This window comes from Hypomesus transpacificus, chromosome 14 (assembly GCF_021917145.1).
Source record: "Hypomesus transpacificus isolate Combined female chromosome 14, fHypTra1, whole genome shotgun sequence".
Lineage (NCBI taxonomy): Eukaryota > Metazoa > Chordata > Actinopteri > Osmeriformes > Osmeridae > Hypomesus > Hypomesus transpacificus.
Window position 1 is genome coordinate 2,249,303 of NC_061073.1, and position 129,370 is coordinate 2,378,672.

At 50.0% G+C, this 129,370-nt stretch overlaps 9 protein-coding genes across 18 annotated transcripts in view; 5 read left to right on the forward strand and 4 right to left on the reverse strand.

Annotated features, from left to right (window-relative positions):
• The window catches only part of ctcf (CCCTC-binding factor (zinc finger protein)), a 9,782-nt gene extending 2,391 nt beyond the window's left edge, over positions 1 to 7,391 (reverse strand). The window contains exons 1-12 of one of the 3 annotated variants that reach the window (XM_047034470.1): positions 7,233 to 7,391; positions 5,079 to 5,465; positions 4,704 to 4,898; positions 4,195 to 4,534; positions 3,351 to 3,521; positions 3,084 to 3,217; positions 2,866 to 2,986; positions 1,319 to 1,468; positions 1,024 to 1,184; positions 620 to 802; positions 326 to 470; positions 1 to 216 (exon numbers count right to left, since the gene is read on the reverse strand). The exon at positions 1 to 216 is cut by the window's left edge and continues 48 nt beyond it. In XM_047034470.1, coding sequence (XP_046890426.1) covers positions 1 to 216; positions 326 to 470; positions 620 to 802; positions 1,024 to 1,184; positions 1,319 to 1,468; positions 2,866 to 2,986; positions 3,084 to 3,217; positions 3,351 to 3,521; positions 4,195 to 4,534; positions 4,704 to 4,898; positions 5,079 to 5,456 — 2,194 coding nt within the window. In that variant the 5' untranslated portion in view covers positions 5,457 to 5,465; positions 7,233 to 7,391. Of the gene's footprint in view, positions 217 to 325; positions 471 to 619; positions 803 to 1,023; positions 1,185 to 1,318; positions 1,469 to 2,865; positions 2,987 to 3,083; positions 3,218 to 3,350; positions 3,522 to 4,194; positions 4,535 to 4,703; positions 4,899 to 5,078; positions 5,466 to 5,754; positions 6,098 to 6,131; positions 6,980 to 7,232 lie in introns of those variants that run through there. The other 2 variants (XM_047034471.1, XM_047034469.1) reach the window with 2 other exon arrangements.
• A 1,177-nt stretch (positions 7,392 to 8,568) lies between these two features.
• ripor1 (RHO family interacting cell polarization regulator 1) lies at positions 8,569 to 30,524 on the reverse strand. The gene is given in 23 exon segments (XM_047034467.1): positions 8,569 to 10,423; positions 10,751 to 10,841; positions 11,518 to 11,601; positions 11,830 to 12,026; positions 12,438 to 12,596; positions 12,733 to 12,894; positions 13,752 to 13,887; positions 14,428 to 14,593; positions 14,860 to 15,017; positions 15,557 to 16,268; positions 16,270 to 16,529; positions 18,973 to 19,102; positions 19,367 to 19,515; positions 19,612 to 19,737; positions 20,351 to 20,394; positions 20,563 to 20,626; positions 20,857 to 21,009; positions 23,109 to 23,162; positions 23,323 to 23,346; positions 23,546 to 23,624; positions 23,767 to 23,916; positions 24,441 to 24,564; positions 30,330 to 30,524. Coding segments are annotated over 23 exon segments (3,339 nt in total). The 5' UTR covers positions 30,349 to 30,524; the 3' UTR covers positions 8,569 to 10,325.
• Positions 30,525 to 50,183: 19,659 nt separating this feature from the next.
• On the reverse strand, positions 50,184 to 55,895 carry zgc:158868 (uncharacterized protein LOC791147 homolog). 2 transcript variants are annotated; one of them, XM_047033625.1, is made up of 7 exons: positions 55,270 to 55,289; positions 54,840 to 55,173; positions 54,058 to 54,112; positions 51,689 to 51,882; positions 50,969 to 51,130; positions 50,695 to 50,805; positions 50,184 to 50,431 (listed from the first exon to the last, which is right to left on the reverse strand). In XM_047033625.1, exons 2-7 carry the CDS (start codon positions 54,978 to 54,980, stop codon positions 50,318 to 50,320), a joined length of 777 nt encoding a protein of 258 aa, XP_046889581.1. In that variant the 5' UTR covers positions 54,981 to 55,173; positions 55,270 to 55,289; the 3' UTR covers positions 50,184 to 50,317. The 2 variants fall into 2 exon arrangements, with proteins under 2 accessions (XP_046889581.1, XP_046889580.1); XM_047033624.1 differs by having other exon boundaries at positions 54,840 to 55,895.
• Positions 55,896 to 60,221: 4,326 nt separating this feature from the next.
• On the forward strand, positions 60,222 to 75,542 carry pard6a (par-6 family cell polarity regulator alpha). Its single transcript, XM_047033622.1, has 4 exons — positions 60,222 to 60,270; positions 60,470 to 60,881; positions 63,345 to 63,567; positions 72,438 to 75,542. The coding sequence occupies exons 2-4, from the start codon at positions 60,786 to 60,788 to the stop codon at positions 73,349 to 73,351; spliced, it is 1,233 nt and encodes a 410-aa protein (XP_046889578.1). The 5' UTR covers positions 60,222 to 60,270; positions 60,470 to 60,785; the 3' UTR covers positions 73,352 to 75,542.
• Positions 75,543 to 79,810: 4,268 nt separating this feature from the next.
• ranbp10 (RAN binding protein 10) lies at positions 79,811 to 94,059 on the reverse strand. 2 transcript variants are annotated; one of them, XM_047033382.1, is made up of 15 exons: positions 93,718 to 94,059; positions 89,996 to 90,107; positions 89,810 to 89,862; positions 88,224 to 88,391; positions 87,986 to 88,008; positions 87,501 to 87,685; positions 87,271 to 87,383; positions 87,017 to 87,125; positions 83,842 to 83,990; positions 83,441 to 83,633; positions 83,177 to 83,304; positions 82,791 to 82,936; positions 82,541 to 82,652; positions 82,187 to 82,328; positions 79,811 to 82,091 (listed from the first exon to the last, which is right to left on the reverse strand). In XM_047033382.1, the coding sequence occupies exons 1-14, from the start codon at positions 93,914 to 93,916 to the stop codon at positions 82,198 to 82,200; spliced, it is 1,821 nt and encodes a 606-aa protein (XP_046889338.1). In that variant the 5' UTR covers positions 93,917 to 94,059; the 3' UTR covers positions 79,811 to 82,091; positions 82,187 to 82,197. The 2 variants fall into 2 exon arrangements, with proteins under 2 accessions (XP_046889338.1, XP_046889337.1); XM_047033381.1 differs by having other exon boundaries at positions 83,177 to 83,310.
• On the forward strand, positions 88,413 to 100,551 carry tsnaxip1 (translin-associated factor X interacting protein 1). 5 transcript variants are annotated; one of them, XM_047033376.1, is made up of 17 exons: positions 88,415 to 88,943; positions 94,800 to 94,849; positions 94,972 to 95,074; positions 95,229 to 95,335; positions 95,719 to 95,845; positions 95,934 to 96,027; positions 96,212 to 96,408; positions 96,501 to 96,642; positions 96,865 to 97,034; positions 97,477 to 97,636; positions 97,776 to 97,903; positions 98,199 to 98,327; positions 98,486 to 98,644; positions 98,749 to 98,858; positions 99,040 to 99,166; positions 99,533 to 99,639; positions 99,752 to 100,551. In XM_047033376.1, exons 1-17 carry the CDS (start codon positions 88,908 to 88,910, stop codon positions 99,960 to 99,962), a joined length of 2,157 nt encoding a protein of 718 aa, XP_046889332.1. In that variant the 5' UTR covers positions 88,415 to 88,907; the 3' UTR covers positions 99,963 to 100,551. The 5 variants fall into 5 exon arrangements, 4 of the variants coding, with proteins under 4 accessions (XP_046889332.1, XP_046889335.1, XP_046889336.1 ...); XM_047033380.1 differs by having other exon boundaries at positions 88,918 to 88,943; positions 94,972 to 94,979; XR_006957032.1 differs by lacking the exon at positions 99,752 to 100,551 and having other exon boundaries at positions 88,413 to 88,943; positions 99,040 to 99,338; positions 99,533 to 99,623.
• Positions 100,552 to 100,653: 102 nt separating this feature from the next.
• Positions 100,654 to 104,540, forward strand: nutf2 (nuclear transport factor 2). The gene is made up of 5 exons (XM_047033383.1): positions 100,654 to 100,737; positions 101,552 to 101,673; positions 102,655 to 102,726; positions 103,034 to 103,132; positions 103,817 to 104,540. Exons 2-5 carry the CDS (start codon positions 101,575 to 101,577, stop codon positions 103,928 to 103,930), a joined length of 384 nt encoding a protein of 127 aa, XP_046889339.1. The 5' UTR covers positions 100,654 to 100,737; positions 101,552 to 101,574; the 3' UTR covers positions 103,931 to 104,540.
• Positions 104,541 to 105,079: 539 nt separating this feature from the next.
• Positions 105,080 to 120,609, forward strand: edc4 (enhancer of mRNA decapping 4). 2 transcript variants are annotated; one of them, XM_047033792.1, is made up of 29 exons: positions 105,080 to 105,300; positions 106,152 to 106,299; positions 106,519 to 106,630; positions 106,762 to 106,861; positions 108,120 to 108,306; positions 108,404 to 108,551; positions 108,775 to 108,879; positions 108,972 to 109,087; positions 109,189 to 109,272; positions 109,581 to 109,676; positions 109,857 to 109,956; positions 111,433 to 111,613; positions 112,066 to 112,132; positions 112,355 to 112,446; positions 112,614 to 112,807; positions 113,034 to 113,113; positions 113,308 to 113,449; positions 113,532 to 114,049; positions 114,288 to 114,389; positions 114,669 to 114,812; positions 114,947 to 114,983; positions 115,094 to 115,256; positions 115,503 to 115,679; positions 116,304 to 116,419; positions 116,579 to 116,744; positions 116,866 to 117,052; positions 117,536 to 117,755; positions 118,023 to 118,186; positions 119,884 to 120,609. In XM_047033792.1, exons 1-29 carry the CDS (start codon positions 105,213 to 105,215, stop codon positions 120,065 to 120,067), a joined length of 4,218 nt encoding a protein of 1,405 aa, XP_046889748.1. In that variant the 5' UTR covers positions 105,080 to 105,212; the 3' UTR covers positions 120,068 to 120,609. The 2 variants fall into 2 exon arrangements, with proteins under 2 accessions (XP_046889748.1, XP_046889749.1); XM_047033793.1 differs by having other exon boundaries at positions 108,972 to 109,081.
• A 1,862-nt stretch (positions 120,610 to 122,471) lies between these two features.
• The window catches only part of nrn1la (neuritin 1-like a), an 11,875-nt gene continuing 4,976 nt past the window's right edge, over positions 122,472 to 129,370 (forward strand). The window contains exon 1 of the mRNA XM_047034679.1: positions 122,472 to 122,532. Coding sequence (XP_046890635.1) covers positions 122,478 to 122,532 — 55 coding nt within the window. The 5' untranslated portion in view covers positions 122,472 to 122,477. The remainder of the gene's footprint in view (positions 122,533 to 129,370) is intronic.

A 129,370-nucleotide genomic window follows, 5' to 3' on the forward strand; every position in this document is an offset into this window, starting at 1 on the left:
GTTTGGGGGGCGGGGCGGGCTTGGGGGCGTTCTTGGGGGGGCGTCCCCGTTTCCTCTTGACCGGGGGCTCCTCGGGGGCGGGGACAGGCACGGTGGGCGGGGCCTGGTCCACCTCCATCTCCTCCTCTTCCTCCTCCTCCTCCTCCTCCTGCAGCGCCGCCGCCTCGTCCTCGTCCTCCTCGTCATCGTCGTCCAGCTCCACCTCAGCATGTTCGTCTGGGGGCAGGGTGGGTGTTAGGAGAGGGAATAGGAAACATGGTCTCTCAAGTCCCAGCCACTAGTCCAGCCCTAGTCCCAGGTCCCAGCCAATCAGAGGGTCTCTTACCACTATCCTCCTCCTCGTCTCTCCTGGAACGCATCTTCCTCTTCCGGCCACGTCCCCGTCCTCTCCTGGGGGGTGGGGGCGAGCCGTTCTCCCCCTCCTCCCCTGGATCCCCGTTGCAGTTCTCAGAATGTTTCACCATGGTGTTCTGCAGGAAGAACACAGAACATCACACACACACACACACACACGACCACGAGTCAGGAACCTTCTGTGTAAGCGCTTAACATGGGTGTAGGTTTCATGATGTCCCACAACACCCCCCGCAGCCCCACATGTGAACGTGCGCGTGCGTACCCTGCGGGTGAAGGTCTTGCTGCACTTGGGGCAAACAAAGGCGGTGGGGATGAAGTTGGGGTCGTGGTAGCGTTTGAAGTGCATGTCCAGCAGCTGCTTCTGCCTGAAGGTCTTGTCACACTGGCTGCAGGCGTACGGCTTCTCCCCGGTGTGGGTGCGCTTGTGCATCACCATGTGGCGCTCCTGGTCAACGAACACAACCACCACAGGATCACACACACACAACCCGTCTACACACGCTATCTGTTTCTCCACACACACACACACACACACACACACACACACAAACCCCAAGTGTCTGCACGCACACAACCTGTCTACACACACACGCTACCTGTCCACACACCTTAAGTCTCTGCGCGCGCGCGCACACACACACACACACACTCTCTCTCTCTCTTTACCTGTCTGCAGCAGTAGTCACACATGTCACATTTGAAGCGTTTCTCGTTCTTGTGGGACTTCTGGTGCTGGATGAGGGCGTAGCGCTCGTGGAACGTGGCCTCGCAGTAGCGACACTTCCTGCCCTGCTCGATGAACGAGTGCTGCTTCCTCAGGTGAACACCTGGAGGGGGAGGAGAGACACGAGGGGCAGAGAGAGAGGAACAGGAAGTGAGGAGCAGGAATATCAAGTCTTGACATCCCTGCCCGTGGTTGTGCGCGCTTCAGAGAGGGGGGGGTGCCGGTGGGGCTCCTTACCCAGGTCGCTCTTGCGGGCGATGACCGTGTCGCAGTGCGGGCAGTGGAACTTGGCCACGTTCTCCGTGTGCTTCTGCAGGATGTGCATCTTCATGGTGCCGCTCTGGGTGAAGCGGGCGTGGCAGATGTAGCACTCGTACGGCTTCTCGCCTGGGACACACAGAGAGGAGGTGAGGTCAGGGAGACACGCCCTGCTACCAGTCCACAGGTGTGATGGGGGGCTGAGATACCTGATGGTTCAACTCTGGACACGTGTAACTGTGTCTGTTTGGTGTTATGGGAAGTCAAAGGAAGCACAAAGCAGAGGCCTGCTCGATAAAGGCCGCTCAAAAATGCTGGACTTCAGCTGGCGCTAAAGCGGTTCCATAAAGACCAATTTTAGTTCACGCAATCCGAATAATTCAAGTCAGATTCAAGAAGTCAAGCTAATTGCGCGTGCACCCCATTCTTAAGCAGCCCGAGAGGTAGAACATGAATCATACCGATCCACCACGACAAAAGGCAAAGCAATCACGTGGCCACGTGACTTCTTCCAGAAAGAACGTTGTAAGCCATGTACTATGACAGCTCCCTCATCCACCGCTTCATCAAAATAAGATGACACGCCATGATTGACGTGAACGATAGGCTACGTAGGTCGAGGTCCTTTTTTTATAGATCTTTACTTCATTCATTTAAAAAACAGACACCCTCTAAAACACATCTAAATGGACTTTGACTGTTTTAAATAAATAGCCTACCAATAATCAATACATTATCCAGTAGCCTATCTTTTAAACATGTTTTTTTTTGTCGAGAAAATGGAGGATAGATGTATGGATTTAGGTTTGTTTTGCAATTGTAGGCTACTGTTAACAATTGTGTATCTATGATAATTATACTGGGATCATTTAGATTGAGATATAGGCCTATGCCTGATGCCTAAACATTTGAAATCACAAACTACTATATAGCCATACGTTTTACGTAGGCTATGGTTTGTATCATTCTGAAATCATTGTTAAATGCATTAGGCATTAGGTTAAATGTTGTAGCCTATGTATTTAAGTTGATTTTCTATAAATGTAGCCTACATATTGAAATGATGAGAAAGTTCATGCAAATCATCGTTTTCCTGTTGAGTCAGTGTTACAGGAACATCTGGTTACGCAACAACAAGGCTAGTTTCGAAGCATAAGTTGCCATAGTAACTGAGTTCGAACTACGTTGAGCTAGCTTTATGGAACTGAATGAACTAGAAAGAAGTCCGATTAAATGACATAAGCCTGGCATATTGGGAAAACTTGCTTTATGGAACAGGCCTCAGGTTTGTTCCACTTCAAAGCTATTACCAGGGATGTCGGTTTGTTTGCAAATTTGGATGGGATTGCATGAGTTATGGTTGTGGCGGTGCTTAGAATGATCATTCTTCTGACACTGCACAAAACCACAACTTGCCGATAAAACGTTGGCTAATTTGGTTCTGACTCGACTCCCAGAGAGACCAGAGACCAGACGGAGCCAGCTGGACTGGAGCTGGAGAGTGGAGAAGGTAGAGAGCTGTTTACCAGAGTGGGTCCTCATGTGTCTCTTCAGCTTGTAGGTGTCTCTGCTGGCATAGGAACACAGGCTGCACTGGAACGGACGCTCGCCGGTGTGAGACCGGATGTGGCGCTTCAGCTTGCTCACCTGACACACACACACACACGTACATTGTAGAGTCCGATCAAGAGCACTACACCTGGCCAAACCCCCCAGATTAGCTCCACCCAGGGCTGCCACCCACCTCCACGCTGGCGTAGTCACACATGGAGCATTTGAAGGGCTTCTCGTGGGTGTGTTTGTAGCGGCGATGTCGCACCAGCTCCCCGCTGGTCACAAACGCCATGTCACAATCCTGACACTTGTGAGGCCTGGTTCCTATGGAGACCGGAGGGATTACAAGGCTGCCCACAGTGCCGTCTCTGTGGACGTGTTTAGGTGTGTGTAGACGTCTGTGTGTGTTTCTGTGTGACCTGTGTGTAAGAGAGTGGGACTGAGTGTGTGTGTGTACCTGTGTGTGTGTTGAGGTGGTTCCTCAGCAGCGTCACCGTCCTGAAGGCGCGGCCACACAGGTGACACTTGTGTGGCCTCTCGTCTGTGTGGCTTTTCATGTGGCGGTCCAGGTTGGAGCGCCGGGGGCAAGTGTAGCTGCACAGCTCACACTGGAACGTCTTCTTTACGCCTGCACAACACACACACACAGTCAGACACACACACACACACAGTCAGACACACACACAGAGTCAGACACACACACACACACAGTCAGACACACACACACACACACACACAGTCAGACACACACACACACAGTCAGACACACACACACACACAGTCAGACACACACACACAGTCAGACACACACACACAGTCAGACACACACACACACACAGTCAGACACACACACACAGAGTCAGACACACACACACACACAGTCAGACACACACACACAGAGTCAGACACACACACACACACAGTCAGACACACACACACACAGAGTCAGACACACACACACACACAGTCAGACACACACACACACAGTCAGACACACACACACACAGTCAGACACACACACACACACAGTCAGACACACACACACACACAGTCAGACACACACACACACAGAGTCAGACACACACACACACACACACAGTCAGACACACACACACAGAGTCAGACAGTGTCTTTGGGGGGGGGGCCCAGGCTGAGTCTTCCCTTTGCATCTAATTATTCTTTACAATGATAAATAATGATCATGTAAAACCCAAACCAAAACTAGTTTGATTTCCCTTGACCCAAAGCACTAGCCACCTGGAGCAGCGGCAGGCGTAAGGAGCTCTTGTTTCGTGTCTCACCTTTCTTCTTGATCTTGGTGGGCTTGGGGGGCTTCATGTTGCCCACCACCTTCTCAGCGTTGACCTCAGACAGCTGCCCCTCCTGCTGCTCCTCCTCAAAGTCGTACACGGACACGTCCATGTCCCGCTCCCCCTCAGTGTAGCGCAGCCGGCTCTTTTTGCCCTTCTTGGCTTGCTTTTTGGCGGAGTGGGGCTGGTAGTCGGGGTCCTTGGACCAGGACGGGTCCTCTCCCTGGGCCTCGGAGGGCTCCTCGTCCCCCTGGAGCACCTGGTCCTCCTGTTGGAGACCCTCCTCCTGCTCCACTGTCTCCACCATGCCGTTGGCTCCCACCTTCACCACCTGGACACATACACAAGTTAGGCCCTTAGCTTCACCACCTGGACACACATGCAGGCAGGGTGTGGGGCATTATGGGTAGTGTAGTTTTACTTGGCAGGAGATTTGTGGGTAGTGTAGTTTTACCTGGCAGGGCCAAGGTTTGGGGGCATTATGGGTAGTGTAGTTTTACCTGGAAGCCATCAGGAAGGGGCAGGGTGTGGCAGATGACAGGATCTCCATCTTTGGGCATAGCGACCGCGTCGACGTAGCTTCCTTGAAGAGCATCCACGGTCGCCTGGGAGACGGGCACCTGCACGGTGGAGACTGGTACCTGGACTAGCTGCAGCTCCCCAAGACCTAGCTGCTGTTCCTCCATGTTCACCACCTGGTAACACAGTTACTGCTAGTTACACAGCCTGTTCCTCCATGTTCACCTCCTGAGAACACAGTTACTGCTAGTCATACAAGCTAGTCAGTGTGTGTGTGTGTGTGTGTGTGTATGGAGACGGAGAGAGTGAAAGAGAGAGAGAGGCAGATGGAGAGAGAAAGAGAAGATGCCAGGCACCTGCAGAGTGATGATCTGAGTCTGGTCCACCGTCGTCACGGTAGCCTGGTGGGCGGCGCCTGACACGGCCCCGCCCACGGCCGCCTCCATCCCCTCCGTCTTCATCTGCAGGAGCGACGGGTCCAGGGACTCCATCACCATCACCTCCACCCCCCCGCCGCTCACCATCCCCTCCACCCCGGCCCCCATCAGCTGGGCCTGGGCTTCCTCCTGCTGGTCCCCAGGTCCCTCCACCACCCCTCCGGCCTCCGCCGCCTGCTGGAGCAGGTCAGCCACCACCATGGACTCCTCCTCCCCGGGGAAGGAGCTGAGGTCCTTGGCCTTGTAGGCCTCGCCAACCCCTTCGTCCACCACCGAGTCTGTCGGTCCCCCGTCCATGGGTAACGCCTGGGGGACGACGAGGAAAGAGAATCACAAGACCAGAAATGGAGACCGTCGCAAAAAGGCACAGCGCTAGGCGATCTACCTGCATGTTGTATATTCATCAGTTTGGCTGAATATTGAAATGAATTTGCCTATTCCTTTTTTGGCCACTGTGATTGGATGGGGTGTCACAAAGATGTACACAACCAGATTACAGGATGCTATCGAGTATGTCAAGTAAACTGTCAGTGGGACGTCTCAGAACATCACTTTGGAACATGAGGTGGTGTGTTACGCCTGTCTCCGTGGTTACCTGGTACAGGTACATGAACTTCATCTCTCTACACCTGTGTCTTCCTCAGCGCCTGCCTCAGGTAGGTGTCACACACTTGCCTCAACTCTCCTGACTTTCCGCCTGATTATCCTCCCTACACAACCTGGAAAAGGCCACTTTACAACTGTGACAAACACACAACAGTACTGTACACACGAAACCTAGGCTCACATTTGACAGTGTTTAGAGACATATTTGGGGAGTAGTTGGCCCCAGCCTAACCTGCAGGCTGATGTCTGGTGACATATACTACCTTTGTCAGGCTGCCTATAAGCGTCTATCATCAGGACGAGGATAAGTTTTGACTGTTGACATGGAGCACTAGTAAACGCTGCTGTTTATGTACCGCTACCAACCGAGTTGTAGAGGGAGCTCTCCTCTTGTTCTCTGCCTTCTGCCGCTGGAACTCAAGGTGGGCTCAGAACGAGACAGCGGGCAATGGAAGCATACAGCAACACGACCGGCGGGGAGCTGGGATACGTGGATAACGTTAATAATAGAACTATTCGTGAGGATATGCTATTAACGCGAAATGGAGAGGAGAGTTCTTGGAGCACGCGGTGCTGTGTTAGCCCACTAGCTAACAACGTTGGGCGCCCGGGTCATTCTGCCTTCCTGACATCGACTCATTTTTGAGTGCGCAACACGGTAGCTAGCGTGGTCTACACTTCGGCTGTTTACAAATCCAGTAATTGCTAGAATAAGATGCCAAGGCAAATTTTGATAATCAGATCAAAACTAGTTTTACACAACTTGCAAGCGATACAAATGGTGCTTGGTTTGAGCGGATGTCAGCGAGCGCATTTTCACAGGCCAGGGCTAGCCCTGAAGCATGAAGGTGGGGCGAGGACGAAAGTTGTTGGTTAGCCAGATATATTTGAATGCTGACGTTGGCTAGGCTAACGTTGGCTAACCTACTAATACGGCTAATGCCATGCATGCCGTTTTTAAATGCGTGCTACGATTAACACATGATTGAGATCAAGAAATGTTAAAAACAAAGCTGATATTTAAGTATACATGCAGTTGTCTAGCTAGTTAGAGCATTTTCGATTTTATCCGATGTTTTATGCAAGCAGAAAGGCTAAGTAATTAAGCTAGCTTGCTATCCCGCCTAGTTTCCATTTCGACGTTATCGCTTTCTAGCTTGCTAGCTAAAATGACAGGAAACAAAGAAGAAAATGGACGCCTGGCCTAAACAGTCGACCAAAACGATCAACTCTAGAATAACCCAACCTCGACGATATACTAGATAATATATGTTTTAGAGGCCCGTTATATGTGCATTTCGTTGAACTTCTGGGTTATAGCAGTTTTTTGATGATTTTTTCAATAACGATAGAGGGAGACAAACACCCCCCGTAAGCAGCCTGGACCGGGAGCCCCATCGTGACACCTAGAGGCCGAATAAAGCTCCTGCAAAACTCCCCCTGCTCTGGAAAGTAGCGTTAGTTTACCTGTTCCACTCTGTTTATCTTCGGGTTGAACTCGACAGAAAGCCCAGAGTCTGTTCTTCAATTTGGCCGAGACAGTTTAGGAATGTAACCTTCTCCGTCCGTTTTAATCCTCTCCCGCTTTTGCAGAGTAGACTCCGCACAAAATGGTGGCCTTGTGGCGGCAGTGCGCCTGTGCAGCGCTGGGGGGTGGTGTTGAAGTGGGTGTAGGCACTGCGATTGGCCAGATGGGGCGCCCCGTTTGAATGCATGGTTTGGAGACAACGCAGATAATTTGTCACTGAGATGAAATACTAAACTGTTCGTGACCTGGGGCCTGTTCCATAAAGAGAGTTTACCGAAAAAGTCAGGAGGTCCATGACCTTACAGTATTCCCTACCTATTTAAATAATGCGGTATACAGTAGCCTATATATGTAATACATGTATTTACGCAATATAGTATTTAATGATTAACCAATGTTTTCAAAGGTAAATAAATACACGGTTTGTATTTGTTAATAAATAATGACATGTTACGCAAATTTGATAGAAGTTCAGTGAATAAACTGAGAACTATGTATCTAAAACTACCTATACCACCTAAAATGAAAGAAACACATTTAAAATTATGAACGACATTGTAGTAACTCCCGGAGTGCCCAGTTATCACAGACATGTATCCCTCCAAAGAATTAGCCTTCGTTTTAATATTAATGATAACATCTGCTCATTCTGTTTGTGACGTGGAGACCACAGTCCATATATTTTTCTCATGCAAGGTTATACAAAAATGTTGGCTCGACATCCACATATGGATAAAACAAAATGTCTCACTGTTCCCAACTTTTATCTCAAGAGACGATGTTACATTTGGTATGATACTGCAAAACCAAAATGATGAATTGTTGCAATGTTATACCATATATGGTACAGTTTTTTATCCAGAAAAATCGTCTTGAAATCATTCCCCAATTTTCGTTTTTTCTTAAATGAATTTTAATTAGGCTATACCTAAAGTCCTTAAAATTGGTAAACGGAAGAAAAGCACAAGAATTGTATGATATGCTAAAACACTTTCCCACGATGTCAACGAACCTTAATTGAACTGAACTTCCCCTTTTATATTATAGATTTTTTCCTTTTCACTTCCTTTGAAATCCAGCATTATTAATCCTCTATTAAAAAATGTGCAATTTTCATTACAATGTTATTATGCCATTTGGCAAATGTGCTGTACCTTTCAGGTACTAAAAGAGTATCAATGTTACAATGTATGGTTTGTACATTTTCAAAAAACAAAACAAAAAAAAGGTTTGTATCTGTTTATTTACCCCCCTTCTAAAAACATCACAGGAAACTTCATTTGAAACACATTTTATTAATAATTTGTTTACATTTGATGCCAGGCAACATAAATTACCAGACAATAAACTTTATAGAAAAAAAAAATTAAAGGAAATCAGGTGTTTTATTGCTAAACAATCAGTGAATCTTAAGGAAAATATACTTTGCAGCAATGTTTATATGTGTATGCACTGCATTTATTCATTCTTAAATAAAGATATGTCCTCTGTTTTTATGTTTCATTAAATGGTTCTCCACCAGAGCTTGAGGCACTTAGACACTGAAGAAACCCATTCAGAGCTTTGCTGCGTTAACATTCAGGAAACAGCCACATCCAGCGCTCCCAGCTGAACTGGTCTGCCACTCTGAGCCGGTAGTGAGGAGGGGTGACTGAAGAAGTGGCTTTTATTTTGAAACGGTACAGTTTATCCAACCTCTACTTGAGTGGAAGAAACCGCAAAGCAAATTCATTCACATCCAACTAGTGAAACCAGTCAGTGTGCTGTGTTCTTCTCTGTTAGACGACATCACTGCTGTGAAGTCCTGGAGACAACAGGTGATGAAAGCAGCAGGTGGGAGATCTACAGGGGTACACACCATGGACCCCCCCACACACACACACACTACCTCACTGATCAGTCACCTCCACCTCTTCCCTCAGAGAACTTCAGTCTGTTCCTCTGAAAGGGGAGAGCGATGGGAGCCTGGTGCTCCGTAACTTTCCATCGACCCCTGGTTCACCTCACTCGTTAGAGTAATCACAACAGGGAAATCCCCCCCAGCCCCCAGCCTCACTATCTTCAGCAGGCTATATCATCACCACCAGAAAGGGAGGCGTCGTCACTCAAAAACACAAGTACATTTACTCCGATTGTCCTGACAGTGCCAACTGAATTACTATACAGTGATATAACATGTACACTTCCAGTGGAGTATATAAGAATATAGAGTGATGGTATAGAATTATGGCACTGATTGGTCTGGCCAGACCCTGTGTCATGGCAACATCAACCTCAAGAAAGCTTCTCCACCAATCACAGTCCACAGAGGAAAGTCCTCCAGCAGTGCTCCTCCAATCACAGTCTGTCTTCAGCTCTGTCACTGGTGACTGATTGGGAGTGCGACTGAAGGGGACCAACCACTCTCACTCAGACATCAGGCTCTTCACAAGCTGAGCAGATCAAAAGTGCGTTTGCCTGCTCAACATTTGTTCAATTCGTGTAATATAGAATATGACCTTCCAAAAGGGATGTTGACCCCCTGTCCTCTCCCTCTGTCTATACCTCCATCCCTTCCTTTGTCGCAACAATCCATTCTTCTCTCCCACTGCCTCTATTTATACCTCCCTTCTCTCTCTCTCCCTTCCTCTCTCTCCCTCCCTGTCTATATCTCCCTTCCTCCCCCTCTCTCCCTCCCTCTGTCTGTCTATACCTCCCTTCCTCCCTTTCTCTCTCTCCCAGTCCGTCAGTTCATGGTGGGTTTAGAAGGTCTAGGTGTGATGTAAGGCAGATTGAGCTTCTTCAACTTCCTGCCTTCCTGTCCCACGGCTTAGCGAGAGACTTCCTCGTGCTGCAGGCCACAGTGTGGTCTCAGTGTGGTCTGAACACACAGGTTTGTGTGTTCAGTAGGGTGGTCATACGTGTGTGTGTGTTCTTGTGTGTGTGCTGTTGGGAGCGTACAGTAAGAGTGTGTGTGGTTCATGATCAGGGTAGGGTAGCAGTGTGGAAACCAGGTGTGGTGTGTGTGTGCCTGGCGTGGCGGGGCGGGGGGGTTAGAAGGCGGTGCTAGCCATACTGCCAGGGGTGAAGAGACGAGGAACGCCCCCCTGAGATGTCTCCACGTGGCGGTGGGCCATCTTCCCCTCCTCACCTGTGGGATACACACACAAACACATTAACATTGTCAGATGGCTGAGCGGTGAGGGAGTCGGGCTAGTAATCAGAAGGTTGCTGGATCGATTCCCCGTCGTGCCAAATGATGTTGTGTCCTTGGGCAAGGCACTTCACCCTACTTGCCTCGGGGGAACGTCCCTGTACTTACTGTAAGTCGCTCTGGATAAGAGCGTCTGCTAAATGACTAAATATAAATGTAAACATTGTAGTCATTTAGCAGACACTCTTATCCAGAGCGACTTACAGTAGGTACAGGGACGTTCTCCCCGAGGCAAGTAGGGTGAAGTGCCTTGCCGTCTCTTACCCAGCACCAGTAGAGCCTGTTTGGCTGCATCTCTCACATCCTCCTTGTCTGTCCGACACAGGTACACCAGCTGGTCTATACTTTCTTTGGCCTGGGGAACAGAAGAGGAGGGGAGCATGTTTACGTGTGTGGGGATGTCCCTGTACTGTGTGCTTCACTAGGGGAGGTGGTGTGTTCCTGTACTGTGTGCTTCACTAGGGGAGGTGGTGTGTTCCTGTACTGTGTGCTTCACTAGGGGAGGTGGTGTGTTCCTGTACTGTGTGCTTCACTAGGGGAGGTGGTGTGTTCCTGTACTGTGTGCTTCACTAGGGGAGGTGGTGTGTTCCTGTACTGTGTGCTTCACTAGGGGAGGTGGTGTGTTCCTGTACTGTGTGCTTCACTAGGGGAAGTGGTGTGTTCCTGTACTGTGTGCTTCACTAGGGGAGGTGGTGTGTTCCTGTACTGTGTGCTTCACTAGGGGAGGTGGTGTGTTCCTGTACTGTGTGCTTCACTAGGGGAGGTGGTGTGTTCCTGTACTGTGTGCTTCACTAGGGGAGGTGGTGTGTTCCTGTACTGTGTGCTTCACTAGGGGAGGTGGTGTGTTCCTGTACTGTGTGCTTCACTAGGGGAGGTGGTGTGTTCCTGTGTGCTTCACTAGGGGAGGTGGTGTGTTCCTGTACTGTGTGCTTCACTAGGGGAGGTGGTGTGTTCCTGTACTGTGTGCTTCACTAGGGGAGGTGGTGTGTTCCTGTGTGCTTCACTAGGGGAGGTGGTGTGTTCAGACCCACCTTGAGGCAGGCCAAGGCCTTGCAGCCACACACTCTGGTCTCCACACTCTCCTCCTCCAGGAGCTCCAGACAGCTGACCAGGGCCTGGGGGGGGGGAGGGCGACACACATGCATGGAGACAGTTACATCTGAACACACACACACACACACACCCTCTGTCTCTCACTCACTCTGTCTGTCTCTCTGTCTCTCTGTCACACACACACACACACACACACACACACACACACACACACCTTTACCTCTCTCTGGTTCTGGGGGAGGACAGAGACATATACACACTTATTTCTAAACACACACACGCTTCCTCACCCTTTCTCTGTGTCGGGGCTGGTCGGCCAGGCTGCGGAGCAGGGAGCTGGCCGAGGTGGAGACCTTGGCCCTGGGGTCCCTGAGCAGCCGGGCCACGGCGTGGATGCCCTCCCTCTTCAGACTGCTCTCTGGAGGCCTCCGCAGCGCCCGCACCAGGGCTTCCTGTTCACACGCCTGCAGGCTCTGGACCAGCCACACTGGAGGAGGGGGAGAAAGAGGAGGAGCTTATGGAACATGGGGCGACAGAGGCCACTTTTCTGTTTCTGTTTGAATGGGACGGACGCCGTGAAGAGAGACAGAAGATGTAAGGGCGTTTGAAGAGACATGCGGGATGCAGGCGTGGATTTGAACCCAGGAGTCTGTGGTGAGGCCTTAGCCAACGGGGTACGCGCAATAAGCAGTGAGGTTCAAGTCTGAAGTTTCGGAGGGAACAACGTATGCGTGCCCCCCTCATCTTCCAGCTCACAGATGGGTGTTTGAGTGTGTGTGTGTGTGTCACCGTATATGAGTGTCTCACCCTCCTCTGCCAGCTCACAAATGGGTGTGTGAGTGTGTGTGTGTGTGTGTGTGTGAGTGTGTGTGTCTGTCAGCGTGTATGAGTGTCTCACCCTCCTCTGCCAGCTCACAGATGTGTGTGTCCATCTCGCTGACCCCCTCAGCCTCCAAGTAGCTCCAGAACTGGAACAACGTCAACATGTCCATGCAGGCTCCGCCCCCTCGCCGTGGCAACCGGCGCTCCAGGATCCTCTCCACCAACCGCAAAAACACTACACCCACACACGCACAAAGTAAGTACACACACACACAAGCCCCCAGGGAGTCCCCATACAACATGCTTTCAACATAATAGATATATCTTTACTACGATTTAACAAATTCAGCAGAGTCAGCAAACAGGTTCACCTGTGTCGGCCATGCCTGAGGCTCTGTCCGGCAGTTTGCAGGCGTAGGTCTTGGCCAGGGCTGCCAGAAAGGTCTCTGTGGAAACGCTGTACACCCAGCCCTGCTCTGTGCACTGCTGCCATAGCAACGCCGCCCCTTGGCACTGTTCGAGCTGGGGAACCACTGCTCCACAGATACGAGGGCAAACACAGGGATGGATGTTTATGTTTGTTTACGAGCCAAGGGTGTCGAGGTTTCATTAGACATAGGTGAGAGATGTCCCCCTCTCCAACACACTTTTTTATTAATAAAGTTATATTTCTTATAAGTTAAGGAGTCAGGTGGCTGAACGGTGAGGGAATCGGGCTGGTAATCTGAAGGTCGCCACTTCGATTCCCGGCCGAGCCATATGAAGTTGTGTCCTTGGGCAAGGCACCTCACCCAACTTGCCTTGGGGGAATGTCCCTGTAGTTACTGTAAGTCGCTCTGGATAAGAGCGTCTGCTAAATGACTAAATGTAATTTCACAGCCTCATCCTCACTTAGTAAAACAAATCTGTCCCACCCACATTTGAAAACACACCTACGCCCCCTGACATGAGCGCTTTGTTATATCACTTCATCATCCCGTAATATCCTCGTGCCCATCATGTAAATGTGCCACATTTAACTATCCAGGCCAATTTTCCGTTAGCTGTTCCAGGACTGTTCCAGCTAACTCTGAGAGGACGTCTTATCGGTCCTGAGCACTCAAGAGGTCAGGTTGACTAGGCTGTCCTTGCACGCCTGTTTGGGTTTCAGATACAGTCAGTCCTTAGGGGTGGTTGAGGTCTGCCAGTCCACACAAGGTGATGCCAGCAAAACCAAGAGATGGTAGCAGGCATCAAATTGTAGACACAAACCAGTCTACAATTTGCTGATGTGTCCTGACTGTTTTCTAACACCTCAAGACAGTGTATGACATTGGGATCTGTCCTGAATTTCAAACTCAATCAATCCTCTAACCCTCTATGTGGAGTTGAGACCGGTCGGTGACCTCACCTTCCTCTGATTGGGTGACGGCCCCAGGCGTTTCCTTGGCGACGCGTCGTATGAGCTCGAGGACGCGGGCCTCTCTCAGGAGACGGTCCAGAGCGTACATCTCACCACAACGCAGAGGGCCGAACGTCCCCAGACGCTACACACACACACATCATATTGTATTGTATCGTTCTCTTGCACTATCTGTATTTTTAGGTTAGATTGTAAATTACGGCTACTTACATTTTATTTTTTATTCCCCTTAGTATTAGCTAGACCCCCCTTAGTATTAGCTAGACTTTGCTCCTTTTGTATAGTTAGTCCACATATTTAAGTTTCAATATTCCTATATGTTTAATGTATGCACCTCCCTGCCAAAGTAAATTCTTTGTTTGTGCAAACATTCATGGCGAATAAAAACCTTCTGATTATGATTATGAGACACCATCACTCAGGATCATGACACACATACAGCACCGTAACACACAGGTCCACACAAGTGGAGTAAAGTCATATGAGCCATGTTTCTAATCCGTCTCTAAACCTTTCCTTGTATCTGTACAATCAATTCCGTGTTAGGACAGCTAAACCTCAAGATGAGGAGAGAGGAGTGCATGTGTGTGTGGCGTGTGAGTGTTGCGTACATCCGTGCGAGCGTAAGTGTAGTGTGTGTGTGTTTGAGTGTGTGTGGTCTCACCAGCAGCTGTGCGCTGCAGTTCTTCAGGTGCACCACCAGGGTGCGGTCTAGAGCAGGGCAGCCTGTAGTCAGGGGGGAGGAGGGGGCGTCCCAGCCTCTCTCCTCACACCCCTCGTCTTCCCCCGCACTCTCCTCCCCAGGAGCGCAGGGGGCGCTGTGGCCAGCACTGCACAGCAACAACAACAACCACACATCAGACCCCATCAGAGCCTTGAAAACATCCATATCACCTCCCAGCGAATGTTCTCCAAGCCTTGGTACCGTTTACGACTCTGGCATGGAGAGGTGTTGCTGAAACTCTCCAACAGGTGGCGGTATAGCACCACGGTTGCATCGCTTGGCTCGTTGGCTTGCACAATGTTGAAGTGGACACCCGAGGCTGTTTGAGGGATCTGGGTGAGTGTATTAACAGGTGAGCCTGGAGACACTGACCTGTCAGTCCTGTTCCTCTTCCCTCCACCCTCTTCCTCTTCCTCCTCCTCCTCCTCCTCCTCCTCCTCCTCCAGATCGGAGGTGTTGAGGAAGTCAAAGCTGCCCAGAGCCGTCTCCACAGTCAGACTGACGCTCGAGGTCCGGCTCTGACTACGACCCTGCTCTCACAAACACACACGCACACACACAATCTTGTTATGGAGTTGATTTATCTCACTGTGTGTGTGTGTGTGTGTGTGCGTGCAGGCAGATGCCCAGGGATAACACTGATCTCCCTCACATCTACCAGTGCATTGTGGGACTTCAACTTTAAACCTGAGGGACAGGAAGTCCCACCCTGTTCCCTCCTCCAACGCCCGGGGAGATGGTGTATTCTGGGAAGACTGAAATCTAGCTAGCCCCTCCTTCTCTCTCTCCCTCTTTCCCTCCTCTCTCACAACACCCCAATGACTCTCTCTCTCCTTATTTCTCTCTCCTTCATTAACTCTTTCCCTCTCCTCTTCCTTCTCTCCTTGTCTCGCTCCCTTCTTCTCTCTCTTATCAACTGGAGCTTGCACTGGGTGGTGCTCATTGCACAAAACACCCTAGCGGCTGTTTAACTGAGGAAAGGAAAACAAATGAAAGCAATTCTCTTACAACATTACAAGTAAACACACACACACACAAACACAAACAGGAGGACAGAACTGTAACTCACAGTCAGCATGTTCTCCAATAGTCGTAGTTCTTGTTCCAGCAGCTGCAGTTCAGGGAACTGTCCTCTGTAGTCATCCAGGGAGGAAACCACAGCCCCCAGGGCCTCTTCAACCCCACTGTCTACAGCCTGCTGACCCTCACCCTGGCTGGACTCAGTCTCTACTCCATCCCCAGGCTTCTCCACGGCCTCCACCAACACCAGGTGGGCCCTGTACATCTGGGCTCCCTCTTCTGGTTGCTGGCCCGGGGCCAGACAGTCGCCCTGGGCATGTTGGGGCGTCTGCGTTGGTGGCTGTGTTGGTGCGTGTGTGTCTGAGTGTGTGTGTGAGTCTAGCTTGGCCTCCACAGGCCCAGTCCTGCTGGGGGAGGGGCTTGGCCCTCTCTTCTCTCCCCTGGGCGGTGTGTTTTTCCCCAGCCCCTCCGTGCGCGGAGACCCTGAGCCCTGCGAACGAGTATCTGCTGCCGGCGTCGCTCTCTCCCTGGGGGGAACGGCCATCCTAACCGGCATCAGCTCCGACCTGGCGGGCATCTCCATCTCAATGTCGTTGACGGAGATCCCGGAGAGCAGCGACGTCACCTCCGACGGCTCCACCGATTCGCCGGCAGCCCTGTCCGTCAAGGCCCCGTCCACGCTGCTCTCGCTGATGTGGCTGAGCGAGCGCGAGTAGCGGGCGTGGCCATTGGGCACCGCCCCCTTCCCGGCGTCCTCCTCGCCGCCGCCCCCCCGCCACGGCGTCCGGCTCCTCCCCCTGGCCTTCCGATTGGGCGGGGGCGGGGCTGGAGCAGGCGGAGTCTCGCGGGGAGAAGGAAATGTGGATGGAGGGGGCAGCGGCTTGCAGCTCGGGGGCCACCAGCGTCTTGTGGGTGTGTCTCGTCCCTAGCGACGGCTGCGGGGAGGAGGAGTCGTCCGAGGACTCGGAGGAGTTGGACCACGCCGTGCCGCCTTCCGCCTCCTCGTGGCGACGCAGCATGTTCTAGAGGGGGAGGAGGAGGGTGGGGAGGTGAGGGGGAGGGAGGGAGGGAGGGAAGGAGGGAGGGGGAAGGGGAGGTGAGGGGAAGGGTGGGGATGTGAGGTGAGGGGGAGGGAGGGTGAAGGGGAGGTGAGGGGGAGGGTGGGGATGTGAGGTGAGGGGGAGGGAGGGTGGGTGGGGATGTGAGGTGAGGTGAGGGGGAGGGAGGGTGGGGATGTGAGGTGAGGGGGAGGGAGGGTGGGTGGGGATGTGAGGTGAGGGGGAGGGAGGGTGGGGATGTGAGGTGAGGTGAGGGGGACGGAGGGAGGGTGGGTGGGTGGGAAAGTGAGGTAAGGTGAGGTGAGGTGGGAAGGAGAGAGAGAGAGATCATGTCAATAGACTATAACATTGCACGCTATTAGAGAAGGTGAGAGGTTTGACAGATCTGGAATTACAATATGTGAGAACAGGAGACTGGGCACACAGAAAGATCCTTTCCCCCTTATCCTGGTCTGGATAGAAACGGACGCTTCTCATGTAACTGAGACACTGTTGAATTGAGATGGGATGCCCAAAGGAGGCCAGGCCAGGCAGAAGCAGGGAACTGTGTTCCAGAACAGACCTCCAGACTGGCCCGAGGCCAGGCTTGTCTAACACACTCCCTAATCACAAGCAAACCTGTCTCACACACTCCCTAATCACAAGCAAACCTGTCTCACACACTCCCTAATCACAAGCAAACCTGTCTCACACACTCCCTAATCACAAGCAAACCTGTCTCACACACTCCCTAATCACAAGCAAACCTGTCTCACACACTCCCTAATCACAAGCAAACCTGTCTCACACACTCCCTAATCACAAGCAAACCTGTCTCACAAACTCCCTAATCAGAATCCAAATCAAGTTGTTTATTTGTACAGGTTTTACACATGCCCACAGAACCACGCCTAACCCGGCCTCCTCCTCTCCCCGGACCATGGCTGCTCTGGAGCATTCAGGCCGACTGGTCCACAGCAGCGTACCCCAGAGGTAGGCTGGCCAGGGTCTAGCAGTCTGGATCCCGCCACCAAACACCAGGACACAACCTATAACAGGCCTATTGTCCTGTACACGCTAATCACTGCTTCGGCTACTGCTGCGTTACCAACACGAACAACAAGAACAATCGTCTTCCTGGGAGGTTACCGTGTGGTCGTCTTGTCAACCCTTATCCAGCACACCTGGTGCTATTAATTAACTGATTAACAAGCCGGATCATGTTTGATGCAACCGGGGTTGGAATGAAAACTTACAGGATGGTGTTCCTCCAGGAACAGGGTTGGGCTGCCCTGTTCGAGACCAGATCTTCCATGGCAGGATTCATGCTGTGTTCCAGAACTTCTACAGGGTGAGGTTCTATGTTCTCGGTATTCCACTAGGTTCTATGTTCCCCATAGTCTACCCACAGGGTTCTACAGGAACTACAGGGATGTGGACCTGCTCTACAAACTCTAGCTGGGGTTCTACCCAGGCCTAGAGCCCCAGAGTTGTGACTTACGGAGTAGGTCACGTTCCCGGGCCGCGTGGACGAGACGTCGCTGCAGGAGCAGCTCTGAGACAGGCGCTCTGCCAGCGTGTCACGAAACACGTCTAGCAGGGACCAGCGCTGCTTAGACGACATGCTGCGCAGGGACGGCTGTGAGGGGGGGTCACAGTCCCACGGGCAGCAAGGACAGAGACGGAGACACGTCAGAACCAGGAGGATCACATGACACCAGAATGGACGACTCGCACTGTCTACAACTACACACACACACACGCACACACACACACACACACACACACACTGTCTACAACTACACACACACACACTGTCTACAACTACACACACACACACTGTCTACAACTACACACACACACACAAACACACAAACACTGTCTACAACTACAAACACACACACACACACTGTCTACAACTACACACACACACTATACACACACACACACTGTCTACAACTACACCCACACACTATACACACACTGTTTACAACTACACACACACTATACACACACTGTCTACAACTACTATACACACATACACACCATCTAGAACTACACACCCACTCGTTGAAAACGACACCACAAACACTGCTAGACAACACCCCATTCACTCATCTACAACTACACACGCACAATCCTAGACAACATCACACACTCCCAGACAACTAGACAGCCCCTGTATGAATCATCCTTCCGTCGTCTACATGACCTGTGGGTCTGTTCACAACTGTCCTGAAGACACTACGACAACACTGATCAAGAGATTACTGGACAAGGAATGAGGCTGGTGTGAAGGGGGGGAATCAAAACAGGATCCATATGTCCATATATGGACATGCATGTGCGGACATATCTATTTATGTACGTCTATGTATGGGCATGGACGGATCCGTCCATATTTATGGCTGGTGGGGGTGAGACTCACGTAGAAGGCCTGTTCCCGTAGCGACGGGGTGTCAGGCGGACTCTGGTTGTAGGTAGAGAAACGCTTGTTGACAGTTGGAGGCTTGTTGACCGTGCTCGCTGCCGACACCAGGTCGTCCTTCTCAAACGGACTGAGAGAGAGAGAGAGAGAAGAGAGAGAGAGGAGGGAGGGAGAGAGGGAGAGGGGGAGAGGGGGAGAGGGGGGAGAGGGGGAGAGGGGGAGGGAGAGGGAGAGAGAGAGAGGAGAAGATACATAAATATTTTCTGCTGTGAGGGACCACTACATTCATCAAGAATCAAAAGGCCTCACGCATCGACTAGCTGACTGGTTGACTGTTTGGCTGGCTGACTGACTCACTGACATGCTGGCTTGGCTGGCTGGTTGAATGACTCACCTCCAGGTGACCTCCAGGCTCAGCTTGATGGTGCCCAGGTCGTTGATGTCCACAGCCACGGTCTGAGGCAGAGCAGCAAACAGATCCTTGGTCTCACAGGAAACGCTTCCTACCACCACGTGATTGGCTAGGCTCTTCAGCTCCGTCACCTAAGAGACCGGGAAAGCATCCGTTAGGAGTCAGCAGGATCAGTGCGGTGCTGTTCTGTGGTTGATGTGAGTGTGTGTGTGTGTGCTCCTCCCTACCTTGATGGACAGGAAGTCGGTGATGAGCGGCAGGAAGACCATGTCCTCGCTGTCCCACACCTGCTTGGCGTTGATCTCGATCCTGCCCCGCAGCTTCCAGCGCTGCCGCCCGTACTTCATGAAGATCTGCAACACGGCAGGAGTCAAACACGGCAGGAGTCAAACACGGCAGGAGTCAAACACGGCAGGAGTCAAACACGGCAGGAGTCTAACACGGCAGGAGTCAAACACAGCACGAGTCAAACACAGCAGGAGTCAAACAGAGCAGGAGTCAAACAGCAGGAGTCAAAGCCAGCCCGACGACACGGGCCGCCCGGCGCCAACCTGTTCACCTCAGTCTCCATCGGTTTCACCTGCATTCCATTGTTAGTCCATTTGTGACTGTACCCTGTGTCACTCCGTTAAAAGCCCTTTTTTGTATTGATCTTTTTGTGGTATTTTTCCTGTACATTTGACATTCATTTGTACTTTTTTTTAAGTCTTGTCTGCTGTAACGCAGCAATTTCCCCTCTGGGATGTACACAGTACCTACTAGTGTCTGCTACTATTAACACTAAATATTGCAAGTCCAGCTCAGCTGTGAGTCACCCCACATAAAGCTCTCTTTGTCATCGACTCTAATTGAAAATACCCAAAGAGTTCCCCACGGGATAAGGCAGTGTAGGGCACAGGACAGGTGAGAGAATAATAGAGAGACAGAGGGAAGGGGGAGGGAGATGAAAGAAATCAAACAGCTCACCTCATACTGGTCTCCGGCACAAAGTCTTGCAAATCCTGCCAAGCCTGCAACCCAGAGACACCTGTTACCCACACACAAAGCCCACACACACTCACACACCAAACAGGCCCCACAACAAACCTGTGGTCTTTTAGAGGACAGGTGGAGGGCAAAGGGAGGGGATGAGAAGGGGATGAGAGGATGAGGAGGGTAAGGAGAGAGAATCTTCTCACCCTTCATCTTGACATGGAACTCCCCCAACTGGTTCTCCAGCTCACTCTCCAGCATGCACATGTTCTAGAAGGAAGGAGGGACAGAGGGAGAGTTGTGAGACATACTTAACAAGCCAAACAGAATGTTCTAAACACAGCTGTTATTGTATTTTATTACAGAGACGGGCAGAGAGAGGGAGAGAGAGAGAGGGGGAGGGAGAGATCTTACACAGAGAACATGTCCTCCCCTCCCCTCCTCCCTCGCCTCCCCTCCCCTCCTCTCCTCTCCTCTCCCCTCCTCCCCCCCCCCCTCACCTCGGTGTACTCCTTGTAGCCCTTGTTGGCCTCAGACAGGCTCTCCCTGGCCTCCTTGCTGCCAGGGGAGGAGGAGGTGTAGGCCTTCACCATCTTGTTGGCTCCATCCCTCAGACGCCGCTGGAGACAGTAGGCCTCGTACAGCTCCTCGATCTGACCCCACACACACACACACACACATTAGCCCAACAAGGGTTAGCCCAACAACACTAAATGGCTGTATGCCACTTCCTTCTTGTTAACCTCTCTCTCTTTTTCTCTCTCTGCCCCCCTCTCCCTCCCCCCCCCCCCTCCCCACTCTCTCTGTCATACGCGCCACGTCAGCCGTTGACATGCAGACCACCTCCCCCTCCCCCTCCCCCTCCCCCTTCCCCTCCCCCTCCCCCTCCCCCTCCCCCAACACTCAAAGACACTACAGACACATGAGATCACTCTGTCTACATCCTCCTATTAAACTTTCATTCACCTCCTCCACAACATGCCTCAGTCTATCCAGGTCAGAGAGGTGTGTGTGTGTGTGTGTGTGTGCGCGTGTGTGTGTGTGTGTGTTGTCCCGTTTTTTTCTGAATCAGCGCACAACCACATGGCTCTAAGTCGAGATTCATTCACAGAGAAGAAAAAAAAAACTCTCCACCTCTCTCTCTCTCTCTCCTCCCAATCCATCAGTTCCTCCATCACCCCTTAAGACACAACTCACACTATGACCCACTTCTCACCACAACACTCTCTGCTCCTGCCCTCCAGTCCTCCACTGTACCCCCCCCCCCCCCCCCCCCACGCAGGTGCCCTAGGTCCAGTTTCCACACAAACACACCCAACGGCAATCCAGGATCAAGTCCCGCAAACGCCCTCGGCGGGGGTACCAAGACTGAACGACTGAACAATTCCTCTTTAATGAACCAGCGACCCCTCTCCTCTCCTCCACTCCTCCAGGTTAGGAGGTAACCGAATTGAGGGATCAGCACTTACAAGTATTTAAGTCAGGGCAAGGTCAGAGGTCAAATTCTGACCAGGACGTTGAGCAGAGCACAGCAGATCTCCAACTGAGCCTGCTATTCCCAGAATGCATTTCCACCGGGACACGCTGATTAAAGCAGAACTAACTAGACCCCTGTGGAGCAAGGGGGGGTTGGGGGGAGGGCGGGAGGCAGAGAGGGGGAGGGGGGCAGGGAAGGAAAGGACAGGGAGAGGGGGAGAGAACAGGGAGAGGGGGAGAGGACAGGGAGAGGGGGAGAGGACAGGGAGAGGATACGAGGACAGGGAGAGGGGGAGAGGACAGGGAGAGGGGGAGAGGACAGGGAGAGGATACAAGGACAGGGAGAGGGTGAGAGGACAGGGAGAGGGGGAGATGACAGGGAGAGGGGGAGAGGAGGAGAGGACAGGGAGAGGAGGAGAAGGGAACGACAGAGAGGAAAGTACCAAATCCTCTGCAATGCAGAAGAGAGCAGCCTGAGGGGTTTATGCAGTCTCATTTCTGAAGCTCACACACACACACACACACACACACACATTCATGTGCCAAGATACACATATACACTCACACACTGCATTCTATAACACTCGTATTGTTTATAAACTGGCACATGTGAATGTAAACATAAACACATGTGGCTGTACCCCAAGCATGCACACACACACACACACACACACACACATGTACAGACACACAGACAGACACACATGTACACGCACACACTGGCCACGGAGACTCCGTTGCACCCCAGGGGGTGAAAGAAACAAACAAAATCCAGCCTTTTAAAGTTTTACTGCAGCAGGAGGAGGAGGGGGAGGAGGAGGGGGAGGAGGAGGAAGAGGGGGAGGAGGTGGAGAGAGTCAGAGAAGGAAGATTCCTGCCTTTCCTTGATTTGTACAACTGTGCAGCCTCGTCCAGCAGCTGTAATGTGAAGATAATATTCCTCCTACCTCCTCTAATGCACCAGGACTGTACTATAAGTACCAGGACTGTACTATAAGTACTAGGACTGTACTATAAGTACTAGGACTGTACTATAAGTACCAGGACTGTACTATAAGTACTAGGACTGTACTATAAGTACCAGGACTGTACTATAAGTACTAGGACTGTACTATAAGTACTAGGACTGAACTATAAGTACTAGGACAGTTCCGTTAGCAGGAAGGGGAGGGGCCGGGCCGGGCAGTGAAGTTGCATTTATCATCACATTTGATACAAATGACCTGCAGCCGTGTGTCTGGAAACACACACACACACACGCATAAAGGAGACATACCTTGCTGAGATGAAACTCCAGTTTTCTCATGAACCTCTCGATCACCTTCACTTGCTGTAGAGGACACACACACATCAGGTCAGAGGCGGTTTTTATCGTATCTATTGATTGCGTTTGTTTGGAGCTATAACAGTCCTGAGGGTTCTACTGTGGTTCTGTAGTGGTTCTACTGTGGTTCTGTAGTGGGTTCTACAGATGAGTGGGTCTTACTCACCTTGTCCAGCTCATACAGGAAGCCCTGAGGGGAAAAACAAGGACATGGTTATTATGTTAAGAAGTGTCTTTTGAGGGCATTTCTGCTTTATTTTTGGACAGAGACAGTGTAGAGACAAGGAATGTAAACAAGAGAGAGAGAGGAGGGAAGGACACACAGGGAAACGGCTCGGACCGGATTCGAACCCGGGTCCCTGCGGTGAGGCGTTGGCGTGGTGACCTACCAGCCTGGAGTTCCTCTTGGACTCCCTCATCTGTCTGCTCAGTCCTTCCAGCTCCAGCTGGTGCACCTGCAGGTATGACCTGGATACACACACACACACACACAACTATCATGTGTCTGTGTGTGTGGCTCACTGCCGGCCTCTCTTCAGAGTGTCAATATATATGTGTGTGTGTGTGTATATATGTGTGTGTGTGTACATGTGTGTGTGTGTGGACTCACTGCAGGCCTCTCTTCAGAGCCTCGTAGACCTCGTCCAGCCTCTCAGGCTGGGGCACCTTAGGGGGCGGGGACTTGGTGGACAGGGTGAACATCCTGCTGGCTCTGGACGGCTTCCTGCTCAGGCCCGGGGTGCTGAACACTGATAGGTTCCTGAAACGGCATCATCAGATCAGATCGATCTCTCTGTCATCTGTGACTTTAGTTCTCCTGGTTGGTCCCCTACACACCCAGGGACGTACTGTGCATACACATATACACACACAGGAACAAATACAGACACACAAACACACACACACACCCACACACACTGATATAGGGACGCACATACACACGCAGGGACACAGAAACACACGCAGGGAAAAACACAATAACAGCATGTCTGTCTGTATGAGGCGTGGCCGTGACAACCGTGTTTGAAGCACAGCTGAGACGTCAACAGCAACAGACACAGGAAGTTCAGATCAGAGGACATCCTGTCAGGTGGAACCGCTGAGCACACACTCGGTCTGAGTTTAGATCTGTGTGTCTGTGTGTACGTGTGTGAGGCTGTGTGTGTCTGTCTTCCTGTCATGTGTGTGTGTGTCTGTCTGTCTGTCTGTGTGTCTGTCTTCCTGTAATGTGTGTGTGTGTGTGTCTGTGTGTCTGTCTGTCTGTGTGTGTGTCTGTGTTCTTACCGGTAGGGCTTGTCGTAGGAGTTGACCCCAGCGAAGGACTGGCTCCTAGTGATGGAGCGCGTGAGCACCCTGCGAGAGGGTCGCACGGACAGCGACATGGTGGATACTGCCCTCGAGGGACTCCCTGGGGAGACAGGAGGGGGAAGAAGCACACCGTTACACTCCTGGGAGCGCTGGGGGGGAGGAAGGTTTTAGCGGTCGCACACACAGCCAGGGGCCGCATCTAAGCCCCCAGAGCTCCTTCAGCTGGTGTAATCTGACCCCTGACCCCCCCCCCCCCCCCTGGCCGGGGAAACCACTCAGGAGACAGATCAGCGCCGTCAACCAATGAGGACAGCTGATTTCTGGACGGTGTCTCACTGATGAAGCCGTTGCTACTCAAAGCCAGTCATTTACTGTACCAGTGATTATGTCGCCGTTGTGTTGTGGGTGAGCCATGTCGGCACTTTCAACGGTGTTCCTCTCCTAACCGATCATTAAAGCATTATATCCTGGATCCGCATACATGTTTGTCAGTTGCCAGCCAAGCGACTGTGTGTTGTGTGTAAGAGAGCTCTGAGGTCAGTCCCGTTCCAGTGTCACGTCCCGGTCACAGCCCGTCGGTGGAGGGGGCGGGTGGTTCCAGGCTCCAGGTCTAACAGAAACCTCCCTGGACACATCCGGTTCAGCTAATCTAGCCTGCCCCATCACCCTGTCTTCCTGTGCAGAGATCAGGACAGGGGAGGAAAGTGTGTGTCACGGCTTCCAAACTTGCCCGGAAAAACCCGGTGCAGAGACACACACACAAAATCAATACAATAATACCAAGTTACTTTTGTCTCTCTATCTCGCCCTCCTACACTCTTCCTGTGGCTAGCATGACAGAGAGAGAGAGAGAGAGACAGAGAGAGAGACCGAGGACAGAGAGACACCAGGTCAGTGGGAGGGAGAGAGAGGGGAGAACACACTGACAGAAAAGAAGAGAGGGAAAAAGAACGCGAAAGAGATGAAGAGCAAAGTGGAAAGTGAAAAAGAGAGAGGCCTGAGGATGGACAGAGTGACTCAGTGTCTGAGTTGATTATCAGTAATCTGCATTGGCATGGAGAGCAGGGTGGTGACACAGGGTACTTTGTCCCGGCATTAGTGACATCTCTCTCTCTCTCTCTCCACTTCCTCTGCCTTCCCCTTCCCTCGCTCCCTCCTCTTTGATGAGGGGAGAAAGACTAGATTAAACACACACCAGTCCCTGGGGATCAGGCCAGGCCCAGACACACACACCCCCACACACACACACACACCCCCACACACACCCACACACCCACACACACACACACAACATACCCGGGGACCAGGCCAAACCACACACACACACAGACAGGCCAGTGCAGAGACAGACAGTATCAGTAAATGTGGTGGCAGTTGTGGTCAGTGCAGTTGTAGATAAAGAGTAGGTGTGCAGTTCTAGAGAGAGGGTATTTCTGCTCAGTGGATTTCTAGTGAGAGAATACTTTCTCACCGGGGATTCTCAGGGCTTGACTGTTAATCAAAGTAAACAGGTTATCAGCCTGCTCTGGGAAGATGACTGATGTCTACTTCCAGAGAAAGTAAACAGCTCCAGCATTAGAGGCTTGGCTCCTGTCTAGGCCACTGCTCAGTACCAGACCTGCTGGGGGGAGCTGTACTGTACCAGACCAGCAGGGCTGAGCTGTATTTGTTAAGTCATTTAGTAGACGCTCTTATCCAGAGAGACTTACAGTGAGTACAGGGACATAGGGCGAGGCAAGTAGGGCGAGGTGCCTTGCCCAAGGACACGTCATTTTGCACGGCCGGGAATCGAACTGGCTACCTTCAGATTACTAGCCCGATTCCCCAGCCATCTGACCCCCAAGCGTACTGGACTGTACTGTACCAGACCTGCTGGGGTGGGCTGTCTCAGACCCTGATAACAGCAGCCCTCGACAGACCCCTCACAGACCCTAGCAGTCCTCTACAGACCCCAGCAGTCCTCTACAGACCCCAGCTGTCCTCTACAGACCCCAGCAGTCCTCTACAGACCCCAGCAGCCCTCTACAGACCCCAGCAGTCCTCTACAGACCCCAGCAGTCCTCTACAGACCCCAGCAGACCTCTACAGACCCCAGCAGACCTCTACAGACCCCAGCAGTCCTCTACAGACCCCAGCAGTCCTCTACAGACCCCAGCAGACCTCTACAGACCCCAGCAGCCCTCTACAGACCCCAGCAGCCCTCTACAGACCCCAGCAGCCCTCTACAGACCCCAGCAGCCCTCTACAGACCCCAGCAGACCTCTACAGACCCCAGCAGACCTCTACAGACCCCAGCAGACCTCTACAGACCCCAGCAGCCCTCTACAGACCCCAGCAGTCCTCTACAGACCCCAGCTGTCCTCTACAGACCCCAGCAGTCCTCTACAGACCCCAGCAGTCCTCTACAGACCCCAGCAGTCCTCTACAGACCCCAGCAGTCCTCTATAGACCCCAGCAGTCCTCTACGGACCCCCAGCACAGGAGGTTTTAGGCGAATGGTTCTCCCAACAGGGAAACCTGTCAAGGAAGAAAGTTCATATTTCTTAGTCTGTGTTACGACCACACAGAAATACAGCCTTCTCTCCAACCCCTCCTCCACCCGTTCCTCCCTCCCTTCCCCCACTCCCTCTCTCCGCCATGTTGACACAACCCACTTTGACTAATAACAAACCGAGCCTGACAGAGTGTTGAAAAGAGGAAATAGAGTATCATGCAGTAAGCGGGAGAGAGAGAGAGAGAGAGAGAGAGAGAGAGAGAGAGAGAGAGAGAGAGAGAGAGAGAGAGAGAGAGAGAGAGAGAGAGAGCTGGCCAGGCTGCACATCTTACTGAACCAGTCTGAAGCTGAGCTCGCAGTCTGTCTGCTGCTGTCAGCCTGATACTGCTGGGGCTGCCTCTATCTGGCCTGGACACACACACACACAGGCATCACACTCTGGAAAACAGCAAGTCAACAGCAACAAAATACCTACAAAAAGTGTGTTTTCGGAGGACACACACACACATCTGCACCGCTACACACATCTCCACTGCTACACACACCTGTACTAGTTGAATCCTTGACTTTGTGTGTGTCTAGAGGCAGACAGGACACAGGTAAGCGACACATCGTCCCGGCGTCTCGTCTCGCCCCCGATGCACCAGGACCACACTCACAACCCCCAGTAAAGGCTCCAGGGAACCAGTGGCAGACACCAGTCCCAATCCTGCCAGCCAGTCCTATATCCATCTCAGGGAGGCCTCCCGGCCCATACCTTTCATTCGGTCTGCGCGTGCGTGTGTGTTTGTGTGTGTGTATACGTGTGAGTGCGTGTGTGTGTGTATGTGTGTGTGTGTGACTGTCCTACCTGTCCCCTGAAGGCAGACCCACACCAGTCCAGAGATAATACAGTAGGATCAGGCCATACAGACAGCCAGTGATGGGCTTCTCCAAACATAACCCATCCCCCCCATGCCCCCCTCCCTGGCCCTGGCCCCCTCCCTGCCCACACACACAGACACACACGCTCTGCCCTGACCTTCCACAGCCTTCCATGATGACTGGGTAGCTGCGGCCAAACACACACACGCACACACATCCTCAGCATGTCTATTGTTCTTTTCACTGGCTTCCCTCCAGGACAATTCTAGAATACAAAGCCATGCATGGGGCCACATGTCGCCACACACACACACACATTTTCACTCCCTAACACGCCTCGCCCACCCTCAACATCGGGCCACACGTAACACGTTTAACATACAGTGCGTGCGATGATCCACACACACACACACCTCTCCTCTCGCAGACAGACAGCCAAACAAGCCAATAGACAGAGCCCTACTTCGCTGGCCCCACCCCCATCTGTCTCCCTGTGACATTCCAGAAATGACACAGTCGCCCCGTGGCTCAGGAGCAGAGACCAGAACCACGGAGACAGCCAGGAAAGAGGAGGGGGACAGAAAGGAGGAGAAGATGAGGGAGGGAGGGAGGTCCCTAACCAAACACAGAGACAGACATGGCTGCTTGCTAACCCAACACAGGGACCAGACAAGTCAGGTTGCCTCCAGGAACAACACCAGAATGCAGACAGACTCTATGTAGTACAGAGGCTGTGAGACTACAACTCGGGAAACACACAGAGAGACGAATAGTGTCCAGCGCCCACCTGTAGAGTACACTGGTCTTATCAGGACAGGTCCACACCTTCTGCAATCATGCAAAATAGGCTCAACTCTGTGACTGTCTGTCCAACGACTGTGACTTATTCTAATCAACAACTAAAATGTGTTAGCGTGTGTTAGTGTGTGTAACGTGTTAGTGTGTGTAGGGTTTCATTAATGCGTGTTCGTGTATTCGTGTGTGTTAGTGTTGAGGCAGCCTCTCTTCCTTCTACAGACCCATGACAGCTGACAACGGAGAAACAGATCGTTGAACAAAGAAATATAAATAAAAATGGGGTCAGGTGGTCATGTGACTTTCCGACCCTCACCGGACACACAAGCGTCCTCTTCCTTCCCGTTCATTCTCCTGATAGGTTCTGAAAAAGCCCCCTGTCACTGCCTCCCCCCCTTCTCTCTTCCCCCCTCCTCTTCACCTTCTCCTCCCATTCCCCCCCCCCCACTCCTTCTCTCTGCTCCTCCCTCCCATTCATCCCCCGCTCCCTCCCTCCTCCCCCCCTCCACCTCCCCCTCCTCCCCTGCCTCTGAGAGCTGAGTCTCAACACACATCGGACTAAAACACTGACACTGGCTTGCGGATTGTTATAAAGAAACTGAACACAACCAGGGTCTTATAAACTGAGCCACAACAGTCAGGAACCAAATCACAACCAGACCGCAACCATTAGACCCTTACCGCTGAAACCTCTAGGGTTGAAGTGACCACAAACTTAATACCCTCTCCCCTGTAACCCTGACCACAGACTTGCCCCTGTAACCCCCCCCCCCCCCCCCTACACACACACACACAACTCAATCTCTCTCTCTCTCTTTGTATTGCTCCTCTGTACCAGTGGCTTTTTGTTTCTCTCTCTCCTCTCCCCCTCCAGGAGCAGGAAGTGGAGGAGGGGTCCTTCCTGTTTTAAGAGAAGTGCCAGGAAGAGCCCACTTGCAGGCTTAAATAACAACCAGGTTGTAGCTTCCTCTGTCCTACAGCCCACCCTGTCCAATCAGGCTGTGCCTTCCTCTGCCCTACAGCCCACCCTGTCCAATCAGGTACCTTCCTAGGTGCTACAGCCTACCCTGTCCAATCAGGTACCTTCCTCTGCCCTACAGCCCACCCTGTCCAGTCAGGTACCTTTTTCTGCCCTACAGCCTACCGTCTCCATGGTCACAGCCCCACAGCCCCGGCCCGCTAGCTGTGCCATGAGAACACTGGAGCTGGACTGAACCAGCACTGGGCCCAGCAGGCTAAACCACTCTGATGCTGAAACTGCAGACACACAGCAGGACAGAATGAAAGAGAGATTAAGGCGGACAGAGAGACAGAAAGAGAAAGGGAGTGAGTAAATGAGATCTGGAAGCAACCGATGGGCAGAGTATAAAAGCAGAAAACACCTAAGGTGATGAAACACTGGAGGACATCCCACTAAACCCACATAGAGACGCACACAGGCTGAACATGAGAGCTAACAGGCAGTTGGAACCCTGTACCAGGTCAGATATGTGAAAAAACACACAGAGAAGCAACCGACAGTGACGACCCATCCAATTTCAATCCAGCCCAGCTTTAACACACACACACACTGTTCCAGCCACAGTACCAGAGAACTGTTTCTGTTTCGGTGAACTTCAGAGAACTTCAGACAGAAACACAAGTGCAGAATTGGTCAAACTTTGAAAACACGAGTGCCAGTTGGACGACAAGTTAGCGCCAAAGAGCTGTACCTCCATATCCGCTGTACATGGTAGCAGGTGGGGCGGATCCAAGCCAAGCTTTCCCCAGCGGACCAGACCCACAGTCCTGTTTTCAACCTCCTCCTGGGAAGACAGACAGTTCTATCCTGGGAGAATCCTGGTCCACTCTCTGGCCCTCTCTCCTTCAGTCAGAGACAGGGAGGAGAGGAAGCGAGGGAGGAGAGGACGGCGCAGGCAGGCGCTGCCAGGAAACGGGAAGGCAGTCCCCCTCCCAGGACCCCCCTTGCCCCCCTCCCCTCTTCCCTGTGTGACATCACAGCCTTCCTGTCACTCCCTCTCCCTGCTCCACCAGGCATTGTTCCCCTCCTCAGACTTCCAGGAGACTCCGCCCCTCACAGCAATGATTTTGATGCTGTGTGTTTGCGTGTGTGTTGGTGTGTTAGTGAGTGTGTGTTGGTGTGTGTGTGCGTGTGTTTGTGTGAGTTGGTGTGTATGTGTTGGTGTGCATCATGTTGTAAGATAATTAGAGGGACCTTGAAGACTACATCACAGCTGGATGTGCTTCTCGTCTCTGGGGATCAGTCTCATTCAGTCGCAATTACACACTGCAGTTGTCACACAATGCTGAGATTTGTGATGACAATGTGTATATTTTTCTATAGTGTGAACAAGGAACTAAGCTAAAATAGAGGTTGTAAGTCGCAAAGTAAAGATCTCAGATTTCACACCATTACTGAAATTGAAAACTAGATTCGTTATCGTGGAACAACCAAGTACTTCTGGTATAAATCTGTGTTTTTGCAAGAACACCACCACAATATCCCAATATGTAGGTTTAGTGTAATACAATAATGATGTATTCATTTTCCAGAAACTTTCATCCAAAGTGGTTGACCAGCTGACCTAGCAACGTACAACATGGGGGATTTGAACCTGCGATTACTTAATCAGCGGTCAAGCGCTGTAACCACTGAGCGATACCCTCCCCTACGAATTAAACTGACACACAATTACATATCTGAGTAATTGGGTGGCTTGCTGGCTGGTTGACTGGCCGATAAGCTTGTTTTTTGCGGTTAGGGTTAGCTGTGTGTACCTGTCCACTCGGTGGAGGGTTAGGGTTAGCTATGTGTACCTCTCCACTCTGTGGAGGGTTAGGGTTAGCTGTGTGTACCTCTTCATTGTGGAGGGTTAGGGTTAGCTATGTGTACCTCTCCACTCTGTGGAGGGTTAGGGTTAGCTACGTGTACCTGTCCACTCTGTGGAGGGTTAGGGTTAGTTATGTGTACCTCTCCACTCTGTGGAGGGTTAGGGTTAGCTATGTGTATCTCTCCACTCTATGGAGGGTTAGGGTTAGCTACGTGTACCTGTCCACTCTGTGGAGGGTTAGGGTTAGTTATGTGTACCTCTCCACTCTGTGGAGGGTTAGGGTTAGCTATGTGTATCTCTCCACTCTATGGAGGGTTAGGGTTAGCTATGTGTACCTCTCTACTGTTGAATGGCAGCGATGCCACCTTGAAGTGCCGTGGGGCTGATGGTGACACAACATCCAGGAACCTTCCCTCAGCACCCGGCCTGGTGCTCGGGTCCAGAGAAAACAGTGACATGCGTGAGGCTGCTAGCTGGAGGCTGCGTCACTGACAGGAACAGCACACAGGAAATTAACTTGTCAGCTGGCTGACACACACACACACACACACAATGAAGATATAAATCATTGTGGTGGTTGTCTTTGAAGCATCAGGAGAGAGGATGGCCTAGTGGACAGGTTGAAACTAGCCCAGCGTCTGATTGGCTCTTTCATCATTACACACAAAGCCATAACACCCACACCCACACAGTCCTGTGCTCAGTAAAACTGATGTCATGGTTTCAACGTGATACACACAACACACACACACCACACATTGACACATACATAAAGTATGTTTGTTTTTCTATCCTAGTGGGCACGCACACACACACGCACACATGCACACTTCTCAGTCTCGGCTCTGTCTAGCAGGACACACTGTAACAGAAGAGAAGGGATCAGCCTTCATTCTGTACACAGACTAAAGTCCAGCACTTTGCTCTCCAACACATACAATGGACCGACTGTAGCTCTTACCATTCCTGTTCTCTGTTACAGTAGCTGCAGACAGACACACACACACACAAACCCACACGTACACACACTCACGCGCACACACAACCCCCTCCCCCTACACACACACACACAAACAAAACACACACACTCAAATACATGGACACCCACCCACTAACACACACTAAAGCGTCATTCACCAGACTCATTTGCCTTCATGTAAATCTTCCAGGCAGCTCGCAGGCAGCTCCCGGTGAGTCCTGTGGGGCACCCCGGGGAGAGGGAGAGGGGGGGGGGGGGGTCGGGAGATTAGGAGAGCAGTCGTCTCCCTCTGAGCTCATCTCTTATCTCTCCACAGACAGCTGCCTGGAGACATGAACCAGACAGGCCCAGCCTGACCTACAGTACACCTGGGAGAAGGAGGAAAGGGAGGAGAGGAGCACAGACAGATATACGAACGTGTGTGTGCGTGCAACTGCAAGGCAGAAGGAGGTTGCTGGGCCACCCCGGGCCTGGGACAGAAACATCCGGGGACATGCTTGTCACCTGGGTCACGCCCTGAGATAAGGGCCGCAGCCACCCAGCGATCAGAGCTGGCACCCACATCCCGCATCCTGAGCTGGGTGCCCAGGGCCGGACTGGCCATCGGGGATACCGGGAGAACCCCCGGTGGGCCGACGGGGTTGGGATGGTCCAAAACACCGGCCCACTTCCATTACCAACCGGCCCTCTGACATCGCCAGCATCTCATATTATTTCACGTCACAGCTTGAATACGGAAAAATAGTTCTCAGACCTTTTGAGGTCTAAATTCACTGACTGATATTTATACTGCTCCTTGCGATCTGTATTTACACTCATGGTGCCGACCTGTTTCTGACCTGTATTCTGAAATGTGTTCTTACGTACTTTCAAACATTCAACATATATGATGTAATTTCTTTGTAATCATCCAAAATAATGCTAAGTGTATATGGGTATTTTTCCAAGTAGGCCAATGACTGGTCGATACGTGCGATCGATGCATTGAGTGGACAACGTGTTTTGAGTGGGCCGCACACCGTTTACTGAGTGGGCCGGTCTGACAGTAAAACTCCCGGGCCACTTTTTCCCCCCAGTCCGTCCCTGTGGGTGCCTGCCGGGCAGTACAGACAGCCTCATCTGATTAGCTATGTGTCTGATTAGCTAGCCTCATCCGCATGCTTTCTGAAACACCCTCGCTCAGCACTGCCTTTGATACGTACATGTGTGTGTGTGTGTAACTAAGTGGGTCTCCCCGACACCCCCAAACACATACCCTACCACGTCCCCATCCGCCTCCCTCTCTCCTTCTACAGCCAGAGGAAATGTTCCTCCCATTCTCTCATTCCTCTGCGTGTCACACAACAGGTAGGCCTGTTTTCCACTCCTTTCCTCTCCCCCCCCTCTCTCTCTTTATTCTCTCCTTCTACCCGTACCCCCATTCAGTCCTTCCTCACCTTCGTCCCCCCCATCCTCTATCCCTCACTCCATTTTTCTCTCTGCCTGCTCCTTTGTCATTCCCTCGCCCTCTCCCCCCCCCCATCCTCTCTCCATCCTCAGCTCTCTTCTTGGTTTCTCCTCCTCACCCACCCTCCTCATAAAGCTCTTTATGAGCTCGGTACTGGTTCCTGTGAACATCCGCCAGGGAATGTCGTAAAGCCAGCTAGACCTTTACTCCTGTGTTCGTAGGGAGGCCTGGAAGTCTGCAGCTACACACACACACCTACAGACGCAGAACATACACACTGCAGCGTGCCTCCCAGAGAGATGGTGAAATAGATAGCGGGGGAGAGAGGAGGAGTGTGAGTGAGTGAGTGAGTGAGTGAGAGAGAGAGAGAGAGAGAGAGAGAGAGAGAGAGAGAGAGAAAGGGAAAGAAAAAAAGGCCCAAATAAATACTGTTCCTAATTTACGGGCTCTTAAACCCCGTTGAGAGGTAAGGGCTCAGAGCTGTGGAGTGGTAATCATTCCCTGGTCTGACCTCACCACGCCTCCCCCTGCTCACACCCAACCTGCTGCATCACCAAGCGCCTGAAGATCTCACAAGAGATCCCATCACCAAGACGCTGGACCTGCTGGGCTCTGAGGGCAAAGAGAACTATCGACAGGTGTCTGTCTGTCTGTCTGTCCGTCGGCCTGTCTGTTTATCTATCTGTCCGTCCGCCTGCCAGCCTGTCTGTCGGCCTGTCTGTCTGTCTGTCTGCCTGCCTACACTGCATGAGGCTGGTAGTAAGTAAGTCTATGACGCATGACATCTGGTGGGATCATAGCGGTGTTGTTACATTCAGAGTCAAATCTATCAGAGCCGTTACACTATAGAAGGTTATCTCTGTGTTGCCGTAGCGATGGCAGATCCCAGCTGACAAGCTCTTGAGTGCCTGTGAACCCAGCACTTCCTGGTAATCCCCAGCTGGCCAATAAGAAGCTTAACTGTCACTGAACGCCGCTAGCTGGCATACGCTACAGCTTAAAGCTAGCTACTCTGTTCTACATACAGCCTTCAGTCAACTAGCTAGTTTACATACGCTTGAAACCCGGAGCTAGTAAGTTTATCTAAACACAATGTAATCAGCTCATTACTACATCAATTACCTTACTGCTGCTACTTGGTGACCATACAGTGGACATGAAGATCTATCTCAGATCAGGGTGTATATCACCAGTCATAATCTCTATGACCTTAGTTAAGACTCTCTTTCAGGCTTAATATAGGGTTAGAAATGTTTTTTTCAACACAACTTTGAGATATGGTTGATGTGAGATTCTGTGCGAATTGATGATTGGGAAATCCCAGGTCTCAAGTTCCTGTGTCTGTGTACAGACCTGTCTTCTTTATCTTCCCCCCTTTATCCCCTGCATTCTAGTTGGGTTCATCTCTGTGTGGTCGAACAGGTTTAGACAGCCAGCTGGAGCACACAGTTGAATCACATCCCTAGTCCCCCGGTACACACACACACACACTGGTCCCCCCCCCTTCTCATACTATCTCTTACTTTGTCATCCTCTCCTTAGTCTTACTGTCAGAAGAAAAACTCCCTAATCTCCCAGATTATCAAAAGGTTGGACCTGCAAGGTAGGGGTACAGAGACATACTTCCTGTTTAGAGGAGAGGGGACACCAAGCTCTGTCCAGCAGAGGGCCAGCGGATGACCATCATGGGTGAGACCATCTACAGTCCAGTCCTGCTGAGGAAGGAGGATAAGAGAGGAGGAGGTGCTCGTTTTGCCTGTGAGGTATAAACACATGCCTGTGAGTCACAGGCAAACTGAAACTCTGTCAGCACAGCGGTGAAGTCACCGGAACAGCAGCACAACACCATTACAGCAGACACACTGGGATGACTGAGGGCTTGTGTCACTGAGGGTTATGACCTCAGAGGGTGTTAAGTCTGCCTTTCCTACCTCCTCCGTCCGTCCACTCTTACTCTGCCTGCCCTCAGCTCTCAGGTCACTCACCTGAGGAGACGCTAAGCTGCTTATCTGCTGAAGCTGCTACTCAGCTCATGTCGCTCCAGCCTGGGTCCAGCTACAGCCCCTGCCTACCCCCTACCTGCCCTCCTAGCTACAGCCCCTGCCTACCCCCTACCTGCCCTCCTAGCTACAGCCCCTAAGTGCCCCCTCCCAGCCTGGGTCCAGCTACAGCCCCAACCTGCCCCCTACCTGCCCCCCTAGCTATAGTCCCTACCTGCCCTCCTAGCAACAGCCCCTACCTGTCTCTGTAGCTCATTCCACTCAGACCCACAGAGCTGTGAGGAGAGCTGACAATGCTGATCCTATCCTTGTCAGTGTGTGTGTGTGTGTGTGTGTGTGTGTGTGTGTGTGCGGGTGTGTCCTAGCGGTGTTCTGTCAGAGTGAGTCACCCAGAGCAGCTGCTCAGTAATAACCGACTTCTACAACAGTTTAATGATACAGTTAACTTCTGCTCTCCTGACACACAAAACACACACACACACACAAACAACCCCAGCTTGTACTGGTGAATCACAGGAGCACTCACTGGATCCGATCTGGCCTTCGTCTAAGGTTACTAAGGAGCCATCAGACAGCTTCAGATGGCCAGGCCCCCCCACAGCCATACCTCACCCATGCAACCATGTTGAGGAGCCCGTTTAACAGACCAGAGCTGCTCTGCAGAGCGAAGGTTATAATTCCAGTTGCTGAGAAGACTGCAGTCAAAGGTGAAATTCAGACCAATTCAACAGGGCTAAGGATAGGGTAAACGAAGGGTTCAGATTAGGATTGAGATGAGCTGTTGTGACCTACAGCAGCTGTTGTGTGTAAAACAGTCGTCAATTCTCATATACATGTCCGTGACGTCATACAGTCATGCTGGTCCATGATTACTTGACCATAGAGTTGAATTACAAGTTTAGAGTTCAAGATAGAAAGGAAATCAAATGAGCCCAAAACTGATTATTATTTTGAAGTGCCGACAATAAAAGACTAACAGCACTCAACAACTCAAAACAAGAAAACACAACAAAAAAAACAAGACAAGACAGCCAAATTCTTATCAACACTTTCAATTGAGTGTGTGTGGGGGAGTGTGTGTGTGTGTGTGTCAGAGCGATGGCAGTTAATTGACTGTTTGTCCAGCTCCAGGAACTCCAGACATCCACAGGAAGTCGTTAAGCTGAGAGGCCCGTGGCGGTCAGGACCAGAGAGCATGCTGGGAGAAGAATGTCAGGCCAGTCACCCCCTACAGAGCCTGGCAGGCCAGAGGTCCCTTTACAGTCAGGACGGAGTGTGTGTGTCTGTTTGTGTGTGTGTGTCTGTGAGCTTGCGTGTGTGTGTGTGTGTGTGTGAGCTCGTGTGTGTGAGCTTGTGTGTGTGTGTGTGTGTGTGTGTGAGCGTGTGTGTGTGTGAGCTTGTGTGTGTGAGCTTGTGTGTGCGTGTGTGCGTGTATGCGCAAATCTGTGTCTGTGTCTGACTACTCTTGGCATGGTTTCTCGTTACAGAGTCACAGTCAACAGAAAACAGGTGTGAAGCTCTGGACTGGGACCCCAGTCGTCTTCTCCCTGTGATGGGAGTATCTGCGGGGCATCATGCTCCTGCTCGCTCTGTGCTGGAGCCAGTGTGTGCTGTGAAGAGGAACAGGCCAACTCAATGACATGGCAAACCATCATGCTGTTCACAACACAAACACATGTCTGCATGCGTGTGTGTGCTTGAGAGAGACTGTAGACAAAATGTAGGAAAATGTAGACAGAAAGAGAGAGAGAGAGAGCGAGAGAGCGAGAAAGGGGGAACTGCAATAGAAATATGAAGAGACAGAGCGAGAGACAGGGGGAACTGCATTCGAATACAAAGGGAGAGCCTACTTCTCCTCTACGCGTATCTCTTTCCTTATGATTGTAGCTGATGACTGGATCATTAGCCGAATCAGGTCGTCTGACATCGCCCTGCTCTCAGGACAAACAATGGGCAGATTGTGCCACCCTGGGCCCTGGCCGCAACGCAGGGCGCTGGGACAGGTTCCCACCCTCTGCTGGGGGCAGCGTGGAGCCTTCCGATCCGCCATCCGATCACCCAGACCACTCTGGTGCCCCGCGCTCCAGGGTGGCACCGAACCACCTCCACTCCCAACTTTTGAGTGTGTGTGGAGCTAGTTGAAGAGTCTAGGTTGAGGCTTGCCCAATGTGATAGGGTATAGCACATAACACAACACACAGACTATCTTCGACCTTGAAATAACAGGACTAACAGGACACAGAAATATCATTTCTGAGCAATTCTCAATATTTTTTGAGGCTCATCTAGAGATATAAAATAGAGAGGGACGGAGGGAGATGGAAAGAGAGAGAGAAGGAGGTGTGTGTGTGTGTGTGTGTGGGGGGGGGGGGGGGGGGGGCAAGGGTTGCATTCCCCTGTAGAACGTAAAAAAGTCAACAGAGGGATTAGAATGTAAGGATTAACCCGCGAGGACACTGGCCAGAGGACCTGAGAGGCCGACACAGAGAAATGAGAAATGTTCTATCACGTTACTGAAAACGCTGGTCACTGTTTGGCTGTTGAAACGTTGAGAAACGCACTAGTAATAATAACGTTATCAAATCAAATCTCTGGCGAACCCTCAGCAACACCACACGGAACAACTGAATCAGAGCGCGCTACACAGCTTGCCAGTTCAGAAACACACATTGCACATTCAAAAAACACTACATTCTTTCCCGCGGCTTGTGTTATTAATACCCGTGGATGCCCGGTATTTCTCTCGCATTCATTTCACTATCAGACAAAGCCGTTCTTGCAGACAACGCTGTCTTTGTCACCGTGAAGCGTAGAAATTGCCTATACGGAATCTTCCGCCGGTTTCTAGATCCCCGTTAAGCACTGTTTTGTCAGGTGGTCACACTCGTTTCCAATCTGCTAATATCGGTAACATCTAATAATGCATAAGTGAAGCACTATGGCAGAAACTAAGACTACAAACTGCAGGCAGTGATGGTGCACAGATAAAATGGTCCCTGGATCATCACAATCCATAACAATTAAGATATTAGGTTTTAAATAATCGGGGTTTACAATTTCACACATATACATTTTATAAACACTACAGCCTACTTGAAACAGAGTTAACTAAAAGACGAACCGTCCTACGTACATGTCTGCTGTCGGAGTCTGTCTCAGACGAGGTCAGTGAATCACTCCAAATATTCAAATCGCAGTTCCGGTTGTAACTGTCTCAAGAATGTGAACAACGTTTAATTCCGTGTGCTCATCTTCTATAAGAAATGAAACGTATGCATCCGAAACGTATTTAATATCGCCCGGCTTCGTCTGTTCATTTGTCCTCTGGTTCTCCCGAGTGTCACTTTCTCCCTCTAGTGCATGCGCGCGGGGCTGAAGGCTCGGTCCCGTCCTTATCTCAGAAGGGGTGTGGACAAAACACCGAGGATGAAAAGAACGGCCATGCCGCGCGGGTCCGTCCAAGCTCTCCGCTGTGGTTCCAAAGCAACAGGAGAAACACAAGCAACCGAGAACAGACCACACGCCTTACATTTGTGACTTTCTGAGCGACTCTGTTTCAAGTGCCTGCCCCAAATGACTCGTTTAGAGCGCTTGAGTTTTCCTTCAGCAAACACACACCGTCTTGCACGCACACACACACACCCCACACACACTAGTAGCATGGAATGGCAGCTCGGCTGTTTGGAACATGCGTGCGTGTGTATGAGGGATGGACAATAGGAGCTGTATTCATCCATTTCTCAAACAAACTCAGGTTTGCGGGTGCGCGTGTCTTTGTGTGTGTTCCTTAAACTTACAAACCAAGTCACAATCAAGTGCCCAAATCATAATCAAAAGTACTTCTTCAATGGTACTTCTTCCTGACCCCATGTTTCTGCTGCCCTGGCTCTGCCAATCAGGGGCAGGAAGGCAGGTGAAGCCTTCACGCTCATTTGCTCCAATGGGAGTTTGATTACAGGAACATGCAAGCTGCACAGTCATCAAGATGTTTAATTGAGTGTGTGTCATGAGTGTGCGTGGGAGAAAAGAGTGAGTGATGTGTGTGTGTGTGCTTTCTCTCTCTCACACTCACACATTCTTTCTGACTCACTCTTTCTCTCCCTTCTCCACAGTATCTTTTTCACTCTCACACAAACTCTTTCTGCCACACTCACACTTTCTCTCTCTCACACACATACACACACACATTCATCAGAATAAGTGTGTGTGACAGTGACAAAGGCCCCTTGCCCCTCCCCGACCACGCCAAGACGAACGACCCCTCTCTCTCACCGGGTAGCCATCACCAAGGCAACAAGGGGTGATGTCATGCATTGGGGAGAGAGTGCGTCTGTTCAACCTCCTGCCTGCCTGCGTGGGAGAGATAGGGCCAAGACTGGACACACACACACACAGACACACACACACACACACAGACACACAAACCAATAGAACTCTGCCTTTCACTTACAACCCTCCACCCCCTCCACCCTCCCCTGCACCCTCCATTGAGAACCACCAGGCCATTCTCCACCTCTCTGAATGCCCCCCATCTTCTTGAATCACAGCCAGTGGTACTCGTACCCCCCCCCCACACACACACACCTCAGCAGCCCTGCCCCCCCCCCCACGTTAGCCCCCTTCCCAGCACCCCCCTTTCACCCTTCTCCCCCTCTGCCCAGTGTCTCCAAATCTGTTATTATTACTTATGCAGCATATTGTGTTTCAATCGGCTTCATTATTAATCAGGCTGATTGTTACATCATTGTCAACCCCCCCGGACCTTCCACAACACACACACACACATACACACACACACACACCAGAATCAGAATTTGGTTTTATTCGCCATGTAGGTTTACACAAACACAGAATTGACTGCCGGATGGTGCAAACAATAAACATATACGGATCTTAAATCAAAAGTAGAAAGGTTATTAGCACCTCCCCCTCCCCAGGATCCCCTCCACCCCCAGCACTGCTGTCCCAGCAGGCCCAGCCCAGGATCTGGGGGTGACCCAGCATGTCGGAGCAGAGCCCTGCTGATGCTGGCAGTCCTGTAAACCTCCAGCCCATGTTCAGACACCCTGGTCCCAGCCCTAATCTGGCCTGAGCGGCTCCCCCCTGCCTGCTGCCCTGGAGATTACACTGCCATCACCCCTCCAGCTGGGAGGGCCACCTCTTCCAGCTCTACTGGGACTCTACTGCGACGCTCTGCTGGGACTCTAGTGCTGCTTGAGTCTCTACTGGGACTCTAGTGCTGCACTCTGCTGGGACTCTAGTGCTGCTTGAGTCTCTACTGGGACTCTAGTGCTGCACTCTGCTGGGACTCTAGTGCTGCACTCTGCTGGGACTCTAGTGCTGCTTGAGTCTCTACTGGGACTCTAGTGCTGCTTGAGTCTCTACTGGGACTCTAGTGCTGCCTGAGTCTCTACAGGGACTCTAGTGCTGCTTGAGTCTCTACAGGGACTCTAGTGCTGCTTGAGTCTCTACTGGGACTCTACTTCTGCTTGAAGTAGAGTCCCAGCGCTGCACGTTGCAGCCTCTCTATATGACTCTCTCTCTAATCTAAGACATCCTCCCGTCTACTCCACTGCAGGGCTGTATGCTGGAGGAACAATTACAGTTGAGACACTGACGCAATTAAAGAAAGATTTCAGAGTATGTGTGCATGTGTCGTTCCAGGAGCCAGGGTAAAGTAGGCCAAGAAGACTCTGGGGTTGGGGGGGGTGGCTGTGGAGGGGGGGACGGGGGGGGGGCAGGTCAATGAGATGTCTGACTGACTAGGAGGCTGCAGACACGTGTTCATTCATAAATACTGAATCTCATCTTTTTGTCTCCCCTCCCCCTGTGTGTGTGTGTGTGTGTGTATGTATTTGTGTACATGCATGTGTGTGTGTGTTCCTCTCCAGGCAGCAGACCCAGATATATGGGTCACTCTAGTAAACCCAGACTGCTCCAGAATACAATAACATCATCGTCTTTACGACATCCGACACTCGAGTGTTACCCGGCCCTGTGTCCTGAGCATGGCTGTTTCTACCAGGCCACCTCCTCACCCCTGACCCCTGACCCTCAGAGTTTAGGACCCCGCCTGGGGGTCCCAGAGGAGCTGTGGGCCAATCTGGGCTGGGTAGAAGAGTTCTTTGATCTGAATTGAACAAACACACACTCTGCCTCTTTCTCTCTCTCTCTGGGGGTATCTAGCATGTGTAAGAGCTCAGCCAGCCCTCCCTCCTCGCAGAACCAGTGTCCCACAGGAACAGGGGCGGACCCCAGAAACCATGAATGTATTTATAAACACACTCTCTGTCTGCTCCTCCTTCCTCTTTGATTCATTTCCTGTCAGGAGAAGAGGAAAACATGGGAGTTGGCAGAGAGAGAGAGAGAGAGAGAGAGAGAGAGAGAGAGAGAGAGAGAGAGAGAGAGAGAGAGAGAGAGGACTGAGAGGGAGAGTGTGTGTGTGTGTGTGTGAGACACAGACACTGTGTTGGGGACACAGAGACAAGACTGGTGGTGGGGACAGAGACAGGGGACAGGGAGAGAGAAATGTTGTTGTTTTCTTCCTCAGCAACAGACGGGTTCCCTTAATGTTACGTAAACTCATCTGAGAAGACGTGCTGGAACGTTCTCGAGGAGGGAGGGGGGAGGCGAAGAGGGGGAAAGATGGACAGAGAGAGCGAAGGAGGGACAGAAAAGAGAGAGAGAAAAGCGGAAAGACAAAAAAACAGAGTTATGTAAGCTATCATTAGCTGTGCATTGACCTTGGACAGAACTGGCACACCCGCTAACAGACTGAACGGCCACCAGCGCAGGCTGATACCCATGAGTGAGCAGACAGTCACAAACACACACTTGACCGACACACTTGCACAGCACCACCTGTTAGCTCCGTCTGCTGTGCCACCTACGCCTACAACGAAACCTCTCTCTGACCACACCGAAACCCACTCTCTCCGACTGCTCCTCTCCTCGGGCCCTGGTTAGTCCTTGTCTCCGGTCTCCCTCTCCACAGCCTCACCCTTGCTGATGCTGGGCCTGGAGGGAGGAGGAGGAGGGGGTTCTGGAGGCCCCCTGGTATACAATAGTCCACCGTTTAGTTCCAGGAGACTGGATGTTTAGTAACAATCGGCGACTGTACAGCTGACTCACCGCAGGGGAGAAGGCGGGTATGAGAGAGAGGCCAAGGGGATGAGAGAGAGGCCAAGGGGGTGAGAGAGAGGCCAAGGGGGTGAGAGAGAGGCCAAGGGGGTGAGAGAGAGAGGCCAAGGGGATGACAGAGAGACCAAGGGGGTGAGAGAGAGGCCAAGGGGATGACAGAGAGGCCAAGGGGGTGAGAGAGAGAGGCCAAGGGGATGAGAGAGAGGCCAAGGGGGTGAGAGAGAGAGGGCAAGGGGGTGAGAGAGAGGCCAAGGGGGTGAGAGAGAGGCCAAGGGGGTGAGAGAGAGGCCAAGGGGATGAGAGAGGCCAAGGGGGTGAGAGAGAGGCCAAGGGGGTGAGAGAGAGAGGCCAAGGGGATGAGAGAGAGGCCAAGGGGGTGAGAGAGGCCAAGGGGGTGAGAGAGAGGCCAAGGGGGTGAGAGAGAGGCCAAGGGGATGAGAGAGGCCAAGGGGGTGAGAGAGAGGCCAAGGGGGTGAGAGAGAGGCCAAGGGGGTGAGAGAGAGGCCAAGGGGATGAGAGAGGCCAAGGGGGTGAGAGAGAGGCCAAGGGGGTGAGAGAGAGGCCAAGGGGATGAGAGAGGCCAAGGGGGTGAGAGAGAGGCCAAGGGGGTGAGAGAGAGGCCAAGGGGATGAGAGAGGCCAAGGGGGTGAGAGAGAGGCCAAGGGGGTGAGAGAGAGGCCAAGGGGATGAGAGAGGCTAAGGGGGTGAGAGAGAGGCCAAGGGGGTGAGAGAGGCCAAGGGGGTGAGAGAGAGAGGCTAAGGGGATGAGACAGAGGCCAAGGGGGTGAGAGAGAGGCCAAGGGGATGAGAGAGGCCAAGGGGATGAGAGAGGCCAAGGGGGTGAGAAAGAGGCCAAGGGGGTGAGAGAGAGGCCAAGGGGGTGAGAGAGAGACCAAGGGGGTGAGAGAGAGGCCAAGGGGGTGAGAGAGAGGCCAAGGGGAGAGAGGCCAAGGGGATGAGAGAGGCCAAGGGGGTGAGAGAGAGGCCAAGGGGATGAGAGAGAGGCCAAGGGGATTAGAGAGAGGCCAAGGGGGTGAGAGAGAGAGGCCAAGGGGGTGAGAGAGAGGCCAAGGGCATTCGGCCTTAAGCTTCAGGCTCAGGTTTTTGTCCTCCGATGTTTGACAGTTGCTGTGTGGACCTGACAGCAGCCATCAGGACCGTGACAGTCTGGCCTGGCGGTGGTCTGATCCTACCATCCCATTCACAGAGACTAGAACCCCCCCGTTCCACTCCTCCCCCCCTGCTAATCCCCCCTCCCCCTCCCCCACCCCCGTCCTCTCCATGCAGCCATTAGACCAGGGTGGGACCGTATGGTTCGGGTACTGATCTCCCGATGAACACACACACGCACATACACACAGACTCACATACACGTACGCACAAATGCGTGCATGCACTTACGCGACCACTACACTTGGTCGTACAAATATTTGTACTTCGACAATCATTCGACAAGCATAGAAGAGATCATGTTAGAGTACCTCGTGTTTTTCCACTGCATGGTAGCGGCTCAACGCGACTCGCTAGGGTCAGTTTTCCACTGCCTACCCTCTCTATGTAGCTAGTCCACCTCTAGATTTGCCATTTTCAAAAACGGCCATTTCATATATAATGGAACCTACACCCCTGTCTCTGGCTCTCTGACCCTGGGGGCTGGTCTGTGGTTGTGGTGAGAGCTCCAGGCCATGTTAGTGTTTAGCATCAGGCCTGAGTCCAGTCTGGCCTCGAGCCCTCCTGCCAGGCCACAGAAGCAGCCTTTAGCTCCCCTAACAATGGAGCTACTCCAGAACACCTACTCCCTTGCTGCCACAGGCCAGCCCAGCCTGCTGTCTGACCAGACCAGGCTGCAGTAGTTCATATGAGGCTGGACTTTCTATTTCTGTTTGGAGCTCTTCCCCAACCCAAACACACACACCCACACCCCCCCCCCCCCCACACACACACACACACACACACATCCCCCCCCCCACACACACACACACACACACAGCACATGACGGCGTGGCAGAGCCAGCAATAGCAGCTGATGCAGCAGGCAGCAGTAAACAAAGAAGCAGCGCAAAGACACGGCTGGCTGTCAGAATGCTAACTTCCTGCTTCTGCTGCAGCTTGCGGCGACGTGCTTCCTGTTTAAAAACTCCGACCGTAGTCACCATTTAGTCTGTCTGTGTTTCTCCTCCACCAGGCAGAGCCACATGAGTTGCTTCAGCACTGCAGATTACAGACATAGCATTGTCTCTGAAAGCCTAAAGTAGGGTAAAGCAGAATAATACATAATAAAGTGGTATCATGCACAGTCGGCATGGGTGGGGTGTAGCAGGGTGGAGTACAGAAGCCGACAGTGTCAATGTGATATTTATAGTTACAGTAGAAATACTGTACTGGTGTAAGTGCAACATCCCTTATATCTGAACTACAGTGCAACAATAACATCTACAACATGACATAGTTAAGTGCAGCACAAACAACATGGTATCACACATCAGACAATTCCGTGGGCACAGACATTTATCGATTATAAAGTAGGTGAAGGGGGAGTGGGGGGGCAGGGTTAGATTTGACCTGGACCTGAATGGAAACAAGCTACAATACTTGAATTATGGACAAACTAACTTTCATACTAGTTAAGATTAGATGAAGGACAGTGGCTTTCAAGAGTTTGAGGTTATCATGAACCACATGACTAGTTAGAGGAAGGATTCCAGTTCAACACTGCCCTCTTCTGGATGCAGTGCAGTACTACAAGGAAGGTGACGTGTTGACGAGAGAACCAAAAAACACAGCAGAGAAACTGGGAGTTTTCCTTTGCCTTCCTTGAGGCTTTAGGTTGGTTTAGGTTGGTTTAGGTTGGTTTAGGTTGGTTTAAGTGCAGTTATATTGGCGTTTTTGAAGCCCTCTGTGACATTGCTTGTAAGAAGGGCTATATTTACATATACATTTACATTTATGCATTTAGCAGACACTTTTATCCAGAGCGACTTCCAAGAGAGAGCTTTACAAAAGAGCATAGGTCACTGATCATAACAACGAGGTAGTCCCAAAGGTAGTCCCAAACTATATGGATTTGAATGATTTGAAAAGAGGCGGTCTCTGTTTGGACGCACCACAAAGATTAAGATATGAATTAACACAAGCAAAAGGTTTACTTCAGTTGTGTTGTTTCCAGACTATCTATGCACACAGGATGAGCTTTCACACTTATAATCCTTGGCACAATCAGGGAGTACGGGGGGCAGTGATTGGTTCACGTGTGGACCTACAGCAGCCCTGTTACTGAGTGAAATCCAGCCAATCCCTAAAACAGTCTGGACCCTGGAGTGGGACAGCTGTCTGGTGAATTAATAAAGAGATCTGGCTCTTCACCTCTGGCTGTCTGAGCTGATCACCAGACAACTGGATGTGAATCACACCCATCCAGGTCTGAGTGGGTGTCTAGGGGTGTAAAGGGTTAGCCTGCAGTGGTTTGCTGTGTCTTGTGCAGTTTGACATGTGGATCTTTAATACCTGGACCAGTCAGCTATCTCTCTGTAGAGGTCTGCGTCCACAGTCTGGAGTATTCTGCTTAGTAAGAGGTTTTCCTTCAGATAGAAGTCTGCAGATGAGTTATTTATCTGACCGCATGATAGGTGTTTACAGGATGTAAGGACCAGACAGGACCTCAGGGACCCCTCAGTCATTAATACTTCATTACCCATAATACCTTCATCAATACTACATTACCCATGGCCACCCATTAATACTGCAGCAGTTCTAACGCTAGTCAGAGGGGAGAGCTGGGATCTATATTTACACACACATCTACCTCACACACACACACACACACACAGTGCTGAGCATTCAGTAAGTGTGTGTGTGTGTGTGGTGTACTATTGCCACCTCTGTAGAACCAGGAAATCATTTCAAACCTGTATAGATACACAGGCAGGAAATACTGACAGTTCACTTCCTGCCATTGTCCTGTCATCAAAGTTCATCTCCATTCACACCATTCCGACTCACAAGAAAATACATCATTATGCCGTCGTACAACGACACGGTTTCACACCCCTCAACCCATTACATACTGTACCACAACACGAGACTAGCTTCACACAAGTCTAAACTGCAGGCTTGTTAGCCAACAGAAGCCCTGAGGTGTCGCATAATCGTAAATCTGTCAAACACACAAACACATTCTAGTTGCTCTGCCTCATTCTTGCCGTGAGGAAAGGTCTCCGACAGAGGAAAAGGGTCATGTCTTTATCCATTACCCCAAAGCCCCGGCTCATCTGAACCAATAAACGCATCCTGAATACCCTTGGACAGCCGCCTCTCCGTCTCCCACACAATAGACCAGCTCCTGCCAACTTTCTTCAAGACCGGCAGAGAAGAAGAGAGGCAGAGAGAGAGCGGTGGATGGGATGTGGGTGGGAAAAGAGGGCAGAGATGATTTGGATGGAGTTAACAGAGAAGGGTGAGCACTGAGAAAGAACGAGATCGATGGAGAGCGAGGGAGATTAGACAATGATTCAAAAAAGGCTTCAGTCCAGGTCAGCCTGTTGTTATGGGTCAAGGGTCAACTAGTCACTCATTCAGACCAAGTCAACAATCATCCTTCGAATAGCCAGAAGGACACTGATTGACTCTGGTCACCATAACAACCACCAACACCAAACACAAAGCCCAAGAAAACCACTACACCCGGGACATCTAATCTCAACGACCCCTACACCACCACATTCACTCCACCTCCACAACCAACCACCACTACAGCACCAGCTGCAGATAGACAGTTGGGTTTCTGTCTGTCAGCCTTATTTACCACGAACAAGGCAGCACGCTGTTACTGAAACACTGTCTGCTGTGTTTGCTGTACTATGGACCTGAGAGATCAGGCCAAACTTTCTCTGACACACACACGTTTGTGTCATCAATACACAATATATCTGTTTTTCGAAACCAACGATCTACGTCCCAGTGTTTTTTTTCCACCCGTCCGGTATCCACCTATCTGGCTGTGCGTTCAACAAACATTCCAGCACTGACCCTTGGGTGCCCCTGGGAGAAGGGAGTGTGTTTGAGGAAAGAGGGTGGGCCTGGTTAGACAGGAGGTCTAAAACTGCCTTTTATTACACTGTAAACTGGTTCAAATGTGGAGTAGTGTCACAAACAACCAAAACTCCAGTTTGGTCTTGATGTGAATGAGGGACTGAGAGTGATTATGTGAGAGGGGGGGAAAGAGGGGGAGGGAAGGGGCAAAAGGAGAAAGGCGGAGGAGAAGGATGGGAAAGTACAGAAGGTCTGTGTGGAACGAGAAGGAGAGATGAGGGGGAGAGAGGAAGGGAGTTGAGGTAATCTATTCCACTGTGAAACTCCCAAACTGTCTGTTGTCTGTACAACCAGAGCACACAACAGGGAGGGAGAGGGAGAGGGAGAGAGAGAGAGAGAGAGAGAGAGAGAGAGAGAGAGAGAGAGAGAGAGAGAGAGAGAGAGAGAAAGATAAGAAGGTGACGGATACCGAGAGTGAACCTCATTGATTGATGATTAACACACCTGGCAGTGACTCCCCTGGCCCCTTCCCCTCCTACCCCGACACACACACACACACACACACACACACATACACACACACACACACACACACATACACACACACACACACAAACTGTAAACACACACAGCCACATTGATACCGATACATCACGGGCAAAACCTAAATATATTTTTCTGTGGATTTGGTTAGACCCAGTAAAACATCAGCTTTGTATGTGGAACTTTGAAACACTCGATTTTTTTTACGTCATTTACAGTGACATCATAATAGATCTTCTATCTTACCTTTATTGTAGTCCTACGAGCGAGAAAATGTTCCCCGGCAAAAAAGGGAGAACCAAAAGAATGTTTCAAGTTCAGTTTAGCCCTTCATCCAAGTTCCAACCTGCATGCAAGAGCGAGCACTCGGTTCTCCGAAACGTCAGCGCGCTTGTGGTCACACCTCTTTCCTCGAGCGATGATCTCTCCAGCCTCACAACTGACACCGATCTGCCAGATCCCTGAAATCTCTACTCAAAAAAACACCTTCACTACTGTCTAGCTTAACTGTTCTACAGCAAACGTACATGTAAAGCCTCAGGCTAATTAAATCTCCCTTTCTTTAGATAGCCAACTACCCATGGGATTGATCCGCTCTAATCAAATTAGTCGATTGTCAGGTCACCTGCAGATGGCCGCAGTAAAACTACTTCGCTTGTTTTCGTCTGTGGGATATAAAACAACGCCTCTATAGACCAGTGAATTGTCAAGGTTTTTGCCTGTCAGTTTTCGATTAGGCTACTTGCTTTAAAAAGCAAAAAAACGATGTACATGTCAAGAATAAGATCGTCAGCTAAATGACTAAATGTAAGAAGATGTACTAGCCTAAAGCTTTTCTACCGTTCTACCGTAAATGTTTGACTTCTAACTTTTTTTTACACTTTCCGTGTAAATCCCACCTCTCTAGCTATCTGTCCCTATGCCCATTTGACCTATTGAGTGAACCACATCAAGCATCCACAGGAGACCAAATCATCAATAATTGGATTCATAGACGTAAAATATGCAATCAATGACATAACTACACATCTTTGAATGAATAACTGGGACACAGGTACAAGAACAAAAGAAAAACGTAGGACTATTTTCATGGTCTGAAATGATTAAGCCAAGTATTCCTGTGAGAGGTGGTCTGGGCTGGAAAAGAGAACACTCTGTCTCAAACTGCAGGAGTAGAGCATGTTATTCAGTCTTTCATCCTCTCTCTTAATCAGCAGTTTTTCAAGACCCTTTCCTGCCAGCAGTCATCACTGCCAGTAGGGCTGTCTCTCCTGCCCTGACCCCTAAAACACACACACACACACACACTCCGGACAGTCAGAGAACAGGGATATGGAGAAACACAGCGGAAAAAACGGCCTCTGTTCCACCACCCCTCTCTCACCCCTCCATCTCCACGTCCTCCTCTCCTTCCTGCTTCCGTTGGTGCTTGTCCCCTCTCCGTTCTCCTTCTCTCCGGTCTGCTGGAGCGGGACAGTCATCATGCTCCTCCACAAGCAGCAGACGGCAGAGAACACACACTCCTTGAACTCACGCACACACACACGGCCTACTGAACGGACACCGTTTGAAGGGACACGACAAAAGGACCACATGTATTGAGGCTGGTTTTTATTCAGGGCAGACGAGCTCTGTCATGCCATCGGAAAGCCTGGATGAGACCACGACTGGAACTCGACAGGGGGGAACAGACAGTGTTCGTCAGGCCTCTGTGTCTGGGTGGGTCCCTCTGCTACCAGGGGATGCTGTTACCCTTCCAGTCCAACAGAGTCCCACGGTGCTGCTCCGTGAGCGATGACATCACTCCCAGCATGCCCCGGACGCTGTCCTTCCTTGGCAGGGGAGCCTGTCAGCAACAGAGCGGATGTGATCGTGGACGTGCTGAAGCCATGCCCGCTTTCATACATATCAACCTTGAGTCTTTCTTTCTCTTTCGTTCGCTACCTTTCTCTGTCTTTCGCTCTCTTTTTCTTGTTCTCTTTCGATTGAATTGAATTAAATGAATTCCAATCACATCTCTCTGTCTCTGTCTGTCTGTCTGTCTCTCTCTCTTGCTCTCTCTTTCTTTCATTCATTCTACCCCCAATGCCTGTTACCCCCTCCGCTAACCTCTGACCCGCCCATGTCCGTCTGGACCCAGCCGGGGTGGATAGCCGTCACCAGGATGCCGTCCTTCCTCAGGTCCTCTGCCAGGCAGCGAGTCAGCATGTTCAGCGCCACCTGGTGGACAGGAGGACAAACAGCACTGAGGACCATCAACATGCAGGAAACACAGGGCAGTGACCTGCTTTAGTACTACCCTGCCCACCCCACCCCCATCCCCTTCTCCCATCCCCTTTTCCCATCCCCCTTGCTCTGTGCGGTAGTGCAGAAGGCGCAGTACCTTGCTTGTCCTGTAGGGGTACATGGGCGCCATACGAAAGCTCTCATAGCACTTTTCAATGGAGGAGATCAACGTGGAGACGTTGATGATGGCTGCCTTTCGACAGGACAACCCTGACTCTGAAGCTTGAGCTGCTGCCCTCTGCAGCAGAGGCATCAACTCCTGTAGGAGAGACAGTCAAGACATGGATAGTTTACAGGGATGAAGATGCATGTTTCTGATTCAATAACCGACAGGAGAATACTGATGAGTCGGCTAGTACTTGTAACATTGGGCCGCGTATAGCTCAGTGCAGTTCAAGACGTTGCAGGTTCAAATCCCTCCCCTGTAAATCCCTTTTACGCATACATGCTCATAACGTGCAAAAGTATTATCTATTATTGGTGGTTAACTCTGGTGCTCCTCCTGTCTATGACGGCAGCAGAACCCACGGGTTAGTAGGCGATATCCCACCTCTCATTCACATTTAGTCATTTAGCAGACGCTCTTATCCAGAGCGACTTACAGTAAGTACAGAGACATTCCCCCCGAGGCAAGTAGGGTGAAGTGCCTTGCCCAAGGACACAACATCATGTGGCACTGCAGAAAAATCGATCCGGCAACCTTCTGATTACTAGCCTGACTCCATCACCGCTCAGCCATCTGACTCCCTCATGGTTTACAGCTTTAATGTATGGATGTGTCAATGCAGTGCGTAGGGGCGTAGGGGCGGGCACCGACCTTGGAGAGCAGCATGGGCCCCACCACGTTGGTCCGGTAGACGTCCATCATGTCGTCGGCGCCCGTCTGCGCCAGGCTGCCGGGAATGGGACGGTTGACGGCAGCGTTGTTCACCAGTAGGTTCAGGCCTGCCTCCCCCAGCCTGGTGGACACCAGCTGGCAGGCAGCCGACACGCTGGCCGCATCCGACACGTCTGGGACACAGGATGTGACATGCGGGTGAGTTTGCCAACAACAACATTCCATCAAACTCAATCGCAGGAGAGTCGTTTTCCTGTCAAAACACGTAATTTGCGGAATTATGCAACATATGGGATGTTAGTAGCCTGGCTGCCAGCCCAATTTAACCCCGCCCACAAATTTTTGTTGTGGGGAAGTTGGGTCTGGGTTTGTTAGTTTTGGGAAAAAGTATGTCCAAACAGGAGCTGTTCGGACCAATCAAATTGTCAGGGTGGGCTTTATACGATGATGGACAGATGATCAACAGTAACGTAATCAACCACGTCACCAAAGAGCGCTTGGGTTGACTTCATTTTCAACAAACAACATATTACGTTGCTCTGATTGGTTGTAGGTCTATCCAATTGAGTGAAGAGGCATTTTTTTCCGGGTTCGGTTGAAACCCGCCCCATACTCACAGTAGCCTGACGTTGTCATACTCATAATTCTAGTCAGAATATGAGTCTGAGAACTCTCCGTTGGGCTTTGACTACAGGGCGTGTTTCAAACAAGCCTGGAAAACAAATGCCTCTTCGCTCAATTGGATAGATCTACAACCAATCAGAGCAACAGAGTATGTGACGTATGTTAAGCACCGCATAGTTGTTGTCAACAGAACTAAACTACAAGCAGACTTGAAGTATGCTTGAAGAATGAATACAAACGATTTTTGCCGGTGTTGTAAAATTAATTTAAGGGTAGGGAGAGTACTTGTTCACACGGTCAACCTTTTTGAGCAAAACAATAAAGGGCAATGCATATACGAACAAGTTCTCCGTTTAGGATTACAACTCCAGCTGATAAATTAAACTTTTACCGAATCCCGTAGGAAGGACGGCAAAAACATATTTTCCATTGACAAATGCCTTGATTGCGTCTCTCTGTTACTCTTTCAAAATTAATGCGCTGTCGATGTCTTCTAAAACAGACTCGATGGCAGAATCATAACATCCCAGATCTCCAGCGGTAGCCATGGTTGTTCAAAACGAATTCAACTTAAACGCTCTTTTGTGACGTGGGTGATTACGTTACTGTTGATCATCTGTCCATCATCCTATAAAGCCCGCCCGGCAATTTAATTGGTTCGCCCAGATTCTGGTTTTCTGTAGTTGGTCCCCAATACGAGACCCTCCAGACCCAACTTCCCGACCAAATTTTTTTGGGGGCGGGGAGAAGTTGGGCTGGCAGCCAGGCTATACTCACAGCCCAACGGAACGGTTTCAGACTCATATTCTGACTAGAATTATGAGTATGACAACATCAGGCTAATCTAAGGAAAAACAATGGTGCTTAAAAGCATAGCAGGATTACGGTATGTTATAGTAGAATATCTATATATAGATATTCCCAAATTAGTCAATTAAAATTATTGGGATGAACACAAGACATGAGCCCAGATTCACACACTGAGCCAGAACACGAACATGTTTAAATTCAGGCACGCCTGTTGTAGACAGCTGTGATGATTCAGTGACCAGCAGAGGGCTGACATTACATTGACATTTCGTTCATTTAGCAGATGTTTTTCTCCAAAGCAATATGCAAATAGAGCTTGTAGAAACAACATAAAATCAAGGATCAAAAGTGAACTGTGAACTGAACGGTCTGCATGTACCAGACACAAAAGAACCACATTTCAGCTTGCAGGCACGAAGAACAATAACAGCATCTCAGCTACAGTGCTACAGTGAGATCTCAGCTACAGTGCTACAGTGAGATCTCAGCTACAGTGCTACAGTGAGATCTCAGCTACAGTGCTACAGTGAGATCTCAGCTACAGTGCTACAGTGAGATCTCAGCTACAGTGCTACAGTGAGATCTCAGCTACAGTGCTACAGTGAGATCTCAGCTACAGTGCTACAGTGAGATCTCAGCTACAGTGCTACAGTGAGATCTCAGCTACAGTGCTACAGTGAGATCTCAGCTATCGTGTTACATAGTACAGTGCAGATGTAGAACGTCCTATCTTAAGTGCAGCATCAAACACGTATGGGTGGAGTCTCTTCTCTACGACTGGTCTGGATCATAAATAACATTAAGTTAAAGTAATTTAAAGCCTCCCTCCCTCCCATCTCTCCCCCCCCTCCCTCCCACCCTCCTACGTTACCCTTCTGCTCCTCCTCCTCCATCACATCACCCACATCCCTTACCCAGTGTTACTATGATGACCATCTGCGGGTGCCTCTGGGACAGCTCTCGCAGGTCCTGCCGACAGCAAGAAATACCAGAGGTCAGAGGGCCAAACATACCATAATACCACAGCACCACGGCAACCATAGCTTCTGTACATCACAGGCTCTACTACCTATAGTTGGACAGAGATGCATTGTGTAAATGTTTGAGTAAATGTATTAGCGCAAGTTCAGTTAGGCAACACCGATACTTGCACTCGGGCATCCTGGCTAATGTTTCACAACTTACTCCCCCCGCCAAGAACGCTCTACTTCCCCTCTTCCCTATGTCGGGCTGTCGTCTGGGTTTCAGTATCGATTAGCGCTCTCGTCGGTCAATTAACACTGTCAAATCTTCCTCGTAGCTTTCAGCCTATCACAATGATGCCGTGCCTTTAAATATGATTCTCTCCCTGTGTAGTTTGCCCATGCTATCAAGTGCGCGACCCTCCGCCTCCCCGTCGCCACCCGTTGCCTTTGTCGTTGTTCTTCGTCTCCTCTGGCTGGGTCACCAGGGTCTGGACCCCATGGGGGATTGTTCTTTGGATGCTGGGCAGGTGCCCTTTGATCAATAATTCCCCATGGGGTCTAAGCTCTTAACACTTGTAGTACATTTAACATTCTGTAAATAAACGTCACTTTACTCATCCCAGGTCTCTCCTGATTGAATGACCTGTACTGTCAGACCTGGTCAGTCAGCAGCAGCACTGCTAGGTCCCACCAAGAGGGGACATCAGAGACCTATGTACGTGCATGGGTACCTTAGCTCTCTCTGGTTCTCGACAGCCAGCGAAGATCAGCTGAGGCGGGTTGGTGGACTCTGCCAGCTGCCTGACGAGCTCCAGACCGATGCCCCTGTTGGCCCCCGTCACCAGAACACTGCTCCCCACACCAGATGCCATGGGGCTGCTTCTGTCACCCAGGAAGTAGACCAGTCCCACCAGACCTGTTCACCCAGGAAGTAGACCGGTCTCGCCAGACGTGTTCAACCAGGAAATAGACCGGTCTTGCCAGACCTCTTCACCCAGGAAATAGACCGGTCCCACCAGACCTGTTCACCCAGGAAATAGACCGGTCCCACCAGACCTGTTCACCCTGGAAATAGACCGGTCACACCAGACCTGTTCACCCAGGAAATAGACCGTTCCCACCAGACCTGTTCACCCAGGAAATAGACCATTCCCACCAGACCTGTTCACCCAGGAAATAGACCGGTCCCACCAGATGTCGCCCAGAACACGTGCCACGGGTCCTGCCACAGACAGTACCCTCACCCCACTGAGACACCTCGGAGACACCACCAATGGGAAGAATGTCTGGCTATAGGTGTGTGCCTGAATGAGGAAGTACCAGCTTGATGGGGGAGTGTTCGAGCGTCACCTAGAATCCAAAGTTTAACTGATGTACTTTGACACCTGTGGCTGACGTGACTCATCAAAAAAACATATAGATATCCCCGTTTTGTACGTCTCAGCCACGCCGGTCCCAAGAAGCCGACTGGGCCATGTTCACTGGTCTGACGAGTTGAGACAGGCTGATACCGTGTGCTACTATTGCACACAAATCAAATGTTACAATTACTAGTTTTCCAGAGAAGACGAGGAAAAACGTGGGATGTGTCCGAGAAAAGCTATACAGCCGCTGTATTGACATGCCAGAGATCCCACCGTAGTTCTCGATATGCTCCAGGAGAATTTGATGATCAACAGGGTAAAAGGGCTGCGCTCAGGTCCAGGACAACCACGAGAACCACGAGAGCCAGGAGAACCAGGAGAACCATGGTGGATGGAGCCTGCATCAGAGACCAGCTGTGAATCACTAACCACCTCGCCGAATGCTGTTTCAGTACTGAATGTTTTGGAGAGAGAGAGAGAGAGAGAGAGAGAGAGAGAGAGAGAGAGAGAGAGAGAGAGAGAGAGAGGGAGAGAGAGAGAGAGAGAGAGAGAGAGACCCAGAGAGGTAGAAAGAGGGGAACACATGCAGAAATGTAATGTGAGTCGGAATCCAACCCGGGCCTCTGTGTTAGGGGCGTCTCTGTGTTAGGGGCGTCACACTGAGCCAACCCTATCCACGACATCCTCAAACATGAGCATACTGGTTCTAACTCATGTCATTGGGGTCTGAAGTGGATGTTTAGATGTTTAAGAAACACTACACAGAACCTGGTTCTGAATCCGTAAATTTTCACTTATTGTCCACAGCAGCAGTTGCAGCATTCTCAGCAGAGCTGCAGTGATGATGGTGCAGTGCCACATGATGTCCACCAGGAGGAGCAGCTGACGTGGAGAGGAGGTGGAAACTGATGACTCGATGTGGAGAGGGCATGCAAAGTTGCTACATGTCACAGATCAAGCACGTACCACGTTCGTTTGAAGACAGTAAGACATTTGAGGATCAGAGAGTTGGAATATGACTTAGCGGTGTTAGATGTGTAGATGTATCCAACCTTGTGTGTGTACCAGCCGTCACATGAGAACCAAATCATGATTTAATACTTCTATTAGGAACAGAGTTGTTGTAAATAGATATATTTTATTCTATCCCAATTCCCTCTCCCCCCTCTCGTCTCTCACCCCCCTCCAAACCTCAACCCCCCTCACCCCCCTCTCGGGTACTGTAGGTGACGCCTGTTGATTCATCGCGAGACAAATCTTGTTGACATTTCTCACCAACTCATCCCTTTAGGACTTACTCAATGTCATGCATTTACATACAGGAATTTGCACGTGTACACACACACACAAACACACACACACACACACACACACATACAAACTCACACACACTCGGAGGGAGAACAAAGAGCAGCTGTTGCAAACAGGTTTCCATGGTGACCAGGTGACGTTTTACATTCCGGCGGCAGAACTCAGATTTCAGGCTATTTGTTTCTCTCAGGACTCGTAGCTAACTCTCAACTACACCTGGAGCTTCTCACCACCTGTTCCTGCCCCCCCCCCCACACACACACACACACACACACACACACACACACACACACTAGCTTCCTCCAGCTCCAGCTTCTGTAACAAACACAACTTTGTATTATTGTTACCAGCACACCCCACACCCTGCTATTTTGCTAATGCAGACATACAGCATATCAGTTGACTATAGATATCATAGATATCTGTTCACTCTACGCCGGGTCAACAGAAGAGCAGGAAACAGGAGACATACAGTCATTCCTTAGGGTCTTTTAGCTGCTTTGGTAACACTCAAGTCCTCGTCCATGTGATCTCAGTCAGGAGGAAGCACTGTAACGCTCAGCAGGTAGATATGGAAATGAGAAAGAAAAACAGCCATCACATGAAACGGCTACTTCCTGCAGTCAGCCAATCCCCTTCCCTTGTTGTCCGGCTGCCACTTGATCCTGTCATGCCGGAAAAGACAGAACAACAGAGGACAGGAATGTGTTCAAGCCTGTCCGTCTCCCGGGAGGCCAGGGGATACACACACCGACGCCTTACACACACACACACACACACCTCACAGACACACACACATTGTACACCTGCCCTAGCTAAATGACCAGCCAGTCCGACTGGCCCCGACCGCTTGCAGAAACACAGTGCTGGGTTTGTGTCTGACCGGTATAGATCCACATCTCCATATCTCTGGGTCATGGTCATACAATACGTAGCCAAGCCCAGGGAGACTATCACATTCTCTGTTGAAGTCCCTCCATAACAATCACACAGTCATTAATCAACTGCAGATTGAGTTGTTAACGACCTGTCTCCTTGTTTTGTCTGTCCAACACAAAAGACAGCAGGCTGGCCCAGTCAGCCAGCCCCCGTGTGACACGGAAAAGGAACATGCCCAATGCGTGTGTGTCACCGTGTCGCAGCGTTTGACTCCGGCCCTGTGGAATGCTGGGTAGGCAGACTAGAACCGGAGGAATGCTGGTAGGTATCAGCAGGGTGCTGTGTAATGGGCAGCGAGGTCCATGTGGGAGGGAGGGGGTGGGGGGGGTGGGGTGAGATTGTACTGGGAATGCAGGTGCCAGGGCAGACAGGCTGGTCTGACAGCATACTCAAACCCCACCCTTGCGATCCTCCAGCACATTCCACATAACTTTTTCACGAGTCAGAGCCCTGCGCTGGTTCCCCTCACCTGTGTGTGTGTGGATGGAATGTGTGTGTGGGTCTTTTGCCTGTGTGTGTGTGTGTGCGTGTGTACTGACATGTAACTATGCTGTACAGTATTCATGGAAGCATCTCCCCTCAGTTCAAACGGAGCAGCACTTCAGTCTCTCATGAATCATTGACGCCTGTCCTGGAGTGAGCCTCGCTGTGCTTTGTCACTGCTTCAATCTCTGGCTCTCTGAAGCTTCACTGATTCTGTCTTTGGTTCTCTGAAGCTTCATCGAGGCTGCCAAGACTACGGCTGCACATGCCCGTCACATGATGTGGCTGCGTGTGTTTGGACGCGTGAGCAAGCAGTGGATCTGTACGTGACGACAACATTTCTCCTCACGACGATTACAATGAATGAATTTGAATGTTCTAAGAAAGGAGAAACTGAAATGGTTTGGTGAGCAAACACTGAACTACTTGATAAGATCGAGGGTCAGATACTAGAGTTGGAGGCCAGTGGAAACAGGCCTGCGTGATTGTGTGTGTGTGTGTGTGTGGGGGGGGGGGGGTCCAGCTTCTCTTGTGTCTGAAGGCAGGATGTGAAGAGAGACACCAGAGGAAACACTGCCTGGCTGTCATCACCTGTCACACCCAGACTTACACCGTGTACAGAACATAACCTACCAACCATCACACAGGAATACATTTACATTTATTCATTTAGCAGACGCTTTTATCCAAATACCTATTCTAGAACCCAATAGGTATCTAGCAGGTTGTAGGAGAGGCTTGTTTCCATAACAATGAGTTTTGTTGCATGTTTATCTATGGGTATTCTGGAGAAGAGAAGAGAGAGGAGGGCGAGAGGAGAAGAGAGCAGAAGGAGAAGAGAGGAGAGGTGAGAGTTTAAGCTATCTTATCAGCAGCTCCACACAGCTTGCTTACACGACTGACTCGCATAGCTGACATTCCTGGGCTGCTGCAGATGGAAACTGGAATGGAAGCAGTTGTGGAAATTAATTAACATGGGGTTAGTCTCTCCAGGGTGTGGCTGCGGGGATGTGGAGGTGAAACAGACCCTGTTACACAGTCTCTCCTCCGCACAGACCCTTTCTCTGTCCTGGCTGGGGGAGAGGTGCTGAGGGTGGGGGGAGAGCAAGGAGGGAACAGGGACAGGAATCAGAGGACAACATAGTTTACCTCTCGTAAATATGGGCGTGTGTTCAACGGGGAATCTGGTTTTGTCAAAAGCTATTTTGGTCAGCTGGTTGGTTGAGTGTCTGCAGCATCTCCAGAACTTGTGTCTTCAGTAGTCAGATGATGAAAGGCTTTCTGTCTCCAGGTGTTTGTACCTGCATGCTGACATGGCGTTGGCAGCCACAGGAAGCTCTCTCCGAGGGGAGCTCAGGATATTGCCTTCGCCCCCCCCCTCCATCTCTCTCTCTCTTTCTCTCTCTGTCTGTCATTCTCTCTCACACACACACACACACACACACACACACACACACACACACACGCAGGTAGGAGCGTTGTGAAGATCAAAGCATTGACCTGGTGTGCGAAATTCACGGCAGCGAGATTCATTTTCTCTCTCTCTCTTTCTCCCTTTCTCTCTCTCTCTCTCTCTCTCTCTCTCTCTCTCTCTCTCTCTCTTTCTTTCTCTCTCTCTCTCTCTCTCTCTCTCTGTCTCTCTCTCTCTCTCTCTCTCTGTCACTCTGCATTCCTGCATTCCTAATCTCTCCATTGTCACAGACAGTTACATAGGAGGCCCAGGAACAGAGGAGCAGAGAGGTGAGGAGAGGAGGAATGTTTGGCCAAGGTATCCTCTCTTCTCTCTCCAGAGCGCTGGTCTCCTTCTCCAGAGATGCGAGTCTCTTACGTAAGCCCGAGGCCCACCTCTCTCACTCCATGTTCTCTTCAGAGAGAGAGACTGACACAGTGTGGTACTGGACCGATTGCAACACACCAGCTTACTGAGCCCAGGCCACGGTTGGCTGAGGTATTCAAATTGGAGAAGGGAGGGAGAGGAGGGGGGCTGGGCTGGGCCTGGGGGCGGAGGGCAGGGTGGGTAGACATAGAACATAACTCTGAAGTCGGATCAAGGACTCTTTCCAAGGTAAGTTATTTCTCTCTGGGAAGTATCGAAAGTAAACATGACCCCTGCTGAAGTTTTCATTACAGTCCATGAGTCACTTTTGTCGGAAATAATCTTAATCATCGGACGACAGGAGTTAAAGAGTACCGTCACTGACTCACAGTCACATCAGTACGCCTACCCCATTGTTTTGTTATGATTAAAATCTCTTTATTTTTAGGAATTGGTCCCACCTGTCTAGGGTATCAACAGAAACGAGAACATCTAAAAGACACAGCAAGTGACCCCACCCCCGCCTCCAAGCGGCATGCCCATCTGACGTCATTGTTATTGAGGCAACGGTAGCGGCAGCGTAGCTCTGAAGGAACGTTTTCCCACATAGACCGATAGGCTACTACTGTACCGGACGGACCCTTCGGAGGCTGTAGTCTACCTGCCGTGAAAACCTGCCACAGGCCCCATGTTGCTGCGAGCCTACGCGCTGACGAAGGAGTGACAAACGTACCGTTCTATCCTGTTTCTAGGAAAGCCCGTGGATGGTTCTATCCGCGGGAACACATCGCGCAAACATGTCAAGAAACCAGAGGACTCCGCTGAAACATACGGACAATTTAGTGGAGGTCAAGAGCAAGGTAAGACAGCACACGACAAGAAAATTATGTTAATAGCTTGTTATTGGCAATGGGTACCGAGGAACCGGACAGCGGGGGTATTGACTAGGAGCTTACTACATCAGGCGCGTGCATGGATGACACCCTCGATCTATCCAGGGCTATCTATCAAACCTTCCTGTCGTAGCTTCTAAATGGGATTTGTCTGCAGAGCTCTGCTTCTCATCTCGACTCGCTCGCTCGGATTATATATGGGTTACAAATCCCTTCCGACCAGGGGATATTAGCTGGTATACATCCATATCATTATTGTCAGTACGTCTCTCCGGTTTGGGCGCGAGCTTAGAGCGTGTCTGTCTTATCTTCCACCGTGTTTTTAGCGGATGACAGCTCACTCGGTCTGTTCTTTCCTCGGGTTTGCTGGGAGCGCTGTGTCCGCGGCTGTTGTTATCCTCTGTGAGGTGTTCTAGCGCAAGCCTCCGGTGCGGCAACGGAGCAAAGTCAGGATGAAAACAGCTAATTAGCCTATCTGGCCTTGCTGATTAGTCATAGAGGAGACACGGTCGTGAGGGAGGGCAGGGAGGAGTACTGTACTGGACACCGACTGACTCATTAGTGATCACTCATTTGTATGTGGTCAGGAACAGGGACAAACTTCCTTGAATGGATTCATTTTAAAAATACAACTCTCTCTGTCACCTTTTCTAATAATTACAGGCTACTCCAAATAATGAGGGCTGTCATTCCTTACTATTCAGATGATTGTATGATGAATAGGGACAGGTTGGGGTGTACCTCTGTAAAACCATCAGGATGTTTGTAAACAAACCTAATGTGTCCTGCTCCCTGTTTCTCATACTTCATTCAAGGGCAGTTCACATGCAGATACTGCAACTGTCCATCCCTCGCTTGACTGAGTTCACTGTATTTGGTGTGTTTATTTTAGAACCCGACTCCACAGTTCACAAATATTACTTCAGGAATGAAAGGTAAATGAGTTACAGCACTAGAAAAAAGCTTGTTGTCAGAAAATAGCTGAAAGGGCATTCTAGTAATGGATTCTGAAAGAGAAGAACCGGTTCCTCTCCTCTTGTGGTCTCCTTGTATTTAATGTGTGTTGTGGTGTGTCCATCTCCAATCAGCTGATGGTCATCCTAGATCATCCTGCTTTGTCCTTGATCTTAGCTATGTAGGCTAGATTCTGTCCAGTCCCCCATCTCAGCCATGGAAACTCTATTCTGTTCCGGTCGGACCTTGTCCCATATACCTCTCTTCCTTCTACGTGTTTATCCCTGTCTCCCCTTCCCCTGTGTATTTCCTGACCTGTTTGTTTTGTTACCATTCCCTCATTTGTTTTTCCTCTCTCTCTCTCTCTCTCTCCTGTCTCTCTCTCTCTCTCTCTCTCTCTCTCTCTCTCTCTCTCTCTCCTGTCTCTCTCTCTCTCTCTCTCTCTCTCTCTCCTATCTCTCTGCTGCCTCTCTTTCCTGCCTCTATCTCTCCTGCCTCGCTTTCTCCTCTCCTGCCTCTCTCCAGCCTTTCTCTCCCCTCCACGTCCTCTCAAGCCTGCACCAGTCTGTTCCACAGTGGGTGAGGTTTAGGTGTGTGGGTAAGATGTACCATTAGGGGGGGTGAGAATAACTGCATTAGTGATGAAATGAAATCCTGCCGTCTCACTGTCTGATCCTACCCTTTCCTGACTGGTCACACAGGGCCTGGGATTGGTTGGGCAGGCTCCTATAGATCTCCTGGTAGCCTCTTTCTGGACCACCTACCTCCTCTCCCTCATAACCACCAATTACCAAATACTTATGTTACATAGCTCAGCTCCACCCAGGAGTTCACATCTCAAGTTCACACTCAATTTTTTTCTATTTCTGCTGCTGTAGAAATGTCAGCTTTCCAGAACGGTAGCATTCTTAACCAGTCATATGTGTCAGGTCAGAAATGGTGGTGGGAAAGTGCGAAGTAGGACAATGTGTACCTCTCTCTTTCTCACTCTTTCACCCTCTCTTCCCCCTCACCCTCTCTCTCCCCCCCCCCCCCCCCCCCCTCTCTCTATTTATGTCTCTTCTCCTGCCCGGTGCTGCTATCTGCATGGTGTTTGTCTGCCTGGTTGAGGAAGCCAGTGTGTGCTTGAGGAAGTTTGAACATTTGTGGTTGAAAACAGAGAAACTAAAAAGAGCATTCGGGGAAGTGCAGAGAGAGAAATCACGTTTTCATTCAGCAGACCCATGTATCCAAAGCAACGGTCAGGGGGCGATTTGAACCTCCAGTTGTCTAACCACTGAGCTATAACCGACCCCACAGAAAGAGTGAAGTGGTGGTTTAGCTGGGTTACATGGCCGACCACTGCATTGACTCTCTCGTGTCAACTCAGCTGTATAGTGTCACTAGCTTCCATAGATAAACCATTTCTACTCAGCCATTTAATGTAAGCCCAATTGTAACTCCCGTGTTGTGTTCCTGTATCCTCGTGTGTGGCAGTTTGAGGCGGAATACAGGCGTTTCGCCCTGAAGAGGACCGGTTCCGGAGGGTTCCAGGAGTTCTACCGGCTGCTGCAGACGGTACACCGCATCCCCGGTGTGGAGGTGCTGTTGGGATACGCCGATGTACAAGGAGACCTCCTGCCCATCAACAATGACGACAACTTCCTGAAGGCCCTGTCCTCAGCCAATCCGCTGCTCCGAATCATCATCCAGAAGAGAGGTGAGAGAGAGAGGGAGGATGGAGGGAGGGGGAGATGGAAGAGAAGGGGGAGAAAAAGTGGAGAGGGGAGAGGAGGGGGAGAGGAAGCGGAGAGGGAAGAGGGGGGGAAGGGAGGAGAGGGGGGAGAGGGAAGAAGGGTAGAGGGAGGAGGGGCGGAAGGGAGGAGAGGGAAAGTGGGGATGGGGATGAGAGGAGGGAGGAAAAGGGAATGGAGAAGGAGTTTTCTAACTGGACAGCTTGGACTCCTTCTAGAATCTCCATGTTTGTAGTTCCGTTGGAGTCTCTGTAGTTCTGCTGTGTGTCTGTAGTTAACTGGGGTTCAGCACCCGTGTGAGGACAGACTGGATTAGCTCTCTCTCTCTCTGCAGGGTCACACCTGGCTGGCCCTCAGGTCCTGCCAGGGAACACAATGTCTCAACAATCCCTTTTGTGAAGTTGTTGACAGCCGCATGACCGGCTGTTATTTAGTGTTCCACGAGTGTGTGAGCCGACAGTGGAGTGACTGGAGAGCTGGTGATGAAGGAGTTGTATTGTGATTATGTGTATATATGTGTGTGTGTGTTTCCCTGTATGCCTGGGTGCTGTTCATTGTTACAAGCCTGGCCAGCTTGGGTGGGTACAGTCATCTGGCACCAAGCCAACCTGAGGAATGCAGAGAGATGGATTGAGAGCAATGCAGAGAGAGAGGGGGGAGATGGAGGGAGAGAGAGACAGAGAGGGAGATGGAGAGAGAGATGGAGAGGGAGATGGAGGGAGAGAGAGAGATGGAGGGAGGGAGAGAGAGACTGAGAGAGGGAAATGGGTAGAGCGAGAGAATGAAAGGATCAAGGCTCCTCTTCTTGGACTTATCAATAACTCTGTCTATCAATAACCCTCCTCTTGGCATCGCCTGTACCTTTTGGTCACTCTTGGCCCTGCTCAATATCAGTCGCTTTATCTTTCTCCCAACCACTCAATCTTTTCAGCATGGGTTCTGATCCACAACAGTTCTGCTGCAGGGTTGCATTCCAATCCCCTGTCTGAAGCATCCAGCCTCCCCTCCCCTGTCCGACTGCGCTACTCTCCTGGCTTGTTAGCTGGGCCGTTGTTGTGCTGGGTTGTTGTTTTGTGTTCCGGTTGAGTTGCGTTGCGTTGTTGGTTTGCGTAATAATGCTAATGAGAAGAATGGTGGCTGTTGTTGTGGATCAACCCAGACTGAGCGGGCAGTCGTGTTGAGAAACGCGCCTGACGAGGTCATCTTATTAATGTTATTAGCTAAATACTGCTTTCCTCTTTCAGGGACAAAATAAGAACTCAGATTAGCTCTGGTTCAGGGTCTTAGCTCAGCTCTTTTCAGTCACCCTGGAAGTGTGTGTGTGTGTGTGTCCCTTACTTGGGGAGCTGAACCTCTCATCTCTACTCGGGTCTTATCGTCATGACAGCCGTAACTGTGCAGAGTCTGGTGCTGGGTGATTGCAGCTTTTTATTCTTCATAGAAATGACCCTGAAACTTTATAGAGTGTTTTACACTCTTATTTTCATTCAATCTCAGATTAGTGGGTGGAGAGGAGGAGAGATGAGGAGATAGGAGAGGATCTGGTTTTTATCTCTTAAAAAATCTCTCTCTCGCTCTCGCTCTCTCTCGCTCTTTCTCTCTCTCTCACTCTCTCAGACAGTGTGGTTATCTCACCTGCTGTGTGTACGCGTGAGTGCAGTGGTAGCAAGTCACTTCACAACATGTCACTGACAAAATAAGATGTCTCAGTAGTGATGTGTGTGTGACTGATAACCTGCGACCATGTGGACCGGCGTGGCCAGAGCTGGGCTCAACTGGAGGAGGACCCCGCTCTGTGCTGGCTGGACTGGCGGGGTCTGGATGGTGAACACACACACACACCTTTGGGCCTTTATTTTGCAGGCGTACGAACACACACACACACACCCTGGTGGGCCCTAATACTGAAGGCATACACACACACACACACACCCTAGTGGGCCCTAATACTGAAGGCACACACACACACACACAACTTAGTGGGCCCTAATACTGAAGGCATACACACACACACACACACACACACACCCTAGTGGGCCCTAATACTGAAGGCATACACACACACACACACACCCTAGTGGGCCCTAATACTGAAGGCAGACACATACACACACACACCCTAGTGGGCCCTAATACTGAAGGCATACACACACACACATACACACACAAACACACACACACACACACACACCCTAGTGGGCCCTAATACTGAAGGCATACACACACACACATACACACCCTAGTGGGCACTAGTAATGCCACTGAGTGCTGTGGATCAAATGGATGTGGCTTTTAGCATGAGCTCATCTCTCTTAGAGGCCATTCATTTTCCCACTGGTGACTAATGAGGCACACCACACATGAGATACTTCACACACACACTGCTAGACACACACACAAACACTCCACCAGCCACTCCATGTGTGCCCCATAAGCTCCACCCTGAAACCAGCCCCCCAGTGCAACGAGCGCCACCGGTCCCCAGCGACCCCCCCCCCCCCCCAACCCCCCCTAGTGCCACCAGCCCCCCCAGCTCCGTCAACCCCCAGCCCAGCCTGAGGTGAGAGGCTGCCCGGGAGGGAGGTCTGTGTGGGGCTGAGACATCAGGGAGGGAGCTGGAGAGAACCTGTTGTTACTAAATCTGTCTCAATCAGGAGGAGTTTTTTCACCATGGGGCTGGTGTGCTGTTCATGCTGGCGCATGACACGCTAACTCACATTACGCTGGCTGAGGAGGGGGAGGAGGGGCAGGGGAGTGGGGGGGGGAGGGGGGTAGAGGAGAGGGGGGGGGGAGGGGCAGGGGAGTGGGGGGGGGGGGGGCAGAGGAGAGGGGGGGGGGAGGGGCAGAGGAGAGGGGGGGGGGGGGGTATAGATACATAAGGATAGGAAGGGGGGAGGAGATCCGGAGGAGAGAAAGAGGGAAGGAAGGGTTTTCATTTTGCTTAACCTCTCGAGAGGGCCTATAGACACAAGCTTCCCGAAACATGTCCTCCAGCGAGCCGTCCTCCTTAAACACACACGTGTGTGTGTGTGTGTGTGGTTTGACGGCTGCTATGTGCCATGCGTCGGTTGTTTTTAGCCGATATTCCCTCCTGCTCCCCCTGCAGCGTGCACTCAACTGAGCCTGACACAGCTGCGCCTGCTCTACACACACCCCAGGGACACACTCTGCCCCTGTGTGTGTGTGTGTGTGTGGGTACATGCCATTGTTTGTGTTCACATGTCTTTGTGTATTGTGTATTTGTATTTATGCAGTCATGTGTCAAGCACAGTGTGTGTTACATGAGCAGGGAGTCTACGTTTAAGACGGGCTATCTCTGTCTTTGTCCCGGCGAGTTTTGATTGGCTGACGGGAGCTTCACCGATTGGTTGCCCACATCACTGCTCTACAGGGGATAAATTATTCACAAGCAGGAGAGATAAAGAGAGGAGAGATGAAGTTGGGAGAAGAGGGGGACGCGGAGAGACAGATTTTTGTCGGTAGTAAAGGAGAAAGAGAGGGAAGGGTAATGGAGGAAAGAGGATAAAGAGAGAGAGAAAGAGAGAGGGAGAGAGACATGGAGAGGGAGAGGGAGAGGGAGAGAGACATAGTCAGAGAGGGAGATTGAGAGTGGGAGATTGAGAGAGAGGGAGAGACAGACAGACAGAGATACAGAGACAGAGAGGGGGAGATAGGGAGAGGGAAAGAGAGAACATGTGTTGAGCAGGTGGATGTGTTTGGGCAGCACCAGACTCTTTGTCATTGCCTGTGAGGGAATGTGACTCTCATCCAAATCCTTCCAGGTGGGCCTAATCTATCCCGCTCCTAAACATAGAAGAGATGCCAGAGGTGTGGAGGAGAGGGGGAGGGGGGAGGGAGGAAGGGTGAGAGAGATTGTGTGGTTGTGTGTGTGAGAGAGAAAATGAGACAGAGTTAGAGAGACAGACAGAGAGACGGAGAGACAGAGAGAGAGAGAGAGAGAGAGGGAGGGAGAGAGAGAGAGAGAGTGCATGTATGCGTGTTAAATCGTGTCTTGTACTGTCGGCTGTCCATAAGACAATATAGGATCGTAAATTAAATGTAGCGACAACGGCCCCCAGCCCCCCTGCTGTCAGCTACCAGCTGATGGAGACGTCAGACTGGTGCACTACGGTGATAAGACTGACTTCAGCTAATCACAGCCGTTGGGTCATCTCCGTCTTACCTGATTGGTCCACACGACCTCCAGTAACAAACCCAGGCTCGGTGTTGACAGGACAGAGACAGAACAATCAGTGACAAAGGAAGAAAAAGAAAAAAGATGTGTTAGAAAGACGTTTGACCTCCCTCCCCCACCCCCCAGATGGGCGAGCTAATAAGGGATGAGAGGAAGTTCACATGCTCTAACGACGCTAACTGTGCTAATACGCCATCCTTGGGTTAGCGTCCAGCCTGTTACCAGGTTTCTGGTCCACGGTGCTAGAAGTGCTGAGCTGCTAGATGTCACTCTACTGGGTAGTGGAGGTCGGACCACAGCAGTTGGATGCAGCACACAGAGGTAGCAGATCTCTGCCCAGTAGCCCAGGCCAGTCTGGTGGTGAGGACGTGTAGCGTGTGTGTTGGGGGGGGGACGGGACTGTAGAAGAGGGCTAGGATGTCATGCAGACAGACACAGATGTGATGAAGAGCTTTATAGCACTAATAACAACCGTCTATTGTATTCCAGTCATTAGTGTGTGTGTGTGTGTGTGTGTGTGTGTGTGTGTGTGTGTGTGTGCGCGCCTGAAGTAATCCTGAGATGAGATTAAAGGGGGGGGGATTAAAGACGGACACAGTCCGCTAGTTAATCCCACACACATCCCGTTAGACACAACCGGTGTCTGTGTGTGTGTGTGAGACTTGACCTACTAGTCAGTGGACCTGTTCAGCCTCCACTGGCCTGCCTTGCACCTGCTGCGTGCTCACTCATGGTGTGACCGGCTCTGTGGGCTCATGCTGCCTCCCTGCTTGTTTGGTGGGAGGCGCTACTGGATGTGGTGCCCGGGACGTTCGAGGTGAGGGTGTAGGTATAGCGTGTGTGCGTGTCTGCAGGACTGGTTAGGCGGTGTGGAGTCTGTTTACATGGGATGAAACCGCGGGGCGTGGGGGTTGCCATGGTGACCATATGGCACAGCCTCAGCCTCCAGATGGAACCCAGGGTGAGGCCGCTCCTCCTGATTGTGTGTGTGTGTGTGTGTGGAGGTTGTTCTGAGTGTGTGGCCACTCAACCAGTCAGTCATTGTCAGTTAATCGTCCAGCCAACCAGCGTTCCAGCTTTCCAGCCAGCCAACCAGCCAGCCAGCAAAGCATTTACTGCTGTTCTACAGCAATAACCACTGGGATGAATGGTTCCATTCAGTAATGAGTTCCTGGCTGCAATAATATAGCAAGATGAAGTGTAAACTCACGGTTATAGGTGTGTGTGTGTGTGTTTAGAAAGTGTGTGTGTCTAGAGTAACCCAAACCATCTCGTACTGTAATAACATCCATGTGGAGCCCAGTTTTCCTATCAACAAGCTCTCCTGTTCTGCAATAACACCATCTCCTCCAAAACTAGGTCCTGTCGCTGGGGGAGAGGTGCTGGGGGGGGGGGGGGCAGCTAAATGCCCTTTTCACCTTTTCATTGGCTTGATACAAGCATGTAGTTATATGTGTGTGTGTGAGAGACAGAGACACAGAGACACAGAGACACAGAGACACAGAGACACAGAGACACAGAGACACAGAGACACAGAGACACAGAGACAGAGCATGAAAGAGAGAGGGAGAGATGAGGGGGAGAGAGAGAGAAGAAGAGGGAGAGACAGCAGGACAGAGGGAGGAAGGGAGAGCGAGAGCAAGAAAGAGAGAGAGAGAGGGGGAGAGAGAGTGAAAGTCTGAAGCATACTAGCACAGGAGGCAGACTAATGGTTGGTTAGAATTCAGTAACATCTCTCGAAATAGTTGACTTTGTTAGTTAAAGGTCTGATGCAAAAGTCAGCCTGTGTGTGTGTGTGCACGTGTATGTCTCTGTGTGTGTATACACATTTGTGCTAGTACGTCTGTGTGTGTGTGTGTGTTTGTGCGTGCATGCCGGATCAGAGAGGGAAGTTTGAAGGGATCAGCAGTGTCTATGCCTGCAGGCTGCAGACAACCAGCTCTTATTGTTGTTCCTCTGTCAGCTGAGTCAGCCTACCTCTCCACACACACACACACACACACAAACCCCCACCCACACACACACGCACACACACACACGCACACACACACACACACACACTCTCTCTCACACACACACTCTCTCACACACACACACACTCACTCTCTCTCTCTCTCTCTCTCTCTCTCTCTCTCTCTCTCTCTCACACACACACACACACACACACACACACACTCACTCTCTCTCTCTCTCTCTCTCTCTCTCTCTCTCTCACACACACACACACACACACTCACTCTCTCTCTCTCTCTCTCTCTCTCTCTCTCTCTCTCTCTCACACACACACACACACACACACACGTACACCCTCTCTCTCTCTCACACACACACACACACACACTCTTTCTCTCTGTCTCTCTCTCTCTGCACACACCAACACAGTGCTCCTTAGGGAGGTGGCCAGCCGGCCTGTGCATTAGTGTTTGATGTCTCACCATCAAAGCTGATCTCAGACCTGTTGGTCGATATAGCTCAGAGCATCTGCTGAGAAAGAGAGTGAAATGGATGATGGAGAAAAATAAAGAGATTTGGAGTTTGAACACTATATTATCCTCCTAAAGGTTGCGCCAAGATCACATGACATGCTGACTGAACAATTACGCAGTGCTGTACCAGAATATTGTAGGACAGCGTCGACTGTATATGTGAGGAGAATGATGGGTTAGGTGGAGGTCTACCCAAACATGATGTCAGAAGCTCCATCATGGCCACAGTAGGTGTTTAGTAGCAGTGCAGCCCCATGTCTGCAGCCCCTGCCCACCTTACAGTCCTCCTTCTCCTCTTCCCTCTGGAGTCTGCCAGACCAGACTAGCTTTCTCCTCCTCCTTCTCTTCCTCCTCCTCTTCCTGGAGTCTACCAGACCAGACTAGCTTTTCTCCTCCTCCTCCTCCTCCTTCTCTTCCTCCTCCTCTTCCTGGAGTCTGCCAGACCAGACACCCTCCTCCTCCTCCTTCACTGCTTAATAACACAGAACTCCTCTCTCTGTGGGGGACTACTCTAATGGGAGGACAGGGGGAAAACAAACTAGAGCTCTTGTCTGTACACACACACACACACCCATACTCACGCACAGGCTGAAATTCACACGTATACTATACTCGCATAAAACACATTCACATACCGGAATATTCAGCTTGAGTGTATTTCCCTTAAGAGACAGAAGTGGAAACGGTAAACAAGCTATCTTGGGAGGAATCTGTCCTCATCTTTCTGGGGTGTTGATGACTTCTGCTTTCATTCTCCCAGCATGCAGTTCTCTCCATAACGACATCCAGGCCTTTACTAACCTCCCCTCCCGCCCTGTTCCATTCCTCCCTGCTAGTTTGGTACTGTACAGGAGATCTGGATTCTGCACTTTTGCACTCTGCCTGTTTTTGTCTTCACGTTATATGTTTATTGTCACGCGCCACCAGACCAAAGCAGTTTCCTGGGTCTTTCAAACCTACTTGGCAATAAACCTGTTTCTGATTCTGACTTCCGCTTTGGAGCTTTCCCTAAAGGTGGGTGGCTAAATTAGGGGTTATGTTTGGGTCTAAAGCAGTCAGAAATGCTCTGACGAGGTGGTCTCAGTTCCCCTCCAACAAGGAACTGTGGCTTTAACCTGATTTATGGAAAGGTTTATTAATTTTTCCTGGATTAAAACCCAATCATCTCTCGTGATCTTTGACCGTCAGTCTGCCAAAGCTGGATCTAGTTGCCAACCGGAAACCTCCAACCGGAAAGTCTCCATGGGTGACAGCGGGTTTTCCGGTCCCCTCCCTCATCCCCCCCCCCTCATCACAGTCCCCAGCCCTGTGGCTACCACTGTTTTATACTGGCATCTACCAACTGACCCAAGTTGAATAGTGAATGTTGGTGTTTCAACACCCATTGACACTTCCCTGCCGTATGACTATGTTTAGCCTGTGCTCTGCTCCTGTCTTTCACCAACCGTCTCTGGAGGAGGATCCCTCACTGAATTGCTCCTCCCAAGGTTTCTTCCATTTTTTTCTCCTCTAGTGAGATTTTCTAGGAGTTTTCCCTTGTCTTCCTTGAGGGTTTAGGTCGGTTGACAGGCAGTCATGTGGGCGTATGTGAAGCCCTCTGTGACATCCTTGCGTATAAAAAGGGCTATACAAATACATTTTGATTCGATTTTTGACCGGGAGACTGCGGGAGGTGGAATCCCCAGTATGTCAGCTGTCCTCCATCTGTGGTACCCAGTCTACAACATTCTGTTCCTCTCTCTATCCCTCCATCTGACCTCCCTGTCTGACTGTCTCTGCTCCAGGGTCCTGTTATCTCTGCTCTCAGGCTGGCCTGAGTGTGTTTGGGCTGGAGGGAGGGGAGGGCTGGAGGGAGGGGAGGGCTGGAGGGCGAAAGACTGAAGAATCGAGTCTGACAGCATTGTAGAAGGACAGACAAACAAACAGCGATGTTGATACAGTATAGATATAATAAACAGTAGAACCCACACTGAATTGTACATGTCTGTTATTTGGGGGATTTTTCCCCAGACTGAGTAAACACATTATATATAACAACAACGCAGTGTGGGTAATACATACACATTTAAAACGAAATAAGCTCAACTGTGTTCTCTCTGTTTTTTCTGTGTGCGTGCGTGCTTGTGCGTGCGTGTGCGTGCGTGTGCGTGCGTAGATGTGGATGAGCCAGTGGTCTTTGCCACCAACTCTCTCCAGCGGAGGAGAAAGGGCCTGGCGGGGCTCCGCCCAGCTCAGCAGAAAGCCAAACCGGGACTCCTGATTGGTCTTCCCCAGGACTTCCGGCAGATTTCCTCCATCATCGACGTGGACATCCTGCCGGAGACCCACCGCCGTGTGCGTCTGCACAAGCACGGCTCCCACAAGCCCCTGGGCTTCTACATCCGAGACGGGGTGAGCGTGCGCGTGACGCAGCAGGGCGTGGAGAAGGTTCCGGGCGTGTTCATCTCCCGGCTGGTGAGGGGCGGGCTGGCGGAGAGCACGGGGCTGCTGGGGGTCAACGACGAGATCCTGGAGGTCAACGGCATTGACGTCAGCGGGAAATCCCTGGACCAAGTGACGGACATGATGGTGGCCAACAGCCACAACCTTATCGTCACCGTCAAACCGGCTAATCAGAGGAACAATGTGGTGCATCGTGGGAGCAAGGCGTCGGCGGCCAACAGCTCCACCGGCTCCGCTGGCTCCTTTGTCTCCCGTGACTCCGCCCCCAGCCCCTCCTCCCAGAGCGTCAGCCACAGTCACTATAGCAACAGCAACAGCGTCGCCGAGGGCGACAGCGACGAGGACGGCGACCTCATCATCGAGAGCGACGGCCTGCCTTCCTACGTGCCACACCCCGTGTCCAATGGCAACGGTAGCCACGGCGACTTCCCGTCGGCCTCGTCCCCAGGGCACGGGCCCTTCCCCCAGAGCGTGTCGCTGCCCAGTAGCGTGTCGCTGTCGGACAGCAAGGCCTCGCTCAGCTCGCTGACCACGCCCACCCAGAACGGAAGCCCCGCCCCCAGCCCGGCGAGAACCAGTAGCAGTCAAGAGAGCATGAGAGAGGACGGCAACATTATCACCTTGTAACACACGCACTTTGGATTGCCCTGAAACCCACAAACACCCTGGTAGGAACTAAAACACGCTGGAACACTCTGGTTTTCCCCCCCAAGGCTGGACACAGGCGATGCTCTGGTGACCTGGTTGGAAGTACGACGTCTCTCTCTCCTTGTGGAGGAGAGAGCCAGTTATGATGTCATCCTCAGTGATGCCTGGCACTAGTACAATTAACCAATTAACCAACCAACCAACCCAGCAGCAGCTGTCTGACACACCAGCAGGCATCATGACCTGACTGAAGTACACATCACACACTGGAACATCAACAACATGACAACAGAACACACAGGGCATTCTCGATTCCAGGAAGTGGCTGTCACCACACAGGAAGTGCCTTGGGTCTTCCTATGCACTCAATTTGTCCATGCCTAGATCACATGACCTGAATCACCTGACTCCATCTAATCCTCGACCTAGATTGCCTGAGTCACATGACCTGGGTCTCTCCAGTCACCTGATCTGGGAGCTTCTGCTGTCTATTTTTACGTGTGTCTTTTAAATTTCAAGAATATCTTAGAAGACAGGTCGATTTACTGCACACTATGATGTCACTGACTGACTGACCACTATGCGTGCCCATTGGTCCATGAGTTGGCCTTTGACCTTCTGATATTTATGTCATATTTTCTTTGGGGTGTGACACCTACTATGGCCCAGAGAACAATAAGAGATCGCAGCATTATCAGACTGGTTGTTTCACAGAACTTTCCCATGCTGTGGTGTTGGTGGCTGTAGTCCCAGTCTTGTCCTCTGACACCCCACACTGTCCTCACTAGCAGTCTGGTCTTGTCGACCGATAACTCACAGTCCCTCCTCCCCTCCCACTCTTCTCAACCCCTCCTTTCCTCCAGTTCTCATCCCCTGCTCCTTCCTTCTCCACCAAGTCTCCCGCCAACCTAATCTCTGCTGAGCGGAAATATACAAACACACAATAGAGGACAGACCTACAGCTCCAGCTCAGGGGTCGTGACCTCTGCCAGACTCAGCTGTTTACATGCACACTTATTACTGCTGGGGATTCTGGGTAAAAATAAGGAAATTCCTCTCATGTTTGGAGAGCCTAGAGCAATGCACACTGGGACCTTGTTCACACAGACCACTCCTGTCTGTAAATGTAAACCTGAGGCTGTGTGTGTGTGTGTGGTTGATACTCTAAAACTACCAAGGGGATTTTTGTTAGTTCTCCCGGTGTTGATGTCTGTCTTTCTGTAGATTCTGTCTGTGTGTGTGTGTGTGTGTGTGCGCGTGTGCGTGAGCGAGGGAAAGAGTGAGTGGGTCTTTTGGTATGTGTGTGCGTGTGTATGTGTAGAAACAGAGAATCACGCCCCCACTGGATCAAATAACCCACCACACCAGAGCTATATAATATGGGGTTTTCATGGTTGTTGCAGGTCAGGATGTATTCTTGTCTGAATCCAGCTGCAATAACAGGTGTCGTAACTCACCTCTCCCTGCCAGGGGAGGTAGCTGGCCTGAGAGAGGTCCCCTCCCGCTGGTCAGAGAACCAGACAGCGGAGGATCCCTTGGTCATCTGTGGCACAGCAGAGTCAACCATTCTTTGTGGAATGACTCTTTTGGGATGGTGGTCAGATGTGGGTCCCAATTAGGGAAGAGCTGAGGTTCCAGTGTCTTCTGAGAGGAGAGAAGTAGCAGATGGTTCTCTGAGCTGAGAGCTGATGAACTTTTTCCATGGGAGAGAGAAACCATCATTCGAAGATTAAAGCGATGTTCATGTATGTTTAACACTCTGCACATGGACAAAAACATGGTTCTGCCCTCGAATCACCTGAGTTCCCAAAAGCCAATGATGTATCATCTGCTTATAGACCACTGTCTGTGCACACACACACGCAACCACTGAAGACTGCTGTGTCTGGTCTAGTATGTAACTATGTGTATATATAAGTGATTGAAGAATATAAACAAGGGATTTTTAATCAAAGGGGAGAGCTTTTGTAAAAGAACATTTTATAAATGTGTAAAATATGGAGAATATTTTCTTATTCTTGTACTTTTATTTGTTAACGAGAGCTTCCTGTTTGACAGGGAATGTGTAGGAATCTGACGGGCCTGGCTGTGCTATACTGTGAATGTCATATAGAGATATACTGATTATATAAGAAGACATATTATGAGAATAAAATATTATGGAAAAGGTCATTGTTGTCATTTCATCACCCTGAGAGAGCAGTTTCTTGTCCAGTCATTATCTCTTATTTCATCGCACAGTTGTAGTCGCTGCAATGCTGCCATCTCCTGGTCAAGTACGAGCGAAATATTTAATGATGAACGAAAATGTAGATGAAGATGTTTTGTTAGAAAAGTATAGACGGGCCTGATAGCTACGGATATGGATATGTTGCACGCATGGGCGGAAATCCCGGGGGCGACAGGGGGGACAAGACCCCCCCAATCCTGGGGAAAATATGATTTGTCCCCCCCAATAAATCACTGTAAACAATACTATGTAATATGCAATGAAAGCGCTTTGCTGATTATGGACACAATGGTGCTTTTTCAAGTAAAAATTGCGAACCCCGCCCTTGGTCCCACAATGGTTTGATCCACAGCCCCAGCCCACAGCAGTGATGCAGGTGCGTGTATGAAAATCGGACAGTGTCTGTTTGTGTAGTTGGTGGCTTATGTCCAGTAAGTTAGTTGTAAGAAAAGATTGGTTTGACAATTTATTTCTACCACTCAATACAATAAAACATTCATAACTGTCACCATTTTCCCTGCATTGGTCACTATGTTAGCTAGCTAGCTAAGTAAGATCAGCTGTTTGAACTGTTTGAGTCAGTGACTGGGAGAAGCTAGCAATGCAGTAGTTGTGTTCGTTATCTGACAAGGTGACTTAGTGTCTACTATCTGAAATGCAGGTAGGCCTAGCTAACGTGAAATTAATCCAGCTAGCTCTGCAAATTTAGCTTTTCTGGGAAGCCAGCAAATGAATTATGATAATAATTAAAACCAAAACATGAATTATATTAAAATGACAAAAGGTTGCAGTTTGCGTTGTGTAAAGGGTGAACTCGTACAGCTGTCAATCCATTGTCAATGCAATCCGTTTCACCTTTCCTAACTACCTGGTAGATCGAAGCCTATTCTAGAAGAATGGTAATAAATGATAGAAGCCCATCTCCTACTGTAAATAACCTGCACATAGTGTGTGCAGCCAGCATTGTAGAAAAATTGCAGAAAAAAGACGGACATCAGAGCATTTCAGGACATAAAAACGCAAAGGACCCTAGTGGCCTAATCTCAAAGACTAGTTGATAAAATGTTCATTAAAATGATGTGAAATGTGCTCAAATAAGTTTGTTGAGTCTCTTGTTTGGCAACATGACGGGTTCTCTTCTTTAAACTTGTAAAATAGGGACACAATTGGACAATGCCATGGATACCCCCACTCTACTTAAACTGGTGACTGAACCCAGATTAGTTTGAGGCAATGGTATTGTTGTTGTGATTAATTGTGTAGTATTGGGTACTGGTGGATGGCAAACACCTTATTTCTTTTCTAGGAGACAGACTGTGAGTCAGTGAGGGTGGTGAAAGGGAAAGAGCCAGGGAAAGACTTCAGATGACAATGTCACAGCCATGGCAGGACCGGGGGTCAACCTTTTTGCCAGCAGCACCAGTATAGGAGACAGTGGCACAGCACTGTCTCACCTCAGTGGTGGCACAGAACCATCAGCCACACCCACAATTTATAGAACCGCAGACTCTTGCCAACAAAGTGTTGACATTTCAAGAGAAATAGTTTTGCGATTTCCCCCGACTATATGAAGGTTCAATTTGGATTATTTTAGATGAGACTGCACCATGCCCATTGTAATTACATAAACTGCACACCTGCATTCAGACTCAGTGGCGGTTCTGACACATTCAGGGCGAGTCTATCACCGTGCCTAAAACCGCCCCTGTTCATACTTGACTGATAAGAAACACTACTATAACTACATTTGAACAAGTTGAGACAACCCTTCAGTTACTAACTATACATTTTCCAGGAGTATTAATTATGGTTCCTCTATACATTTAACATATTACAATGTAGGCTGTGTTACAGCCAGCAGTCATTTTGGTGTCCCCCTCAGAAATTGCTCTTGAGAAAACGTCATATAATTGTCCCCCCCCCAAAGTTGCTAACAGATTCTCGACACTGGTTGCACGCCCCTAGATTTCCATGGCAACCTATAAAAATTGAATTGGAATAGCCAATTTAACCTATATCTGGCCACTGCTAAACAATCAATCAGGATACCCCGTCGTTCTCCCTAATTAAACTCCTTCCATGTCATCTGAAAGTCAGATAACGGAATCTGCTCCTCCAGAGTTTTTTGAAAGGTTTGCGAAGATCTTGGACAAGCCTGATATCAAAACGTTTGAGGTGAAAGGAAGCAGAATGAGACATACTAAAATCTCACATCTCTGTTAGTAGGCCTAGCTACTACAGTAGTCTACCTAGGCTAGCAAGTGTTAACGGTTAAGTTGGCGTTGCCTGGTGTCGATGGGACATCTAGTGGAGCTAGGTGTCATTGAACTGCTGTACTGGTCAACTTCACAGGTTTTGGACGACAATCAATATTTAAATTAGATTCAGTGTACAGTTCAATCTCACTGCTGAAATAGGAAGTTAAATAAATATATATATATAGAGAGCTATAATGCTGAAAATGAGCCAGATTTATATTGCGCCTATTTAAGCAGACTAGTTAATTCCGACACGGTAAGTAAAATGTCAAGGCTATAGCTAGCTAAAGGGGCTAGAAACTGTTTAACTTAGACAGCGAGTCTAACGTCTTATTCACTTAATAAATCGTTAAATTAGAATAATTCCATTGTTGACTGAATTTAGCTTTACTGATTAGGCCTACACGATGGCGCACTCACAGACATTTACATTTAGCAGACGCTCTTATCTAGAGCGACTTACAGTAGGCTAAGTACAGGGACATTCCCCCGAGGCATGGGAGGGTGAAGTGCCTGGCCCAAGGACTAAACTGTTGTAGGCTTTTAAATCCGGATAAATTCAATTAATCGGAAAGCCCTACTTCAGCCTACAACCCTTGGGGTCAGCCCCAGCTGTCAGTGAGCCATAAAGATAATTTCTCCCTGTTCTGTCTTTCCTAGTGGAGTGGAAATGGTAAATATGTGGCGGTGCACCTGCAGCTGTATGAGGAGGAGTTAACGTCCCAGCGGGAGGAGTTGTCCGTCTTCGATGGGCAGAAGGAACTGCTCTCACTCTCCACATTCCTGTACTCACAGGGTTTCAAGAAGATTTCCAGGTGTGACAACATAAAATCGTTAGTTTACAGTTTTCAAGTGGTCAACCGCATCAAATCCATCCATCCATGTAGCCTATTCATATATTCTGAAATGAACTGATCGTTCTTCGTTATTCGGCTTTACCTGTGCTTGCGTTCAGTTACCTGTACCCACGTGTGTTTTAAAGGTCCGGTGTTGTTGTTTGTTGTTGAGAAGGAGGTCCAGGAAGGACACACTAGTGCTGCTACACCAACAGTTCCACCGCCAGCCAGCCAATCAGAGTGGAGACCAAACACAGGCCAATCAGAATGGAGACCAAACACAGGCCAATCAGATGGGGATCAGGAAGAAGAGGAGGTGTTCAGATTTGTCCATCTCTCCCTCTAACAGAGGACAGCTGGTGAAGAGACAGAAGACAGGCCATTCACACCCACAGGCTCCTGAAAACATCCCAAGTAAGCACCAGAGATACAATACCAACACACACACACCTTTGTGTCTGTCTCAGGTAACGTCATCCCCAGTCTACATGGTAGCTGTAGTTCAGTAGGACTGTATTGACCTCTATTGTGCCGTGGTCTTTCCTGATAGACGTCCCAGAGCTGAGGAGAACTGTCAGAGATCTGTACCAGTATATCAACCTTGACCTCCATGAGCCAGCCCACCTCTCCCCCCGTCCTCTCCACGTTCTCGCTACATAAACCTCTCACTCCCTTCATGATCCTCTCCTCCCGGTCCCATGGGGATTCGGCATCATCTATTCCTCAGGATGGTGAACCTTCCTCCTCCCTCCCTTCCTTTACTCCTTTCTACCTCCCTCCCACCTCTACCCCTCCCTCCTCTTCCTTCCTCCCTCCCTCCCTCCCTCCCTCCCCCTTTCTCCTTCCTCCCCTCCCCCTTTCTCCCTCCCTCCTTCCTCCCCCTTTCTCCCTCCCACCTCTACCCCTCCCTCCCTTCCACTTTCTCCTTCCTCCCCCTTTCTCCCTCCCTCCCACCTCTACCCCTCCCTCCCCCTTTCCCGCTCTCCCTCCCCCTTTCCCGCTCTCCCTCAAATTCTCCCTCCCTCCCCGCTTAAACTCTCTGGCTACTTCCTGATTGCAAAAAAAGAGAGAAAAGGTTTAGTACATTTCACAAAAAATAACAAGAGACATAACATATGCTTATGGATGTGTATTTTAATAAAAATAATTCTGTCAAAATTAAACAGAATACAATATCTTTTTAGCATGTTTCCAGTACATAGGTATGTTTTTATTATATATATTTTTTTTACATTGTTTTTAAGGTTTTTAAAGTTTCATGCTAAGTAGAGGGTAACTCATTTCACAATTGCTAAACTCAAAAACTCAAAATATGAACTTAAAACCGTATATAAGAAGTCAATTGTGCACAGCTTGTTGTCTATCAGTCCTAAATCCTTCAGCGGAGGCTTCAACGCTGGTGCTGACCAGGACCCTGAGGAAACACCGTCAACACGCCTCCGACCTCCCACCCGACCCCTGTCTGACGAAAGGCTGCGGACCAGGAAAGCTATCTGGCGTTCCTTGGCCCAGAGCAATGGCTACTGGGTTGGAGAGGAGCAGGGTTGACAGTCTTCAGACAGGCCAAGACAGAAGAGAACTGAGACAAGACGGTGTACTCGTACGAAGGACTGTTTGTGTGTGTGTGTGTTTCTACAGGTGTGCATGGGTGTCTAAAGGTGTGTTTCCGTGTCTCCCCACAAGTGTGTGTAACAGAAGTTGTCTAAATGAGCAGCTGCAAAGGTGTATGTGCAACAGATTCCCAGGAGAAGGTTGGCAGATCGCGTTCCGACACACACACACACACACACACACACACACACACACACACACACACACACACACACACACACACACACACACACACACAAACACACACACACACAAACACTTAGAATAGAATTGTTAATAAAACTTTACTATAGCAGAAATTCTCTTAAAATGGAAATATACATTTGGGGGTGACTACACCAGGGTTTCTTCCGATGGCCTTGACAGCCAGAAGAGGAAATCTAGATCTTTCTGTTCCTGTCTTGCTTTTAACACAGAGCTGTACATGACAGCCAGAAGGCAGGGTGGACCCCCCAACCACCTCCACCACCCCAATCTCCGCTCTTCAGCCTCAACAGGGCCCAAGGTAGTCAGTCTGCAGGTGTCGTGTTCTACCTGCACGGCTGTCAGGCTCAATCTCTAGGCAGTCAGCAGCAAGCCTGAAGCATCATCATCATCATCATCATCATCATCACAACTAGGTGATCTAAACTAACATTCACCACAGTGTAGCGCCCCCTACTGCTGGGAGTAATAATGGGGTCAGAAACACTCCGCCGCATCTAGACGACACTGACCAAAGAGATCACGAGAGCGGTGGGGAGCTATGATACATACGGAACAAAATATACCAAGTGCGCGCGAGTGTGTGTGTGAAATGGAGGGTTAAAAATGTTAAAAACGCAGTAAAAAAAAACACCTGACAGCAGTGATAACACCAGGAGGTATGACACTGAACAGACGTGAGGGAAGCAGAGGCAGCATGTGCTGATGATATGAGGTCTGGTTTGGTGCTGCTTCTACGGCGGAGGTGACTGATCGACTGCAAAAAAACGAGGTTTACTGAACGGTTGTACAGAAGCTGTAGGTGTAGTTGTGTTTTTGTTTTTTGGCAAAAGGAGTTCACTACTTTATTCAGTAGACCGACATGGGATGAGAGGAGGTATTTTGCGATCAAACTAGTAACTCAGCCCCAGGAGGGTCTGACCTCTGTGTTTACTTGTTTACTTCCGCCCCAGCTCAGTGTGGGCTGTCACATGTTAGTATTCTAGGATAACATGATGTCACTGTTCTATCTAACTCGACCCCGAGCCACATTAGACCGGACTTCTACCCCAGCTCTCTCTCTGTGTGTGTGTTCCCAAATTGATGCATGACCAGTGGTCACTGGGGTCAACCTGCTGCTGGCTCCGCCCCCTCTGAGATGGCCTCTGACCTCGGTGGCTCCTGAGCTCTGAGAGGGCGGGACCAGAGTGCTTTGCCATGGTGATGCGTGTAATATGATGTCACGGTGCAGAACACTGAGTCGGGATTGTAGGTCCATAAAGAACTGGAAACGGAAACAGATCTTTCTTCGGTCCAAGATGAGCACAACAAACTACTTACTCAAGGAGAAAAAAGAATAAAAAAGACAAAAATAAAATAAAATCTAGAAAAAACGACTAGATAAACATAATAATAATTAATTATCTTTAAATAGTGTCACACATTGTTTCGATAATACTAAATTAAAAAGAAGCTTTCTTCTCCTGTTCTACACGCTGCTCCGCCCCCTCCGGGTCAGACGCACCAATCACGCGCATGCTCTCTTCCGTTGCCATGGTCACTACCAATAAGTCCTCTTCTCGGCAATCTGCAACATCAACCTGCGTAGAGAGGGAACAACCATGATATGCTAGAACTGGCAAAGTGTGTGTGTCCACGTGTTTATAGGTGTGTGTGTGTGTGTGTGTGTACCCACCTGGACCAGGGCTAGTGCAAAAAGTTGTCTACTCTGGCGAAGGAGCAGGATCCAGAACGGACGCGGGCCATGAGCTGGACACACTCAGTGGCCTGGCCCAGAGCCAGCATCAGGGGGGGCTGCCTGGGCAGGTTCTGGGACTCTGTCAGGTCCAGACAGACCCACACAGACACACAGACACACGGAGAAATGGGTTAGGAGCATCCCTAAAATGTGTGAGATTAAGGGATGTTTAATCATCTGTCGGTGTTACTGTTCAAGTCAGTACTGGGTTTAATGCTTGTGTTTCAGTACGAGGCGGGTGTCGTGCTAAGGCTGAACATGTTTATGGTGTGCGTGCAGGCAGGGCCATACCCAGGATGGCGCTGTTGAGCGCAGAGCAGATGGCTTCTCTCTGCATGGGGTCCAGCTGCTGGCCCACTGGACAGCTCCAGGGGTCTGAGTACGCCAGGAGACTGAACGCATCCTGGGAGAGGGAAACGGTCATGTTCAGTCTCCCTCACAGGAGCCACAGTCACAAATCAACTGGGACTCAGAGAGACCCTCTCTCTCTCCTCCCTCCCTCTCTCCCCCCTCCCTCCCTCTCTCCCCCCATCCCTCCTACCTGTAACATCTTCTTGTGTGTGGCGTTCTTGCCGTACTCTCTGCAGAGCTGCTCGTTGAGACCCTGCAACTCGCGGCCAAACTGGATCATCCTCTCCGTGGCAGCCTGGTTCCCCCCACACAGCTGTCTGCTGCCACAGCCCTCCTCTGGAGGCACGCACGCACACACACGCACGCACACACACACAAACACACACACGCGTTAGAGAAGGACACCTTTTTAAAACGAAATGCTCGTATAGAAACCACACAATGTGAGACAGTGAGTGAGTAAGTGTGAGAGAGTGTGTGTGTGTGTGAAGAGTGTATGTGAGAGAGCGCGAGTGTACGTGAGTATACGCGAGAGTGCCTGTGAGTGTGTGTGTCTATATGCATGTGTGTGTGTACCTGCCAGCCCGTTGCCCAGGCTGTCGTCAGGCTGCAGCAGCTCCTGGTGTTTGTAGGTTCCGTTCATCACCCTGGACGAGCTGTCAGTCACGCCGTTGGTGTAGGGCTCCGCTTCCATCTCCATCTCACTGTCACTTCACAGGACGCGCACACACACACACACACACACACGTCACAACACAGACACAGCTCATAAGTACACACATACTTTCACGTTTTAATACACACAGTCACACAATCATATGGGCAGGCACACGCACACACCTGGTCTCCTGGTTGCTGTTGGTGCTGTGAGGCTGAGACTTGGTCGAGTCGGAGGAGTTGGATTCAGAGTAGTTGACGGAGGACGGGGAGGAGCTGGAGGAGGAAGAGGCGGAGCTTACTCCGGGGTACTTGCTGTGACTCTTGTTCTTGTTGGGCGGGGTCACTCCGTTACTGCAGGTGGGGCTGTCTGTTCCTGGGGGAGGGCAGTGGGCGGGGGGGGGGGGGGGGAGTTTAGAGAGGACACACACTGCACACCCTCCAGTAGCTACAGCCACTCTCCTGTCCACGTGACTGAGTGTGTAGATGGCTGGTAAATGACATCCGAGTTCCTGTATGTGTTAATGCAAGTGCTTCCTTGTGTTTGCGTGTGTGTATAGGTGAGTGCGTGTGTGCGTGCGTACCTCCAGTGTGCAGGTGGGGGTTGGTGGCCCCGTGGCGGGGGCTGAGGCTGGGGGAGACGGGGTAGCTGTCCTGGGACTTGGGCGAGCGCAGGCTGAAACAGCGCACCTCGCTGTCCGTACCGTTCACCATCTCCACAAACTGACGACACCTGGGAGGAACAGGAAGTGGTCAGCGCAAACCGACGACACCTGGGAGGAACAGGAAGTGGTCAGCGCAGGCACGAGAGAGGTGTGGATGGTCAGAGAAACAGGCCCTTCAACAGAGAAACAGGCCGTCAACAGAGAAACAGGCCGTCAACGGAGAAACAGGCTGTCAACAGACACTGGGCCCGTGCAAGAGAAACAGGCCGTCAAAGTCCTGACATACTTGAAACACAACAGCTGAGTCAGTCAGTCAGTAGCTACAGGCACGTCTTCAGCAGTCACCACTGGAATAACAGGACTAGAACTCGATCTTCCAGGGCAGGAAACAAAAGCCAGCGGTTGTTTTTGTGTGTCACAAAACTTGCCAGAACATCGAAACTTAAAAAGGCCCAGACCTCAGGGACTGATCAGACGGGTTCTGAAGAGTGTGAGATTGAAGGTGTGTTTTGAAGGACTATCAGACAAGAACAGCAGCTCACTAATCTGTTCTCTCCACAGCTGCACACAGCCCAAGGCAAAACGAATCCATCCCAGAGCTCCACCTCAGCAGCTAGGGGGAGTGACTCTGTGAGTGTCAGCTCTGTCAGGGTCTGCTTCATTCTGCAACCGACTCCTCCATCACCTCCTCTATAGTCCTCTCAGCAGAACACTGTCACTACTGAAGACTAGGAGGGGGGGGAGGAGCAGAGGAAACAGGTGGAGGAGGGGGGAGAGGAGGAGGAAGAAAGAGGTGGAGGAGGGGGGAGAGGAGGAGCAGGAGGGGGAAAAGGAAGATGAGGATTAGGAGTTCTCTAAGGTGCTCACTAGGGGTGGAACGGTACACTGAAGTCCCGGTTCGGTTCATACAGCGGTTCAGATATCACGGTTCGGTACGAGTTTGGTACAATGGAGGGAAAAGCTAAACAAACCAGGTTCCTCCAGTGATTTTGGCCCTATGTGTATGTGTATAAAAAAGCTGGTTAAGCACTGTAGGGAGGAGAAGTTGGACAGGTTTTTTTTTTGTCTCATTCCAATGATTGGCACACCTGGGTGATGGCGTCGGATATTTTTTGTAATTTAGCATGCGCTCTTATCCAGATGTATTACATGCGTTAGCATGTGTACGGTGGCCCTGAAGTGCAAATGACACCCCCTAATATGAGTACATCCCCCAAATGAAAATACTCCCCCCCAATACGAGTCAACTCCCCCCAAATCGGATGACTTGTTCACCTCCCCCCAATACAAAAACGCGCTCCCCCAAATGGAAAACGACATTACATTAACTCAAAAACACATTACATTAACTCTGAACGGAAAGGGTAGGTACTACACTTTAGCGCTGATTGGATGCAGTAGGCTAACTGACAAGAAATAAGAAATTGATTGACAGAAGTACAAAATGCAATAGCCTGACAGAGTTACGTGCATCAGAACATTTATTTGGGTATCGAAGCATGTAGCATAGGCTTTGTATGCAAAAGCATAAATTGCAGTGTTAAACGTAAACATCGATAGCCAAACAACTAGTCCAAGAAACTCCGTCATTATCATGAACTTAATCGTTTTGATTGGAAGGAAAGAGGAAACATTAATGTTTACAATTCAGAGTCATTACACTACTCTTTATTTTAATCAGGGTAATTCCTATGAAATAATCTTAGATCTGCTGTTAACGTTTCACAATATGTAGCCTATGCGCACGCTAAAAACGCAGTTGAAGGAAGCAGGACTTTTCAGAAGAAAAAACTAATAGTCCACTACAGAAGAATGAAATGCCACAATGACAGAGTAACGTGGACCAGGATAGTTGTTTGGCTCTCGATTTTTACATTTAACTCGAAATACTTTTGCCTAAGTAGCCTACTATTGGTACATTCTTCTATAGCCAAACACATGTTCTGGTGCACGTAACTCTGCCAGGCTATTGCATTTTGTACTTCTGTCGATCAATTTCTTATTTCTTGTTAGTTAGCCTACTGCATCCAATCAGCGCTAAAGTGTAGTACCTACCCTTTCCGTTCAGAGTTAATGTAATGTGTTTTTGAGTTAATGTAATGTCGTTTTCCATTGGGGGAGCGCGTTTTTGTATTGGGGGGAGGTGAACAAGTCATCCGATTTGGGAGGAGTTGACTCGTATTGGGGGGGAGCGCGTTTTTGTACTGGGGGGAGGTGAACAAATCATCCGATTTGGGGGGAGTTGACTCTATTGGGGGGGAGCAGGTTTTTGTATTGGGGGGAGGTGAACAAGTCATCCGTTTTGGGGGGAGTTGACTCGTATTGGGGGGGAGTATTTTCATTTGGGGGATGTACTCATATTAGGGGGTGTGGTTTGCACTTCAGGGCCACCGTACATGTGAGATGCATTTCCCCTCACATGCCCCACAACTGCTGAACAACGCCGACACACAGGGCTCGTCTTATCCACTACTCTTTCGTTTGGGAAACCGAAGTTTTCCCAAACTTGCGATCTTAAAGAGGCCGGGGGGTCCTCTATCTCTCGTGGGTCGCCACCACTCGCCATACTCGTCCTTAGTGCTGCTAGCTATCTCTGACTCACGGCGGCGCCAATCAGAGCTTCAGAGCTAAAGCGGGTAAACGGATTAGGCGTTTCTAAAGAACGCGAGTATCCAACAGTAGTTCCGCATGACATGAATTATTTTGCGCGTGAGTTTTATTAATCTTTATACCTTGTATTCTCCGTGTAATTTAATGCACAGAACCGTGACGCCCGTACCGTTTCAATACGAATACATGTACCGTTCCAGCCCTAGTGCTCACACAAAATCAGCTGTTAAACCTGCTCTGCGCTGGCGGGGACATTGTTTCAGCTTAGCTGTTAGTTTAGCTGTTTCTCTACAACACACCCGAGTGCCTGCGCCACTCGCCACGCCCCTAACTCTCTGCAAGTGAGGAGTGGGTTTCTTATCATCTGAGGGCAGCCTCTAATCTCTTATGTGTACAGCCAGCAGCAGGCAGGCAGCCAGAGGGGCCGAGCGGGGTGAGGGTGGCGTTGGGGGATGCGTTTGCGTCAGGCTGGTGTCAGACTTACTTCAACATGAAGAGTAGGTTTGGGTTGTGTTCGAGCAGGCCAGGGTACAGCTGCTGGGTGGCCTCTATGGCCTCTCCTACTCTTCCAGCCAACACCAGCTTCTGTATTCCTGTTGGACACACACCAAACACTTAGACACTCAAACAGGAGTTTAGACGACTGTTTCTACAAATTTCCCCTGGCAGTGTGGCAGTGTGTAGTGTATAGGATGCAGTATGCAGGATGTAGTGTGCACATGCGTAGTGGTTTCTTACTCTGCCTGTTCTTTATGGAGGTTTGATCCTCTTGAATCGACGTCTCTGTTGCCCTGGCGAAGGCTGTTGCCGTGGCACAGTACCCATGATGCACCAGGTAACTGGACACCATGCTGGGGAAGAGTTACAGGGTACAGGTTGGTATGCCAGCAACACGTGTGTGTGTGTGTGTGTGTGTGCAAGTGAATGTGTGTAAGTGTGCGTGTATCAGAGTGTAAGTGTGTTGTTACTTCTGCAGCACGGCCTGCCACTCCCCCAGCCTCTCTCCGATGGGGAAGCGGGCGATCATGCCGTGGATCTTGGCCCGCCACTCAGACATGTAGTCCTCGATGTCAAAGACAAACGGCTGCTGGCCGAAGTTAGCGTCCACAATCTCCCCCGGGGTCTGCAGGCCCACAGTCGGGTACAGGTTGGGCTGGGGGCGGGGGGATGGTTACACAAGTCATGAAGTTACTAGGTCACTAAAAGTATATTATTAAATATGGATTATTAAATATATAAATCATCTGTGATATATATGTATATATATATATATTATTAAACATTATTGTTAAAATGACTTTCTAATAGCCTCCATCTCTGCACTTTCCAACAAAAGGCACCACGTTCTTTTATGTTTGATCCTCAAACCAGGAGTTGACATTCCCATCAATGTATGTATTCAAATTCAATGTATTCCCAGGGCTTGAAACAACACCCCATACACAATACTCACTGGGAGGTCTGTGAAGGCAACACCTGCAGGACACACACACACACAGACACACACACACAGGCAGGTGAGATCCAGATTCCAGAGCAGTGAAGCAGCCATCAGAATGTTATTGACACTATTCTAGATCCTTCATGCTACTCTAGATCCTTGATGCTATTCTAGATCGTTGATGCTATTCTAGATTGTGTGTCTGTTCCCACTGCGGTGCTACCGGCCCATGCGTGGCAGCAGAACTGACCCAGGCTGATGCCGTTCTTGGTGTAGAAGCAGGTGTTGTTGATCAGGTTCACGCAGCAGCCAATCACGTCGCCCGTGGTGAAGGTGGGCCCGTACGGTTGGCCCGTCCCTGAGGAGCAGAAGGAGTGCCCGTCGTCGCCGTGGTAACCGTACGAGTGTTTGTCCCAACCTTGGAAGCGCACACGCACACAGAAAAGATTGTAATTTAGGGGAGAGAGAACACATAGATACATTATGTGGGCTAAAGTTGAATTATCTATTGTTTCTGCTATCCTGCTGTTGTTTCCACTGTGTAGTACTCTGGGTGACCAACAGGGGGAGCTGGACTTGACTACATGACCCTGGTGAGTCATAGTCAACCAGTGCAGCATAAATACTCTTGGGTTGTTGCGTGTTTGTGTGCGTGTGTGGTTAAGATAAACTGCTGGTAGGGACAGGAGGTACAACCCTCCCAGGCAGTGCCGGCGAGGACGGTGTTATAAACAGAACAGGTCTTGTAGGGCCAGAGCTCGAACGATTCTGCATGTCAGCGCGCGGTCAGCCAGACAGGCCCGTGTGACGAGGGTGACAACAAGAGGGAGAGCGAGCGGGATATGGGTCCTGTGTGAACTGGCAGTATTAGATTAATCTGCTGACAGGGATATCGCCTCTAAAGCCCCGCTCACTGCTCCTACAGGCAGATGAAATGGCAGGCCTCCACCATGGGATCAGACACACTGAGGTCAGCCTGCACTCTCACACACACACACACACTCAATCATATACACAAAAAAATCGCACACAGGCATACACAACACCGCAATGCAATCAAGTGTAATCTCTTCACCATGTACTAGAATGTCGCAAAATAATATATTTTGCGACCACGTGCGCAAGTCAATTCCCACATGCATGCACACACGCTTCCACTTCATTCTCGAACTTTTGTGTCACAGACATACTGACAAAGAGATATGCAGAGAGAGAGGGTGAGTGTGTGTGTGTAGAATTGGCTGGATGAGTCCACAGTCTCCTAGCTCAGGTAGGCCACAAGGCCACAATGGGAGGGTTGCCACGACAACCCCAGAGCGACATCAGCCCTGTGTAAATCTGCTTTCTGCTGCGTCACGTGACGCGGTCTGAAGCCCCCCCCCCCCCCCCACAGCCGTTCCCAGCCCTCGTTTCTATTCATGAATCTGAAAAAGACTATCTAGATCAGTGGTTCTCAACCATGGTCCTCAAGTACCCACTGTCCTGTCCTGCATGTTTTAGATATGTCCCTGCTCCAACACACCTGATTCAAAAAATGGGTCGTTACATAGTTATGCAGAAGCCTACTAATGACCATTCATTTTAAATCAGGTGTGTTGAAGCAGGGAAACATCCAAAACGTGCAGGACAGGGGGTACTTGCGGAACAGGGTTGAGAACCGCTGATCTAGAGTGTCGTTGAGGAGTCGTAGCATGTTCTATAAAACTTCACGGAATCTATCTCCTCTCCCCTCACTACAAAGGATCAGTAACAAGTCTGGGCATGTCCTGATCTCTGTCGCAGCAGCACACTGACAGCCAGGCCACCAGGCCAGCCTCCTAGTCCTCTGCTACTCACCAGGCAGTCTGTTCATGTTGACCCCCTGGGCAGACAGACCGATCCCCATGTACCTGCACAACGACAGCAGCATGATTATCATCATCACCACGCATCACACCAGATCAACAACTGGGTCACTGTTCCAGCCTACAGGGGCTAACTGGTGGGTTACTGGGAGTGTGCGGGGGGCCGAAGTCAACTCACCCGTCGCGTCCCTTGCTGACGATTTTCACCTCGAAGTAGTAGATGCCACAGGCGGCGGGGATGGGGTGGGTGGCTCTGACGGACGCCGCATCTTTGTGGTTCTTCCCGTGGCCTACGAGAGGAGCACATGGCAGCAATGAGGGAGGGCTGTGACGTGGCGAGAGGAGACGGAACGCTCAGTACCTGAGGTACACGCACCGCGTTCACCGCCTTCGTCCCACATGTTCCAGAACACACGGGCGACTTTCTACGATGCACGCTGCTACCCCAGAGTTCTGTTCTAGAACATGTCGTTTCACATATGTTTATTGGGAAACACGTCATACAGCAGTGAAATTGGCAATTGAGGGCCACATGTTTCCTGTTCTAGAACATGTTAACACCTCAGCGTTCTGTTCTAGAACATGGTACCCATTCAAAGTTTGGTTTTAGAACATTAACAACCCAAAGTTCTGTTCTAGAACATTACCACCCCACAATGATGTCATAGAACATGCTCCTTGTCAAGAGTTCCGTTATACAATATTCAACATTATCCTAGAGTTCGGTCCTAGAACGCACTTCTACACCAGACTTCTGACCTAGAACACAAAGTATCACCCCAGAGTTCTGTCCTAGAACACAATACAACTCCCTTTATCCGCTGTAGAACACGCCGACACTCCCGGTTCTGTTCTGAGATCCACGTCTTCTCCACCACTCCAGTGGAGATCAGTCACCCAGTGTCGGTGAGTAAACAAGGTTGTAAAGGTCAACTTGCCTAAACCAACATCACGGTCAAAGTAGTGAGGTCATAACTGTCCTCTCACTCCTGCTGCCACATGCACCGCTCAGCCAACCCCACGTGTGTGTCTGTGTGTGTGTGTCTGTGTGTGTGTGTGTGTGTGTGTGTGTGTGCGTGCGTAACCCTAACCCTTCTAGTTGGTTGCTAACAGGACACCTCGGGGCTAGGGCAGAGTGTGACAGGGCAAGTTTATGTGACGTACACTACCACACACTGAACACTGTCCCAAAGCATGGGCACGCACGCACACACACACACAGTACCTCTGTGGAAGTTAGCAATACAGTCATGTTCATGATCACGCTAGCTAAATCCAGAGAGCAGCCAGTGCAGTGCTGGTGCCCTCATTAGGACCAGCAGTGTGTAGTATCACCAGCTCTGATTAGGCCTGGGATGCCTCTACTGCTGCACTCCGCTGCTATTTATAGAGCCCCACTGTCTGTCTGTAACCAAAACCTCAACGGGCACTCCATGACCAGACACACAACCATCAGGACTAACCCACCTTACAAATTGACACACACACACACACACACAGCTGACAGGAATACAGCACACAGACAAATAGCCATGTGAAATGGAGTAGCCTATGCATACACACTTACAGCTATTAATACTCCCCCTCACAACACAGGCTTCACAACAGCTCTCAAGAGAGACATAAGCTCTGGCTCACTCAATCCCGTTCTCACTCACAGGAGCAGAATTCATAACACGGTTTGTTTGAATTGTTCTAACGACCGCTTCCCTACCCCTTTTTTTTTTTTTTTTACCAAACCGAAGTCAAACCCTAATCCTTTTATTTTAATTTGATCAATCATTCAATCCATTGATCAATCCCTCACTGCTACACCTACCCAATAGCAACCCTAACTCTTAACCCAACTCTTAAGTCAAGACATTGCTCCCTGATGCCTCCCTAATCCCCCCCAACACACACACACCTGTAAAACTACCCTGCTCCCTGTAGCTACAGCCTATGAGATTAGAGGAATTGATTAAGAAAGCACAACATTGACCCACTGAGGCAAGGTTCATTCCAGCAAGCCTCCCTATGCCGGGGTCACAGGTCATCTGTCTGAGAGACAACAGCTACGGGCTGAACAGAACAGCATACAAAGCAGTTACACCTTCTCTCTTACAACAACGCTACAGACTCTGTGGCCCACTGACAGAAACAGGCTTGTTCACCTACATATGCACTCTTAGGCTACATTATTTAAAGAATTCATATGTATTTTTTTTTTTTTTTTTTACAGCACATTCCTACAGCCTGGTCGAGACATTGGCATATATGCCACTGAATTATAGACACAGGGCCTGAACATGGAAAATGTGTCCACACCCCACAGATACAATCACAGCTAAACTGCAAACCCCACAAACACTATATACCATCCACTTATTCAGAAGCCTTTGAAACCAGGGGTTGTTAGTTTTGTATCAAGAAATGAGCCTAACCCTGAGTACCTTGAACTTAAGATCCAGCACAGCCAATGTTTTCCCTGATGTCAACCAGAATGCTTCAAAAACTAAATAGCCTACACATCAATAGTCTATAAGTATTTAGGAATCCTCTGTTATAATAATACTGTTCAAAGACCTGGTATATGACACTGAAGGATCACGTCAGACAGTGCTTTCCATGGCAATGCTAGTTCACACAGGGCTGCAGGACATGGTCCGCTGGTGGAAGACACACAGCCACTGCATACACTGAGAGCAGGCTTTCTGATAAATGACAACACGCCTATCAAATAGGGGATATCGTATGTGACAGCTAATTATCATACACATTGCGCCCTTTCAGTAGGATTGCATTTCTATAATCCGTTATTATACAGCCATGTCAATCTCAGTGTAAACGAGACACCATCTGATTTGTATGTAATTTTGCTAAACTGCCAGCGGGCCGCGGCCTCCTCCCTCGCAGTAGCTGCAGCTGGGGAGGTTAGCTAGACATGGCAGACAGGGAGCTGTGCTATTGAGTCCATAAAGATCTCAGTGGAATCCATCTAATAGTCGAGAGCTTACCCGTCAGTCCGCGTGAAAAATGATTCACCCATTCTAGAACCAACATACAGAATGTGTTAACTGAACCCTCCTACAAAATGTGCCATGGTTTATTATACAATTTCATATCACGTTAACAAACATCAATTAACAGGTCAAGTGATGTTTTCGCAAATTAAAATGTCATGTTTTGTGTCAGCCTCAACATAAAAAAAATAGGATATGTTTGTTTGTAGAGCTAGCTATATTGATTTAAGACAGATATAACTGCATCCATCTAGCTGGCTAAACCATTGACCTGTTTTCAAAACATAAGCTAGCTATCAGTGACAATCTAGTTTTGCAGAGCTAGCGTAACTTACTAGCTATTGGCTAGGTGGCTAACGTTAGCCAAATGAAGGTTTGCAGTTCTTCACCAGATAGTTGCTTGTCACTTAGCTAGAAACATTGCTAGCTAGCTAACTGGCAACCATAACCAATGCTGACCAGTGGCAATGCGTCGTGTTATTGAAGCTGCGGTAGCCACCAAATAAAGTATGGCAAACGTTGCAAATAAATCGTAACATGTCGATTACAAACACGTCTTATGTAAGATGCAGAATATGGTAGTTAAATATATCTGCACACAACAAAGCCGTGATGTTGAAGGTTAGCTTGAGAAACGAATGTGCTTCAATACTGTCATGATAAACGTTAGCTCTCGAGTTCAACCATTTGGGCATTCCTCTTTCCTCTTGTGAAACAAAGCAAGAGGGACGTAGAGGCAGCTCAAACTAGATCTGGCAGATTGCACACACATAGCTAATCGGATACAGTCAGATATCTACGACGCTTTTGACCCTCAAAGTACATGGCATATTAAAGTGAGACCCCGTGCCAACGTTCCAAATGATGTACTTGTTGCCATTTGTGTAAAGTTAGCTACCTTTGTAATGGACCCGCAGATTGTTCTGTGAAAGCCCGATGTAACTGTATTTATCCTTGGGGCTCCAAGATCGGGGTAGCGGGGTCTCTTCCTCGTTCACGGCCGGATAGAGTCGTTTTAATCGTTCATTCAGTTCGTGCTCCTGGTAGTTAAAAGCAGGATCCCCTAACAGCAGGCTCCCCGCTCCAAGCTCTGCCATTGTCGGTGTGAGATGTCTTCTTTTGGTTTGTTTTCTATGCCTTGTCAGTCCGTTGACACTGGGTGAGAGTGAGATGGACTGAGAGAAACAGCAGTGGTGTGATATCCCCGGATAACCAACGTTCTGTCGCTACTGTAGTCAACGTGAAGTGTGGGTAGTGTAGTTTAATACCAAGATCGTCCACTAGCGAGCTTTCACGAATCAACTACAGGGCCCTCAACCACCTATCGCTCGTGTGTTATTTTCTATAAAGAGGAAGCTAGGACATGTAGTTTTAGAGGTTTTTTAATTTACTGTACATTTTGGTGGACGTGACAGGGTTTCTCAAAAGCCCCCAACGTTGTCAATTTAGAGATAACTTGACAAACTTAATGACATGCAGCATATTAAATATTTGTGTTTGTTATTTAGTTGCGTTAGGCTATGTGTTTCAAGCACTACAACCCTGAAACAATCAATTTGTAAATATTGTAATAATACAAATAAAATAAATAAAACATGGGTGACAGGAATGAGAAATGTGTAGATGTAAACAAATTACAAACGCCGCGGGTATGTCTAGGTCTATTAACTTAACAAAACCGTAAGTCATTCTGCAAAAAACATCTGATTGTATTGCGGTCCAGGTGAAAAAAAAAAATTATTTCCACATCTGAAAGGTTTTGTTTGCCTTTACAGTTTTAATCATTGATCCGGAGTACCATGGGCTACTATGTGGGTCCTTTCTGGGGTCCTTCGTGTCCATGACAACGTTGTGTAAACAAAACACAGTTGACGCACAAAGTCAAGCCACTGATACAAGCGACCTGCAAGCCAATAAATACGAAAAGTTATGAGATATAATTACGATTAATTAATTTAGTGTTCAAACCAACATTTTCAGATGTCGACACAGAAAGAAACAAGATTACCACCTATATCAGTGCCAGGAAGGCAAGTGAATTACACTATTAGTGCACCAGCCACCAATGCTTGAAGCATTGCAAGCATTAGACTAACAACTAGCCAACGAGTAAGAGGGGTGGGGTAAGATTACGTTTTCTTCTCTTTTTCAGACAATCGTGTAAGTATCAGCGGGACAGCGGCTCTAGCCAGGGTAAAACACGTTTGACAGCGGAGGAAAGAGGTGCAGCCAAACGCACAGCATCTATTACCAGAGTAATACTACTGCTAGCTGGCAGGCTACCTTGTTTATCTGGCTCAACAAATATACTTATGATATGTCAGTTATCCAGCTCGCCAAGCCTTTTGTACAATATGTGCTTTGAAACAGGATCAATATGTGTTTGTTTGTGTGTACTGTACTTGAAAGGTGAACTGGACATCCAGTTACTTATCCACCTGGCCCGCCCACATCGCTTCCCAGTTGGTGCAGAGTGGGCGGACCCATGGGGCAGGGGGCAAGATCAGGAACCACGGGTAAACCACTAGTTTGTCTACCCCTAACAGAACCTTCAACTGACTCCACCAACCTGACCTGAATGAATGCATCATAACACTAATCTGTCTGCACCATCTAACTACAGTCTGTCTGGTTCAGTCACTTGTGCTTGGACTGGACCTGTGTAAGCCATGCACTTTTTAATCTAGCATGTAATCAATAGTCAGACAGATATCCTCGAGGGTTTAGGCTGGTTTGGGTGCAGTTCTAATGGGCATATGTGTAGCCCTCTGTGATATGGCTTCTAAAAAGGGCTATAGAAATACAATTTACACTTACCTCAATGTAGATTATGAATAGGAAAGTATCTGTAAATATGCTTTTAAAATATAATAACTAGAGTCCTGTTCTGCACCTGTAGATGTGGTGATGAGTTTGGTGGACAGGTGGCAAAGCCAAAGTTTCTCCAGCAGCTAGAGGGCTACTTGAGGAGGGAGCTGCAGGCCATTGACCCTCAGGCACCCCAAGTACAGGAGCGAAAACTACAGGTCCCATGTGCACCACACACCAACCCTCATACAAACCTGTACACCTGTTATCTTGCAACCTTAACGCCTCTGTGCCTATTTAAAATAGGCCTACCGAGAAGTCTTTGACTGCTTCATTGAGGACTTCAAAACATACAAGCCTCTTCTCTCTGCCATTAAGAATGAATACGAGGTTACATTAGGTGGGTCACATTGCTGTGCAGGTATTTGTACTTGGAGACACACTTCAGGCATATAGCTAACATACGGCAGTTATAGCGAGTTAACTTCCTAAAAATAAATCACTTGTTGATTTATCACATGCTGTGTTTACTTGCATGGTACCAGTATAAGACTGTGTGCATGACCAGAATGGTTTATCTTCAGCGTACCTGCGGGACCAGGTGCGTGAGCTGCAGCCGCTGCGAGCCAGGCTGGTGATGGTGTCCGAGGAGTGTGAGAGGAGGATTATGGGTCTGAGGGAGGAGGAGAGGTCGGAGATCCGAGCTCTGAAACAGGAACGCCTCCGTCTGCAGAAGGTCATGGAGAACATGAAGGAGAAGCATTGTGCCATGCGGGCAGAGGTACGAACACGACCAGACCTTCTGTTCCGCTCCGTACTCTCAGAATGTCTCTGGTTTTGGATAACGCTCTGGCTTGCGCTCTCCTGCTCCAGGTGAGCAGTCTTCAGGATGAATTGGCAGCCCAGTACCTGATGTACCGCGAGGAGAGAGACGCCCGGAAGCTGCTCATCACCAACCTCAGCAGCACGAGCTGTGGAGGGGAGGAGCAGGAGGCAGACGAGGAGCAGCAAAGTGGTACCCAAATCATCTTTTGAACTCCTCCAAAACATTCAATGAATATTGACATGAATTCATGTCCATCTACGGTGTTTGAATAGCATGTTTTGATAACCTGGTCCAACTGTGGTCTGGTTTGTCAAAATAGGCCTGATGAGAGGCTTTGTGTGTACTTAAATGTGAGAAATGCATTTGAACAAGAGTCACATCAGCGGTGACCCTTGTCTTTCCCTGTGCCAGAGTTGGAGAGTAAGGACCCTGTGCAGGTGGAGCTGTGTCTAAGGGTGTGCAGAGAGGACCTGACCAGAGCACAGGTGGAGCTCAACCGTCTGCATGCAGAGTACGGAGACGTGGTCCCTCGGAGAGACTGGGAGTCGCTGGAACACACACACCATGAGAGCCTGATAAAAGTACTCATATACAAACACTCATACACAATGTGGTAAACACAGTACATGTTTGTAACCCGGTGTGAATATTATGAATGAATCGAAATGAAATAAGTCTCTAGTAAATCTGCAACTAAAAGCCATTTCATATGGATGAACACGGATACACAGAGATTTAGTTCATGTTACCAAGACAATGGTATGCATGTTGATTTGGACGTTTGAAACGGTTCATGTTTGGTTAAAAGACATGTTGATGAAGTGTTCGTTGGAGGTTAAGTAATTGACGCTGGGTTTCAGGGTTAATATTTTAAGCAATTGATTCTACAAACTCAGGCTCGGCCTACACTTATTGTATTGACACACACGCCCACGGCAGTCCTACTTGAAGTACTGACCAGCACTGTTCTGTATCCTGCTAGGCCATGTAAAGTGCTGATGGTGGGTTTGTTTTGCTCTCCAGATAGAGACTTTGCAAGCAGACTACGAGCAGATGCGTCATGAGTACGACACCCTGCTGGAGCTGCACAGGCAGATGACCTCCGATAGAGATGGCTTGCAGAACGAGCTGGACCGTTTCAGAAAGAGCTCAACTCCCAGGCCGCTCTGGAACAAGTGTGCAGGTGACACACATGCACACACACACACACACACAACATCTTGCCACCCCTGCCCATGATTTGGTGTTTGCTGAGGGATTGTTACTGCATCGACTTGTGAAATGCAACAGCCTGAAGTTCATCTTGTGCTTATTGTGTGTAGAGGCGGTTGGAGGGGCTGAGCGCTGGGCAGAGCTGAGTCACAACCAATCAAGTCAGAGGAGGCTTGAGATCCTTCTAGAACAACTAGTGGGAAACACATCAGAGCCGAAAGAATTCTTCACTGGACTGGTAAAACCTGCTCTACCCTCAATCCCTTCATACAGTTAGACACACATTTTGGATACATGTGTTCTAGTGTTGGTACATACAGTTCTTCTTATGGATAGGAATCCTACCTCATATAAAAGTCATCTCTGTTCAAACTGCAAGAGGCAGCTTGGTTGTGAGAAGGAGACAGATCTTTTGTGTCAGAGACAGTTTTCAAACGTCTGTTTTGAATCCCTGTGGATGGTGAATATTCGTGAATTCAAATCAAGTGCCAAAATGGGTCTTTTGGATTCACTGTGTGTGTGGTTGTGTTCAGGGTGGGGGTGCTGAAGTGCCGGTGTACCTACGCTACGAAGGCAATCTGAAGAACCTGCACCTGCAGAAGGCTGACGTTCACAGAGTCATCAGGGAGGCATGGAAGGAGAAGGTGACTGAGGATGAGAAGGTGAATCATCACGTCCTATTAAACTTGTTACACTAGTCGGCCTTGTTACCGCTGTCATGCATGTTTCCAGCTGAGCTACAGTTTCCTATTGTGTGTGTGGGTGTGTGTGTGTGTGGATGTGTGTGTGTGTGTGCGTGTGTGTGTGTGTGCGCGCGCAGAGTGACAAGAGCAGTGACCTGGGTGAGTTTCTGCACAGGCACCTGGAGAGACAGCATAGGGAGCAAGCAGGAGATTGGGCCTACAGTCTGATGGAATCCTTCCACCAGCACTCCAATGATGATGTCATCAACCTGTTCTACCTTATTCTCACGGGGAAGGTGAGAGACACTTTGAGTCATGCCAGAATAATCTCCATGTCATGTTGCATGTTATTTGATAGGTTTTTGGTTTAATTTGCCATGGGTGATTTCTGTGTTACCAGGTGGATGAGAGTGTATACCATGGGCAGACACATCTGCTGTCTAACTTGTTGAAGGTGCTGATTAAGACTGACACCTCCGGGAGCGGGTCACTAACCCTCCAGGAGTTCAGGTAAACATTATCTATAAAACACAACACAACGCCTGCAAAATACTCTTCACCAATCACGGTAACATGTTCACTCACCGCATGCGATTGATGCGTAACAACAATTTTGCGTCGCTGTAGCATGTTGTGCGCTCTGCTATAGTAGGCAGCTACCCCGTGCTGAGAGCTCTGTGCTGTGTTCCAGGGAGGCCCTGAGGATGGCCTTTCCCCTGAAGACAGACCTGGATGTAGAGGAGATGTTGTCTGTCGCCCAGCAGGAACAGGACAGCAGCAGCATTGGCACTATCAACTACCAGAAGCTCTTAATGGAGGTCTATACACCACCCAGAGTCACAGCGATGCATTATCATGTACACAGTTTCTAACACAAAGTCATTCTGTAAAGTGAAATTCTTGTGACATGGCAAGGGGACAGCTACGAAACCTAACCGATCAAACCCGAATACCCGTCCCTCCAACACAAACAATCTGAAATACGAGTATGTACGTGAGATTCCCCACTGCCCCAAACATGTGTTCTCTGAATCTCCTACCAAACACACTTGTATTTAACCTGGCTTTTCGACATACCTAACCTCTGACTTCTGCATCTCAAGAACCTCACAGCTCCATGTCGGGTTACATAGATGACCTCTGGTGTCCACACTGTGAAAGCGGCCGTGTTGTTTCTCCTCCAGGACTCTGATGGGAAGCACAGAGACTTCCTGACTCTGGTGAGGAGGCAGTCAGAAAGGGAGAAACAGCAGTACGTCAGCCAGCTGAAATCACAGTTAGGGGGCAGAGAGTATGTATATTTCACACACACGACAATCACTTGTTGTCCCACAGCGAGCCTTCAATGTTCATTTCTAAATGCTAATGACTGCAGTGATGTCATTCGTGCTTGTTATTGCCAGGGAGCTGACTGTGGCAGACCTCAGGTCAGCCTTCAGAAGCATTGACCCCTCTCTGGACTCAACTACTCTGGACTGGAACCTGACCATGGCTTTCCAGTGTACCCCTGAGCAGCTAGAGAAGCAGACAGCGCCAGTCGAAACAGAGCAGCTTCTTCAGCGCCTCTTGGTGGCTAACGTCACCAGGGCTGGTGTTCAGACACCACAGGACTGATATTTCCACATTGGGCTTTACACACACAAACACACACACAAACGTGCACTAGACCCCACTGATCAAAACACGGCAGTCTTAGAGAGTAGTTGTAGACAAGCTGGCATAGTGCATCTTCTTTGTAGTCTTCGGACAGCATGTGTGGCAACCTGGGATCCAGTTGTATGTTTTTGCTGTAATTTGGTGTCAGTATAAAGCCTTACTTTAACATTAAAATCTTGCATCGCCTGTATCTTTCAAGTTGAATTTGATCATTGAGAATGATGCTCAGGTTTCCTCTGCAGGGGCGCAGGTCCTGTTATGCATGAGTGAGTCATGTCCCACTAGCTTTTAGAAAACGTTGTCGCCATTACTTTTTATTAAGAAAATGAGCTGCAATCCGCTGATATACATGGGCTTTTTTTAAAAAAAATTACGCTGTCTCATCTACATTCAAAAACAAACCCGACGCCCCTGGTCTCATGGGTAGACTACTAAACTTGAAACAAATTGTCTGTAGAAGTGTGGTGACATCAATGTCACTGGTCAAAATATTGGTTGTTGTCAAAATATCGGTTGTGGGCAAATACCGCTAATGTAAAATCAGTTTTCTGATTAGGTTTTATTAATCAAGAAAAAAGACAGTGAGTGTTTCTGGGCAAAACTGGACGTGAAGACTACAATTCCAACAAACCAACGGGGCAGATTAACGTTTTAGACATGCGTACTTTAACACAGACGCTAGTGAACTGGAGTAATCGCCATAACTGGCACCAGGGAAAGGTTTAGATCCGCGGTAAGTTTCTTTAAAGCATTTCATGGTTTGTTGAATGAGGGTATTTTAGTCGTCAAGTAACTGTATCTACGTGTTACATTTAAACAGACTTGTGCGTTAAACCTTTTTCAAATGTGGTGGCCCGGCTAAAAGTGCTAGGACACGCCTATGCTGTCTGGAAGCGGGCCCCGTCTAAAGGAACAGGCAGGCAATAATATTTGAGTAGAGTATTTTTAGTACTCAGTTAGAATAGCACGTGCCAAAGAATTATTTTGGTTGTCACGAGAAATGTTTTAACCCCGACATCAAATAGCATTTTATTTCGTAACTGCTTGATATTTAGACATTTAATAGCGTTGCTGCCGCCTATTAACATTAGGTTAGCACTTGGCTAGCTGACGATGGCAAATCAGCTGCTAAAATAACATGTGAACCCTAAACATTATATTAGCCTAGCCCTGGCTGGCTGGCTTTGAATAGACTTTGAATAGACCAATGGTAGTCAGCATGGTGGTCAGACAGGTGGGGTTTCTGTTCGGCTAGGGTCGGGCTAGTTGTATCTGCCAACATTTGAATGTGCTTGCCTTGCCGAAAGTTGGAGCCACATGACTCACTCTGTCACTGTCCGTTTGCCACTCAAAAGAGGCGTTTCTACATGCTAGCAACTGAAGTTTAATAGAAAACTGTGAATGACCAGTACCCTCGAGGCATCTCTGGTTTCCACTGACCTGTCTTATCTGTGTTTCAACTTTTACCTGTGTCTATGTGTGACTCCGTCTCCTTCTGTCCTGCCGGCTTGTATATGTCTCTTGTCTATGCGTCTGTCTGTCCATAGTGAGAGTCGCTGGGAGATTCAGGATGGGGGACAAGCCAATCTGGGAGCAGATAGGGTCTAGCTTTGTGCAGCACTACTACCAGCTGTTCGACACGGACAGGACCCAGCTTGGAGCAATATATGTAAGTATAGAGCGTGTTATGTGCCTATCATAGTATCAACAGCATCTGTCATTCTCAGATGTATGCGCTTGTGTGTCTCCATTACTGTTGGTGTAGAACTTCTATCCAACAGTAGCTACAGTAGCACGACTTCGCTGCTGTCTTCAGCTCTCTATTAAGAACACCTTCCTCCTGTCCTCCTACCTACCCTCCAGTCATACTTCACTATGTGTTCTGAATTCATTTGCTGGATATGTTTAATGTTTTTTAGATATATTTAATTCAAATTAGCTTTTTCAAGCCTACTAAGTGCAATACATGTATTCGAAGTTCTGTAATAATGCCGATTGTCATCCAGGCTCCAAACATTCCTGACTGAGCTTGTGGCATGACAGGCATTGTTTGGATGTCCGCTGGTTCTTGGCAGCTCAGTTCGTTCTGTAAAATGAACAACCAGATATGACTCACAGCTCACATACACACGTAACTGAGCCCTGAACAAGAAGAACCACCTGTACTGTCACTGGTCTTGTCTAGGGTTTCTTTGCATATCCACTCTTTGTTGTCTATCGTTACTCTTTTTCTGCGAGGGCCAGATCATTTGTCCTTTCTTTAATGTGGGACTGGGTTGGTCTGTAACAGAAAATTACATGGGCCGGATTTTCTTGCTGGCTCGCATGCACCTGCTCGATCACAATGGAACGTTATATGATTTGTTTATGTTAATAATTATAGTTAATAACTAAGGGACTTTTTAATAGGTCATAGCTAAGGGACATTTTAGTTTGGAAGCCAACCTTCATGATCAAATACAGTTATATGTTTAAAACATGCAGGCCTATTTAAAATTCAATTTTAAAAACATGTCTCTGGCATTGTTCAGAGGGCCGGTCCGACTGTGTGGGTGGGCCATATTCGTCCCGCGGGCCTGTAGTTTGGGGAGCCCCGCTCTACACTAACCTCCCTCCTCAGTGTCTCCTAACACCCTCTCTCTCCCGCCAGATTGATGCGTCATGCCTGACGTGGGAGGGACAGCAATTCCAGGGAAAAGCAGCGATTGTCGAGAAGCTCTCAGTGAGTCCCGTTCTGATTTGATCTGGTGTATTAGATGGCTTACACACCGTGGCAACCACATGCATAAGCGAGGACAACAGCACTGAGCTGAAGATTTGTCTCAAACTGGGACAGTTTGTTTTAGCCCACTGCGGTCAGTTATTACACTGTAAACTCAAACAGGAACAAAAAACTCTACTTAGTGTTCCTTCTCCAGGTCTTCGTCTTCAATCCATGACTAAAAGTCTAAAAGACTCAGAGGTGGTCTGGTTTTGAGTACTTGATCTAAGTATTGTCTTTATGATCTTTGTTTATTTTTCATCCCCAGACTCTCCCCTTTACAAAAATTGCCCATAGTATAACAGCCCAGGACCACCAGCCCACCCCAGACAGCTGTATCCTGAGTATGGTTGTAGGACAGCTAAAGGTACGTAAACTACTCTTATTTTATACAAGCACCTTGACTATAACATTATTTTCCTAAGGGGGTTACATTAATTTGACCCTGTAATAAAATAGCCTAGCAGTGTACAGCTAATGTTTGATAGCCAATCGGCCAGCTAATTTGCCCAGTGTTGTATTTCATGCTGAAAACCACAACATTGCAGTGACCTACCCTCAAGTTTTCTTGTTTCACATATCTAAACTAAATCATAACTAAATAACAATAAGGAATTTGTATTAACTGGAATTGTTATACTTGCCAGTGATGATGTTAAAAGCCTCAAGTTCAGTGCTCCCCCAAGGTCAAACATGTATGGATGGTGTGCGTGAAATGGAATAAACAGTGTACTTCAACTAATGACACACATACTCCTTAATACAAGGGTGGGGAGGATCTCAGACAGACCCTGGAGTTTTATGTATTTAAGTTTGTAATTTTTTTTTGCTTTCACTCAGTGGTCTGGATTCACCTTTGGTAACCTCTGTTGAGACACAATTGAAACAAGCCCTAGAAAGTTAATTCAAATAACCCAAACAGTCCCCCTACACTATACCAGCCATTGACACAGATGTACCAACCTTCAAACTACTTGTTCTACTAATGTGGAATAAATATTAAATTCAAATGTCTGTATTTGTGTGTGTATGTTGTATGTATTATATCCAGGCAGACGATGACCCTGTCATAGGATTCCACCAGTGTTTTATCCTGAAGAACATTAACGATGCGTGGGTATGCACCAATGATATGTTCAGGCTGGCTCTGCACAACTTTGGATAAGCCCCGCCCCCCCCAAGGCGGGCAGGAAGACCTGGGAGGGCGGGGCAGGAGTGGAGCAGACCTCCAGCCCCCCCTCTACCTCGTCTGCACCCGTCTTGACATAACAACACCGGATATTTAGACTCCAATCCCAGAATCCTACGCGGGCTGGAACCGGCCTGCCCAACAGAAACAATACGTGCTCCTTTGCTGAGAGCTGGTTGACCAGTCTGTCTGCCTCTCTGCTGACCTGCATGATGCTGGGAGCTTCTCTGTGCACACCGGACCAGGACGACACCAACAACAGCAGCTTACCGGCGCCTACCAGTCTACTGGACTCTGCTGTTAACTTAATAACTTGACCTGTTTTTAGTTCACTTTCAGACTATTCTCTAGTTGTGTTCTATTATTAACCCCTTGTGTGTTTTTATCAGTTTGCCTTAGTGTATTTTACTGCATCTCTGCTCTCATTGAAGGTTGGGTTTCTGTTCATGGTCAAGTCTGGGTGCTCCCTGGAGAACCGTATGAGGATGATGACACTGTTACCCTGTCTGCTCACAGTTATCTATCGTTACAACGGCCGCCATACACAATAAAACCTTCACATTTTCTTAATGAAGATGTCAACTCATGTTTCCTCTGTCTCCCTGTATCTGCCTGTCTCTTTGCCTTTTCTTTCTACACCAAACTACCACCTGTTTTCATCAAAGTAATATGTAAAGCAAGACTGATCGTAGAGATCAGCCTCTTAACATCAAGTAATTCATGAGCACCTCGGCCTCCTGTCATTTGTTTACATGCTCTGAAAGTGGGAGTGTTGATTTTGAAATATTTTCTAACATTTATATTTTATTAAACTGTTCATTTCATGATTAAGATGTCTGCTCGAGGATCTGGTCAGTCTAGTAAAATGTATGCATGACAACGTCTGTTTCCTTACTATTCTCGAAAAGTAGGAATGTTGTAAACTTTGTTTCCGTTCCTTTTAAAGATGATTCGTTATGTAGTATACATTTTCAATGTAAGGCTTGTTAAGGATATGTTATGCATGTTTTAATGAGTATATGTTTCAATTTTAATAGTACATCGACTGGTTTAGGATGGAATCAAAGTTCAGTAGGAGCTGTTGACAGCGTTTTCTGTTTCCATTTGACGTTGGGGACGGCAATACGTGAACACGCACAGCGGAAGTTTAGACGGTTTGCCACTAGCTTGGAGGCAAACGAAGCAAGCACTGACATAAAATTAAAAAAAGAAAGATTTTGCTGCCCTCTCAAATCCCAGTTCCCCCTTTCCCTGACACATGGCTTCCAATTCTAATATAGATATTGAGGGTGCCACCCAGCACCTTCGAGATATCTTAAAACTGGACCGACCCGGGAACAGCGCCGGTAAGTTCCCCGGGAATGAAAGGAGACAAGTGAGGTGCATTAGGCCGCATGAACAGACTAGCTAGCTAACAAGCTAGTCTGGGTTAAAGCGTTGCAGTGGCTGGCTACCTAAATTTCTCTCACATTTTTGGCCGGGTTATCAAGCAATGTGCATGCTCACGTTACACCCAGGAATTAGTAAATTAAAGATTCGTTTAGCTAGCTGCATCGTTTAACATTGCTTGTTTTAGCGAGTAAGTCTCTGGCGTTATTAGCCTGGCTGGGTCGCTAGTAGCAGAAAACTGCGCAATGATTTTACAGGCTTGCTGTTATAAAGTCTGGAACGTTCCACGTTCGAATGTTGTAACAAACTTAACACGTGTTAACTTTCGTCTCAGCTCCGCTTGTACGAATTTTCCCGACTACAAATACAGATATTAAAGATATTCGTGGCTGAGTAGAAAAAAGTTAATTGTCGCCATTGGTAAGTTAAATCCAGCTAGCTAATACACTCGGCCTTTCCCTTGTTAAGCTCAATAACGACAATACAAAATTGGGGAGCCAACCAGTTTAGCTACTTATTACTAGTAAGTGATGGTAGCTTGGTAGCTAATTGATTGTCAACGGAAATTGTTTGCCTGGCTGGTTCACGTCAATGTTGCATGAGCAAACGCCACCTGAACAACGTAAAGGAAACTTAGTCGTTGTGCTTGTCCTTTTTGTTTCGTTTAGTCAGGGGATCCGTCTATCCAACGTTTTCTTTCCGTTTAGTCAGGGGATCCGTCTATCCAACGTTTTCTTTCCGTGTTCCGTGTAACTAGCAAGGCGCCCTTTTTTACAAAGTTTTCTCCTAACCGTCTTTTACCAACCAGATTCGTCATCCAGTGACAACCAAAGGAAACCATCGTTCAATGGTGAACTGAACGGTCTTCTGGGAGCCGATCTCCTTGGAGCGGGAGAGCGCTCAGCCATGGCGGAGAAGGAAGGGCCTGCAGAAAGCGTCCAAGAAGCCCAGATAATGTGAGTGTTCGCCAGTATAACATCAGCCAAGTTTGTTGACGCTTTGTTTTTTGTGGGGGGGTTTTTCGGCGTAAAAATAAAAAAAATCTCGGGACGAAGCGTGCACCCACGCTAGCAGGATAAAAAGTGCTTGTGTACCTGAATGTAGAGCGTAGTGGGACTGGACACCAGAACCCTGATGTCTGAAGCAGCCATTGTGTTGTCTGTTGTGCCCTCCAGCTGCTTGTCTGGAGATGATGGCTCCACCTGTATTGCCATCACATCCAACAATGTGGAGATTGTGGCCAGTAGAGACTCCAGTATTGACAGCAAAGCCCGCGGCAGCAACAAGGTAACTTACCACCACTACCACACACACACACACACTTAAACACACTCTTTCCACACAGTCAGACACTGTGTGGTAAGCTGGTGTTTCCTACTTTGTGTTTTAGTCTCTGATGGTCTTCTCCTTTCCCTCAGGTGAAGATCCAGCCTGTTGCCAAGTACGACTGGGAACACAAGTATTACTATGGCAACCTGATTGCCGTGTCCAATTCCTTCCTGGCGTACGCCATTAGAGGTGAGTGTACTGATTGATCATGTGGTTCCTCTATCAGACAGAGACATCTCATTGGCTGCTGTTGTATGTTGCTGCTGTGCGTTTTTCCAGTCAGCCATGTTGGAACGGTCGCAATCACTAGGAAGGGTGTTTTGAGTGATGCAGGCTTCTCTATAAATCTAACTGCATTTCATGGAATAAAAATGAGATACTGGTTACCAATATCATTTTCAATTGCTTGAGTTTACACTAAACCAGTCTGAGTTTGGCGAGTTTCAGTAGATTTTCATACAGAAGCCTGCATCTCTTAGTAAACACCTCATATTGTGTACTAGCAGATCTGGATCGCGCCAATATAGTGGACACAGCCACACGTCAAAATGCACCATCTACCTTTCTACATCCATGGTTTCCCCTGTTTATAATTATTTTCATTTGACTCTAAGAAGGGATAATGCACATTAGCTAACATGAGCACTTGAGTCTGTCACGTCAATGTGCCCCTCTATGACGCAGTGCCCCAAGGCATCAGGCTCATCCTCACGCTGCCAGAGCGGCATTAACAGGAGGATGAGAGAACGATGTCTGGGACAGCAACAACATCTAGGAGAGGGAGAGGCAGAGGCAGTGCAGAGAGGCAGAGGCAGTGCAGAGAGGCAGAGGCATTGCAGAGGCAGAGGCAGTGCAGAGAGGCAGAGGCAGTGCAGAGAGGCAGTGCAGAGAGGCAGAGGCAGTGCAGAGAGGCAGAGGCAGTGCAGAGAGGCAGAGGCAGTGCAGAGAGGCAGAGGCAGTGTTGTTGTTGAAGTCGGTGCAGGCCATGATATCACCAGGCAGGAATGGCTTCTACAACAGCCAGTGATAGAACCACATACCAGAGCAGGCAGGCTTTACTTGGCGCATATTGTTATGTTGAGATCTCTGTATAAACACTTTATTTCCCCCCATTTCCTATTATAAACAAGTAAACCATATGCTCTAGAAGTGTGAAGAAAAAAAAGAAATACTAATGATTCGCAGGGTTTGGGTTAGCCCCTGACCCTTAACCCTATCTGCATATATACACTAAGGCCCAATTTCCCAGACCTGGATTAAGCCTAGTCCTAAAGTAAAATAAATTCCACAAAGTTCTCCATTGACAAAGTTCTTTGTCTAAGACTAGGTTTTATCCATGTCTGTAAAATTGGACCTTGCTTTGTATATAAAAAAAGATGAACATGGTGTCAATACACTTGACCCTGTCCTTGTCTAGTGTTGTGACTGTGCGTGTCCTGTGTGTCAGGAGCCAACAACCAGGCGATGATCCGGGTGTTGAGCCTGGGCTCTGCTGAGCGCTCCCTGCTGAAGGGCTTCACCGGGGCCGTCACTGACCTGGCCTTTGCTCACCTGGACTCAGCCCTGCTGGGCTGTGTGGACGAGGCTGGCAACCTGTTCGTCTGGCAGCTCACCTGCCACAACAACAAAATACTGTATCCTCTTTGTGTGTCTGTGTGTGTGTGTGTATGTTTGTGTGTGTGTGTCTGGGATGTATCCTATGCCGTGAGGCCCTTAACTGTTCCTCCCCAGAGACCAGGTAGTGGTCCACATCCGCCGGCCAGAGGACACGCCCTTAAACTCCACCAGGCGTCTGATCTGGTGCCCCTACATCCAGGAAGAGCAGGATGACAGCCCCGAGGACAGCAGCCAGACCCTGGCACTGCTGCACCAGGACAGGGTACACACACACCTGCACCATTACATGCTAGGACACACCTTTTACCTCTTATCATCTCTCCTTGTGTTATCTTCCCTAATCACCTGTCATTCTCTCTCCCTCTCTCTTTCTCTCTCACTCGCTCTCTCGTGCTCTCCCCCTCTTTTCCTTCCTCCCTCGCTCTTTTCCTTCCTCCCTCGCTCTTTCACTCCCTCTTTCACTTCCTCCCTCCCTCCCTCTGCAGGCGGAGGTGTGGGATCTGGATGTGCTCCGCAGTAACACCACCAGCTGGCCCGTGGATGCTGCTGACCTGAAGGATGGCCTCATCACCATCAAAGGACACACGGACGTAAGGGCCACCACATGGTCTCTCCCGTTTCTAAACCACGTCGAGATGCTGCTGGATGTTGATTGGCTCGTGTGTGTGTGTTTATCTCTCAGCGAATCAGCGAAGGAGCCCTGTCTCCGGACGGAACGGTCCTGGCCACTGCCAGCCACGATGGATACGTCAAGTTCTGGCAGATCTACATCGAGGGCCAGGATCAGCCCAGGTCAATGTAACAAGACTTTTAATCTCCCTCCTTCTCCTCTGTCTCTCAAAGAATCCTCCTCCGTCCCTGTAGAGTGTGTGTTTATCGGCCTGTTCCTGCTCCTCCAGGTGTCTGCATGAGTGGCAGCCCCACGGAGGGAACCCCCTCTCCTGCCTGCTCTTCTGCGACAACCACAAGAAGCAGGACCCAGAGTACGTCCTCCCAGAGTAGCGCTGCTGCTGTCCCTCACGAGGCTTCGCTGAGGTGTCAGGCAGGACTGCTGTTCCTCACGAGGCTTCGCTAAGGGGTCAGGCAGGACTGCTGTTCCTCACAAGGCTTCGCTGTGGTGTCAGGCAGGACTGCTGTTCCTCACGAGGCTTCGCTGAGGTGTCAGGCAGGACTGCTGTTCCTCACGAGGCTTCGCTGTGGTGTCAGGCAGGACTGCTGTTCCTCACGAGGCTTCGCTGAGGTGTCAGCCAGGACTGCTGTCATTCTCCCCTCTTCTTCCTCTGTCCTGCAGCGTGCCGTTCTGGCGCTTCCTGATCACGGGAGCGGAGCAGAACCAGGAGCTGAAGATGTGGTGCACCGTGTCCTGGACCTGCCTGCAGACCATCAGGTCTCTGTTCTAGAACGCTCCTGTAGAACCCTTTTCATTGTTGGTTTCTGACAGAACTAGTCCAAAAAGTTATATTCAAGAACTCCGGTCAAGCGTTTTTTTTTTCTGGAACCTTCTCCAGGACTCTTCCACTGTGGGAACTCCTGCCCGTTTTTAAGTCTGAACTCTTCCGTGTTCCAGGTTCTCCCCTGACCCGTTCAACTCCTCGGTGCGGCCCAGCCTGAAGGCTAGTCTGGACCTGTCGGCAGAGTGCCTCATCCTGACTGACGTACAGAGGAAGGTGAGGCCTGCTGTGTACTCAGATCATCTCGCCCCGACCTGTGGAACCCCCTCTGTCTGGACTTGATTACAAGTCTTGGATGTCATGGTGTGGCTTAACATTTAGATGAGGGAGTTCTAAATATTACCGACGCTTCCACCAGAGTGAGTTATTTTTTCAAAACGAAAGCTAACTAGCTTTAGTTAGCTTCCGTTACCTAGCAACCTAGCATAATACTCGTAGCAATGCTACTACCTGCTAGTGTTACTTGTTAGCCTCTTAATTGAAGCATTTGAAGCCATACTATAGCGTTTGTCATATAGTTTTTGTCTATCGGAAAATAGTCGGTTGCAATGTTCAGAATCACACGTGTGACGGTACTCTGTGGGGGCCGCTTTCGAACGATCGCATATATGTGATGGGGAGTGAGGTGGCTGAGCGGTTAGGGAATCGGGCTACTAATCAGAAGGTTGCCAGTTCGATTCCCAGCCGTGCCAAATGACATTGTGTCCTTGGGCAAGGCACTTCACCCTACTTGCCTGGGGGAAATGTCCCTGTACTTAATGTAAGCCGCTCTGGATAAGAGTGTCTGCTAAATGACTAAATGTAAATGTCATGTGACGCTACTAATTAACGGGTTAAACCTGATTGACGGATTAAGCAGTTAACCGTTAAAGAGAGATTTTCGAGGGTATTTTCCATGCTTTGTTAGACAGATTATAAGTGAATTGTGACAGGAAAGGCAGGCAGGTAGAGGGGGGGGAAAGACGTGCAGCAAAGAGCCAAGACCGGATTTGATTCCCAGCTCGCTGCGATAAGGCCTTGGTCTGCATGGAGCTACTGGGGCTCCTTGTGTTGTACAGCCAGTGTTGTGTGACTGTGTTAACCCTGTGTGCTGGTCCCAGGTGCTGTGACTGTGTTAACCCTGTGTGCTGGTCCCAGGTGCTGTGACTGTGTTAACCCTGTGTGCTGGTCCCAGGTGCTGTGACTGTGTTAACCCTGTGTGCTGGTCCCAGGTGCTGTGACTGTGTTAACCCTGTGTGCTGGTCCCAGGTGCTGTGACTGTGTTAACCCTGTGTGCTGGTCCCAGGTGCTGTGACTGTGTTAACCCTGTGTGCTGGTCCCAGGTGCTGTGACTGTGTTAACCCTGTGTGCTGGTCCCAGGTGCTGTGACTGTGTTAACCCTGTGTGCTGGTCCCAGGTGCTGTGACTGTGTTAACCCTGTGTGCTGGTCCCAGGTGCTGTGACTGTGTTAACCCTGTGTGCTGGTCCCAGGTGCTGTGACTGTGTTAACCCTGTGTGCTGGTCCCAGGTGCTGTGACTGTGTTAACCCTGTGTGCTGGTCCCAGGTGCTGTGACTGTGTTAACCCTGTGTGCTGGTCCCAGGTGCTGTGACTGTGTTAACCCTGTGTGCTGGTCCCAGGTGCTGTGACTGTGTTAACCCTGTGTGCTGGTCCCAGGTGCTGTGACTGTGTTAACCCTGTGTGCTGGTCCCAGGTGCTGTACGTGATGGAGCTGCTCCAGGACCAGGAGCGAGGCAGAGCCAGCTTCACGGCCGTGTCTGAGTTCCTGCTCACCCACCCCGTCCTCAGCTTCGGGGTCCAGGAAGTGTCTCACTCCCGCCTGCGGCACACCGAGGTGCTGCCCCCCGTGGAGGAGAGCGAGAGCATGACCACAGGTACCGTACCCTCCCTCCTTCTCACCACCATCCCCAAACTCCTTCCTAACCCTCCCCCCCCCCCACCACCACCTCCAAACTCCTTCCTAGCCCCCCCCCACCACCTCCAAACTCCTTCCTAACTCCCCCCCCACCACCTCCAAACTCCTTCCTAACTCCCCCCCCACCACCTCCAAACTCCTTCCTAACTCCCCCACCACCACCTCCTAACTCCCCCCCCACCACCTCCAAACTCCTTCCTAACTCCCCCCCACCACCTCCAAACTCCTTCCTAACTCCCCCCCCACCACCTCCAAACTCCTTCCTAACCCCCCCACCACCCCAAACTGTAAGTGCGTGGTCCCTATATGATCTTTACCATTTAAGCTGAGCTGACCGATATGCATAATGTACAAGACAATGTCCTCAATGATGATTCATGTCCTTTACCGTGTGTGTGTGTTCTGCTCCAGAGGGCACCCAGGGACCCCTGGAGTCTAAATCAGGAATCCAGATCAAGCTCTACTGTGTCCACACCAAGTGAGTTTCCACAGCTAGCAACAAGGACTACCTGGATGCTAACAGGGTTTTAAGGGTGCTTTCTTTGTAGTCTTGTAATGTTATACACATTCTATACATAGCTATACATCGATAATGTTATGTATACATATCCTATATGGGTGTGTTTTCCCTGTGTTCTGGTAGTGGTGGTAGGGAGGTGTTGGTGTGTGTGGCACAGGTCTGATGTTGTGGTGTCTTCAGGTCTCTGCAGGATGTTCAGATCTGGTTCCAGCCCAACCTGGGCTCTGGCTCCACACACTTCCTGCCTCACTCAGACTCCCACCACGCGTTTGGTGAGTGTCTGTCTCGCTCACTTCCTGTGTGTTTGGTTCATGTGCGTGTGTGAGGTAACCTTTGTGTGTGTGTGTGTGTGTGTGTGTTGGAAAATTGTTTTTATCTCTGTCTTAAGTTCCATCATATGTTGTGTGTCTGTGTGTTAACCCTCCTGTGTGTCCCCCAGGTTTCTCTGACCCCCTGACAGACCTAAGTGTGGAGGCCATGAGCTCCGACAGAGACTCAGGAGGTTCCCATGGCGACCTGCCGAAGATCTCCTCACTTCCTGCTCCTGTGGACTTCCTGTCGCCGGGAGGCGGGGCCAGCGGCGCGATGCCCAAACTGATGACCCCCGACGCCTTCATGACCCCCAGCGCCTCGGTACACCCTCCCAGCTGTCCCTCCCTCATCCTCACCCCACCCTGTCTCTCACCCGTCTGTCAAGTCACAGCCAAAGAGATTTGTTTGTCATATTCACGTTATAACACAGGTCATTCTGGGCAATGGCATTCTTAAGACAAGGCCACCCAACAGCCACATAGCAGGCATAAAGTTACAAAAACGGGATGTGGTTGGTTGGTTGGTTGACGTTTTAGTTTGTCTCCAGGTGCCAGCGTCGCCAGGCAGCAGTGCCAGCAGTCTGACTATCGTCACGGGGATGAGCAGCAACTCGGACACCCCCGTCAGGTAGGACACACACACACCTCCAGCCCCTCACAGGACTCAGGCATGTCTGCAGGGAAGGCACTTTAGAAGGACACCTCATTGGACGTTCCTAAGTGGTCGTTTTCGGCTGCCTCTTGAGTCTTTGCCGTGACGACCCATCTACTGTGCCTGTTTCTGCTGACGTGGATGACCAGTGTTTGTGTGCGTGTGTGCAGGGTTGTGGAGGACCTGACCCAGAGTCCTGGCAGCAACAAGGTGTGTGTGGAGAGCAGCAGCAGCAGTCTGACCCTCAGTGCTTCAACCAGCAGCCCCAGAGCCAGCTGCTCCCTGCTGCTGTCTGGCCTGGACAACCTGCACGTATGTACACATGTATGCACACACACACACACAGACCACCAGGTTTCAATCTAACTCGTCTCCCCTCTTGTCCCCCCCCCAGTCTTTGACCCCCCCCATCGCCTCTCTGTCCCTGGACCCCCCCCAGGGCCTGGCCTCGCCCCCCCTCCCCCCTCAGGCCTCCCCCACCCGTGCCCGCTCCCCCGACGTCATCTCCTCTGCCTCCACCGCCCTATCCCAGGACATCCCCGAGATTGCGTCCCAGACGCTGCAGCGCTCCCTGGCTGCGGCCGCGCCCGAGGCCCTGCCCAGCCTCCACAGCATGGCCGATAGCATGGCCTCGGCCGCCTCCGCCCTGCACCTGCTGTCCTCCTCCCCGCGGGGCCGCGCCCCTGCCGACCACGCCCTGCTGCCCCCGGAGCTGGGCGGGGCCGGGGAGGTGGAGCCCAGGCTGAGCCACACCCCTTCCCTGCTGGAGAACGCCCTGTCGCAGGAGGGCGGGGCGGCCGGGGGTGGGGCCGGGGTGGGGGATGGGAACGGAAGCCACGCCCCCTGGCCGGCCGCCCCCGACATCACCAGGGAGACGCGGAACAGTCTGAGAGACAACGGCTTGGGAGACTGGTTAGTCTCTACGTTTCTTTGTCTTTTTTGTCTCTCTTTTTGTCTCTCTGTCTCGTCTCTCTCTCTCTGTCTCTCCCTCTCTCTCCTTCTGAAAGACTCATACATGCACCTCCTGAAGAGATTGCACACGCAATCTCTTCCCTGGAGCTACAGGAACACACACTTACCTACAGCAGGACGACACACACACACACACACACGGTGTCCGTGCTGACTGTGTGTGTGTGTGTTCCTGTAGCTCCAGGGAAGATCTGAAGGACAGGCACGTGTCATCTCCGTACCACCGGCGCTCCTACCAGCTCACACAGAACGACAGCCAGGACGCCAGCGCAGAGCAGAGGTACCACACACACTCACACAACCACACACACACACACACACTCTCTCTTACAACCACACATACTCTCTTACAACCACACACACACACTCTCTCTTACAACCACACACACATACTCTCTTACAACCACACACACACACACACACACACGCAAACACTCTTACAAACACACACAAGCACATTGTCATACTTACCACACACTCAGAGACGCGCACTCAAATACAAACAGTCCACCATTCGATTCACGACACAAACGCTGATCTGTGTGTGTGTGTGTCCCAGTGACCATGACGACGAGGTGGCCAGCCTGGCGTCGTCCTCGGGGAACTGTGGCGCTCGCTCGTCTCACAGACTTCCTGTGAAGGACTGGAAGACCTCCCCTCGCAGCTCACCCAAGCTGAAGAGGAAGAACAAGAAGGACGAGGGGTGGGTGGAGGGTCAGGGAGGAGCTCTGGGGGCGGGGGGGGCAGGGGGGGGTCGTGTGGGTGGGGTCGAGGGTCAGGGGAACGGGAAGTGGTCTCGGTGTTGGTCGTGTGATGACTGTTGTCTTCTCTCCTCAGGGAGGTGTGCCAGTCCAGACAACTGGACCACCATCAGGTAGGGATGGCTGTGTGTGTGTGCTCATCTCCCCCACAGCCCTCATGGAGATGGATATGCTCATGTGGTACTAACGTGTGTCTCCCCCCCCCCCCCCCCCCTTCCCTCAGGCGCTGGGCGGAGAGCTGCAGGAGGAGCTGCTGTTGCTGCTGCGCGGCCAGCAGAGGGAGCTAGCCGAGCTGCGTCTGGAGCTGCAGAGGCTGTCGGGTCACATGGAGAACAGCGTTGCCTCGCACGTGGACCACGCCCTGGCCAGCCAGCAGGAGCACCAGCGTATCCTCACCTGCTAGCCGCGCTAACAGCTAACACACTCACACCCCATCTACTACTCGTCGAGCACACCTGTTTCTCAGGATTAGCTGGTGGATCAGGTCACTAGTGTTGATCAGATGAAATAAGTGTGGTTGGAGTAAAAACCAACACCACCCACCAGGAACAGGGTTGGAGAGCTGGCACACCTGCCCCTAGCTGTACCCTGACCCAGCCGCTCTCCGTGTGACCCTTAACCTTTGACCCCAGAGCGAAGGCTGGAGCGTGTGGTGTTGGAGAACCAGAGCCGTAACCAGCAGCTTGAGGAGCAGCTGTCTCAGCAGCTAGCCCTCTCCCTGTCCTCCTCTTTCTCCTCCCTCTCCTCCTCCCTCTCCTCCCGCCTGGACAAGACCATCCGTGACGAGATGAGGAAGACCGTCCCTCAGAGTACGACTGCTTCCTGTCTGGCTTAGCCTTTAGCATGTTGGCATGCATGCTGTCTAATCTATCAGATGTGATGATTTACACTCTTTTTTTATGATCTTTCCTTTCTCTACCAACCCTCACTCCTTCTCTTCGCCAACCCCCTTTCTCCCATATCTCCCTCCCCCTTTCTCCCATATCTCCCTCCCCCTTTCTCCCCCATCTCCCTCCCCCTTTCTCCCCCATCTCCCTCCCCCTTTCTCCCCCATCTCCCTCCCCCTTTCTCCCATATCTCCCTCCTCCTTTCTCCCCCATCTCCCTCCTCCTTTCTCCCCCATCTCCCTCCCCCTTTCTCCCATATCTCCCTCCCCCATCTCCCTTTCTCCCATATCTCCCTCCCCCATCTCCCTTTCTCCCATATCTCCCTCCCCCATCTCCCTTTCTCCCATATCTCCCTCCCCCATCTCCCTTTCTCCCATATCTCCCTCCCCCATCTCCCTTTCTACCATATCTCCCTCCCCCTTTCTCCCCCATCTCCCTCCCCCTTTCTCCCATATCTCCCTCCCCCTTTCTCCCCCATCTCCCTCCCCCTTTCTCCCATATCCCCCTCCTCCTCTCCTCCCTTCCACCTCTGCTCTCCTCCTGCAGCCATCTCTAAGAGTCTGGAGCCGGTGACCGGTCAGCTCAGTAGCACCATAGCAGCCAAGCTGACCGCTGTGGAGGGAGCACTCAAGGACAACGTTAGCAAGGTGGTCAAGTCTAAGGTGGGCCGGCCGAATGATGGCGCATGAACACACACACGTGTATATACACACACACACACGTTCAAGCCTAAGAATGTACACACACAGAGCTTTGAATACTTACCTGATCATGTAACGTATGTAACAGACAGTCACGTGAAGTATCCTCCCCCTTTCCAGAACACGACAGATGCGATTGGCCGGGCAGCAGCAGAAGCCATGCAGGGCCCCATCCAGGCGGCCTATAAGGATGCTTTCCAGAGCATTGTACTTCCTGTGTTTGAGAAGGGCTGCCAGTCCATGTTCCAGCAGATCAACGACAGCTTCAAACAGGGAACACATGAATGTAAGATGGCTGAACAGGGGATGTTTGGCATCCAGGAGTGTGTGTTTGTCCTACTGACACCAGTGTGTGTGTGTGTGTCTTACTGACCCCTGTGTGTGTGTGCACGCGTGCTGTTCTACAGACATCCAGCAGCTGGAGAACCACGTTAAAAACAGGAAGTTGCGGGAGCAGGATGCGCGGGACCCTCTGATTGGTCAGCTGCAGCAGATGCTCGACGCCTTCCAGAAGTCGACAGACCAGCTGGCCAATACAGTGACGGCTAACGTCCGCTCTGAGGTCCAGCATCAGCTGCACATGAGCGTGGGAAAGTACGTCGCTTTTTGTGTGTGTAATATGTGGGGGGGTCAATCAGAACAATCAGGGGTTCCTAGAAGAGAATCCCTGAGTGCAGTGTGTGTGTGTGTGTGTGTGTGTCTGGGGGTGGTGCAGAAACAAACAATCTAATCCAGAGCTTAATATCCAACATGAATTCTATTGAACCCTTCAGTTAATATTGGATGCCTCTGGAGGTATAGATCTGTTTAGAGTAGGGATTCAGAGATAAAAACACAAGGGCTTCTGTCTAAAGCAAATGACTAATGTCCTTCTGATTTCGCTGCTCATTAAAGATGTAATCTGCTCATTAAAGATGTAATCTGCAGTTAGATCTGCAGTTAGTGAAACCACCAGCCCATTGTTTTTTCTCAGGCTTTGTTGAGTTTTGCAGATTGTGTTTGCTGATGGTGTTTGTGAGGTTAGTTCATCGGATCCTTCTTTTCTCTCCATCTGGTTCTCCTGCTTCTCCTCCCCAGCTTGCAGGAGTCCATCCTGACCCAGGTGCAGCGCATCGTGAAGGGCGAGGTGGGGCAGGCCATGAAGGAGCAGCAGGCCGTGGTCACCTCGTCCATCATGCAGGCCATGAGGTCTGCTGCAGGGACGCCAGTTCCCTCTGCTCACCTGGACTTCCAGACCCAGCAGGCTGCCGTCCTCCAGCTGCTGCAGCAGGGCCAGCTCAACCAGGCCTTCCAGCAGGTACACACACACACACACACCTTCATGCCACACACACACACCTTAATACCTTACGCACACACATCTCACATACACACACCCTTGCCTCCATTTCTCACACATAAACACCCTCTCCTCAATACCTCTTGCAGACACGCGCACACACACACACACACACACACACACTGTCTCCTCAATAACACATACACACACACACCCTCTTCTCAATACCTCACAGACACACACACACACTGACTGGTTCATGTGCGGTGACCCCCTCCCCCCCAGGCTCTGTCAGCCACAGACCTGAACCTGGTCCTGTACGTGTGTGAGACCATCGACAGCCAGCAGGTGTTCGGCCAGGAACCTTGTCCCCTCATCCAGCCGGTCCTGCTGTCCCTGATACAGCAGCTGTCCTCCAACCTGGCAACCCGCACAGAGCTCAAGATCAGGTAAACACCTGCACACACACACACACACACCCTGGAACACACACGTACGTAGGTACACATCCACTTACTCCTTGTCCGTCATTGTGATTGAAAGGATCGTAAAAAATTTATTAATTAATTAAATTAATTTACATTCATGAATATACAAAACAAGCTTGAAGATGATGCATTTATTAGCACCTGGAGAGAACTGAGACCCCAGCCATACTGCCACTTATCATGTCAGCACCACAAAGATGAATATATCCCACAGTGACAGCAGAGGCCACTAAAAACACTGCAGCCATCGTGCCTAAACAGGCAATCATGACCGATGCAATTAAATGAAGTTCAACAACTAGAATTAAAATATGAACACATTAAAAGATATGAACTGAATTGAACTTTCCTGCTGGTCTACATAGACTCTAACTTGTGTGTTAAACTGAGAACAGCAAAATGTCATAGCAGCTATGTAGGACTATAACCTCCCAGCATGACAACTCAGCTAAAGACAGCTAGACAGTGAGTGTGAATGACTTTGTTACTGTAAATCACCCTCTGTGTCCTAATCTGTCCAAATGACGGACAGCCGTCCGATTTTAATGAAGGAAAAATCTTGGATTAACACGACCTCTCTGGTAGCCCGCCCATCTCTGGCCCTCCTGGCCGCAGACGTCACCACAGCCTCCATCATCAGCGACCTGTGTGATTTCACTGTCCCCAGCGTCACACTAAACTGTGTTAGGCAGTTTGTCAAGCAGCTGTGATGCCCTGGCTGTCCACATGGGGGGGGGGGGGGAGGAGCATGAGGTAGGAGGGGGGGGGGGGGTGAGGAAGAGATGTGAATAGTGTGAGAATGTCCTCTCCTGCAGTTTTTTTTTCTTTCTTCTTCTTTACTGCCCTGAGCCCCGGCGCTCCAGCCCAGCTCCCTCTCTCTGCTGCTGACCGCCGAACAGCTGCCGCTCCGGCCCATCTGCTGGGATCTGGGCCCGCCGCCTGCAGCGGAGACCACACAGCTAGCAGGGGAGAGGCTGGGCGGGGGGAAAAGGCCCAGGGCTGCGTTTTGAACCGAGTCTCTCTCGCAGTATCTTTTTGCAGGGGTGCTTATGACGTGGCAGGAAGGATCCACACTCGTATTGATTTAGCAGCTACTCTGTTTGGGCCAACCCCCCCCCCCCCCCCCCCCCCCCCCTCTCTGTCTGGAAAGGGCATAGCTGCTTTGTGGCGGGGGAGACCTGATAGGGCTGAGGGGGAGGATAGGGGAGAACTGGAGAGGATGGGCGCTGAAATAGAAGTGAAAAGAGAAGGCGGGGGTAGAAGGGGCAGGATGGATGGAGATTATAGGGGGATGTTAAGAGAGGAGATCCATGCAAAAGGACGGCTATTAGTGATTGGCCGCTGGCCAGGTGAGCTGAGGAGATGATTGGCTGTTGGCCAGTTCAGCTAAAGAGCTTGTTTTTGGGCCCCAGAGGAAGAGAACTGGACAGAGCATGCTCGGCTCCACTGCCCCGGTCGCCAGGGCGATACCTGGGCTTGGAGTGTGTGCGTGACGCTGGATGGTAGAGGTGCCCTAGAAACATGTCCCCAGATGTCCAACAAATGCGTAACAGGACTTTTGAGACCTCTAGGCTTCATCTGGGCAGGGTGATTGGAGTACTTGGAAATGGGTGTTCTCCATCTGTTCATGTGTTTACCCGTCTGTCTCCATCTCCTAGCTACCTGGAGGATGCGGTGATGAACCTGGACCACGGAGACCCCGTCACCAGGGACCACATGAGTACCGTCCTCTCCCAGGTCCGCCAGAAGCTGTTCCAGTTCCTGCAGCAGGACCCCCACAGCGCCCTGGGCAAGCGTGCCCGGCGCCTCATGATGATGCTGCAGGGCCTCGTCAACCACTAGCTTATTCCTCTTGACTTTGGGCGTGGGATGATGATGATGACGTCGGTGTCGCTCCTCTCTCTCGCCCCCGCACCACCAGCTCCACCCAGCGGGACCCTGCATTTACAACCGTTTTAGTTTTTGGGGGGACGTGGACGGCGGTTTTGACCCTTCATGGACAACGTAGCCTGAAGGGCGTTTGTTTTGCGCTGGGGAGCATCCGGTTCAGCCTGGACTTTTTTCTTTTCTTTTTTTATCCGTTGTCTCTTGCCGTTTTGTTTTGGTCGCCAAGGAGGTCTCCAAATGGTTATCAAGCTTCGCCATGGCGACCGTGGGCCTATTAGAAAGCGCCAGAAAACAAGATGGCTGTCTGTGATTCAGCTATCTCGCCCCTTCAGGAACATCTCCTTCTTACACACACACTCATACATATATATATATATACATAAGCATATATATAGCTTTTGTTTCTACAATCTTGTATTCTTGTTTGAAAACACTTTTGATGAAGTAGTAGAAAAGCTTCTAATAAATAAACTGATTCCTGTTATTGATTATTATGATCAGGACATCTTAGTCCCCATGCAGTTCCTCTCCCGGTCATTAGGGGGCGGTAGAGAGCAGTTAACCTGATAAGTTCCTTCAATTATTTTCCCCTGGCAGCTTTCCATGTATCTGTCCAGGTCTTGACACCACAGCACAGGAATACTTCAGTTCATACATGTTTATCTGTGTTGGGAGTCTGATTGGCATGCTGTTACAGTCTCTGTACGGACTCCAGCCTTCACCGCCGGATCTCCTGAGGAATGTTCTCGTCCCAGGGCCCAGCTACAGGCCAGAGGAACACATAGGTGGGGCTGGTTGGCAGCCAGGTTAGTTCATGGTTCAATTGATAAGGCTTGTAGGTCCCATCTAGCCCAGAGGTTGGAGTCAGTGCCTTATTGTTCTTCAGAAAGGTTGGTTGGTTTGTCGTCTTCCAGGTTGTCTGGTGTAGGAGTAGCGCCGTCAGATGTTGGTTAGGAACAGAGGTTCTGTTGTGCCAGAATAGGTGGCTTGTCTCCGTGTTCTTTTTATACGTGGTTGGCAGCGTGTTTGACTAAGTGAACAACATCTTAGATGGCACATGGAGTTGATTAAGGTGGCTTCAGGTTTGCAACCATGACTGGATTGGAGTCGACGGATCGGAGGAGCTGGACTGAAATGCTGTCCCATGCCTAGTTGCAGGCCACCTGGACGTTAGTCTAACATTGTTAATGGATCTACCAGAGCCCTCCAGTAGATCAGACCTGATTAGCCGAGAGCCGATCTCTGCTCGGCGTCACAGCTGGGGAGCGTGGAGGGGGTCGATTATGGATCAGCATGGAGCTGCTGTTTGTTGATCCCTTGGCTGAGCTCTGGCGTTCATGCATGAGGTGGACCAATATCTCTTAAGGTTACCCATACCACACTGATGGACCATCGTCTTGTTTAGGTTAACTGATGTGAATGGGAGAGCCCGTGGGTGAGTAGGTTATCAGGGCTTAGCGCTCCAGAGGGAAGGCCCTAGATGGGTCTGGGAGGATGTGTGGGAAAAATTCAGATCCTTGTTTTTCCTTAAACTGGCAACTTCTGGAGCCGTATGACTGGTGGTTATAGCTGGATTCAACAGAGCCAGATTACAGAGACTGGTTGAATTCTCCTGTTTCTCTAGGTTAGTTTATTTTTTCGTCTTTTACTAATTTCATTCTTCCGGGTTGAGTCAAACAACCACAGACCATGGGTAGCTTGCAGATCCGCTATACAGTTACACAGCATAACCTGTTTTCTTCTAGTTCTGAAAGATTGAGCTTCTGTTACGTGTTTTGTTCCCTGTGCTTGGATTGTTATGTTGTACATTTTACACTTTCTTTTACCCTAACCGTTTTTGGAATAAAAAAAAAAAAAAAAGACTTGTTCAATTCAGCACGTGTCTGTGTGGCTTGTTTTATAAGCGTGTGATGAGGACATGACTGAATGTTTTATTTCCATTCTCTCGTGGCCAGCGGGCTCCGTGGGTCTTCACCGCTGAGGGAAGAACTCGCGTGCACGTAATGAAGCACGTGGGCGTGCACCATACATAAGATGATGACCGCTTGTCAAGATGAAAGCCAACCGCGCTGTCGCCTTCAGTAGGCTACACATCAGCCTACATCTGATCGTAGCGTAGTCCGTGCAATACACGTGTCCTGTCCACCCTCCCTCGCGCCCACAGCGTAAGCGCACACACGCACTCACACACTGGAGTACGGCGTTCATCCCCCTCGTGAGCGTGGTAAGGAGTATCTCACCTACCTTCCATCGGACTGCTGAGCGGAGCAGGTAGCTCAAGCTGAACGGTAGCTTACTCAGCAAACGGATTCGGATATCTGGATACCCGGTTCCCTGGCTACACTGGGCAAGGCTCGCGCTCAGGATGACCTCCTTCGTGAATTACGCATGTTTTCTGTTGCCTGTTGCTTTTCAGCTAAGTAAGTACCAGCATGTCCGTACTCCCTTCTGCGATAATAGTAGACACAATAACTGACTGCCTCCGACGTATAGCATGATATCGGAATTTTAATTTTTTACTCAAGTTAAAACTCTTGTATGTACTACACAAGTATTTGTCAACGTTATTTGGTCAACATTTTCCTGCCGAGTCTGTGGATTTTCTGGAAAGAGCGAACGAAATCATCGCTGTTGTATCTCAATATTTAATGGCAGTGATGTAGTGAATGGTAGAGGATGTAATCTCGCTGATCCAAGTGATTAAACGGAGGTGGTCCCTATAGTTAACTTCGTTTCACACAGACGTGTTTCGTCTTCGGGGGTGCACACGCGCTACTGTCCGTCATTACCGTTTTTACGGTCAAATAAATATTTACGTTTTGGAAAATCGGAACGTGATGCATAATTCGCACGTGAATGCCCTTATTAAGTTATTTAAAATTACTACTGCTCAACACCCTCCTCTCCCCTCCACTCTTCAGTTCTCTGTGCGGTTTTCGGTGCTGATGTAAGTGCCTTCCCCACGGGACGTTAAGAGGTAAACATGCCGATGAAAATAAATCATGAATGAACCGCATCTGTCCCCCAGCGGAGCCTCTGGAGGGTTGCCCGAGTGCGGCGTGATGTGTGGATGCGGTGCCCTCGGAGCCAGCGGAGCTCGGTTCAGTTTTTGTCCCAGCTGAGCATCCCCAGTCCCAGACACAGCTGCTCCTTTTCAAAATGAAACAAACTCATGAAACAGATGGAAACAAAGAGGTTCTTAAAATACTGGGCAGCGTGACGCAAGTGAGAATTAGAAAACGATGTGCAATGGTCTATAACCTCACGGGTCTGATGCAGAGACACTGGACGGCATTCAGCCCTTTTCTCATTAGAAAACTGTGTGAGTGTGTGAGAGAGAGAAAGAAAGAGACCGATTTTGTGTTATGCCAGCACACAGTGAGTATAGGAAGCATTCTCTGTATAAAGACTATTTCTCAGGTCTGACCTGACAGTGGGTTTTAACTGCACATCTACATACTGTACAACAGTTCAAGACATTTTCGTCCTCATTAAAGCAGGGTTAGGCTCTTATCGGGGGATTGCTTCCCCTGTCCAGCCCCAGCACCACCACCACCCCCACATCCTCCATCCTCCACCACCCTCCAAGGATAAGCTGCCTGCTCACAGTCACATCATCTGGCCTCCTTCAACACCTCCCAATTATCTGAGGCAGCCAGTGTGGAACAGCCCTCTGCTGGGGAAGGTATTCTGGTCCTGTTTGTCTGTTAATCTGCTACTTCACAGGCTCAAGACTTTACACTTGTTAACGGTCCAGAAGGTAGGAAGGGGGAGGCAGCGGGAGAGGCTGTGTAGAAACTGTGAAGGCTGTCGGGGAGGCAGGGGGAGCTTGAGGTTTGAGGCTATGAGAGAGGCTATGGGGGAGGCTATGAGCGAGGCAGAGGTAGATGAGGTGTGAGGCTATGGGAGAGGCTATGAGAGAGGCAGAGGTAGATGAGGTGTGAGGCTATGGGAGAGGCTATGAGAGAGGCAGAGGTAGATGAGGTGTGAGGCTATGGGAGGCTATGAGAGAGGCAGAGTTATATGAGGTGTGAGGCTATGGGCGAGGCTATGAGAGAGGCTATGGGGGAGGCAGAGGTAGATGAGGTGTGAGGCTATGGGAGAGGCTCTGAGAGAGGCTATGGGAGAGGCTCTGAGAGAGGCTATGGGGGAGGCAGGGGTAGATAAGGTGTGAGGCTATGGGAGAGGCTCTGAGAGAGGCTATGGGGGAGGCAGGGGTAGATGAGGTGTGAGGCTATGGGAGAGGCTCTGAGAGAGGCTATGGGGGAGGCAGAGGTAGATGAGGTGTGAGCCTATCGGGAGGCTATGAGAGGGACTGTGGGGGAGGCTATGAAAAGGCAGGAGGAGAAAGAGAAGGTGGGGGAAGGAATCGAATTTCCACACCTGAGAACTGCTTGATTAGAGACACCATGCAGTTCCCACAGACCCCTCTGCACACCTCCACAGTGACTGAGGCTATGTGAAGGAAGGGGCCCCTAAACAAATGAACGGGTATGGAGCAGCATTAGAGCGTGACAGCCTTCAACTCACCACCCCCAGACAAGACTGAGTATGAATATTCATGACCAATCACAAGAACTACTGTCCTCTAACACTGATGACTTCTAATAACACTGTGTGTATGTGTGTGTGTGTGTGTGTGTGAGGATGTGTTATGCTGACGTGTGTGTGTGTTTGTGAGTATGCATACTCACACGTGTCTATATGCTGACGTGTGTGTGTGTGTGTGTGGGAGGATAGATGAGTGCCAAGGGTCTTGGAAGTGTCCAAGGTCACATAGCAGAGGATGGCTTCCATGTTTGCTGTTCTGCTAAAGAAAAGAGAGAGCTGTGATTGTGGTCGTTTCTGAATGGGGGCTGAAGGGCAGGTAGAAGAGAGGGCGGGGGGGGGGGAGGAAGGAGAGACGTGGGGAAGAGAGAGTCCAGGAGGAATGCGGTAGCTGGTTGCGAAACGAGCTCACATATCGCCAGGAGTCTCCACCGAATGCGTTTTTGGACAGAAATGATTTGAAAGAATCAAAGGAAGGAGAAGATCAAGCCTGTGGGTCATGGTGCGCTGCTTCTCAGGCCTACAGGTTGGAGAGAGAGGCAGGGGGAGATGGAGGGAGGAGGGACAGTGAAGGCAGCAGCCGTAAAAGGGCTGGGATTTAGGAAGTCTTGTCTTTGTAATTGGGTAAGTGTGGATTCCACCCCAGCTAATAGGGATTGGTTGAGAGTGTGGATACCCTTGTATTTTCTTTTACAGGGATCAGTTAAGGGCGTGGATTCCTGCAGAAATTGGTTAAGAGTGTAAAGTCTATCCAATCTACCTGTGATAAGTGGTAAGAGAAACTGCAGGTGTTGGAGTCAATAAAAGTTCATTAAAGGGTGGCGGGGTCAGGACTATGTGTCTGCTTCAATGATGTGGCTGCTCTGTCTTCACCCCAGTCCTGTGGGAGATCAATTGGACACTCCACATTTAGCCTGGCCCTGGAGAGGAGAGGGGAAAGAACACAGGTAGTCAGATGTTTAAAGCCGTTCCCCTGATGCCTACACCTCATTCACCATCTCCCCTCTTCTTCCGCTGGTGAGCCCTGGATTAAAGTTTTACATAACAGCAGCTCGGTAAACTTTTTTTTTTTTTGGTATTGAATCTTTTATGGGGCTCCATTGTGGCCGTGTTCGCCAGCCTCTCAGTTGAATAATGCACGTCTGGTGTCCATCGGCGGCCATGTGGGATCCTGGCATCACTCTCGTGACCGAAATCTGATCAAGCACTTCACTGAGTGTCGGGCTGACTACGGTTGATTGACAGTAGTTATCTGCTTCGACAGATGACTGAATTCTCCCTTCAGGGCAACACACATGCACATCCATCACTCAGTGACACCAAAATAGCAGGTACTAGTTACTATTCCCCTGCTGGGTTTTACATAATCCTCCCATTACTAAGTAACCCCCTGATCACCATCTTGTGTAATGTGGGTAGGAGCTGCAGTCATTATTTTCAGAGGAACCCATTTGCATGTTGTTGCGCTGAATGAGAGAAACACTGTGGAACTAAGACAGACCCAAGATCAAACTAGCCAATTAGCCTGTAGGAGGTGCAGAAGAAAAGTAGAAAGGGAAGAGTTGGAAGAAAAGGCCTGGATAAGTTGTGTGTGTGTGCGCGTGTGTGTGTGTGTGTGTGCGCACCTTTGTAAAAGTGTGTGCGTGAGTGTGTTTTTGTGTTTGTTGTCAGGTTCTTTCCAGGAGAAGGTTGACTAGATGAGGTGCTGAATGGAACAGGAAGTGAGCGTTAAAAGCTTTCTGTCAGAACGATTAGCTTCTTAGCTTCGTGAGTGGCATCAGTGGGATGGCTTTGTGTCTGGGACCGCCATAGCTTTCTCATGTCACATTCACACACACACACTCGTCCCCAATGACTACAGATCGTATTAAAGTATGTCTTTAATCACTCCTGTGTTCCATGGGGATGAGAGTGTGTGTTTGTCGTCAGGAGGGTGGACTGTACTGGGGTGGGTTGTGTGAGTAGTTGCAGCCAGGGAAATCACAGAGAACAATCATCACACACACACTCTCACACACACACACATACCCCTCACTTTACCTCAACACTCTTTTGCTGGGCCTGACAGATGATCCTGCCTGATACCTGAGAGATAGACGCCCCCTCTCTTCTGTCCTCCCTCCCCTATTCTTCTTCAAATAACTCCATCAGTCATTCTCCTTCAGAACATTGCTCCTCCCTTGACACAACCCTTACGTTAACACACACACACACACACACTCCTCCTCCCTTGACACAACCCTCACGTTAACACGCACACACACACACTCCTCCCTTGACACAACCCTTACGTTAACACACACACACACCTCCCTTGACACAACCCTTACGTTAACACACACACACACATATGCGTCTGGACTGGGCTCCCCCAGACCCTCTTCTCCCACCTCGCAGCCTGGGGGGAGCAACCGTTGGAGGAATGTAGCAGGAGAGAGGGATGATAACTTAAGGAGGATGAGGATGGAGGGATGAGGGGTGACTGGTGGAGGATGAGAGCAAGATAGAAAGATGATCGAGAAGAAACAAGTTCAGACTTTTCATCCTTTTAGTATCTGCTTTTCTGTAACCTAGGCGACCGGTCAGAGGAAGTGAGGCCTAGTCATTAGCAGATCTGAATCCCAATTTGATCAATTTATGTCAAACCAACTGCAGTGGGCACACACACACACACCTACACACACACACACCTAGACTGCACACAAACACACACACAGCACCCACATCCACACACGTGCCTGCTATGGAATCAACTTTCATCAAACATCGCAGCTCTGATAACACATAAAAGGATGTTTTGGGGCCCTCAGATCTACTGCTCTGTGAAGCCAGAGAGAGAGAGCAGATATTAAGTAGACCCAGAGCTCTCTATTTACTGCGCCAAGTGAGCAAGCAAAGCGAGGACGACACGCAGATGACGGATTCCTCCTCGAGCACGTTGCCCTCTATGAGTCAGAGACACGCACCCTTTCCGCTGGTCGAGATGTATGTGCAACATTTCGACCGGCGAAGCGGAATATGAGTGTGTGTGCCAGCGTGTGTGTGTCAGTGTGTGTGTGCCAGCGTGTGTGTGTCAGTGTGTGTGTGTCAGTGTGTGGTAAGAAATGGTTATTCCTCCTGCTGTGTTCAAGCATCTGCACACACTGCTGTTACTGCTGTGTGCGAGTGCATGCGTGTGTGTGTGTGTGTGTGCATGTTTGTGTGTGTGTGTGTGTGTGTGAAAGCATTAGGGGTTGAGAGGTTTGCACTCTTTCCTCTCTGAATCTCCATAGACAGAAATACTCCCCTGGGAGTCTGTGTATGTGTGATGTTTGTTTGATAGTGTGTGTGTGTGTGCGTGTGTGTGTGTTAACACACGGCCATGTTTGTGAAGTAGCTTGAACTCCTTCTAAAGATGGAATAGGGAAGCAGATATGTATAACTGCTCTGCCTTCATCAGAGACCTTGAAGCACTTCAGATGTTCTCTGAGAGAAAATAACACGGTTCTGTGCTGCAGGTCTGAACAAAGAAAAGGAGAGACTGGAGGAGAGACAGGAGTAGGAGAGGGGAGACAAGGAGAGACTGGAGAAGGGTGAGGACCCCGGGAAGACAGGAGGAGGAGAGGGGAGACAAGGAGAGACAGGAGTACATTTACATTTAGTAGACGCTCTTATCCAGAGCGACTTACAGTAAGTACAGGGACATTCCCCCCGAGGCAAGTAGGGTGAAGTGCCTTGCCCAAGGACACAATGTAATTTGGCACGGCGGGGAATCGATCAGGCAACCTTCTGATTACTAGCCCAACTCCCTCACCGCTTAGCCATCTGACTTCCTAGAGTAGGAGAGGGGAGACAAAGACTGAGGAGGAGGACAGGGGACACATGGAGAGACAGGAGGACGAGAGGGAGGACAGACATTAGAGTGAGAGTGAGAGAAGGAGCAGCAAGAGAAGAAGTATTGAGAAAACAGACAAGGATTCGCTTTCTTATAGAACCTTCTCTCTCTCTCTCTCCCTCTCTCTCTCTCTCTCTCTCTCTCTCTCTCTCTGTCTCTCTCTGTCTCTCTCTCTCCACCACCCTCATCCTCTGTGGTCTTCTGGATGGGTTTGAGGATTAGGAAGACGGTTTCATAAAGAGGGGCCGGTGCGGGGAGACGGCTGTGTGGGGGGTGGGGTTGGGTGGGGTTGGGGTGAGGGGGTGTAAATGGAAAAACGTAACATCAAAGAAGTTGGGATCAGTCACACGGAAAATGTCTGCAGGTAATTATGAGGTGTTGTTTTCCTCCAGTTCCATGAAAACTGTCTCTCTCTCTCTCTCTCTCTCTCTCTCTCTCTCTCTCTCTCTCTCTCTCTCTCTCTGTCCCTCTCTCTCTCTGTCTCTCTCTCTCTCTGTCTCTCTCCCTCTCCCCTCTCCCTTCCTCTCTCATTGCCTGCATCATGGAGAGTTGCTGTGGGGACCGTGTCTCTCTCACGCAATGCTGCCTCTAGGCCCTTCATTAACTGCCATGTCGCCCTGACAATGGCATGCAGCTTGCTGGAGTTACTATAGTAAAAGTTACCAAGGTACCGTACCTCTGGTCCCCAGACATGCGTCCACTTAGACCATCTCTGCCCCCTGGCTTTCTGTCTCTCTCTCTCTCTCTCTCTCTCTCTCTCTCTCTCTCTCTCTCTCTCTCTCTCTCTCTCTCTCTCTCTCTCTCTCTCCCTCCCTCCCTCTACATCTGTTTATCTC

What these genes read in the sequence shown, in the direction of transcription:
- zgc:158868 (XM_047033624.1), bottom strand. Translation starts at nt 54,980, where the DNA reads ATGGCATCTGGTGTGGGGAGCAGTGTTCTGGTGACGGGGGCCAACAGG. An exon ending in GGTCATCATAGTAACACTGG is followed by an intron (nt 51,883 to 54,057) that starts GTAAGGGATGTG and finishes CCTGTGTCCCAG; the next exon opens with ACGTGTCGGATGCGGCCAGC. An exon ending in CGGACATGGGCGGGTCAGAG is followed by an intron (nt 50,432 to 50,694) that starts GTTAGCGGAGGG and finishes TGTTGCTGACAG; the next exon opens with GCTCCCCTGCCAAGGAAGGA.
- pard6a (XM_047033622.1), top strand. Translation starts at nt 60,786, where the DNA reads ATGGTTCTATCCGCGGGAACACATCGCGCAAACATGTCAAGAAACCAG. An exon ending in TAGTGGAGGTCAAGAGCAAG is followed by an intron (nt 60,882 to 63,344) that starts GTAAGACAGCAC and finishes CGTGTGTGGCAG; the next exon opens with TTTGAGGCGGAATACAGGCG. An exon ending in AATCATCATCCAGAAGAGAG is followed by an intron (nt 63,568 to 72,437) that starts GTGAGAGAGAGA and finishes GTGCGTGCGTAG; the next exon opens with ATGTGGATGAGCCAGTGGTC.
- tsnaxip1 (XM_047033376.1), top strand. Translation starts at nt 88,908, where the DNA reads ATGGCAGGCCTCCACCATGGGATCAGACACACTGAG. An exon ending in GGCAAGATCAGGAACCACGG is followed by an intron (nt 95,336 to 95,718) that starts GTAAACCACTAG and finishes CTGCACCTGTAG; the next exon opens with ATGTGGTGATGAGTTTGGTG. An exon ending in TACAGGAGCGAAAACTACAG is followed by an intron (nt 95,846 to 95,933) that starts GTCCCATGTGCA and finishes TATTTAAAATAG; the next exon opens with GCCTACCGAGAAGTCTTTGA.
- ranbp10 (XM_047033381.1), bottom strand. Translation starts at nt 93,916, where the DNA reads ATGGCAGAGCTTGGAGCGGGGAGCCTGCTGTTAGGGGATCCTGCTTTT. An exon ending in TCTGCGGGTCCATTACAAAG is followed by an intron (nt 90,108 to 93,717) that starts GTAGCTAACTTT and finishes CTCCTCTCGTAG; the next exon opens with GCCACGGGAAGAACCACAAA. An exon ending in CAACATGAACAGACTGCCTG is followed by an intron (nt 88,392 to 89,809) that starts GTGAGTAGCAGA and finishes TGCGCTTCCAAG; the next exon opens with GTTGGGACAAACACTCGTAC.
- nutf2 (XM_047033383.1), top strand. Translation starts at nt 101,575, where the DNA reads ATGGGGGACAAGCCAATCTGGGAGCAGATAGGGTCTAGCTTTGTGCAG. An exon ending in CCCAGCTTGGAGCAATATAT is followed by an intron (nt 101,674 to 102,654) that starts GTAAGTATAGAG and finishes CTCTCCCGCCAG; the next exon opens with ATTGATGCGTCATGCCTGAC. An exon ending in CGATTGTCGAGAAGCTCTCA is followed by an intron (nt 102,727 to 103,033) that starts GTGAGTCCCGTT and finishes TTTCATCCCCAG; the next exon opens with ACTCTCCCCTTTACAAAAAT.
- edc4 (XM_047033792.1), top strand. Translation starts at nt 105,213, where the DNA reads ATGGCTTCCAATTCTAATATAGATATTGAGGGTGCCACCCAGCACCTT. An exon ending in GTCCAAGAAGCCCAGATAAT is followed by an intron (nt 106,300 to 106,518) that starts GTGAGTGTTCGC and finishes TGTGCCCTCCAG; the next exon opens with CTGCTTGTCTGGAGATGATG. An exon ending in CGCACAGAGCTCAAGATCAG is followed by an intron (nt 118,187 to 119,883) that starts GTAAACACCTGC and finishes TCCATCTCCTAG; the next exon opens with CTACCTGGAGGATGCGGTGA.